Source organism: Apodemus sylvaticus, chromosome 13 (genome assembly GCF_947179515.1).
Source record: "Apodemus sylvaticus chromosome 13, mApoSyl1.1, whole genome shotgun sequence".
In the NCBI taxonomy this organism is placed as follows: Eukaryota; Metazoa; Chordata; class Mammalia; order Rodentia; family Muridae; genus Apodemus; species Apodemus sylvaticus.
Window position 1 is genome coordinate 5,001,457 of NC_067484.1, and position 144,179 is coordinate 5,145,635.

The 144,179-nt window shown below is 37.9% G+C and overlaps 2 protein-coding genes and 1 non-coding gene across 4 annotated transcripts; all 3 read right to left on the reverse strand.

Moving 5' to 3' along the window:
- Nucleotides 1–1,828: 1,828 nt before the first annotated feature.
- LOC127663880 (zinc finger protein 431-like) lies at nt 1,829–19,888 on the reverse strand. Its single transcript, XM_052155664.1, has 4 exons — nt 19,747–19,888; nt 10,651–10,777; nt 10,398–10,458; nt 1,829–3,523 (listed from the first exon to the last, which is right to left on the reverse strand). Exons 1-4 carry the CDS (start codon nt 19,747–19,749, stop codon nt 2,095–2,097), a joined length of 1,620 nt encoding a protein of 539 aa, XP_052011624.1. The 5' UTR covers nt 19,750–19,888; the 3' UTR covers nt 1,829–2,094.
- A 36,444-nt stretch (nt 19,889–56,332) lies between these two features.
- On the reverse strand, nt 56,333–98,298 carry Tmx3 (thioredoxin related transmembrane protein 3). 2 transcript variants are annotated; one of them, XM_052155320.1, is made up of 16 exons: nt 98,060–98,298; nt 96,975–97,029; nt 94,208–94,247; nt 91,035–91,158; nt 89,501–89,546; nt 86,788–86,868; nt 84,226–84,325; nt 83,539–83,616; nt 75,112–75,178; nt 69,939–70,037; nt 68,314–68,371; nt 68,091–68,144; nt 66,939–66,995; nt 64,196–64,325; nt 62,332–62,400; nt 56,333–56,469 (listed from the first exon to the last, which is right to left on the reverse strand). In XM_052155320.1, the coding sequence occupies exons 1-16, from the start codon at nt 98,112–98,114 to the stop codon at nt 56,419–56,421; spliced, it is 1,164 nt and encodes a 387-aa protein (XP_052011280.1). In that variant the 5' UTR covers nt 98,115–98,298; the 3' UTR covers nt 56,333–56,418. The 2 variants fall into 2 exon arrangements, with proteins under 2 accessions (XP_052011280.1, XP_052011278.1); XM_052155318.1 differs by lacking the exon at nt 56,333–56,469 and adding an exon at nt 58,720–60,946 and having other exon boundaries at nt 98,060–98,297.
- A 6,329-nt stretch (nt 98,299–104,627) lies between these two features.
- On the reverse strand, nt 104,628–104,759 carry LOC127664253 (small nucleolar RNA SNORA17). Its single transcript, XR_007973118.1, has one exon. It is a non-coding gene; the product is annotated as a small nucleolar RNA SNORA17 (small nucleolar RNA).
- Nucleotides 104,760–144,179: the final 39,420 nt, after the last annotated feature.

Here is a 144,179-nt window from a genome sequence, read left to right on the forward strand (position 1 = left end):
ATTCATCCTATGTTATTGATTTATGCATTGGGCAAATTAATTAACTTCAAATTGTCTCTGTGCTAATAACCAGAACAATATTTCTTTTAGAGTTCACATTTACTGTTAGTTTTAACACATTAGTAGGCAACAGTGTGTTGTTTATAGGTAAACAAGAATGTTTTGCACAATAGATAACATGTTATAAATGTAATAAGGAAGTTCTTATTCTTATGTGATTTTCTTTATTCTGCAACACTTTATGTCATTAATCTATTGTATTTTCACAAGCATTTCTCAGAGAAAACTGTACAATGTATTATAACTAGAACAAAAAATGTTTTAACATAGACACTAAACAAAACACACAATGTGAATGCATGCATGTTTCTCTCTGTGCTAATACCAGAAGAGTGTTTCTTTCAGACTGCACATATACTGTTAGTTTAAAAACATTAAGCATTAAAAGTATATTGTTTAGAGAAAAACAAGAACATTTTACACAATAGATGTCATGTTCTAAATGTGATTAGGAAGTTCTTATTCATAAGTGTTTTTCTATAATCCGCAACACTGTAATTCATTATTATGTTGTATTTTTGCATGCACTTTTCAGTAAACACTGTATAATGCATTATAGCTGGAAGAAAAGTGCTCTAACACAGATGCTACACAAAACACACTACAATGTGAATGCATGCTTGTTCCTTTCCATGCTAATATCTAGAAGAGTATTTCTTTTAATCTTCAAATGTACTGTGAGCATAAACATATTAGGCAGTAAAAGGTACATTTTTTAGAAAACAAGAATGTTTCTCACAAAAGGCATCATGTTCAAAACACATTAAGTAACTTAATATTTGTAACTGACTTACTTTAGGACAGGACTCTGAATAACATTCATTTCATGTATATTCCTCATGAATTTTATAAAACAGTGTGCAATGTGTTATAGCTGAAAGAAAAGAACTTCAACAAATTACCTAACCCTAACCCCCTAACTATAACCCCCAACCCTAATCACAACCCTAACCCCTTAACCTAAACCTCCAACTCTAAATGCCTAACTCTAACCCCCTAACCTTAAACACCTAACCCTAAACCTGAACCCTAACCCAACCCTAACCCTAATGTTAACCCTAACCCTATCCTAACTCCCTTAACTCTAACCCTACCCTAGCCTCCCCCCAACCCTAACCCTTACTGTGACCCTAATTGTAACCCCTCTCAACCCTATCGCTTTTTTCCCCATAACCCTAACCCTCCCTAACCCTCTAATCTTAACATCCCTAACGTTAATACCCCTAAACCTAACCTAACCTTACCCCCCCAAAGCTAAATCCTAATTTTAACCCTCCTAAACCCTAACCTCTATTCCCTTAATCCCCCAGCCCTAACCTTCTAACTCAAAACCATACCCCTAAGTCCCAATCCTAACTCCCTAATCTTTAATCCCCAACATTTAACCCTAACACCTAACATTTTAATTCAAACAGCTTGATTACAATAACTCTTGGTATTTACTTTGACCAGGTATTTGAATTGTTATGGATCTATGCAGATTTTAAAACAGACTTTATCACACTGAGCATTAAGGCTTTTCTCCAGTATGTGTTATTTTCTACATTCAGTGACAACTGTGAAGGGCAAAGGCTGTACATTGCTTCTATTCACAGAATTTCAGTGAGTGGAAGTGTGAATACTTCTGTTTTAAGAACTATAGAAATGTGCAAAGGCTTCACCATATTCAACACATTCATAGGATTTCTCTCCACTGTGATATCTTTTATGCCTTTTGATCTTAATCTGGGTTTTATTGCTGTGAAAAAGATACCATGACCAAGACAACTCTTACAAAGGACTACATTTATTTAGGAGTCCTGTACAGATTCAGAGGTTCAGTCTATTATGAAGGTGGAAAGAATAGCAGTATCCAAGCAGACATGGTGCTAGAGGAGATGAGAGTTCTACATCTTGATCAGAAGGTGGCCAGAAGATTCTTCTGCCATGGGTGGAACTTAAGCATAGGATCTCAAAGCCCACTGCCATAGTAACACACTTCCTCAAAGAAGGCCACTCCTCCAAATAGTGCCACTTGCCATGGGCCAAGCATAATCAAACCACCACACCTTTGAAGATCACTGTGACCTGTAAAGGCTCTATAACATTAGTTACATTCATAATATGTATTCTTTTATGTCTTTGGAGATGACTATGTCGTGAATAGGCTTTATCACATACATTACATTTGTAGGGTTTCTCTCCAGTATGAATTATTTCATGACTTTTAAGTTGGCCACGAGAGGCAAAGGATTTACAACATTGCTTACATTCATAAAGTTTCACTCCAGTATGTGCTGCTGTATGTATTTGGAGACTAGTGTTGCACACAAAGGCTTTACCACATTCATTACATTTGTAAGGTTTCTCTCCAGTATGAATTTTTTCATGTCTTTTAAGAACATTCTGACCTGCAAAGGCTTTACCACATTGATTGCATTCATAGGGTTTCTCTCCAGTATGTGTTCTTTTATGTACTTGTAGATAACCAGGATATGCAAAAGCTTTACCACACTGATTACATCCATAAGGTTTGTCCCCAGTATGTTTTCTTTTATGTACTTGGAGATAACTATGAGATGAAAAGGCTTTACCACATTGATTACATTCATAGAGTTTCTCTCCAGTATGTATTCTTTTATGTACTTGGAGATAACGATGAGCTGCAAAGGTTTTACCACACTGATTACATTCATAGGGTCTCTCTCCAGTATGTGTTCTTTTATGTATCTGAAGATGATCATAATATACAAAAGCTTTACCACACTGATTACATTCATGAGGTTTCTCTCCAGTATGTGTTCTTTTATGTACTTGGAGATAACGATGAGATGCAAAGGCTTTACCACACAAATTACATTTGTAAGCTTTCTCTCCAGTATGCGTTGTTTCATGTCTTTGAAGATGACCATAATATACAAAGGCTTTATCACATTGATTACATTTATAGGATTTCTTTCCAGTATGTGTACTTTTATGTATTTGGAGATTACAATGTTGTGAATAAGCTTTATCACATTGATTGCATTTGTAGGGCTTCTCTCCAGTATGTATTATTTTATGCACTCGAAGATTACAATGATGTGCAAAGGCTTTACCACATTGATTACATTTGTAAGGTTTCTCTCCAGTATGAATCCTTTCATGATTCTGAAGTTCAGAATGGTATGCAAAGGCTTTACCACATTGCTTACATTCATAATGTTTCTCTCCAGTGTGTGTTCTTTTATGTCTTTGGAGATGATTATGCTGTGAATAAGCTTTATCACATTGATTGCACTTGTAGGGTTTCTCTTTAGCATGTGTTTTTTTATGTATTTGGAGAATACTGTGATATGTAAAGGCTTCATCATATTGAATACCTTCATAGAGTTTCTCTCCAGTATGAAGTCTTTCATTCCTTTGAGGATAACTGTGACATGCAAATGCTTTAGCATACTGAGTGTATTCAGAGGGTTTATCTCCAGTATGACTTCTTTCATGCCTGCAAAGATAATTGGCATATGTGAAATAGGAATCACATCTTAAGGTTTTATCACTTTGCTTGCATTCATGGATTCCCCTACATTATGGGTTGTTGTGCATTTTTGGGGATACCTGTAATGTTAAGAGTGTTATTACATGGCTCACATTTGTAGCATCTGTTTTCACATATTTGAAGAAAAATGGAAGAGCTCAGAGCTTTACCTCACTGAGTACATTCACAAACTTTCTTATATTGTGAAATATACTACATTTGCATACTATATTGGCAAAGTGTACCAGGACAAACAGAAAAGAATTTCCACATTTCTAGTACTCAGGGATTTTCTACAGTGTGAGTTTATGGGTATATTCCCAATAAAATTGGAAAACAAATTAATTATAAACTTGTATCACACTGAGAAAGCCTACTCAAATGGGGACTACTACATATATTTTAATTGTACTGGGAAAGAGAGAGAGGTACATAGATTCTTTAAATATCCCTATGTTCACATGGCTTGTAGCCATTGTGATATATGATACATCTTTTAAAAGAAGAATGACAAATGAAAGAGTTCCACATTGCATTCACACAGTTTGACTTTTTGTTCATCATAGACATGTGGTATAGGACTTAAGGTTTCTCCCCAACAAAACTCTTGATTCTTATAAACTGCCCCTCTAACTTAAACTTAGCAATGTTACTATAAGAGTAATCATCTTTAGTATATAATATTTGATTCTTAGAAACATATACTTATCATCTATTATATATCTGTCTGTCTAGCTGTTGAAATATGTGAGTGGTATAAAACTAAATATAGATTGTCAGTTCTACAGAGTAACTGAAATGTGGCTATGATTCGAATAGTAATATCTGTTAAGGATTGTTTTCATAGAGGAATGCCTTGCAAACACAAATCAGACACCTAACATTGAGGTACATGGATTTGTGAGAATTTAATAATACACTTAAAAAAGTGTTTTTTTACACTGTTGCTTTTCTTTAAAACTTCCAGGACATGTTAACATTTCTTCAGAGGCATCTTCATACTCACTTGCACATGAAAATTACCTTCCAGAGAGGGACATCGCCAGTTCCTGTGCCCACTACCACTGGCCACCTCTAGCCAGCCATCTGCATGCGGTGGAGTTGCAGCGCTTTTTACCACACTTAAGCCCCATTAGACCTCTGCCTCCTGCAAGCCAGTTACAAGGGGTACACCACTATCTTGGCTCCCAGAATCCAGAGAGATCTGACAGCGTCAGGTACACAGACATGGTGTGTGGCTAAAAAAGCTTGGGTCTAAGTCTGTCAGGCTTTTGCCTGAACCCAAGCACTGGGCAGCTCGGTTTGCCATCTGTGTGCCAACCTGGCCAGGGGGTCCATTGCCCTGCAGACTGCCCAGCACTTGCAGGGGTGCGCCTTGCCATCTTGGCTATCTGACAGAGCCAACTAGCAGACATAGCCCAAAGCTAACATCGCTGATGCCTAAGCCTGTCAGGCTTTTACCTGGATCCAGGGCCTGGGAAGCTTGGCGGGCCATTTGTGCACCAAACCGGTTGGGGGATCTTTTGCCCTGCACAGGGATCAGTACTTGGAAAAGATCCCCGGAGCATCTGCCATGATCAGTCCCTGAAGGAGCAGACAGGCAGCACCAGGTTCACAGAGACAACTTGGGGCAGGACACACCAGGGCTCCAAAGGCACCCAAGAGGAAGGCAGCACATCACCAATCTGTGCCAGGGGTAACTCAGTCATCCAGAGGTGCTGAAATAGCATTACAGGCTCACAGGAGATTCAAACACTAGCCAGTGACAACAGGACCAACTAACACCAGAGATAACAAGATGGCAAAAGGCAAATGTAGAAACGTTGCTAACAGAAATCTAGGCAATATGGCAGCGTCTGAACCCAATTCTCCAACAACAGCAAGTCCTAGATACCCCAACACACCAGAAAAACAAGATTTGGATTTGAAATGACTGGTCATGATGCTGCTAGAGGAACACAAAAGGACATAAATAAATCTCTTAAAGAAATACAGGGGAACATGAATAAGTTAGAAACCCTTACAATAGAAACACAAAAATCACTTAATGGAATTCAGGAAAATATGGGTCAACAGATGGAAGCCAATAAGTTGGAAACGCAAACACCCCTTAAAGAAATGAAGGAGTCAACACACAGAAGTCATGACAGAGGAAACACAAAAATCGCTTAAAGAATTACAGGAAAACACAAAAAAACAAGTGAAGGATCTGAGCAAAACAATCCTGGATCAGAAAACAGAGGGAGAAACAACTAAGAAATCAAAAAGGGATACAACTTTGAAGATAGAAAACCTTTGGAAGAAATCAGAGGCCATAGAAGAAAATATCAATAACAGAATACAAGAGATAGAAGAAAGAATCTCAGATGCCAAAGATACCATAGAAACCATTGACTCAACAGTCAAATAAAATGCAAAATGCAAAAAGCTTGTAACCCAAAACATCCAGGAAATCCAGGACACAATGAGAAGACCAAACCTAAGGATTATAGGCATAGATGAGAGTGAAGATTTACAACTGAAAGGTCCTGCAAATATCTTCAACAAAATTATGGAAGAAAACTTCCCTAACCTAAAGAGAGACATGCCCATGAATATACAAGAATCCTACAGAACTCCAAACAGACTGGATCAGAGCAGAAATACCTCCTGTCACATAATAATCAAAACCCTAAATATACTAAACAAAGAAAGAATATTAAAGGCAGTAAGAGAAAAAAGCCAAGTAACATATAAAGGAAGAACTATCAGAATTTCACCAGATTTCTCACCAGACACCATGAAAGCTAGAAGATCCTGGGCAGATCTCATGCAGACTCTAAGAGAACATAAATGCCAGCCAAGACATACTCAGCAAAACACTCAGTCACCATAGATGGAGAAACCAAGATATTCCATAACAAAACCAAATTTATACAATATCTTTCCACAAACCCAGCCCTACAAAGAATAATATGGGGAAACACCAATACAAGGAGGGAAACTACAACCTGGAAAAAGCAAGATAGTAACCTTCTTTCATCAAACCCAAAAGAAGATAACAACTCAAATATAAAAATAACATCAAAAATGACAGGAAGTAATAATCACTATCCTTTAATATCTCTTATCATCAATGGACTCAATTCCCCAAAAGACATAGACTAACAGACTGGATAAGAAAACAGGACCCTACATTTTGCTGTATACAGGAAACACCTCAGCGCCAAAGACAAACACTACCTTAGTGTAAAAGGCTGGAAGACAATTTTACAAGCAACTGGTCTCAGGAAACGAGCCAGAGTAGCCATTCTATTATCAGACAAAATTGCCTTTCAATCTAAACTAATCAAAAGAGACATGGAAGGACACTTTTTGGTGGTCAAAGGAAAAATCCACCAAGAAGAACTCTAAATTTTGAACATCTATGCTGCAAATTCAAGGGCACCCTCATTCGTAAAAGAAACTTTACTAAAGTTCAAAGCACACATTGCACCTAACACAATAATTGTGTGTGACTTCAACACTCCACTCTCCTCAATGGACCAATCAAAAAAACAGAAACTAAACAGGGACACAGTGAAACTAATTGAAGCTTTGGACCAATTGGATTTAACAGATATATATAGAACATTTCATCCTAAAGCAAAAGAATATACCTTTTTCTCAGTACCTCATGGTACCTTCTCCAAAATCAATCATATAATTGGCCACAAGACAGACCTCAACAAATATAAGAAGATCAAACTATTCCCATGCCTCCTATCAGATCACTATGGAGTAAGAATGGTCTTCAATAGTAACAAAAACAACAGAAAGCCCACATACACATGGATGCTGAACAATACTCAATGATACCTGGGCCAAAAAAGAAATAAAGAAATCAAAGACTTTTTAGAATTTAACAAAAATGAAGTCACAACATACCCAAATCTATGGGACACAATGAAAGCAGTGCTAAGAGAAAAACTCACAGCTCTGAGTGCCTCCAAAAAGAAACGGGAGAGACCATACACTAGCAGCTTAATGGCACACCTGAAAGCTCTGGAACAGAAAGAAGCTAATTCACCCAGGAGGAGTAGAAGACAGGAAATGATCAATCTCAGGGCTGAAATCAACCAAGTAGAAACAAAGAGAACCATACAAAGAATCAACAAAACCAGGAGCTGGTTCTTTGAGAAAATCAACAAGAAAGATTAACCCTTAGCCAGACTAAGCAAAGGCCACAGAGACAGTATCCAAATTAACATAATTAGAAATGAAGGGATTATAACAACAGAAACTGAGAAAATTCAAAAAGTCATCAGATCCTACTACAAACTGGATCTGATGATTTTTTGATCAATACAACTGGGGAATCTGGAGGAAATGGACAATTTCCTAGACAGATACCAAATACCAAAATTAAATCAGGATCAAATAGATCATCTAAACAATTCCATAACCCCTAAAGAAATAGAAGGGGGTCATAGAAAGTCTTCCAACCAAAAATAGCACAGGATCAGATGATTTCAGTGCAGAATTCTATCAAACCTTCAAGGAAGACCTAATACCAATACTCTTCAAATTATTCCACAAAATAGGAAAAAAAAAAAAAGCAACACTACCCAATTCCTTCTATGAAGCCACAATTACGGTAATACAAAAACCACAGGTATTCAAGGCCCACACCTAAACACAGTAAAAGCAATATACAGCAAACAGGTAGCCAACATCAAACTAAATGGAGAGAAACTTGAAGAAATCCCACTAAAATCAGGGACTAGACAAGGCTGCCCTCTCTCTCCATATCTTTTCAATATTGTACTTGAGGTACTACCTAGAGCAATTAGAAAACATAAGGAGGTCAAAGGGATACAAATTGGAAAGGAAGAAGTCAAACTATTACTATTTGCAGATGATATGATAGTATACTTAAGTGACCCCAAAAACTCCACCAGAGAACTCCTACAGCTGATAAACAAGTTCAGCAAAGTGGCTGGTTATAAAATCAACTCAAGCAAATCAGTTGCCTTCCTATACTCAAAGGATAAGCAGGTGGAGAAAGAAATTAGGGAAATGACATCATTCACAACAGTCAGAAAGAATACAAAGTATCTTGGTGTGACTCTGACCAAACAAATGAGAGATATATATGACAACAACTTCAAGTTTCTGAAGAAGAAAATGGAAGAAGACCTCAGAAAATGGAAAAATCTTTCATGCTGGTTGATTGGCAGGATTAATATAGTTAAAATGGCCATATTGCCAAAAGCAATATTCAGAGTTAATTCAATACCCATTAAAATCCCAACTCAGTTCTTCATAGAGTTAGAAAGAGCAATTCTCAAATTCATCTGGAATAACAAAAAACCCAAAATAGCTAAAACTATTCTCAACAGTAAAAGAACTTCTGGGGGAATCAGTATCCCAGACCTCAAGCAATACTACAGAACAATAGTGTTACAAACTACATGGTATTGGTACAGTGACAGGCAGGTGGATCAATGGAATAGGATTGAAGATCCAGAAATGAACCCACACACCTATGGCCACTTGATCCTTGACAAAGGAACTGAAAACATCCAGTGGAAAAATGATAGCCTTTTCAACAAATGGTGCTGGTTCAATTGGAGGTCAGCATGCAGAAGAATGCAAATTGATCCATCCTTATCTCCTTGTACTAAGCTCAACTCCAAGGGGATCAAGGACCTACAAGTAAAGCCAGACACACTGAAACTAATAGAAAAGAAACTGGGGAAGACCCTTGAGGACATTGGTACAGGGGGAAAGTTCCTGAACAGAACACTAATAGCTTATGCTCTAAGATCAAGAATTGACAAATGGGACCTCATAAAATTACCAAGTTTCTGTAAGGCAAAGGACACCATTAATAGGACAAATAGGCAACCAACAAATTGGGAAAAGATCTTCACCAACCCTACATCTGACAGAGGGCTAATATCCAATATATACAAAAAAATCAAGAAGTTAGACCACAGAAAACCAAATAACCCTATTAAAAACTGGGCTACAGAGCTAAACAAAGAATTTTCAACTGAAGAACTTCAGATGGCTGAGAAGCATCTTAAAAAATGTTCAACATCATTAGTCATTAGGGAAATGCAAATTAAAAGAACCCTGACATTCCACCTCCCAGCAGTCAGAATGGCTAAGATTAAAGGTGAGGATGTAAAGAAAGAGGAACACTCCTCCACTGTTGGTGGGGCTGTAAGCTGGTACAACCACTCTGGAAATCAGTCTGGCGGTTCCTCAGAAAACTGGACATTTCTTTTCTGGAGAACCCTGCTATCCCACTCCTGGGCATATACCCAGAGGATTCCCCAGCATGTAATAAGGATACATGCTCCACTATGTTCATAGCAGCCCTATTTATAATAGCCAGAAGCTGAAAAGAACCCAGATGTCCCTCAATGGAGGAATGGATACAAAAAAATGTGGTATATATATACACACACAATAGAGTACAATTCAGCCATTAGAAACAATGAATTCATGAAATTCTTCAAATTCATGGAGCTGGAGAATATCATACTAAGTGAGGTAACCCAGTCTCAAAAGATCAATCATGGTATGCACTTACTGATAAGCGGATATTAGCCTAGAAACTTGGAATACCCAAGACATAATCCACATATCAAATGATGTCCAAAAAGAATGGAGGAGTGGCCCCTGATTCTGGAAAGGCTCAGTGCAGCAGAGTAGGACAATACCAGAACAGGGAAGTGGGAAGGGGTGGATGGGGGAACAGGGAGAGGGAAGAGGGCTTATGGGACTTTCGGGAATTGGGGAGCCAGGAGAGGGGAAATCATTTGAAATGTAAATTAAAAAAAATATATCGAATAAAAAAAGAGAAAATTACCTTCCATGTCTTCTAGAACTTTTACAATGTTCTTGAATATTATGGCATTCCCACTTGTAGCCTAAAAAAATAATACCAGAAAATATATGATATATTATTGGAAATTAGGCAAAATTTAGATTACTATCTTTAGTGAACCTAATTTATTCATCTCATTCTTCCTCATTCTCAATTAAACTTACAGAAAAGCATCAGAAACCAAGAAACAGTTGTTTGCTTATTTTAAAAAGTGAAAGAAAATTCACTATCTTACCTATAGCAGTGAGGTTCTTGTAGGTCTCCAGCATCACATCTTTGTAGAGATTCTTCTGTGAAGGATTCAGCAAATCCCATTCTTCTCGAGTCAAGTTCACATGCACATCATCATAGGTCACTGCATCCTAAAATATCCCATACATGTGTACAACAAAAACCATAATCCTAACATCACTATAAATATATGCTTTATGTATAATATATTTCTATGATTCTGGTGCTTCTCCCACTTATATTTTGACCCAGAAGTTCTGATGTAATTACCAAGTCATCTTAGAAGGAAACTGAATAATAAAGTTCACTTCTGTCAATTCTTTGCTCTTTGTACAAGATATAGCCTTGCAAGAGAAATGCTAATTGAGAGAGAGAGAGAGGAGCAAACACTACTAAGCACACATCAGAGAAATTATATGAACAATTACTAATTACAAAAAATGATGGGCAAGCTGGGTATACTGGTTCATGCCTTTAATCCCAGCATTCAGGAGGTAGAGGCAGAGTTGGCTGCCAGCCTGGTCTATCAAGGACAGCCAGAGGTTTATGTTAAGACCCTCTCTCCCCTGTAAAAATCAAATAAGAAAGACAGAAAGAACTCAGAGGTTTTTAATTAAGTTCCTACAAAGAATTAAACATCTACTCCAGTTCTGTATTCACCTTCTAGAATCCCAAAGTGCCCCAGTTTCAACTGTAACAGTAACAAGATCTTACTAAAATGGGATGCATCTTTCAATAGTTACAAATGGACAGATGAAAATATTAGCAATGTAAATTTTGAATCTAACTAGGACATAAGAGATGGCTCAATAGTGAAGAGCTCTTGCTTGTCTTGCAAATAATTGGGCTCATTTGCCAATTGCTTCACAACTATTCATTTCTGCAAGATCAGGAATTCTGAAGACATCTTCTGATTACTATGGGTATCAGGCATAAATGATGTACATATTCATGCACACAGGTAAAATACTCATATTCATTCAAAAAAATCAAAACAAACAAAACAGGAAGAAAGAATGTTATGCACCTGCAATTCAGTGACTCAGAAAGCTCACAGTATTAATATCATGAATACATGTCATTCTAAGAAATAAAATATTCTCTTGAATTTCAAAATTCACAATGTGGATGAAGATAAACACAACAGCGTATGCTTAACATGTATCAAAAACTGCATTCCAAGCCCATAAGCCAATAATATATATATATATATATATATATATATATATATATATATATATATATATATATATAGCCAGGCATGTCATATTTAATTCTAGCACTCTGGAGCCAGAGTCAGGTGGACCATTAATGAAGCCACATGTACCACACATCTACTTTCAGGATGGCCAGTGCCATACAGAGAAACTTTGTCTTCATAAAGAAAAAAAATGGAAAACAAAAACAGCAAAATTAAAAATATAAAAACAGTAGGCCTGCAAAATATCTTAGCACTGAATAACAATTGCTTCAACTGCATCTTATGTGAGCTAGGGATAGAGTCTATAATGGTGAAGGCAAGACAACATAAGAAAGAAGCTGACTAATCAAGTCCAACGACAACACAGTAGGGCACACACACACACACACACACACACACATACATACAAGAAACAGGTTGAGTCTATAGACACTCAAATCTCATCCCCAATAAGGAATCTAGAAAAGTTCCTCCTATAAAAGCTTCTACTGAGAGGACTGAGTTGGTGAGAGTCAGGCTGACTCTATGACAGGCTGCAAACTAGCCATTTGAGAGACAAGGCCTAAGTTTCTGTTTCCTAGAGCGAAAAAGCCCAAAACAAGTCAATTGGAGGAAAACCACCCTGCACAGATAGCCAATCAGGAGCTGCACCTACCACCAAGCCTGAGCCAAGACTGAGCCAAAAATAGTTAATCAGCATTGGTTTTAGAAAGTCCCTCAAAATCCCCAGAACCTTGACCAATCCCAAAGACATCCAAAACCCTGGAAATTGGGCCAACCAAACAGGACAAAGCTCACCTACTCCTCCCTGGAATTCCATTAACTGACTTTAAATTGAGCTTGCAAAGCTCACATTTGCCTTTGCAAACTATATGAGTCTGGGAGCTCTTTCTTCAGTGATTCTTGGACTCTAACATTATAAGCTCCCCCAATGAAAGCCTTAAAGGAGAGATAAGTGTTCAAAGGCATTACTGTATCTGGGGGCTTTTTGACTTAGTCAACAAATTTCTTCACCTGGTGCTGGGATTGTTCACTCTGATGGCCAGCTGTGCTCTCTGTCTACGATGGCTATTCGGATCTTAGAGCAAACATTTTGAGTGATCTTAGCTCAATAAGATTTGTCACACATAAGCAGCACTTTCAGCTCCTTGACATTGTAGACCAGAAACTTGTGTAAGTCGCTCGGCAGCATGTGCTTGCTGCTCCCATAACCAATGTTGGTCATAAGGACCTGCCCCTTGAATCTTCTTCACACCACTGTCAATATTTCTGTGGTGGCTCAAACCTTTAATCCCAGCACTCGTGGGCAGAGGCATGCATATTTCTGAGTTGGAGGCCAGCCTGGTCTACGGAGTGAGTTCCAGGACAGCGAGGGCTACACAGAGAAAGCCTGTCTTGAAATACTTCTGAGTTCCTATCAGTTTTGCTTAATTTTGACATATCGATCTGACTAGTGCCTGATGAACTTCTTGGTCCTCTTTTTAATGATCTTGTACTTCACCTGAGGGTGAAGGGCAGCTATGATGCTGCAAAACAGATGGCAGGCACCTCAGAGGTAGCGCCAAGGTATAAGAGGCCAGAACCTTCTCTTTAGTGGTGATAAATAATCTCTTTAAAAATTCATGCTTCTCATCTTAAAAAATGCTCCACTTCATTAGTCATTAGGGAAATGCAAATCAAAACAACCCTAAGATTTCATCTTACACCAGTCAGAATGGCTAAGATTAAAAATTCAGGAGACAGCAGGTGTTGGAGAGGGTGCGGAGAAAGAGGAACACTCCTCCACTGCTGGTGGGGTTGCAAATTGGTACAACCACTCTGGAAAGCAGTCTGGCGGTTCCTCCGAAAACTGGGCACCTCACTTCCAGAAGATCCTGCTATACCACTCCTGGGCATATACCCAGAGGATTCCCCACCATGTAATAAGGATACATGCTCTACTATGTTCATAGCAGCCCTATTTATAATTGCCAGATGCTGGAAAGAACCCAGGTATCCCTCAACAGAAGAGTGGATACAAAAAATGTGGTATATCTACACAATGGAGTACTATTCAGCCATTAGAAACAATGAATTCATGAAATTCTTAGGCAAATGGATGGAGCTAGAGAACATCATACTAAGTGAGGTAACCCAGACTCAAAAGGTGAATCATGGTATGCACTCACTAATAAGTGGTTATTAACCTAGAAAACTGGAATACCCAAAACATAATCCACACATCAAATGAGATACAAGAAGAAAGCAGGAGTGGTCCCTGGTTCTGGAAAGCCTCAGTGAAACAGTATTTGGCAAAACCAGAACGGGGAACTGGGAAGGGGTGGGAGGGAGGACAGGGGAAGAGAAGGGGGCTTACGGGACTTTCGGGGAGTGGGGGGGGCTAGAAAAGGGGAAATCATTTGAAATGTAAATAAATTATATCAAATAAAAAAAAAAAAAGAAAAAAAAATTCATGCTTCTCCACAGTTACTCTGCATATTCTCTCTAGGATATGGACTGGTTTCTGTCTAATTAGGAACTTGTCACAATTTCCTTTCATAGAGGACTTCATAAGAGATTTTCTTTTTCTTCTATCATATTTTAAAATTCCAAATAGATAAAAACTGTTTGAGTACATATTACTTTTAGCTTCAGAAGATATCATGTATATTTAAGAGACATTTAAATATTATAAATTACTTTGATAACTTAAAAAGAAAATTCATGCTTCTGTTTCAGCATTTGACAGCCATGTGAAACTTCCCCGTGCTATTTTTCTCTACAAGCCACAGACTTTGCATTTATTTCTGCCCCACTAATTGCTTTTCTTCCACTGTCGTCTTGAATGAGTTACTAGCAATAATTATCTAACAGATTTAATATTCTATCTAGGAATACAGCCAATTATTTTTCATTCTGCCTTATGCAATTTCTCAGGGCATGAGCAGAATAAGAAACATGTTGGGTGAAAATAGACAAATGGCCTCTGGCTAAATCTTTTATGGAGTCTATTTTCCACTGAAATCCTATGAGTTCTGACTGCATTACTCACAATGCTCCAATCTTCCAGGTACTAGAAGAACAGCTGATTAAGCTCTGAGTACCGCTTTCTGTGCTGTTTACTATCTCAAGTCCGGATATTTCTCACATTCCTCCAAAGGAGAACATTTCCAGGTTCTGTTCAGTAACAACATCACTTTTTGCAGTTTTTGTTTGCTTGGTTTTTGGTTTTTTTTTTTTTTTTTTTTTTCTTGGTTTCATTTTTTTGTTGCTGTTCTAACTTGCTATTCTGCTGGTGTGATTGAATTCTCTAACCAAAGGCATCTCAGCTAATGTATAGGTTCACTTGTTTAGTCCTGTCAGATCACAATCCACAATCTTGGATTTGGGAGCTTAGGCTAGAAACTCAAGCTTCAACAAAATAAGACAAAACCCATAGACAAACATTGTTCCCTAGCTTGGCCCTCTTGATTGGTCACTGTATCATATTCTGCCAGCTTTCTTTTCCAGCCCAGGCACAGTTGCTTAAGGATACTGCCACCCTCAGTGGAAGAGCCTTCCCACATCAATCATTACTGAACACTATCTCTCACTAACACAGCATCCACCCATTTTGATGAGGGCATGCCCTCAAGTGAGGCTTCCTCAGATGACTGTAGGCTATAAAATGTTCACAACTGAAGCTAATTAGGACTCAGAGACAATAACATACATATAATAACATTAAGTAGCAAGAACCCAAAAATTGATGAGTGCAACAACTGGAAAACAGAGTTGCCAAGAAATGAGGAGATCCCTTAAGATCAAGAAGATGAAACTAAAACTGTTTCACAAACTATCTTAAACTCAAGAAACTCATTAACATAGCAAATTTTCAGAAGACAAAAATAGGTTGAGGCCTATCATGTTCCAGAGAAACAATATAGATTATAATGAATCAAATCACACAACATAGATGGCACCACAAATAAAAGGAGAAAAGCAGACAGATGTATAAGTCTGTAAACATTAACTACAAGACTATAATAAAAAAAAAATCAAAGAAATTGCAGGCCAACACTCATTCTATGCACTTTGTTTCTCCTCTTTGTCAGTAATAGAAACTAGATTAAAAGTAGCAAAAACCCAGTCATTTGGACAAAGAGGCAGCCTAAAGAATGGGAAATGATTTCTTTTTTACCAAATCTACATCTTATAGAGGCCTAATATACAAAATATATAAAGACCTCCAGAAACTAGACTTTCCAAAGCAAAAAAATTCAATCAAAAATGGGGTATAGATCTAAACAAAGAATTCTCAACAGAGGAATCTCAAAAAGCTGAGAAATACTTAAAAAAAATCATCACCATCTTAGCCATCATGGAAATGCAAATCAAAACTACTTTGATTGTTTGTTTGTTTGTTTTTTCAAGACAGGGTTTCTCTGTGTAGCCTGGCTGTCCTGGAACTCACTCTGTAGACCAGGCCGGCCTCAAACTCAGAGATCTGCCTGCCTTTGCCTCCCAAGTGCTGGGATTACAGGCATGTGCCACCGATGCCCGGCCTCAAAACTACTTTGAGAATCTATCTTGGATATGTCCGAATGGCTAAGATCAATAACACAAGTGAAAGCTCATGCTGGCAAGAATGTGGAGAAAAGGGGAACAACCACAACCATCCACTGTTTGTGGGTACATACTAATACTGTCATCATGGAAATTAGTATTTCCTCAGAATCATGGTTCCTCAGAACACTGAGAATTCATCTACCTCAAAACTGAACTATACTGCTCTTGGGCCAAAAGGTACTCCATTTTACCACAAGGATATTTGCTCAACTATGTTCATAGTGTATTTATTGATACTATTCAGAAACTGGAAACAACCTAGAGATACCTAACTGAAGAATGGGTATATAAAACAAACAAACAAAAAAAAAGTGGTATATTTACACAATGGAGTATCTATCACTCAGCTCTTTTAAAAAATGACATCATGAATTTTCAGGCAAGAGAATGCAACTAAAAAATAAAAATTAAAAAAAAATCACCCTAATTGAGGTAATCCATACACAGAATGACAGATATAGTATGTATTCACTTATAAGTGGATATCACCTATTAGGTAAATAATAATCAAGCTGTACTCCACAAACTCAGAGAGGCTAGGTAAAAAAGAGGCTTATAGAGGAGAAGCATGGATCTCCCTTAAGGGAGAAATAGAATAGTTTCTGTGAGTAGACTGGGATTTGATGGGGAAAGGAGTGGGAGGGATCAATTGGGAGGGAATAGGGAGAAAGTACAGTTCAGGGAGAGAAAGACAAACACACAGACAGCCAGAGACAGAGAGAAGTCTGCCTCCCAGGAAGAGTCTAGGTGGGTCAGGGTCTGTTGGCAGATTTCCCAGACTGCTGAGGCATGGAACAATAAGAGGAGGTACATCTGAGGCTCAAGGCAAGGGGCTAAAAGTTCTATCGACCTTGGTGGAAGGACCAGGAAGGTGCCTCCGGATAAGAACAGATTTCAGGAAATTGTTTCTGTTAGCTTGTGGCTTTGCTTCCCATGGTACTATGAGGTATAAAAAGGCTATGAAAATTAACTCGAAGCAGCTGGTTGTTGCTGGCTGCTGCTGGTTGCTGTTGCTGCAGTATTAACCAGCAATCCTCCTAAATCTAACTCTTGACTTTGCATTTTCTTTCTGTCTTTCCTATCTTTAATCCTTGCTCCTACCTCAGAGACTGTTCAATACATGCCAGCAGGTCCAGTACAAGGAACAAAATTAGATTCAAGGATCTTTCTCCTTTTAGGTTCAGGCTCCCAGATTCTTTTGAACAATTTAAATATGGACTAGAGACTGCAAGTCTAGCCACTGAGACAGATGGGAAATTTACACAGTAAAGATATTCCCAAGATTTTTTCTTAAGTATACCAGTGCTCCAAAACAGCAGGTTGGTGACAGTGTCCTAAGTGGAAGGTCCCAGATAATGAAAAACACAGGAAAAGGAGAAGGTAAAAAGTATAAAAGATGGGGTGAGAAGGTCTTGCACAAGCTGTGTCTTATGCTAAGTATGTTTCTTAAGAATACCATCTTGTATACTACTTACATGAGGGAAATGGAAGGAAATGGAAGACTTCTATGAAGGCAGCAGAAACATGAGGAAACTATGAAGATAGTAGACACATCATATAATGGGGCACACTAGGGAAGAGTCTAATCAAATAGTGCTACATAAGGCAAATTTGGTGTATCTCAAAAGCATTACTCACCAAACTTAAAGTGGCCTTGGGACTGATAACCACAGTCCCACAGGTGGAAACTCGTGTTCTCAGAATAGGAAGCAACTCCTCCCAAAAGCCCTGGCCCCAGGCCATTACCAGCTGTTCCACGCATATTCCAGGTTTTAGAGAAGGAATTCTGTTTTATTTCTATACCTGAGGGCCTTAGGGAAAGCTCCCAGGGCCTAGGCCCAGTTACTGGCTCTGTAAGCATGTTCCTGGGTTTGTAGTAGAATCAACTTATGCTTTTCCTGACTAGCTTACAAATAAATGAGACTGAGACTATGGTTATTTTAGTCTTCGCCAATTACTGGGGAGTAACCCATAATCTGCTTTTCTAATCTAACCTCCCCAGTGATGAGCTGCAAAAACACTTGCCAAGTGCTCAGGGCACCTCTGCACTTGTGGTGCTTTGTCCTCTCTCCTCATGGCCTCCCTTATTCTTGCTCTCCACCCAATCAGGTAACTCAAAACCCACCTTCTTCTAATCTCTCCAGTAACTGGCTATAGCCAGTTTTATTTAACCAATACATTTAAATTAAGAACAAGATTTGTACAACAAAAGTTTGTAATGGCAAGAATTCACTTATGGGTTTAGACCGTCCGGTACAAAATTTAGCTTTGCAATACATAGCAACAGACCAAACCTCAACAGGGGTGCAGAAGGAACTATGTCACTCTATATATGTGGAGACCTCCAGAAAAGCCTTGCTTGTTCAGGCCAGCACTAAACACAACAGTGTTTTCTGTTTTGTTTTTTTCCTTTTCAAATGATTGTCACCACTTTTCAACTTGCCCATGTGGCAGAACTATGCTTTTCTCAAGAAGAAAACTGAACTTTTATGGCACACAGACCATAATGTTGATTGTGATCCTGTAATACCCTACCTAGCAGCTTGTTAGAGGCCTGCTCTTTAATATGGGGATGTGCCTAGCGGCTGGTTGTAAATCAGGGTTGTTTCCTTTGTTATGGTTTGGAGCCATATTTCTGGACATTCCTTGTGAACAAATATATCCACCATTCTAATCTCTAACAGACCTGGTTAAGCATTCTATTTGTCTGTGGGGCGTTTTACAGGCAGTCCTCCTTCAGCTAAATTATACTAAGTGTGACTCTCCTAACCATTAGTAAATTCTTTATATCATCAAGTCTACTCTTTTACATCATAACTTGATATTAAGTTGCTACCTAACACATTTAAAGACTTTTATAACTTTCATAACACAAAATTAACTGGAAATGGATTGTACACCCTAACATTAAGTGCTAAAAACGTGTAGAAACTAGGACTCTCCGAGTTTGGCATTATGCCAAGGATGTTTCTATACACAAGCCATTCTTCCAAGTGCTCTGCTTAGATACAGCCCTCACAGTGAAGTTATTCAGAGGCTACCGCTGGGGCCAGCGAGTGGCTAGGATCTCACGGGACCTCACAGGTGGCTGCTGGTTCCCTCTCAGCCCGAGAAAAGACCCACCACACTAGCTCCCGCTGTTCAGCCCCCTGCTCCTCGCTTACACGATCCGGAAGTTATTTAGAGGCTACCTCTGGGTCCAGAGAGTGGCTAGAACAAGGGACCTCTGAGGTGACCGCATCTGGCCGCCGGTTCCCACCCAGCCCCAGGAAGCTTGCTCCTCCCCATTGTCCGCATAGACCCTGTACTCACCATATCACAACTTCGGAGCTTGCCTGAGTGCGCTTCACAGTATCAGCAGCAGGTCAGCGAACACATCACACAGGACCATTCAAGCCTGCTCAGCTACTAAGCAGAACCTGCAGCAAGGGACCCGGAAGAAACCGCCTCTTCTTCTGACTGGCAGGTTCTCCTGAAGGCTCTGATTGGCCAGTGAGTCTTGAGTGACAAGAGCACCTACCTTAAGGTTAGAGTGTCCTGAAATGACACTTTGTAAAGGTTCTCAGCCCAGACTTCCAGTCCAGGGCCAGTCGTTTTTCCAGATCCACGGGGATTTGCAGCAGCACTTGTGCTTGTTCTCTAATAGCCTACCCATCTGTCTCCCCACCCAGCCCAAGGGAGGACCCACCACTCCAGCTAGGACAGCTCAGCCGCCACCTGGTCCTCCTCCCCTCAGTGGGTAGTGGCCCTGTGCTCACTAGGTCCTGACCTCAGCCTGAGCTCTCACAACACCCAGTAGGCTCTTTCCTTTCTTCCTCCTGCAATTAGGGTAGATAGCTTGCATAACTCAACTTGCAGTTCAGTTATCAATCTGTCCCACAAATGGAAGAGTGCCCAGGACATTAACAATTAAAGAGAGATTTTCAGAAACAAAATTTTTGTTTTGTGGCTGTTGGGATTCAGACCTGGGACAAGCAGCTGAAGTGGACATTGAGCACACCAAAGCTGGCTGGACCTCCAAGTTCTCCCAGCACTCCTCAGTCCCCACATGTACTCTGCCTTGTACCCTGAACTTTCTAGACTAGGAGCTGGGCTTTCCCTCCCCCAGAAGCGCTTCCTGTAAAATCCAGACATTGTGTGCTCTTTGTTTCCCCGTCTCTGTGTCTTTCTCCCTCTCTCCTCCCTCCCTCTCCATCCCCCTCCATGTTCCCTGTCCCTCCCTTCATTTTTCTCTCCCTGCATGCTTTGCTTGCTCTTTTCTCTCCCCCCCCCCCGCCCCGCCCCCATTCTCTCCCCCCCCCTCCCCATAGCAACTTCTCTGACTTCCTTGGGACTAGTGAACCCTCTGGTTTCTAGGGATCAGTGAACCCACTAGAGAGCTGCTCCCAATAAACTGGCAAATACTTTAATTTGGCTTGGATTGAGTCCTTCATGCTGGGTTTGGGTAAACTGCAGGGAGTTTTCACTGGTAGGTATGAGAACCTTGGGAAAAAAAACAGGAAACAGATGACAACCCCTGTGGAGCACTATTGTTAACCAGCATAGCTTCCTCAGTGGGAAGGTAAACACACATTCTCACACAGAGCTATATTAGTAAAGGTTCTCTAGCTGAACTGACCTGACAGAATGTGGCTCTATTAGAATATTTCGCTGGCTGTGATTCAACTAGTCCAAAAATGGCTAGCTAATAGTGGTTCGGTCCATATTGTATGTCCAGCTGGTCTTCAGTATATACCAGAATTCTGAAGTAGTTTCTAATGCCAATAAAAAAAGGAACTTGCTAGCCAGTGGTAAGGCAAGCAGAAAACAAGAGTTACCATTTTCAATGTTTATATATATATATATATATATATATATATATATATATATATATATATATATATATATATCTCCTACTATGTGACCTAAATCTTATCACCTCAAAAGAGCCAGGTTAAAGAAGGGTTTTTCTATTTCAAAAGCTGTAATTATGAAAAAAATTTCCACAGTACACAACTCTTGGGATTTTAGATAATTTCAGATATAGTCAAGAATAGCCATCACAAAAGCCAAGACAAAAGAGGTGTGATTTTTTTTCCTGTGGCAGGCAAGGAAAGCATGGGAGTCCTTTCCATAGCAATAATTTTCTTCGACAAAGGAAGCATTTAGATTTTACTTATGGAACCTGGATAACATATAGGTTTGTCTATTCCTAAGCATGCTAAGTTAAATTCTGAACATGGTCACATTGTCAAGGCAGAGATATGTAAGGACATTCTTAATTCAAAGTCAACAGAAACATATGTAAATCATAAAAATGATAGACAGAAATGTCTCTGGAATGTTCACCTTATACTGCAAGATCTTAGCTGAAAGTCAAGTAAGTATGTTCAAAGATATGAATAAAACTTGCTGAGTCCATTCTGTTGGTTGTGTGTATATGACTGATCACATTGCACTGAATAGCCAAATAGGAACATCATCTTTGCCTGAGGCTAATTGTCCCACTTACAGGAGAGTTCCACTCTTTAATGAGCAAGAAAATGTTAAGAGTACAAAGGTCTTTGAATCCACAGATCACTAGGAAATCCATGGATGCTAAACAAACAGGGTCTTCTTCTCAATGAAAGAGATAAAATACCTGCATTCTATCCAAAAGCCTCAGAATGAATTTTGTTAATGACCATGTGATTTCTACTATCTGTGAGACAGATCTCACCTACCTTCTGAAATAGAGGCAGATGTAACTTAAATTCCCCTGAATGATTATCCCAGACTCTTGCTTCCCTAGACTGTTAGTCATCATTTGTGGAGATGTCCCATGCACTTTATGGCGAGCTAACCTCTATGCTATTCATCAGAGATCACATTAAATTCTAGGTCTTTCAGCTATAGAACCCAACCTCATAGTCACATGTACTTTGTAAAAGAGTTTCTATGTAGTTACTTATTAAGATTTATTATGTACCTGGACTGAACTGATGGGACTGATTGTTACCTGGAAATCTTTTCCAAAAAAGTACTGTGTTTTAAATATGTTGGCAATAAACTGCTTAGTATTAAGGCCCCCCAGTCTCATCCCTCAAGTCAATCTATACAGGGCTTTCATACTTATATTTTAGTTTGGTTTGCTTCCCTGTCCCTGCAGGGATCCCCTCAGCACAAGTCTGACCCCCAAGTGACCTAGAATGTCATGGACAGGAAACATTATCAGGAAAAGAAAATTTAGAAATGGAAAATATCTCAGAAGCTAAGAACACTGAATTTTTTTCCAGAGATCCCGGGTTTCATTCTCAGCACATAAGGCAGCTCACTACTATCTGCAACTCAAGTTCCAGGGGTTCTTACATCATATTCTGGTCTCCCTGGCCAACAGGCATGGTGTACAAAAACACACATACAGGCAAAACATTCATAAACATAAAAGAATAACTAAAATTCTTGTGTGAGGGGTGTGTGTGTGTGTTTGTGTGTTTGAGAGAGAGAGAGAGAGAGAGAGAGAGAGAGAGAGAGAGAGAGAGAGATTGAGAACTTGCACTATAAAATGTATTGTTCAAGCAAGGGATAGTAATGTATTTCTTCAATCCCAACACTTAGAACACAGAGGCAGGAAGATCGCCAAGTTTGAAGATAGTCTGTGCTATATAGTCAACACAAGCATACACACACACACACACACACACACACTGGAAAATAGAAACAAACCTAAATGACATAGATAGAAAGAAACACTGGAGAACTGGAACAATACAATACCTCTTAAGAGATCAGAGTTTGCCACCAGTGTCCATACAATCATTTTCAAAAATAAATATTGACAAGCATGGTAGCACATGCTATTAATCCTAGCAGTTTGGATCATATCTGTGAGTTTGTCACACTGGTTTACATGGTCACTTCCCACAGCATAACCCATTTCAAATAGACCTAAAAATTGGAAGAAGAAAATATAAAGGTGAATCAGCTCTGATTAAAAGCAGGGAAGCCTATAGACTGAACCACCAACCAAAGAGCAAGCATGGGCTGGACCTAGGTCCCCAGACTATATGTAGTATATATATATAGGAGCCCTTAACAACTGGAGCAGGAGCTGCTCCTGAATCTGTTGCCTGCCTGCCTATAGATCCCATTTCCCTAACTGGGCTATCTTGTCTTGTCTCAGTGGGAGAGGATGTTCCTAGTCCTGCAGATACTTGAAGTGTGAGGGGTAGGAGAGTAATAGGGGGTATTGATGGGATGATACCCAGAGGGGGGTTTTGGTTCTCAAAGGAGAAGGGAGGAATGGGGGAGGATCTTCATGAGGGGGTACTGGGAGGAGAAAGCAGGCTGATATTGGGATATAAAGTGAATAAATAAATTAAAAAATAAAATAAAAGCAGGAGAGCCTTTTTATATTCAAGTTTGAAGATGAGGTACATAGCAAATGATTTAAAAAGTAGATTTTTTTTTTTTACAGGTAGTAATTTAGTTAACTACCAGCCAGTTCTCAGAACATACTATGAACAAGGGAAACAATTTACTATTTGTCCATCTTAAGATTATAGAGGAAGAACAAGTCAAAGTGACAATCTGACCTATAACTTTGGACATGATTAGAGAAAACACAATAGAGAACAATATAGAAATTAATTAAATTTAATAACAGGTTTAATTAGGAGAAGGAAGGAAAAATGGAGTCAACTTGCCCTTAACAAATATATTTCTGTTTTGTTTCTTTGTTTGAGACAGGGTCTCATTTAAATCCCAAGCTGACCTTGATCCACTTAGAACACTGTAATTTATAATATGCATTGAATGTGGAATAAATAACAGTGTTTATTTAATCCTGTGCATTTGGACCATCATTCCTACCATGACATTCTTCTATGCTATAGAAGAGGGATCTGAGAATTTATTTCATATTGGTTTGGTTAGAAGTAAAGAAAAATGTTCTCAAAAGGGTTGCTTCTTCACGGAATCTTGGGATCACTTCTAGCCTCAAAGTTAGGGGACTGATGTTAGTTGCTCTAGAGCTAAAGTTAGAAAAAATTTCCTCCATGGATTCTGCAGTTAGAAGGGGAGATTTTCTGTATTCTGATCTTCAACAGAACACATTTATAGTTATCCTTCTATTGCTGTCATAAAATACACCATCACCCAGACAAATTATAATTTAAAGCATCAAATTAAGCTTATAGTTCCAAAGGGTAAGAGTCAATGATGGCTATGTAAACACATGGCAGCAGGAAGAACTTAGAGCTCACATTTGAACCTCAGATAAGGGAAAGCAAACACATTGGGCATGGTCAGAAGCTTTTAAAGCCTCAAAGTACACCCATTTGACACACTTCTTTCAAAATGACCATGTGTGTGCTCCTTCCCAAACTGCTCTACCAATTGAAAAATAAGTATTCAAGCACATGACTCTATGGGAGCCATCCTCATTTAACCACCATATCCTTCTCTACTTCTTAATGAAAAATACTTTTTATCCTATGACACTCATCCATAGCCTTAAATGAGACTCTTATGTTTTCAGCATACAATGCCACAGAAAAAAAACAATTCTATTCCACAAAGACTCAGAGCATTGCAAAGAATGGATAGACCAAGGCGAGACCTAAACCAAGCAGGGAAAGCATCAATTCTTGTAGATCTTTTTTCAGCTACTTGAGGTCATAATGAAATTGCCAGGAATCCAAAAGAATTAGGTATGACTACTCTTCAAGCTTTATCAGCTGTGGCTCACATAGGTTCTTTTAGGTTAACCTCACTAACTGCCTGCATCCTTCCTCAGAGCTGGTCCTAGAATCCCATGTCTCTTGTATATGGTATTCTATTTTATTTTGTTGAAAATGAGTTGGTAGGGCTAAAGATCATTCAGTTAAGGGCTGTGTTAGAACTTGTTTCATTCCTAACACTTACACAACAGCTCATAACAGTCTGTAACTATAGTTCCATAGAAACCACATATCTAAATAGTTGGGTATAAGCTGGTACCTGGCATTGACTTAGGTGATTACATAAATGTTATAAAAATGAACTTCTGTCCTGCAAGGGAACATAAGAAAGTAGTTTGAGTTGCTATTCTCTAACAGTAACTGATAACATATGAAGTAAGGATTAATAAGTATAATCTAGCTGATAGGTCCAGGGAAATACTCGTTATGGTAGGAAATATTTGGGAATATTGTTGGGAATCTAGCTTGATAATTAGCCTGATGTCAGGAATCAGAGATCAAATAGAAACATATGACATATTTTAAACCTTGAGTACTTGACAATAATCTATTCCTCAAAGGAGGCTCCAATTCCTAAAGGTCGCACAACTGCATAACTGCATTGCCAGTTTGGGATCCAGTGTTCAAAGACACGAACTTGGGAGGATACTTCATTTAAACCATAAAAATTAATTCTGTAGCCAAATATCAATGACCATGACCTGTAAAACAGATTAGATTAGTACAAAGTTCTTTTTCTTGTATAGTAATGGTATTTCAAGTGTTTTTTTTTTAACCTACAATAAAAGAACAAAAAAAAGTTGTGAATAAAAGCATTTAAAATATATAAGTGGAAGCATGACATAAGCATGTAATATCAAAGTGGAAAAATTCCTTTTATAGACTTCAGATTGAATTTCTTCAAAATGTTAGTCAACCAATGGGTGAACACTAAAGTAGATCAGAAATGGTAACTATGAGCCTCCTACAGGTTATATAGACCTCAGGAGCAGATAACTTACAAATTCACCATGAAGTTTAATGTTTCCTTTTTTGGGGCGTGCTTTGTCATCACAGATATGCAAATGAAAACCACTAAGAAATTTTATCTTACACATATCAGAATGGCTAAAGTCAATAGCATAAGTAACAGTTCATACTGGCAAAGATGTGGAAAAAGGGGAACACTTCTCCATTGCTGACAAACTAATACAGCCACAATGTAAATCAATAGTGTGATACCTCAAAAAAACACAAAAAGCTTAGTCTATCTCAAGACCTAGCTATACTACTCTTGGGCATATACTCAAAGGATATTCCATTATACCACAAGGACATTTGCTCAGTTATGCTCACAGTAACTTTATTCATTATAGTCAGAAACTGTAAACAACCTAGATATCCATTAATAGAAGAATGGATAAAGAAAATATCATAAATTTACACAATAGAGTATTACTCGGCTGTTAAAGAAAATGGTATTATGAAATTTACAGAAACATAGATGCAGCTGTGAAGAATCACCCTAAGTGAGGTAACAAAGACCCCAAAACACAAATATGGTATGTATTCACTTTTAAATGGATATTAGTTATTAGGTCAATGATAATCAAGCTACAATCCACAGACCCAGAAAGAATAGGTAAAGAGGAGGACTATGAATCTCCATGGAAAGGGGAAGTAGAATAGATTGAGTAGAGTGGGGCCAAGAGTGGGAGACATCAGCTGGGAAGGACTAGAGTGGGAGGCATCAGCTAGAAAAATAGAGAGAGTGCAGTGTAGAGAGAAATAGCTAGTATTAAGGGGCTTTGGGGAAATAGTGTAGAAATCTAGTGCACTGGTAACTTCCTTGTGTCTATGAAGATTGGCTTAGTGTTGATTGTATTTTGATGTCAATTTTGCTTCCCTAAGAGGGGCTATCTCATCCAAGGAGTGAATCATGTACTCAGGTAACTTTATGTGTACCTTCTCTCCATTTTAACTTGTAAAATAAAGGCTAGAGCCAGTGATTGGGCAGTGGAAAGGAAGGTGGAGGTGAAAAGATTAGAGAGAGAGGAAGAGAGAGGAGGGGATCCGAGGAGGGGAAGGGGAGAGGAAGACAAAAGAAGAGGAGGTGGAAGAAAATTGGAGCAGAAACATATGGCCTAAAGAAATCATAGCTTGCAAATGACTTCATAGATGGGGAATAGAGTAGTGTAGTGGTAGATCTGCTCAATCTTGGAGTACAGCTTGTATTTATATTAATTGAGTTGTGTTTTCCTTGTATGAGCTTATTTGGATTGGAAATATACAGCAACAAATTGGCACCCAACATATCGATTACAACTCAACTAACCTGAGATAAAAGTTCACTGCCCCTTAGTGAGAACTTCTAGTAATAGTAAATACAGAGTCTGAACTGGCCATCCTTTATAGCCAGGCAGGGCTTCAGTGGTAGGACTGTCTTACAGTCAGTTAAGGTTTGGGCAGAGGAGATTCCATGGAGATCCCTAAACAATCCAGGCTGATGCTAGGACTGAAAGTTGCTCTATGTAAACTGATAGCCTGGCAGCATTGTTGAGGATAACTTCCACATAACTTAGTCAATGTAGAGAGGTAAAGCATGTGTATAGTTGGAGACTTCACTACTATGTTCTAGTCTCTTTGTGGTAAGATGATACTCTATAGTCTACAGAAAGAAACCTGAACATCAACCCAACTAAAAATTCTTCACCTAAAATCTGTTCTGCCTGCAAGATATGCAGGGGCATGGTGCCACCAAACTTTTTCGAGTGGTAAACTAATATTTGGTTTGACTTGAAGCCCACACCATGAGAGAGAACCCATGCTTTACACTACTTGGATGACTAGAAAACTCAGAGTCTTAAATGATAAGCATAAGGAGAACATGGGTCTGTATCAGGTTCTCTGCTGACATAGCATGGCTGTGTTAGGATGTTATTTTTGTGGGATTTTTAACAGTGGGGGCAGATGTAGCTCTGACTCTCTCACTTGCTTTTGAGAGTCTTCTTTTCCTCCTATTGAATTGCTTTGTCCAGACTCAATATGAGGACTATTGCCTTGAATTTTTGTATCTTGTTTTGAGTCTTTTTTGGCACTTCTCTCTTGGAGGTCTGCTCTTTTCTAGAGAGGAAGGGGAGTGGATCTGTAGAAGAGAGAAAGTAGGCAAGACTTAGGAAGAGAGGAGGGAGGGGAAACACTTGACAAAATATATTATATGAGGGAAAAATCTAGTCCAATTAAAAAAATTAATTCAATTTTTCTTAAATGAAAATGAAAAGAAAAAATAATAAACAAAGAGAAGTGAGATAATGAAGACAGGAAAAGCATGATTTTGACAGATACAGTTCTGGTTCTGTGTATGTAGAAGGTGAGCATCACACAGGAGTTTATGATGAGCTCATTCTTGACCCTATATTGATCTGTGAAATCAGAAGTTTTGCTCTCAGCAATGTGAAATATGTGTAATGCATTAAACAAACCCTGGTCATTTTCTTATGTTAGTTTTCACTAGTTTGGATTGTGAAATAACAGAGCTTCCTGCTCATTTAATTCCAAAAGAGTATTCTTGCTTCTCTTTAAGAAAGAAGCAACTAATGTTTAAATAAATATTCAAATAGCAGAAATACATACATAATGTTAAATATTATATTAGCAATATATATAAAATATAAGTATTTATATATTAATATATACAAACTGACACATGGAAATATTAAATGTTTAAACACATTCTCCAATGGAAAGATAAAAATGTCACCATCTAAGGTGGATTATTTGATCAGAAGAAAACAAAGAAATGGGTCATTTGTCTAATACTATTACATTTTTGTCAAACTATAAATTATTGTCATTGTTTAAAATCAAAGAAAACAAGTCTGTCTGTTTCTTTCTTTCTTTTCTTTTATTTCTTTTCTTTTCTTTTCTTTTCTTTTATTTTATTTTATTTTATTTTATTTTATTTTATTTTATTTTATTTTATTTTTTGGTTTTTCGAGACAGGGTTTCTCTGCATAGCCCTGGCTGCCCTGGAACTCACTCTGTAGACGAGGTTGGCCTGGAACTCAGAAATCTGACTGCCTCTGCCTCCCAAGTGCTGGGATTAAAGGCATGCACCACCACTGCCTGGCCTGTTTCTTAACTATCATTTTTGACTTTTGTAAGGGTCCATGATTCACTGACGAATGACACTCCAGATGCAAATAGTATGTAAAAGTAAAGAGTGTTTTATTCTGCAGATGTCCAGCATGCTGGGTATCCATTACCAAGATAGACCCCAGAGTGAGCTAGCAGGCCAAATTTAAAACACATTGGGCTTTCTGCCATGTAGATTATGGCACAAGATGTGGAAGTTGCCCTATCTACCAACCCAACACCATGTACACCCAGAAAAACTATGCATCTCAGAAATTCCTTTGTACCCTGAAATTTAACTGCCCTGAATCATGCCATGTGACTAGTGGTAGTAGAAAGGTAAAAAGATTGTGATCAAGTATTGCTGAAGGATGAACCTACCACTTCTTTCTACCCACTTTCAAAACTATTTATAAAATTTATCACACAAACCTAAATGTAGAATGCAAACTTGAAGTTTTCTAGAAAACCAGACATTTAGTTTTCCAGTCTGACTTCCTCTTACAAACCAAAAGCAGTACCTATGTGTGAACACTGGATAGTGATATTATAAGCTTTCCATCTCCAGGGCTAAAGAGTCCATACCCCCACCCCATCATGGAATTCACACTCAGGGAGAGTAAGAGACAAAGGGCCTCTACCCAGGTCACCACATGAACCAACAGAACAACAGTGTCCTCCCTAGGCCATCTTGATCCAAGAAGATGAGACTCTCATAGCTAAACAGACCTGCTCCTCCTGGTTTGGGGACATTCTCCCCCATAGCCATCATAGCATGCCTTGTGGTCTCCCTCAAAGCTCCCTACAACTGCAACAGAGGTGAATCCTGGAAAGAACTTGCAAGCTACTACCTACCCACTGCTCTTGTCTGCTAGGCCTGCCCAGAGTCCCTTATTAGGTTAGACATCTCAGCTGGACCTCAGGACAGTAGTAACTCCTTTACTGGGGGAATCAGAGATCAAATGACTCAAACAGCTGAGGCCCTCCCAGTTCTGCCCTTTTACCCTAGGGACAAACAGAACCCTAGTCTGGAAAATTTGTATTTTAGTACAATTTTCCATTCTTCCAGAGCACTTCCTGTTACTCCTCCAAGGTCTTTTGTGTATACATTCCATTACAGAATCAATATCTAGCACAGCCATCTCTAGCTGGGAAATCCTGTAGCCAAAACTTCAGTCAAATCAAATAGTAACAACAATCAAAGCAAAAAGTGGCAATGAGGGGTTGGGGATTTAGCTCAGCAGGAGAATGCTTGCCTAGCAAGAGCAAGGCCCTGGGTGTGGTCCTCAGCTCTGAAAAATAAAAAGAAAAAAAGTGGCTATGAATTTAAAAGCAAGAAGTGGTCAGTGGAAAGTGAGTGAAAAATAGAATTGAAAAGGAAAGGACATGGCTACTCCTAGGTATGGTGGAGTAAAATGTTTATTATAGATAAAAGGAGAGAATATCCAGGGACAGGGACATCTGGGAAAGTACAGATTGGGCATGATCCTGAACCATGTAAGGAGAGAAGAGAGAGAGAGCGAGACCAAGCGGCTAGGAGGGTAAATGATTGATGAAAAGATCAGGTAACCAAAAATGGTTGGATTACATAAGGAAGAGTATCTGGGAGAAGGACAGCCCAAGCCCTGGACTAGTGGGTAGGGTATGCCAGGCATACCCTGTAACAGGTAGAGACTGAGGAATTCTGGGGAAACCTGACAGCCATCTCTGCTTTGATTTGATAAATAGGCACCTCAGCTATTTGTCCCAGGGTTTGAGAGTTAGCATTAGAGGAAAATGAGAAGGTCAAAATTATTAAATTATAATCTCAAAACTATTTTTAAAAGTCAAAACAGGCTTATTGTCCAGTATTCTTCAGGAACTAGACATTTATATTATATTACACCAAGAATTATTCATATCCTTCTCTCAGACAGGAAAAATAAAATTCCTCTTATGTTTATACACACCAGTTTGTCCAGATCTTCTATGTTGGGTGAACTAGTATAACTACAGAAATTTGGTTTCTAGAAATAAGTTAAGTTCCTTATCCAGATTCTTGATTACCCTGGCCTATGAAACCCCCACTAAAAGTTTGGACTTTTAGTGATTATCTAAAATTGATTATCTAAAATTGATTATCAAACTACTTACTTTTAATGACAACTACTGTCAATGTGGGAAAGCTCTCACCTTCCTTACTCTAAGATCCTTACTGTGCTGTGACTACACCAGCTTCAAAGTTGGTCAGTGAATTCAATTCTTACACAAGTCCCTCTTTATTTCTAATTCCCCACCACTCCTGCAAATGTCAGGGAGGTAGGAGGGCACTCATTCACTGGCCTCTCTTCCTTTGCACTGACCAATCAGGGTCCAGCCTGAACTTATTGTAGGACTGTCTTCCAGGCACTAGGCAGTAGGGGCAGGAGTTTAAAGCAAGTTTTAACTACACAGCATGAGGAAAGGCTGAGCTACAGGAGTTGTTGCTCTAAACAGAAACAAACATGGAAACACTTGAGAAAAAGGACTGAAATTCTTAATGATGACCCAAATCCCTCCTGAAAAGAGCTGGTCTCCCAGGAGTGCTGTCACCCCTAAGTTCACAGGTGAGACCACAACTTTTGCCCAACAATTGGCCAAAGAGGAACCCATCATGAGTGCACGGGGCAGAGGAACTACAGAGCAGTGGAGAACAGAATACAGATGCATCCATGAGCTAACCCTGTGACACAGCTCTCCACACCCAAATCCTTCCTGGAGAGAGCTATTTTCCCAGGAGTACTGACACACCTAAGATCAGAGGTTCACAGGCTCACAGGAGGAAGAAACTACAGAGAGAGCAAGGCCAACTAACAGAGATAATCAGCTGGTAAAGGGCAAGGGCAAGAATATAAGCAACAGAAACTGAGGCTACTTGTCAACACCAGAAGACAGTTCTCCACCACAGAGAGCCCTAATTACCCCAACACACCAGAAAAGCAAGACTCTGACTTAAAATCACATCTCATGATAATTATAGAAGACTTTAAGAAGGACATAAATAACCCCCTTAAAGAAATACAAGAGAACACAGGTAAACAGCTAGAAGCCCTTAAAGAACAAACACTAAAATCCCTTAAATATTTCAGGAAAACACAACCAAACAGGTGAAGGAACTGAACAAAACCATCCAGGATCTAAAAATGGAAATAGAAACAATAACAAAATCACAAAGTGAGATAACCCTGGAGATAGAAAACCTAGGAAAGAGATCAGGAGTCATAGATGTAAGCATCACCAACAGAGTACAACAGATGGAAGAGAGAATCTCAGGTGCAGAAGATACCATAGAAAACATTGACACAACAGTCAAAGAAAATACAAAATGCAAAAAACTCCTAATCCCAAACCATCCAGGATGAAATGAGGAGACCAATCCTAAGAATAATAGGTATAGAAGAGAGCAAAGATTCCCAAATTAAAGGGTCAGTAAATATCTTCAACAAAATTATAGAAGAAAACATCCCTAACCTAAAGGAAGAGATGCACATAAACATACAAGAAGCCTACAGAACTCCAAATAGATTGGACTAGAAAAGAAATCCCCTCCACCCCATTACATAATAGTCAAAACACCAAATGCACAAAACAAAGAAAGAATATTAAAAGCAGTAAGAAAAATAAGTCAAGTAACATATAAAGGCAGACCTGTCAGAATTGTACCAAACATCTCATCAGAGACTATGCAAGCTAGAAGATCCTAAGAAGATCTCATATAGACCCTAAGAAAACACAAATACCAGCCCAGACTACTATATCCAACAAAACTCTCAATTACCATAGATGGAGAAACTAAGATATTCCATAACAAAACTAAATTTACCCAATATCTTTCCATAAATCCAGTCCTACAGGGGATAATAGATAGAAAACACCAACACAAGGAGAGAAACTACACCCTAGAAGAAAGCAAGAATTTTCTTTCAACAAACCCAAAAGAAGAGAGCCACACAAACATAAAAATAACATCAAAAATAGCAGGAAGCAACAGTCACTTGTCCTTAATATCTCTTAAGGTCAATGAATTCAATTCCCCCCAAAAAAGACATGGGCTCAGTGGAAAGTTCCTGAACAGAACACCAATGGCTAATGCTCTAAGATCAAGAATGGAAAATTGCAAAACTTCTGTAAGGTAAAAGACATTGTCACTAGAACAAAATGGCAACAACAGACTGGGAAAAGATATTTACCAATCCAACATCTGATAGAGGGCTAATATCCAATATATACAAAGAATTCAAGAAATTAGAATCAAGAGAACCAAATACCTTATTTTAAAAATGGGGACTAGAGCTAAACAGAGAATTCTCAACTGAGGAAATTCAAAGGGCTGAGAACATCTAAAGAAATCTTCAACATTCTTAGTTATCAGGGAAATGCAAATCAAAACAACCCTGAGTTTCCACCTCACCAGTAAAAATGCCTAAGATCAAAAACTTAGGTGATAGCAGATGCTGGCAAGGATGTGGAGAAAGAGGAATGTTCCTCCATTGGTGGTGGGATTTCAGCGTGTTGGTTCCTCAGAAAATTGGACATAGTACTACCTGAGGACCCAGCTAAACCACTCCTGGGCATAGACCCAGAAGATGCTCCAATATGTTCATAGAAGCTTTATTTATAATAGCCAGAAGCTGGAAAGAACCCAGATATCCTTCAACAGATGAAAGGATACAGAAAATGTGGTAGATTTACACAATGGACTACTTCTACTCAGCTATTAAAACAATGACTTCATGAAATTTACAGACATATTAATGGAAATTTGTCTTGAAAAATATCATCCTTAGTGAGGTAACCCAGTTACAAAAGAGCAAACATGGTATGTACTAACTAAGTGGATATTAGCCCAAAAGTTTGGAATACTCAAGATTCAATTTACAGACGATATGAAGCCTAAGAAGAAAGAAGGTCAAAATATGGATGCTTCAGTGCTTTTTAGAAGGGTAAACAAAATACCCACAGGAGGAAATATGGAGACAGATGGTGGACCAGAGACTGAAGGTAAGGCCATCCAGAGACTGTCCTACCTGGGAATCCATCCCATAAACAGCCACCAAAACCGGAGGTTATTATGGATACATGGAAGTGCTTGCTGATGAAAGCCTGACATGGCTGTCTCCTGAGAGGCTCTGCCAGAGCCTGATAAATACAGAGGCAGAAGCTCAAAGCCAACCAATGGACTGAGCTTGGGTTCCCTGATGGAGGAGTTGGAGAAATGCCTGAAGGAACTTAGGGAGTTTGCAGCCCCACGGAGGGAGCAACATTGTCAACAGGCCAAACTCCTTGGAGCTCCCGGGGATTGAACCAACCAAAGAATACACATGGAATGAACAATGGCACTGGCCATATATATCTTAGTAGATGGCCTTGTTGGACATCAGTAGGAATAGAGGGCCTTGGGCCTGAGGGTGTTTGATGTCCCAGTGTAGGAGAATGCCAGTGCAGGAGGACAGGAGTGTGTAGGTGGGTGGGTGGAGGAGCACCCTCATAGAGGCAGAGGGAAGGGGGAGGGGATAGGGAGTTTCCAAAGGGGAGACCTGGAAAAGGGAAAACATTTGAAATGTAAATAAAAAGAAATCCAATCAAAAAATAAAATTTAACATTTATCAAAAGACACTCTTAAAATCAATATACACCTCATGAGTAGACAAAAAGAAAGAAAGAAAGAAATGCTCAACATCCTTAGTCATCAGGGAAATGCAAATCAAAACAACCCTGAGATCCCACCTCATATCAGTCAGAATGGCTAAAATCAAAAACTCAGGTAACAGCAGATGTTGTTGGTGGGATTGCAAACTGGAAATCTGATGGTTCCTCAGAAAAATGGACATAATACTACCTGAGGACCCAGCTATACCCCTCCTAGGCATATACCCAAAAGATGCTCTAACATAAAACAAGAACACATGTTCTACTGTATTCATAACAGCCTTATTTATAATAGCCAGAAGCTGGAAAGAACCCAGATGTCCTTCAACAGAGGGATAGATACAGAAATTGTGGTAATTTACACAATGGAGTACTACTCAGCTATTAAAAACAATGATTTTCATGAAATTCTTAGGCAAAGGGATGGAACTAGAAAAATATCATCTTGAATGAGGTAACCCAGTCACAAAAGAACACACATGGTATGCACTCACTGATAAGTAGATATTAGCCCAAGAGCTCAAGATACAATTTATATATCATATGAAGCTTAAGACGTGTGGGTACTTCAGTGCTTCTTAGAATGGGGAACACACTCATTTAAGCAGGGGGAGAGGGGAGTGTGATGGGGGTTTCCAGAGGGGAAACTGGGAAAGGGAATAGCATTTGAAATGTAAATAAATAAAATACCCAATTAAAAAGTAAATTAAAAAAATAAAGAAATTCTTAATGAGGAAACATTGAAGAATAGAAACAAAAGATTAGTGATGCATAAAAAGAATGAAATTTAAAAAGTAATACCAAAAATTGATTTCTTAGGAAAATATAATTGAAAAGACATATAATTGGTCCCAGACCATTACTAGCTCTCCTAAGCATATTCCTGGCTTTAAAGAAGGAGCTCTATTTCATTCTTAATACACTGATGAATTAGGGAAAACTCCCAAGAACATTCCTGGGTTTCCTTCTCCATAAATAAGGTGCACCAATGAAAGACTTGCTTGATCCAGCCAGTACTCAACACAACAGTGTTTTTCCTTTTCAAATGTTTGTCAGCTGGCATAGTCTTACCCATGTGGCTATGCTTTTCTCAAGAAGAAAACTGGAACTTACTCTTGGTTGTAACCCTGAAATGTCACTTTGAAAAGCTTGTTAGAGGCATGCTCTTTGACATGAGGATGGGCCTAATGGTTGAATGTAAATCAGAGTTGTCTCCTTTGTTATGGTTTAAAGCCATATTTCTTGATAATCCTCATGAATAAGCATGTGTATCCTAGAATGCTAATCTCTAACAGGCCTGGTTATTGTACTATTTATTTGTGGGGTGTTTTAGGGGCAGTCCTCCCTCATCTAAATTATGCTTGGTATGACTTTCTATATTCTAAGCATTGGTAGATCCTTTAGTCATTAATTCTACTCTTCTACATCACAGCTCAATATTGGATTGCTAACCAATACATGAGATACCTTTTACAACTTCCACAAAATTAACTCTAAATGGATCTTATACCTAAATATTAAATGCTAAGGGCAGAATTTATAGAAGACACTAGAGAAACTGGGGCTCTACAAGTTTGGCATACTGCCAATGGTGTTTCTCACATAAGTTCCTGTTCTAAATACATTGCATAGACTCAGCCCCCACAGTGAAGTTATTCAGAGGCCACTGCTGGGTCCAGTGACTAGGACCTCTAGGGACCTCACAGGTTGACATGGCAGCAGCTTACCACCCATCCCCAAGAAAGACCCACTCCTAAACCAACTCCTACTGCTCCTCCTCATTTTGGGCAGTGACCCTATACTCACCATGTCACAATTTCAGAGCCTCCTTGTGCTTGCCTCACAGCAACCACCAGCTTGGCTCAGACCATAACACAGTGAACCATTTAAGCCTGTTCAGCTATAGGGAAGGTGCTGCATGTCCTCTGAATGAACCCTTCTAGTCTTCTCACTGGCAGGTCCACCTGGAAGCTCTGATTGGCCAATGAGTCTTGTAGGGTTAGAGTGTGCTAAAGGATCCCAGCATATTAATTTCCAGCCCAGGTTTCCAATACAGGGCCAGACCTTTTTCAGATCTGCAGTGGTTTGCATTCTAGTAGCACTTGTGCCTGTCCTCCAATAGCTTACCTATCTACCTGTTTTTCTACCCACCCTCAGGGAAAGCATACTACTTCAGCCCCCAATGCTCAGATGCCTGCTCCTCCCCTTTGTGGGAAGTGACCCTGCGCTTCCAGGTAGCTACTTAGGAGCTTGAGTCATCTTCCCCTATATCACTCAGGAGACATTTCCCCTTCTTTCTCCTGCAATCAAGGTGGATAGTTTGCATAACCCATTACTCAACTTCCAGTAGTATTATCAATCTGTCCCACAAGTGTAAGGCTGACCAGAATATTATCAATTAAAGAAAGATTTTAAGAAACAAGGTTTTTGTATTGAAGCAAAACTGAAGCTACTTCTCATGATTGGTGAGCCATTGGTGTTCAGCTCAGTTCTAGGCCATTACCCACTTTCTCTTCTATTAGATTTAGTGTATTCACGTTTTATGTTGAAGTCTTTGATCCTCTTGGAATTGAGTTTTGTGCAGGGTAATAAGTATGAATCTATTTTTATTCTTCTATATGCAGGCATCCAGTTAGATCAGCATTTGTTGAAGGTATTTTCTTTTTTTTTCACTGTATGGTTTTGGCTTCTTTGTAAAATATAATGTGTCATAGGTATGTAGATTCATTTCAGGGTCTTCGGTTTGATTCCATTGATCAACCTATCTGTTTCTATACCAATACCACGCGGTTTTTATTAATATTGCTCTGTAATACAGCTTGAGATCAGGGATGATGATGAAGGTCCAAGTTTCACCTTTCAGTAGTATTATCAATCTGTCCCACAAGTGTAAGGCTGAGCAGAATATTAACAATTAAAGAAAGATTTTAAGAAACAAGGTTTTTGTGTTGTAAGATTACAAACTGCATTTTGCTCTCAGATTTCATTTTATGATTAACTTGCCCTCAGAACAAACTCAGCTACAAGAAAAACTGCAACTTGTTTCAAGAACCATATCACTGTGTAAATAATCACAATTCCCCTGGGCAAATAGCCAGTATACTCCTAGCAACAATCAATCAGTTCTTAGGGGGAAAGTCCCTTTATGTCTTAAAGTAGATTGAATTAGGTAGCAACCATTGTTCATACCAAGCTGTAAATATTACTAGCTAATAGAAATGGGCCAAGCAAATGTCACTCAATCATATAACTCCATGTTGTAACCATAATAAATAGGTAAGGCTTGCATCAGCTCAGTACCATCCTCTCTTTCTACTGTGCTGGAGAGGTTGGAGGGTCTGAGCTCCAGTTTAAATAAAGATTCTTTGTTTGTGCATATGAATTGGACTACTGGTGTTCTCAGGTGGTCTGTGGGGATCTTGTCATCTGGAAATAACAGGTGATACTTTCAAAAGTTCTTTTATTGTACAGGACTATTTTAGCTTTACTCGGTTTATCATTTTTCCATATGAGGTTGAGAATTGCTCTTTCAAGATCTGTAAAGAATTGTGCCACAAATTGTGTTGCAATTTTGATGAGAATTTCACTGAATCTGTAGATTGCTTTTGATAAGGTGGCTATTTTAACTGTGTTAATGCTACTGATCTATGAGCTGGGGAGATTTTTCTGTCTTCTAATATCTTCTTCAATTTCTCTCTTCAAAAACTTGAAGTTCTTGTCATACATGTCTTACTTGCTTGGTTAGAGTTGCACCAGGTATTTTATATTGTTTTTCGCTATTGTGAAGGGTGTTGTTTCCCTGCTTTCTTTCTCAATCTGTTTATCATTTGCATAAAGGAGGACAACTGGTTTTTTGGGTGTTAATTTTGTGTCTAGCCACTTTCCTGAAGGTATTTGTTTATCAGATAGGAGTTTTCTAGTAGTATTCTCTTGATTTCTTTTAGTCATCTTATCGCTCTGGCTAGCACTTCAAGTACTATATTAAAGTGATACTGGGAGAGTAGACAGGCTTTTCTTACCAATTTTAATGGGATTGTTTTGTGTTTCTCTCCATTTATTTTGATGTTGGCTTGCTGTATATTGTTTTTGTTTTGCTTAGATGTGTGTCTTGTATCCCTGATATGTCCAAGACTTTTAACATGAAAGGCTGTTGGATTTTGTCAAAAGCTTTTTAAGAATCTAATGAGATAATCATGTGGGGGTTTTTCAGTTTGTTAATATGGATTATGTTGATGTATTTTCACATATTGTACCACTTTTGCATCCCTAGGATGAAGCCTACTTAATCATAATGGATGATGTTTCTGATGTGTTCTTGGATTTGGTTTGTAAAAATTTTATTGCGTATTTTTCCATCAATACTCATAAGGGAAATTGGTCTGAGATTCTATTTCCTTTGGTGGGGGGGTTATAGGACAGCTTAGTTTGTTGACCTGATCTTGATTTAACTTTGGTAAGCAGAATCTATCAAGAAAATTGTCCATTTTATTTAGATTTTTCAATTTTGTGGAGTACAGGCAACTTTTTTTTTTTGTCTTTTTTTTTTTATTTGATATAATTTATTTACATTTCAAATGATTTCCCCTTTTCTAGCCCCCCCCCACTCCCCGAAAGTCCCGTAAGCCCCCTTCTCTTCCCCTGTCCTCCCTCCCACCCCTTCCCAGTTCCCCGTTCTGGTTTTGCCAAATACTGTTTCACTGAGTCTTTCCAGAACCAGGGACCACTCCTGCTTTCTTCTTGTATCTCATTTGATGTGTGGATTATGTTTTGGGTATTCCAGTTTTCTAGGTTAATAACCACTTATTAGTGAGTGCATACCATGATTCACCTTTTGAGCCTGGGTTACCTCACTTAGTATGATGTTCTCTAGCTCCATCCATTTGCCTAAGAATTTCATGAATTCATTGTTTCTAATGGCTGAATAGTACTCCATTGTGTAGATATACCACATTTTTTGTATCCACTCTTCTGTTGAGGGATACCTGGGTTCTTTCCAGCATCTGGCAATTATAAATAGGGCTGCTATGAACATAGTAGAGCATGTATCCTTATTACATGGTGGGGAATCCTCTGGGTATATGCCCAGGAGTGGTATAGCAGGATCTTCTGGAAGTGAGGTGCCCAGTTTTCGGAGGAACCGCCAGACTGCTTTCCAGAGTGGTTGTACCAATTTGCAGCCCCACCAGCAGTGGAGGAGTGTTCCTCTTTCTCCGCACCCTCTCCAACACCTGCTGTCTCCTGAATTTTTAATCTTAGCCATTCTGACTGGTGTAAGATGAAATCTTAGGGTTGTTTTGATTTGCATTTCCCTAATGACTAATGAAGTGGAGCATTTTTTAAGATGCTTCTCCGCCATCCGAAGTTCTTCAGGTGAGAATTCTTTGTTTAACTCTGTACCCCATTTTTTAATAGGGTTGTTCGGTTTTCTGGAGTCTAACTTCTTGAGTTCTTTATATATATTGGATATTAGCCCTCTATCTGATGTAGGATTGGTGAAGATCTTTTCCCAATTTGTTGGTTGCCGATCTGTCCTCTTGATGGTGTCCTTTGCCTTACAGAAACTCTGTAACCTTATGAGGTCCCATTTGTCAATTCTTGCTCTTAGAGCATACGCTATTGGTGTTCTGTTCAGAAACTTTCTCCCTGTACCGATGTCCTCAAGGGTCTTCCCCAGTTTCTTTTCTATTAGCTTCAGAGTGTCTGGCTTTATGTGGAGGTCCTTGATCCATTTGGATTTGAGCTTAGTACAAGGAGACAAGGATGGATCAATTCGCATTCTTCTGCATGCTGACCTCCAGTTGAACCAGCACCATTTGTTGAAAAGGCTATCTTTTTTCCATTGGATGTTTTCAGCCTCTTTGTCGAGGATCAAGTGGCCATAGGTGTGTGGGTTCATTTCTGGATCTTCAATCCTGTTCCATTGATCCTCCTGTACAGGCAACTTTTGAAGTTAGACCTAATGATAATTTTGATTTCCTCAGTGTCTGTTGTTATGTCCCACCTTTTATTTTTGGTTTTCTTAATTTGGATATTGTCTGCCTTTTCATCAGTTTGGCAAAGTGTTTGTCTATCTTGTTGATTTTCTCAAAGAACCAGCTTTGGTGTCATTGATTCTTCATATTTGTTTTTTGGTTTTAACTTATTGATTCCAGCCCTGAGTTTGATTATTTCCTGCCATATACTCCTCTCGGGCATGTTTTTTTCTTTTTGTTCTAGAGACTTCAGGTATGCTGAAGTTGCTAGTATGGGATTTCTCCAGTTTCTTTATGAAGTTGCTTAATGTTGTGAATTTTCCTCTTAGCACTGCTTTCCTTGTGTCCCATAAGTTTGGGTATGTTGTGCCTTCATTTTCATTTAATTTTAACAAGTATTTAATTTCTTTATTTATCTCTTCTTTGACACTGTGGTCATTGAGTAGAGAGTTCTTCACTTTCCATACGTTAATACACTTTCTTTCGTTTCTGTTGCTACTGAAGTCCAACTTTAATCAATGGTGTTGGAGAAAATGCAAAGGGTTACTTCAATCTTCTTGTTTTTGATGAAGCTTGCTTTGTGATCAATTATATGGTCTGAGGTATTTTCTTTTTTTAAAATTAGGTATATTCTTTATTTACATTTCAAATGTTATCCCTTTTCCTGGTTTTCCCCTCCCCTGAAAATCCTGTAAGTCATATCCTCTTCCCCAATCAACCCACCTCCACTTCCCTGACCTGGTATTCCTCTACACTATGGTATCAAGTCTTTCCAGGACCAAGGGCCTCTCTGCCATTTGGTGCCCAACACGATCATCCTCTGCTGCTGATGTGTCTGGTGCCCTGGGTAACTCCAAGTGTACTCTCTGAGATATTTTCCATGCCAGGTTTTCTATTCCTGATGCTTCCTATTCATGGCAATCTATGCCACTTCAGGGGAGTGTCAGACTTATGTTGAGACCATCCTTGTAGGTGTCAAAGCAAGAAACAAACTACACTAAGAGACAATAATGAAAATCCTGTGGAGAGTGACTTCATCAATCTGGGTCAGACTTGGAAGAATCTACTAATAGGCAGCTCATTGATAGCATATTTAAAACACAGCACAATTTGGGAAAAGATTTCCAGGCAATAATCAGTCCAATCAATCTAGTTGCAGGTGTACAATAAAGGTTAAGGTGAGACAATATAGAAACTCTTATATAAAGTACATGTGACAATGAGGGGAGACAAACAGCAGTCAAAGCTAGTTAAAAATGAAAATGAACTTTTTCTAGTGCTGTATGGAAGCAGCTGTGACCTTCTTCTGAGCCAATCTGCTTAGAAGCTATTGAGGTTAGAACAGCTCAGCAAAGCTGTTCCTCTAAGAAAAGTGTTCACAGTATGGATAGTTGACTTTTCTTTGGTGTTTTCCGAATTTGTCCTTTGTATATGTGTGAATTGTGTCATTGATACATCTATCTGTTAACTCATACATCGTACTTGACAGGTAGCATTTACTCCTGAGCAATCTACTTTCACAGTATTGTTTATGTGTTTTTCAGCTAAGACCTGTGGTATAAGGTGAAGATTCCAGAGACATTTCTGTCCATCATTTATATAATTTACATATGATTCTGTTGATTTTGAGTTAATATTATCTCTACTTTGATGTTGTGACCATGTTCCGGGCAGAATTTAACTCAGCATGCTTAATAGGCAAACCTGTAGGTGAACATGTACAGACTCCCTCAGTAAAATCACAGTGCTTCCTTTATTGAAGTAGAGCTTTGGAAATGACTCCCATGCTCTCCTTACCTGACACAGGAGGTCGAAAATCATTCTCAGTTCTTCTGTCATGGCTGATGCAATCGATATTATTGGAAGTCAAACTGACTACATGTGGAATTAACTAGAACTGAAGGACTTTGGGTACTGTGCAGGATTTTTCTTAATTATACCTTTTAATATGGGAAAGTCCTCCTTTAATCTGGATCATCTGAGGTGATAAGATCCACCTTTAACCTAGGGCACAGCTTCTGGTGGCAGCCTACATATATAAAGGACATCAAAGACAGTAGCACTTTCTATTTGTCTGTGTGCCCTACCTCTGGCTATCAAGTTCTTTTTTTTTTTTTTTCTTTTTTATTAAACTTACATTACAGCCTACTTCGTTGGGATTCTGGTATATACTAAAGACCAACTGGGACATTAAGCCACATGGACTGAACCACTATTGGATTCTTCAATTTTCCATTGGTAGACAGCCATTATTAGGCTCATTGGACCGACCACAAACTGTCAGCCATTCTAATAAATCCACTTTTGACATACACAGAGAGATTCATTCTCTCCATTCTGTTCATCTTGAGTACCTTCACTGCTTTTTTTTTTCTCACCTTCCCATCAAAGAAGATGTGCCAACTAAGTTAGTGCTTCATAGTATTTGTCACTTGTTTCCTGCTTCTCTCCTAGGCTTGTCTCATACCCACCAGGTGAGAAGTAGCTGCAGTTTGCCTGAACCTAAAGCCACAAAAACAAAACTCCTGTTTCCAAAAATCTCCCTTTAATTGATAATATTATGGGCACCTTACTACTTGTGGGACAGACTAATAACTCCACTACAAGTTGAGTAATGGGCTATGAAAGCCAACTACTTTGGTTCCAGGAGGAAGAAAGGGAAGTGCCTAATAAGTGTTGTGAGGTGATCTTGGGCAATCTCTGAAGTCAGGACCCACCACCCATAAAGGGGAAGAGAAGGCAGCTGAGCAGAGGGAGCTGGATTGATGCGTCCTCCTGGGCTGAGTGGGAAGATAAATGGGTAGACTATTGAAGGCCAGGCACAAGTGCTACTGAAATTTCTGCAGTTCTGGAAAAGGTCTGGCTCTGGACTGGAAGCCTAGGCTGAGAACCTCTACACTGTTTTTCTTCTGCACACACTTACCACAAGGGAGGAGCTAATGTCACTTAAGACTCACTGGCCAATTAGAGAGTTGAGACAGACCTGCCAGTCAAAAGAGGTGCCATGTTCTTCCTGGTGCCATGAAGTGGATTCATTCCTGGGCAGACTTGAATGGTTCTGTGCATTGTGCGGTTAGCCATGCTGTTGAGTACTGTGATGCAAGCTCAGACAAGCTCCAAACTTGTGACATGGTGAGCGCAGGGGGCTGAGTAGAGGAAGCTGATGTGGGTTTTTCCCTGGGGCTGGGTGGTAACTGGTGGTCAGATGCCTTGTGCAGTTCCTTATGGTCCTAGCCACTTGCTGGACCCAGTGGAAGCCACTGAATAATTTGGATTATTTGAGGTGATAATCATCTGTGCAGAACATTTGGAAGAATGGCTTGTTTATAGAAACATCTTGGCATAAAGCCAAGCTTGGAGAGCCATAGTTTCTACAAGTTCTGTTTTTAGCACTTAACATTACAATTCAATTCCAGTAAATCTTGTAGAAGTTATAAAAAGTACAATCCAATTCCAGTAAATCTTGTAGAAGTTATAAAAGTTTTCAAATGTGTTGAGTAGTAACCCAGTATCAAAAAGGGATGTCAAAAAGTAGAAATGATGATATAAAGGATTTATAATGGTTAGGATATAGTACAGTGAATCACACTAAGTATAATTTAGCTGAAGGATGAATGCCTATAAAACACCCCACAGACAAATAGAATGATAACCAGGCCTATCTTAGTCAGGGTTTCTATTCCTGCACAAACATCATGACCAAGAAACACGTTGGGGAGGAAAGGGTTTATTGAGCTTACACTTCCACGTTGCAGTTCATCACTAAAGGAAGTCAGGACTGGAACTCAAGCAGTCAGGAAGCAGGAGCTGATGCAGAGGCCATGGAGGGATGTTTCTTACTGGCTTGCTTCCCCTGGCTTGCTCAGCCTGCTCTCTTATAGAATCCAAGAGCACCAGCCCAAAGGTGGAACCACCCACAAGCGGCCCTTACTACTTGATCACTAATTGAGAAAATGCCCCACAGCTGGATCTCATGGAGGCACTTCCCCAACTGAAGCTCCTTTCTCTGTGATAACTCCAGCCTGTGTCAAGTTGACACACAAAACTAGCCAGTACAAGGCCTGTTAAAGATTAGAATGTTAGGATATGCTTGTTCACAAGGAATGTCCAGAAATGTGGTTCTAAACCATAATAAAGGAAACAACCCAGATTTACAACCAGCCGCTAGGCACATCCCCATATTAAAGAGCAGGCCTCTAACAAGCTGCTAGGTAGGGTATTACAGGATCACAATCAACATTATGGTCTGTGTGCCATAAAAGTTCAGTTTTCTTCTTAAAAAAGCATAGTTCTGCCACATGGGCAAGTTGACAACTGGTGACAACCATTTGAAAACAAAACAAAACAAAACAAAACAAAACAAAACAGATAACACTGTTGCATTGAGTGCTGGCCTGAACAAGCAAGGCTTTCCTGGAGGTCCCCACATATAGAGAGTGACATAGTTCCTTCTACAACTCTGTTGAGGTTTGGTCTGTTGCTATGTATTGCAAAGTTAAATTTTAGACCTGCGCTACATCTGGCACAGAGTGGGCCTTCCTTCTTTATACTCTCTAGCAAACTGACAGGAGCAGGGCATTCAGTAAGAATCACCACCCACCCCTAGACACCTGGAGCTGCTCTGCTCTGGGACTCACTACCCAGCAAGCTCCAGATCACCACTCCCCTTCTGCCCTTTCTACCCCTCCCTCTTCCCCCATCACTTCCCCTTTCCATCAGATGTGGTAGACCTGTGCCACATCTGGCACAGAGAGGGCCCTACTTCCTGATACTCTCTAGAGAACTGACAGATTCAGGGCATTTGAGAACTGGCAGCAGCAGTTCATTTGAGAACTGGCAGCAGCAGAGCATTAAAACAAGCAGAAGTGGGGCATCTGAGAACCAGCATTAACCGGACATTCGGGAACCATTAGCAGCAGATCATTTGAGAACTAGCAGTCTGCAGGGCATTCGACTCTTGCCAAGTCTGCCAGAGGGGAGACCCTATCACCTGATACTTCCTGGAGAAGCAGCTGTTTACAGGGCATTGAAGAGAAAGAGAATTCCAGGAGTAGAGAAACACAGGCCTGCAGGACAGAGAAGATAGAGACAGCAAGACCAGCTAACCCCAGAGATAACAAAATGGCCAAAGACAAATGCACGATCATTATCAACAGAAACCAAGGCAACACGGGACCATCAGAACCCAGTTCTCCCACAACAGCAAATCCTGCATACTCCATCACATCAGAAAAGCAAGAACTAGTTTTAAAATCACACCTCATATTGCTTATGGAGGACATCAAGAAGGACATAACTCCCTTAAAGAAATAGAGGAGAACATGGGTCAACAGGGAGAAGCACAAAAATCCCTTAAAGAACTACAAGAGAATATGGATCAAAACATAGAATATGGATCATAACTCCCTTAAAGAAATAGAGGAGAACATGGGTCAACAGGGAGAAGCACAAAAATCCCTTAAAGAACTACAAGAGAATATGGATCAAAACATAGAAGCCCTTAAAGAGGCAATACAAAAATCCCACAGGAAATTATGGGAGAACATGGGTCAACATGCAGAAGCCCTTAAAGAGGAATCACAAAAATCCCTAAAAGAAACACAGGAGAACATGGGTAAACAGGTAGAAGAACTTAAAGAGGAAACACAAAAATTCCTTAAAGAATTTCAGGAAAAAACAAATAAAAAGTGGAGGAACTGAACAAAACTATCCAGGATCTAAAACTGGAAGTAGAATCGATAAAGAAATTGCATCTCTGAAGATAGAAAACCTTGGAAAGAATTCAGGAGTCATAGATGCAAGCATACACAACAGAATACAAGTGATAGAAGAAAGAATCTCAGATGCTGAAGATAACATAGCTAACATTGAGTCAACAGTCAAAGAAAATGCAAAATGCAAAAGCTTGTAACCCAGGAAATCCAGGACACAATGAGAAGACCAAACCTAAGGATTATAAGTATAGAAGAAAGCGAAGATTTACATCTTAAAGGCCTAGTAAATATCTTCAACAAAATTATAGAAGAAAACTTCCGAAACCTAAAGAAAAAGATGGCCATGAACATAACAAGAAGCCCATAGAACTCCAAATAGATTGGACCAGAGCAGAAATTCCTCCTGTCACATAATAATCAAAACACCAAATGCACTAAACAAAGGAAGAACATTAAAAGCAGTGAGAGAAAAAGACCAAGTAACATATAAAGGCAGACCTATCAGAATTACAACAGGCTTCCCACCAGAGACTATGAAAACAAGAAGAGCCTGGGCAGATGTCACAGACCCTAAGAGAACATAAATATTAGCCCAGACTACTATACCCAGCAAAACTTTCAATTACTGTAGGCGGAGAAACCAAGGCATTCCATGACAAAAGCAAATTTACACAGTATGTTTCCACAAATCCAGGTCTGCAAAGGATAATGGGTAGAAAATATCAACACAAGGCAGCAAACCACACAGTAGAAAAATCAATAAGGTCATCTTTCAACAAACCCAACAGAAGATAGCTACACAAACAGAATTTCGCCTTTAACTAAGAAGATAACAGTAAGCAACACTCACTTAAATCTTTAATATCTCTTAATATCAATGGTCTCAATTCCCCTATAAAAAGACAGACTAACAAACTGGATACTTAAACAAGACCCAATGTTTTGCTGCATATAAGAAACCCACCTCAGTGACAAAGTCAGTCACTATTTAAGAGTCAAAGGTTGGAAAACAATTTTCCAAGAAAACAGTCTCAAGAAATAAGCAGGAGTGGCCATTCTTATATCAGATAAAATGACTTTCAACCAAAAGTTGTCAAAAAATATAAGAAGGGACACTTCATACTGGCTAAAGGATAAGACTACCAAGATGAACTCTCAATTCTGAACATCTATGCTCTGAATTCAAGGGTACCCACATTCATAAAAGAATCTTTACTAAAGCTCAAAGCACACATTCCACCCCATGCTATACTAGTGGGAGACTTCAATACCCTACTTTCAAAAATGGACAAATCATGGAATCAGAAACTAAACAGAGATTCAGTGAAATTAACTGAAGTTATGGACCAAATGGATCTACCAGATATTTATACAACATTCCACCCTAAAGCAAAAGAATATACCTTCTTCTCAGCACCTCATGGTACCTTCTCCAAAACTGACCATATAATTGGTCATAAAATGGGCCTCAACAGATACAGAAATACTGAAATTATTCCCTGTATCTTATCAAATCACCATGGCCTAAGGCTGGTCTTAAGCTCAAAAGCAATGGAAAACACACATACAAATGAACTTTGAACAAGGCTCTTCTCAATGATAGCTTGGTCAAGGAAGAAACAAAGAAATTAAAGACTTTAGAATTTACTGAAAATGTAGGCTCCCCACCACAATCTTACCTCCCGGTCAGACGGGACAAGCAACTCCAGGTACTGTGATATCCCGAGTTCAAGATACCTGGGGACTTAAACTGCCAGGCTGCTCCCTGCATACAGGACCAGGGCATATCCCACCATCTTCACTCCCTGACAGAGCAGATGGGTAGCACCAGGTTAACAGAGACAACACGAGTATAAAGTTGCTTGGGGCAGGAAACACCAAGGCTCCAATGGCACCCAAGAGGAGGGCAGCACATCAATAATCTGTGCCAGGGGAAACCCAGTCATCCAGTGGTGCGGAAATAGCCTTATGGGCTCGTAGGAGGTTCAAACACCAGCCAGTGACAACAGGACCAACTAATGCCAGAGATAACAAGATGACAAAAGGCAAAGGTAGGAACATTACTAACAGAAATCAAGGCAATATGGTAGCATCTGAACCCAATTCTACAAAAACAGCAAGTCCTGGATACCCCAACAAACCAGAAAAACACGATTTGGATTTAAAATCAATGGTCATAATGCTGTTAGAGGAACACAAGAAGGACATAAATACGTCTCTTAAAGAAATACAGGAGAAAATGCATCAAAAGTTAAAAGCAATTAGAAAAGAAACACAAAAGTCATTTAAAGAAATTCAGGAATATATGGGTCAAAAGATAGAAACCAATAAGGAGGAAATGCAAAAATCACTTAAAGAAATACAGGAGAACTTGGGTCAAGGGGCAGAAATCATGAAAGAGGAAACACAAAAATCTCTTAAAAAATTATATGAAAACACAAACAAGGAAGTGAAGGAACTGAGCAAAACCATGCAGGATCTAAAAACAGAAGTAGAAACAACTAAGAAATTACAAAGGGAAAAAACTTTGGAGATAGAAAACCTTGGGAAGAAATCAGGGGCCATAGATGTAAATATCAACAACAGAATACAAGAGAGAGAAGAAAGAATCTCAGATGCCAAAGATAACATAGAAACCATGGACTCAACAGTCAAAGAAAATGGAAAATGCAAAAATCTTGTAACCCAAAATGTCCAGGAAATCCAGGACACAATAAGAAGACAAAACCCAAGATATAGATGAGAGTGAAGATTTACAACTGAAAGGGCCAGCAAATATCTTCGATAAAATTATGGAAGAAAACTTCCCTAACCTAAAGAGAGAGATGCCCATGAATATACAAGAAGTCTACAGAACTCCAAACAGACTGGACCAGAACAGAAATACCTCCCATCACATAATAATCAAAACGCCAAATATGCTAAACAAAGAAAGAATATTAAAGGCAGTAAGAGAAAAAGGCCAAGTAATATATAAAGGAAGCCCTATCAGAATCACACCAGACTTCTCACCAGAGACTATGAAAGCTACAAGATCCTGGGCAGATCTCAAGGTGACTCTTAAGAGAACACAAATGCCAGCCAAAACTACTATTCCCAGCAAAACTCTCAATTACCATAGACGGAGAAACCAAGATATTCCACGACAAAACCAAATTTTTCCACAAACACAGCCCTACAGAGAATAACAGGGGGAAAACACCAATACAAGGAGGAAAACTTCACCGTGGAAAAAGCAAATATAACCTTCTTTCATCAAACCCAAAAGAAGATAACCAATCAAATATGAAAAATAACATCAAAAATGACAGGAAGTAATAATCACTATTCCTTAATATCTCTTAACATCAATGGACTCAATTCCCCAGTAAAAATACACACACTGGATTCGTAAACAGGACCTTACATTTTGTTGCATACAGGAAACACACCTCAGTGTCAAAGACAAGCACTACCTTAGAGTAAAAGGTTGGAAGACATTTTTACAAGTAAATGGTCTCAGGAAACAAGCCTGAGTAGCCACTCTAATATCAGATAAAATTGAGTTTCAACCCAAAGTCATCAAAAGAGACACCGAGAGACACTTCTTGCTGGTCAAAGGAAAAATACACCAAGAAGAATTTTCAATCCTGAACATCTATGCTCCATATGCAAGTGCACCCTCATTCATAAAAGAAACTTTACTAAAGCTCAAAGCACACACTGCACCTAACACAATAATTGTGGGTGACTTCAACACTGCACTTTCCTCAATGGACTGATCAGGAAAACAGAAATTAAACAGGGACACAGTGAAACTAATTGAAGCTTTGGACCAATTAGATTTAACAGATATATAGCGAACATTTCATCCTAAAGCAAAAGAATATACCTTTTTATCAGCACCTCATGGTACCTTCTCCAGAATCTATCATATAATTGGTCACAAGACAGACCTCAACAAATATAAGAAGATCGAACTAATCCTTTGCCTATCAGATCACTATGGAGTAAAAGTGGTCTTCAATAGCAACAAAAGCAATAGAAAGCCCACATACACACGGAAACTGAACAATACTCAATGATACCTTGGTCAAGGAAGAAAGAAAGAAAGAAATCAAAGACTTTTTAGAATTTAATGAAAATGAAGACACAACATACCCAAAACTATGGGACACAATGAAAGCAGTGCTAAGAGGAAAACTCATAGCCCTGAGTGCCTCCAAAAAGAAAATGGAGACAGCATACACTAGAAGCTTAATGGCACACCTGAAAGCCCTGGAACAAAAAGAGGCTAATTCACCCAGAAGAGAAGAAGACAGGAAATCATCAAACTCAGGGCTGAAACCAATCAAGTAGAAACAAACAGAACCATACAAAGAATCAACAAAACCAGGAGCTGGTTCTTTGAGAAAATCAACAAGATAGATAAACCCTTTGCCAGACTGACCAAAGGGCACAGAGACAGTATACAGATTAACATATTTAGAAAGGAAAAGGGAGATATAACAACAGAAACTGAGGAAATTCAAAAAATCATCAAATCCTACTATAAAAGCCTATACTCAACATGACTGGAGAATCTGGAGGAAATGGACTGTTTCCTAGACAGATACTGAACACGAAAATTAAATCAGGATCAAATAGATCATCTAAACAGTCCCATAACCCCAAAAGAAATAAAAGGGGTCACACAAATTCTTCCAACCAAAAAAATCAAGGGACCAGATGGCTTCAGTGCAGAATTCTATCAGACCTTCAAAGAAGACCTAAAACCAATACTGTTCAAACTATTCCACAAAATAGAAACAGAAGGAACACTACCCAACTCCTTCTACAAAGCCACAATTACACTGATACCAAAACCACACAAAGATCAAACAAAGAAAGAGAACTTCAGCCCAATTTCCCTTATGAATATCGATGCAAAAATACTAAATAAAATTCTTGCCAACCGAATACAAGACACATCAAAACAATCATCCACCATGATCAAGTAGGCTTCACCACAGGGATGCAGGGATTGCTCAATATAAGGAAATTAATGCAATCCACTACATAAACAAACTCAAAGAAAAAAACCACATGATCATTTCATTAGATCCTGAAAAAGCATTTGACAAAATTCAGCCTCCTTTCATGCTAAAAGTCTTGGAAAGAACAGGAATTCAAGGCCCATACCTAAACATAGTTAAAGCAATATACAGCAAACAGGTAGCCAACTTCAAACTAAATGGAGAGAAATTTGAAGCAATCCCACTAAAATCAGGGACTAAACAATGCTGCCCTCTCTTTCCATATCTTTTCAATATAGTACTTGAAGTTCTAGCTAGAGCAATTAGACAACATAAGGAGGTCAAAGGGATACAAATTGGAAAGGACCAAGTCAAATTATCACTATTTGCAGATGATATGATAGTACACTTAAGTGACCCAAAAAACTCCACCAGAGAACTCCTACAGCTGATAAACAACTTCAGCAAAGTGGCTTGTTATAAAATCAATTCAAGCAAATCAGTAGCCTTTCTATACTCAAAGGATAAGCAGACTGAGAAAGAAATTAGGGAAATGACACCCTTCACAATAGCCATAAACAATATAAAGTGTCTTGGTGTGACTCTATCCCAACAAATAAAAGATCTGCATGAGAAGAACGTCAGGTCTCTGAAGAAGGAAATGGAAGACCTCAGAAAATGGAAAAATCTTCCATGCTCGTGGATTGGCAGGATTAATACAGTTAAAATGGCCATCTTGCCAAAGGCAATCTACAGATTCAAAGCAATCCCAACTCAGTTCTTCATAGAGTTGGAAAAAGCAATTCTCAAATTCATCTGGAATAACAAAAAACCCAGGATAGCTAAAACTATTCTCAACAGTAAAAGAACTTCTGGGGGAATCAGTATCCCAGACCTCAAGCAATACTACAGAGCAATAGTATTAAAAACTGCATGGTATTGGCACAGTGACAGGCAAGTGGACCAATGGAATAGGAATTGAAGACCCAGAAATGAACCCACACAGCTATGGTCACTTGATCTTCGACAAAGGAGCGGAAAACATCCAGTGAAAAAAAGAAAGCCTTTTCAACAAATGGTGCTGGTTCAATTAGAGGTCAGCATGCAGAAGAATGTGAATTGATCCATCCTTATCTCCTTGTACTAAGCTCAACTCCAAGTAGATCAAGGACCTCCACATAAAACCAGACACACTGAAACTATTAGAAAAGAAACTGGGGAAAACTCTTGAGGAAAAGGGCACAGGGGAAAAGTTCCTGAACAGAACACCTATAGCTTATGCTCTAAGATCAAGAATTGACAAATGAGACCTCATAAAATTACAAATTTTCGGTAAGGCATAGGACAAAACGACAACCAACAAATTGGGAAAAGATCTTCACCAACCTTACATCAGATAGAGGGCTAATATCCAATAAATACAAAGAAATCAAGAAGTTAGACCCCAAGGCAGCAAATAACCCTATTAAAAATGGGGTACAGATCTAAACAAAGAATTTTCACCTGAAGAAATTCGGATGGCCGAGAAGCACCTTAAGAAATGCTCAACATCATTAGTCATTAGGGAAATGGAAATCAAAACAACCCTGAGATTTCACCTCACACCAGTCAAAATGGCTAAGGTTAAAAACTCAGCAGACAGCAGGTGTTGGCGAGGATGTGAAGAAAGAGAACACTCCTCCATTGCAGGTGGGATTGCAAGATGGTACAACCACTTTGGAAATCAGTCTGGCTATTCCTCAGAAAACTGGATATGACAATTCCAGGGGACCCTGCTATAGCTCTCCTGGGCATATACCCAGGGGATTCCCAGGCATGCAATAAGGACACATGCTCCACTGTGTTCATAGCAGCCTTATTTATAATGGTCCAGAAGCTGGAAAGAGCCCAGATGTCCCTCAATTGAGGAATGGATACAGAAAATGTGGTATATTTACACAATGGCATACTACTCAGCCATTCAAAACAATGAATTTATGAAAATTTTAGGCAAATGGTTGGAACTGGAAAATGTCATCGTGAGGAAACCCAATCACAAAAGAATACACATGGAATGCAATTACTGATAAGTGGATATTAATTAGCCCAGGAGCTCTGACTACCCAAGACACAATTAGCATATCAAATGACTCCCATGAACAAGTAAGGAGAGGGCCCTGATCCTGGTAAGGCTTGATCCAGTATTGTAGGGGAGTATCAGGACAGAGATAAAGGAGGGAGGTGATTAGAGAATGGGTGGAGAGAAGAGTGCTTAAGGGACATATGGGGAGGGAGGAACTGAGAAAGGAGAAAGCATTTGGAATGTAAACAAAGAATTTAGAAGAAAAAAGTAATAATTCTGAAAACATCTTTGCTGTGCAAATGTCTATATGGCTAGACTTACAGTCTCTAGTTCATATTTAAATTGTTCACAACCTGGACCTGAACCTAAAAGTCTTAAGGGTGACAGCATAGGTAGAATGTAGTATCTATTCTCAGCTGGCTCTTCTTTGTTAGACAGAGCTGAATGAATACTTTCATTAAAGAGATTTCTCTTAATTAATCTTTTAATTGTATGGTAGTGATTTCTCACTGGGAAGGCACATTAATTTTAGGATAGTTGTATCTTCTGCCTTTTAGAAAAATCTTTCTGAGTTAAGCTTTGTTTACTTGGGTCACCTTGATCCCAGTCTGCTGCTCCCAGGGCCTTGCTTTCCTCCAGATTAAACTTCCAAAATTCTTTAAAGGGCTGTACTAAAACAGAGTTCTAAAATTCCCCATTTGAGTCATGTAGTGAGCTGTCCATTGTGTAACAGAAAAAAGACTTCCATGTGGAGCCTGTTTCTGCCTTCAGACCAGAACAGGAGGAACAGTTTACTGGGTACACTGCAGAGTAAAACAGGGAAGACAATAGTTAGATCACAGACTAAAGTTTAAGGCTTCAGGGGTCACTATTTTAAGGACCTGGTTCAGGCAAGTGATTTTATAATTTGCCAGCATGTATTAATCCATACATTTGAATGAAAAGACTAGGTTGGTATGTGTACAATTTGAGGTTAGCCTGAGCCAGTAAATATTGAATTTCCAATTAAGGGACTGTCCCATGTGCAATCCTCTCTGGTACAGTTAGGTCAGGTAGGAAACTTGAGACTCAGGCTACTGGCTGCAGCTGTGTGTCAAGTTACAGATTTCAGCAGCTAACCTTGCATTTAGGAGTGAGGCCTTACCTCTACCAGGGAATGGCTTGCCTTTATTCAAATTCAGTATGCCTATGTGCTTTTCAATTTATTTATCTTTTTAAAAGTTAATTGTATTACTTTTTAAAATTCATTTTCTTTATGTATCACTTCTCTAATCTGTTTGTACTCTTCAATGTTCCCCAGTAATTAAGAATTCCATTCCTTTTTTTTTCAAGCATATTTGTTTCTATTCAGAGCAGCATTTTCTGTAGTCTTCCCTCATGTTGTGTAGTTAAAACTTCCTTTGTACACCTAATCCTGCCTCTGCTACACTGTGCCTGGAAGACACTCCTGCAAATCCTTTGAGGCTGAGCTCTGACTCGTCAGTCCTCCAATCTCCCTGGTCTGTTGGGTTTAAGGACCTGTGTAAGAACTGAATTCTCTGACCAACTTTGAAGGAAGTATAGTCACAGCACAGAAATAGATAGGGAGGAAGCCTTCCTGCCTTGACAGTAGTCAGCATTAACTATGAGAAGTCACGTAACCATTTGTAGATCATCAGTAAAAGTCCAAAGTGGCCATTTGGGGGCGGGGTTCACAGACTAGGGCAATCAAGAATCTGATTGAGGAATGGAACTTACTAGAAACAAAATTTTCGTAGTTATACTAGTTCTACCAACACAGAAATCTAGACAAACTGGTATGGCTATGTTTAACAGAAATGTATGTATCCTGTCTGAAAATGTACAACCTGGAAGAAAGGTGTAATTCTTGGTGTGCTTTAATATGTATGTCTAATCCCTGAAAAATATTGGACTGTTATAAAGCCTGTTTCAACTTTTTAAAATAATTTTTGAGATTATAATTAGATAATTTCAACCTTCTCATTCTTCCCTATTGTTAAGTCTCAAATCCTGGGACAAATGGCTGAGGTGCCTGTTTAACAAATCAAAGCAGACCTAGCTTTCAGGTTTTCCTAGAATTCCTCACAGTCCCTATCTGCTAGAGTATTGCTAGCAAATCCTGTCCTCTAGCCCAGGGGTTGAGCTGCCTTTCTCCCATCTGCCCTATGTAATAACAACCATTTTGGTTACCTGATCTTTTTCATCTAACATTTACTCTCTTGGCCTGTTGGTGTGGCTCTCCCCCTTCTCCCCCCCGCCCCCACCTTCTCCTTACATGGCTCAGGGTTGTGTCCACTATGGACTCTCACATATGTCCTCTCATTCAGTTATAGAATGTGCATGTTTGGAATTGCTCCTGGATATTCTGGAACTATATATGCTCCCAATGCTCTGAAAAATGGTGAGATGTCTCCACCCTCCACATACTTACTTTTGACATTAGTTCCCAGTTCAATTTAAATGACCTATTTCCTTCCACTTGGAGCAAACTATTTTTCTTCTATTCCACAAAGACAAGAAAGTATCACGTCAGCAAGTTTTCTTCTAAAGCAATTCAAATATCATGTTATATACACACAGCAAATGTCTGCACTTCAGTTTGGAAATCTGTTCTCAACCCACTTTCCCAGCTTACCTGTCCAAAGTATTCTCCCAGACAGAAGAGAACAAGACTATCTTAGGGTTATCATTACTTTAATGAAACAATACAGCCACGTCAACTTTTAAAAAAGAAAGCATTCAATCAGGGGTTTGCTTACAGCTTCAGGAGATATCCTCATTGAGGAGCACGGTGGCAGGCAGGCAGGTATAGTGCTAGAGAAGAATTTGAGAGCAACATTCTGATCCACAACATTTGAAACCTCAGACCCTACCCCCAGTGATATATCTGCATCTAACTGCCTAAATCACATACAATTTTAAATATATTAATCAATATCTGGTTAGTTACACGTTGTGTGTGATCATTTTCATTTAAAAGCATGAAGGCCAGAGAATTTTTGTACTTAATTTTAATATTAAAATATGTCCTGTCACTATATAAAATGCTAGAATTCAAAAATTTCACAAAACTTAAACATATCAGGACTTCACATGACAATGGATTGCTCCCTTCTCCCTGAGGTCAACGATAGAATTCTAAATAAAGTGAGAAGTCAGTTAAGTTTAAACAGTAAATGTCAGTTAGCTGTGGGTGTGTGCCAGTCATGAATTCATTTACCCTTCATATCTAGAGACAGGTGGTATTACCCTCAAACTACAGGTAATTCAGAAGTGGGCTCTTCAGTTAGCTGGTTTTTCTAACTTCACAAGGGTGGAGCAAGAACATGAACCATGAAGTGAGACCAGAGTCTCATATAGATGGTACTCCACCCATTCACCCAACACAGGGCACCTGTCTCACACATAGCTGAGCAGTTTGTTTCTGCTCATAACCTGCAAATCAAGTGTAAGTTCATATTTTGGGCTCACTTGTTATTCTTGTTCCCATCATCTCATGAAAACACACCTCTTAGATATAAGAAATTTAAAAATTAACACTTGTGTAAAACATGTTTTCATAATGTATACGCTTTAATGTTAAAATAATTAAAAATCAAATGTAAACAGTGCCTTCCACCCCCACCCAACTGCTTTAAATTCCCTGCTCATTAATAAAGAAAGTGAGAGGTCAGAAGATTATGGTGTCCAGGATCATAATTTATTAATACAAAACTCAAATCTACCACACTTTAAATTTTGTAGAAAGGTTGAGGTGTCCTTTTAAAAATAATATTTAAAAAACATACGAGGTTTTATAAAATTAAGACTAGACCAAATAATGTTGGGGTTTTGGGTAGCCTAATAAGAAATTAGGCTACAATTCACTTCCAAGCCTGCTTAAAATCTAAAATTGTGTTTCTGTAATTATAAATGAACTATGTACTGTGTGGAATATTAGTTGTAGTTTCTGATTTAGAGATTAATCATGTGGCAAACCTCTGAAAAGCACATATTAAAGGGAGCAATTATGCAATGATATTTTTAATTATTTTAGAAAAACAAAGGTTTCCAATTGGTGTCATAAGGCAGAGTGTTACAATTAAATGAGTTAGTAGTCATAAAGACTTTCAAAAACCTTCATAGCTTAGCCCAAATTAGAACATTTATTATTATTATTATTATTATTATTATTATTATTATTATTATTATCAGGACTTAGACACATTCAAAAAATATATTTGTAAAAATAAAATTGCAAATTCAGTCCTGTTATTTAAGTCTTAATATCTCACACTTTTTTTAAACAATTTTTACATAAAAATAGCTGAGCAATTTTTTCCCCTCTGTTATGTCATCATGAAACATTGAAAAAAAATGTATATATTTTTTTCCCCAAGAAAGGGTTTGTCTGTAGCCCTGGCTGACCTCGAACCTGCAGAGATCTGCCTGCCTCTGTGTCCCCAGTGCTGGAAATTATTCTTTTCTTAAAATTTAGAGCTACCTACCAAGTCAAAACATTAGAATCATCATGGGCAATACAAATGAGGAAACAAACCACATATGTGATTGCGTCAGCTCTTCAAGAGACCTTTCCATAACCTTTACTCATTTGGCATCTTTTACATTATTTCAAAAACAGGTTTCAGATGTCCTTTGCGTGAAAACCTCTAGATCTATTAAATGTCAAAAAGTTTCAAACAAAAGAAACTACAAAAATATTGCTAAAACAACACAGAGATTTCAGGACAGGGGAGCTGAGAATGTTGGGCTAGGCATGCACCTTCTTTGAAATACTCTTAAATGTTGTTTGAGCACCAATGAGCTATGGTTTTGAATGTCAGAAATCAGAACTTAAACATAGAATCCCAATTTCCTAAAAGGATTCTACTGTTGGTATCTAACCAAAGGAATTAGAGGATCAATCTTTTCCTAGATTATGAATAGAGCTGCCTTGATTCTAAAGTATGTTCTCCTGATAAGCAAACAGTACTCTGATAACACATTGAAAAGCATGAGTGAACAATTTTTTTTTATGTGAGCAATCTGGCAATGCAAATAAAAATATCCTCAAGAAGAAACATGTAAAAATTAAAAGTTTAATACAAAAAGAAATAAAACTATTTACTTACAAACCACTTACATGTATTTTTCCTAATGCACATTTTAAAAGTACAAATAGAATATGAGGATCAATATAAAGTTGTTTCACAACAGAGAACCAAAGCACTCATTCAAAAAGAAAACTATTGCAGAATACAGTGAATTACCTCTGTGCATATGTTTATTAATGCAAAGCTGTGCTTTACTCTTTTTTTTTTCCTTACTGAGAACTTATTTACAAGGAATGATTGACAAGACAAAATACATTTAACATTTGATAGTGATAAACAATAAAATGTAATAGTGGTACTTCCTATTTCTTCATGTCTCTCTCTTTACCACATTGTCATTAATGAGGCATCCATACGGACTTCAGGTCTTTTCTCCTGCAATAAGGCTTGACTATTGGAACCACTACTATGAACCTTCCCAAAGAATCTATCGAGTTTATTCTACAGAGAACTTTGTTACAGGAACTTTTAACAGTGCTTATCTCCAGAATATCTGATAATATTCTTTTATTTTCTGAACATTCCCCATGACTACATACTTACAACATTATCAATAAAGTTAAGGACCGGTGATTAAATATTAAAAATGGTTCCTTTTAAATATGAAAAGTGCACTTGGACATAGACTATGATCAGCACTTCTCTTGCTCTACAGATATACATGTTTTAATTCATTAATATGATGCAATATTGATTAGTATTGTAGCAGAAACCAGAAGCTCTCTTGGCAGCCAAAGTGGAAGCCTCAGGGTTAAACCATGTTTGTAAATGCTCAGCGGATCCTTTCAACAAACTGTAAAATACTTGAAGAACAGTACCTAAACATTACCTAATAAAAATTCTGATATTAGCTAAAATGAAGGCATCAAAATTAATAAACTGATCTGTAGTAAACATTATCACAAAATACTCACTCTTAGACATGACTGTATTCTGATGAAAGATGAGAGGTTGTGACTGTCATTGAGGCAAAGCTGAATCTAGAGAAGGGAACTAGGACCTCTCCCTTTGTTCTGAATTTAATATGTTGCTTATATTGCCTCCCATAATAGAGGTGTGAGAGTAAATTTTAAATTATTAGTTTATATATCATAAAACATGATTTCTTACTTCTGAAAACATTCATTATTAATAGAAATATTAGAAGTAATGTCAAGCTATAAAATAAAAACAAAACAAAATACTAGGAGGCTTTGGCTAAAAATCAAGATATACTAAGAGGGCCACTCCTTCCTTCAGTGGTGGACAGTGCACTCTACTAAACAGCACAGGAAAAGGCTAAATCCACCACTCATTGCATACTGTGGTTATTTTAAAAGATCAATTACAAGATTCTTCCCCCACTTCATGGGACCATATGCCATTTTCATAATATACAACAGAGTATAAGTAAAAAAGTAACATTTCTCCCTTAAAAACAACTAGTAAAAGAAAATCACTATGCTATATAAAACCACTAGATTTAAACTCAGAACCTTAAATTTCATACACAGAAAAAGTTACCAGTTCCTCTTAAAATGTCTAAATTTTAAAGATTTTTTTTATATAAATTTTATCCAAAATATAGGAGAATTGATATAGAAGGTGAAAGTACTATTTCGCTTTGCAAAAATCACATCTTCCACATTAATGGTCAATTTAGTATTTTACCCGAACTTCTTAACTCTGTCATAGAACATGCACACAGAGAAGTGTGTACATAATGGGTATCTGTAAAGTAACTGAAAAAATGATCTGGCTTTGTTTTGGACAAACTGTTCATCACTTTGTTCCAAACATCATCTTACTTATGGAAGAATTATTTTAATTCATGCGGTTGTTATTAGCAAAATACAAAGAATATGTTCTCTTCTGTAAATAGATAATGATTAAACCTCTAAAGTCAATAAATACTCTTTAATAACTTGAAATTCTATCAAATATTTTTCATCTGTGAAGTCTCAATCTTTCTTCTTTCCTAATACGTCTTTGGGCTCTTGCACAGTAGGCACTAGAGACCCATCACTGCTGGACCCTTGCTCTTTGCTCTCTTCTATCTGTTCCTGGTGTTCCATTTCACTTTTGGACACTTCATATCGTTCTTCTATATAGCCTCCATCTGTGTCAGCTGTATAGATTCCATAGCACATGATACTGATGACACCCAGTGGCAGCCCAAAAAGAAAGCAGCCCATAAGTGGAGAGCTCTTGAAGATAGACTGTGGACAGAGAAACAGTTGCACTTGAATGGAATTCTAACATAAAACACATGATGTAAATTTAAGGCCACAACAGATTTCCATCACTGCTATTGAACTCAGTTTCAATGAATTAATGTCAATACCTGAGCAATTCCTACCACATTAAAGACCAAATAAAAACTCTATACTCATACACGCACATGTGAGTGTACATGTGTGCAGAACTGGTGATGGGCAATAGGAAAATTAACCAAAAAGTCTAAGTACCTAATAAGGTCCCTTCTTTTTTCAAATTACCCATAAATACCTCTTAGATAATAATTACTGTTAGTATGTTGAACTCTAGGAAATTGCTCGTGGGTTCTTTCCATTATACATGTTCTTATGTTTTTTTTAAAGCTTCTATTGTGTGTGTGTGTGTGTGTGTAGGTGTAGCATGTGTGTAGGTGTAGGTGTAGGTGTCTGGAGGCCAGAGGTATCAGATCTCCTGCAGGTGGAGTTATGCTGGAAAATGAACTTGGGTTCATTTCCTGTCAAAAGGTACCAGCTCTTAACGGAGCCATTTATTTATAGCCCTATACACATTCTTTTCACATGACATGAGACATGTTGCTGGTGGTCAAGCCACACTAACTTACTAATTCATTTTATGTTATGTGCTATTTCCTCAGTTCTCAGATAAATAATTTTACTGAATGAGTTTTACCATAAAATGTATTGGGTCTATTACTCTGGAAGAATCCAGAGAACAAAAAAGACAATTTTGAATTGATTCACGGAATAAGAGGTAAGAAGCGGAGCAAGATAGTTTGTGACAACTAGCCCTAACCCTAAAAAGCTTCAACAATATTTAAAAGCCAGTAAGGAAAGTACTCAGATGGATGGGATCTTCCGATGTGTATCACAGGAAAAAGGAAAGAAAGTGCTCAGAACTGATGGCTATTGTGACACTGTGTAGTGGTATGAAGAACATACTGAAGACTGTTGAGAGGAAGTATGGGCTTGGGTGAAAATGAGGGCAGCTGGTGGACAAAATACCAAGTGGCTAATCCATTTGTGTGGAAACAGGAAAACAAATGTGGCTGATCAACAGAAGGATGCTATGTATGGATTTATTCAGGTACTCAAACTTACTTATCAATAAAGAAGGCTAGCTACATTTTCATGATGGCCTTGGCCTCAACAAATGAAAAGCAGCATGGAGCAGCTAGCAAGGCAGCTGGGATTAACAAATGAATGAAGGCACTATTAGAGAATTACAGACACATTTTAATTCTACAATTTAAGCCAGCCATTTTAAGAAATAAAGTACAAAAGAAAGAGGGCAAATGCAAAGAGAGAGCAGACTGAAAACCCCAATTTTTTCAGCTATTGAAGATACTAAATTAACCGTCAGAACTTACCACAATTGTAGATTTGGCATCAAATACTATTCTTTTCAATCTCTGAAAAATACTATCACCTCCTTGGGCCTTCAATTTAATAAGAATAAAATATGTTATGCACATATTAGTAGTTCATTTTTATGTTAAATAATCATGTAACTGGAAGTAAAAATTGACTTATAAAAATTACATGCGTAATCCCAAAATTCATGCTAAATATTTACACCCTCTTTTGTCTTATATTCCTATCTTATAACGTTAACATATTCTAAAGAAATCATTCTGCTTTTACTCATCATCTTTGTGGCTTGTTGAAACTGGCCCACCCTCCCTAGGCTTGGGCAACCTTTGAGTTTCTCTGGGTTGCTTTGCCACATCTAAGCAGAAACTTTCCTACTACTTAGGAACATCCTCATGCAGTCAGCTCACCAGGGAGTGCTGAGAAGCAGAGAAAAGTTCCAGGCGATATCATCTAGCTATCTCAGAAGTCTGCCCCATTCTTTGAATTGCTAAACTATAGGACTAATGAAATCACTATTATAAAAGTCCGATCAAGTTTACTAAATCACAAACAAATGAGCTCTCTTACCACAACTGAATTACTTTCAATCATAACACCATTTCTACACAATACCATATTGCTACTTACTATGTAACTAAGGGAGTTTCCCAAATTTACTGACTTTAAACCATGATAGATATGTAATGTCGGCTTTGCAGTTTATATAAAACTTAAAACAAAAATGTAAGAAAACAGTAATTAAATTATCACTGAAACAATAAAGATCCTTCTGGATTTTTTTTCACTTAAGATGTGTACTGATCACATCTGAGCAGGTTTTTATGAGTGTTACTATGAATTGTAGCTAGTTTGAAAAATACTATTTATAATTGCCAGATGCTGGAAAGAACCCAGGTATCCCTCAACAGAAGAGTGGATGCAAAAAATGTGGTATATATACACAATGGAGTACTATTCAGCTATTAGAAACAATGAATTCATGAAATTCTTAAGCAAATGGATGTAGCTAGAGAACATCATACTAAGCGAGGTAACCCAGACTCAAAAGGTGAATCATGGTATGCACTCACTAATAAGTGGATATTAACCTAGAAAACTGGAATACCCAAAACATAATCCACACATCAAATGAGGTACAAGAAGAAAGGAGGAGTGGCCCCTTGTTCTGGAAAGACTCAGTGAAGCAGTATTCGGCAAAACCAGAACGGGGAAGTGGGAAGGGGTGGGTGTGAGGACAGGGGGAGAGAAGGGGGCTTATGGGACTTTCGGGGAGTGGGGAGCTAGAAAAGGGGAAATCATTTGAAATGTAAATAAAAAATATATTGAATAAAAAAAAGAAAAATACTACAATAAGAAAATTAAAATCATATAGCCTTTATGACAATTCTTTCACATGATTATTTTTACAACTCTGCTGGACCTCTGATTCTCAATACATTTCTTGATAGTTGAAAATCTGTGACTGTTCACAGCTTTTATTAGATAATAGAAATAATTTCTGGGAACTTATATCAGTTGTCCTTAATTCAACTGACCCAAAAGGGTATTTAGTTCCAGGTAAATTCTCTAAAATCTATTATCCCAAATCCCAAATCTCTTAATATCTCTAGTCCAACACTAGAGGATAAGAATAATTTTCTTATTACTGTGATAAGCAAAGGTGTCTCAAATGACACTTTGACGGACATTTGCACCGGTAAGCTTCTGCCACACGAGAACTTTCTAATAGGCTAATTGAGACAAGAGAAAGCAGTGGGCTGAAGCAACGAATACCTTTTGTTTTCAGGATCAAAGGTAAAGAACTGCTAGTTTCTCTGCCTCCTCCCCTTTATCCTTCTGAAATGGATCTGAATTACTTACTGGTACTGTACCATCCAAAATGCTGTTAATAAACTGGACCATGTCACTGGCATCCTTAATATGTCTATCTAGCAAAAAGTACTGTTGGTTTGAAGTATTCAGTACAACTATTGTTGGGACTGTCAATTCACTAGGAAAAAAAAAAGAAAGAAAGAAAGAAAAACTCTTATTAAGCATAGCAATAAGAAATACTTACTGCTCATTTATATCTTAGAAGCTGTAGTTAGAGAAGAGATTTTTAATATCTTTACCACTGTAGTCTCCAGGAACTTTTAAAAGTTTGCATAAAATTTATCATTAATCAAGATTGTATGAAAATAATCTAAAAATCAACAGTGCGTAACAGTGGTTAAATAGAAGAATAAAATTCATGCTATGCAAAGTATAAATTTCTGAATAGTAATATATGGAATACTAATAACATTTAACCCTACCTTGGATGCTACTCAGAAACCTAGATAGGCAAGAACATAGTCTCTAGACCCATACTGTTTGAATTTGACACTTTCTCTTAATATTGCAAGATGTTAGTCCAGAAATTGAGCCTCTTACATGTATTTTTTCTTATAAAATATGGAAACCAATAATTCCTAACTTGCTACACAGCTGCATGAGAGAATTCAAGCTAAACATTTCAGAATGATAACTTTTATATTTTGAGTAAACATATACATGTTAAATACACACTAATGAGTTCTCTAGTCTACTGTCACTCTACCCAACGACAGGATACATATTTTTTAAATATATTTAAACATTCATCAAAGAGGATCATATCCTAGCACAGAAAGCCCTATTGTTATAACCTGAAAATGAAGTGGCCTGGACAGGCTCATGTGTGGAAGGCTTGGTCCCCAGCTGGTCATACTATCTTTGTAAGCAGGGAGTCTTAAATCGTTAAGCCTAGCTAGATGTGACTGGCAACAAACACTTGATGGTTTATCTTGCTTCCTTTCCTTTTCCTCTACTTTTACTTCTTAGTCACCTAAGGTGAGGAGTATCAGCCACATATTCCACCTGCCATGATACTCTACCTCATTTAAACTGAAACCAATGGAACCCACCAACATTGTCTGAGACCTATAAACTGGAGCCAAGATAAAATTTACCTACTTTAAAATGTTTCCCTCAGGTATTTGTCAGAGACAAAAGAAATAAAATAAAACAAACAAACAAAAAACCCAAAACCTTATCATACCATTCAAACCTAATTTAAGCTGATTATGATCTTGTGACTATAATTTGAGCTCAGATCTTCTACTATTTCACAATGATTAAAGTATGTATTAAATTTTTACTGTTAGATACTCTCACCTCAGATTAAGTTAGTTATTGAAACAAATCTGCTGTGTAATGTTGCAAAACATTTTTAAAAATAAATCTACTTACTGCAGAAAATTTAAAAAATGGTCTTATCAAAGTTCCTATCATATATACTGCATAGACTTTATTTCTATTAAAAGGCTATCCTTTTTATAAGATTTACAGAATATTTTTTCTCTTAGGTTTATACAAGATCAACCTTACAACTTCTATAAACAATAAATGGGCAATAAGAAATATATGAGTGTTTTTACTTTTTTTGGCACTAAAACTTTATTGTGATTTGGGGAACAATTGGAAGGGGGATAGAAATGGAAAAAATAAAAAAGATAGAGAATGGGGAGATGTGCAGCAAAAAGTTGACTTCTGCACATAGTATAGCTGTTCTAAGTATGAACTCATAGTTATGTACACAAGTTCTGCATGAGACTTAGTCTGTCAGCATTGTACCATGCATGGGGTGGGGTTGAGGGGAGGCTATAAAGTAGCCTATACCTTCCTGTGTGATTACTGGCAGTTAATAGCTGCTGGGTCAGGAGGCTATCATTTTCTTAAGTGATGTTACAAATGCTCCAGGCAATAACCTACAATGCACTCATACAAATAGCTCAAATTAAATTAAATTGGGTCAGACATATTGGGCAGAAATGTTTCAGAAATGTTGAACATTTCTGAATGGGAGAAAATTGGAGGGAATGGAGGTAAAAATAACTAAAATTTATTCTATACTTGTATCAATCTATCAATGAATTTTTAAAATTGAAAATATTAGTGTCAATTACTTCAAGTATCAATAATTACATGTGGAAGTCAGCCAACCCTCAGGAATTGGGTCTCAATATAGGAATTAAACTCAAGTTGTCGGGCCTCTGAACAAGTGCCTATATAGTGAACAACCTTAACAGCCCATAATTATCTATTAAAATTATTAAAGTTTGCATTATAAAACTACAAATATTACATATTGTAGAATGATTTGAGAACACTAAGTTATAATTCTGAAGTGGGAAATTATCTTCTATATTAAAGAATGAAATTAAATCTCTGCGCCTACAGAGATGGCTCAGCAGTTAAGAGAACTGGCTACTCTTCTAGATGTCCTGAGTTCAATTCTAAGCAACCACATGGATCTATAAAGTGACCTGATACCCTCTCCTGGTAAGCAGGTAAATATGCACATATACAAAATAATTAAATCTAAACAAAATCTTAGAAAAAGAAGAAAATTATATCTCAATGAATTCAAAATTCAGTTTTTATAAAATAAAATAAGACATTTAATACGAGAATGTCAGCACCAGAAAATGACCAGTAGTTTTGTTGTTTTGTTTTTACAGCTAATTAAGTTATTTCCTATCTCTCAAAATTAGAGATATCAAAGTTGAAAAACTGCTATCAAAACCATCAACACTCTACTTACTCCATCAGCAAAGTGTTTATATAGTCGTTTCCATCCATGTGGCCAAACTGAAAATCTCTTTGAAACACAGCAACAACAAAGAGAAAGAAGGGAAAGAGCAGAATAATTAGATTAAAAAAAAAGGGGGACACAACAAACCAGAAATTGGTAAACATATAATAATGAACACGGAAATATCTATGATATTTAATAAGACTATGTTCTATTGATAAGGAAGTACAAGAGCAGCAACCACAATCTGGGCATTTCACCTCACTGTATACATGTTAAAAAGGCAGAGAAATGTGCTACAAGTAAAATACTAGGAAAGCTGATTTACTGTGAAATAGGACAACTTAAAAAAGGTCAGATACCATGTACCAGTAGAACTGCACAATGAGCTTTTTGGTAGATTGGAATATGAAGAAAATAATGAATCCTACAAGTTTCTAGTGCTGTTTTTGATAACAGCAACAAACCCAAACATTTGAAATACAGCAAAAATTCTTATTCCTAAGTAAATTTTCCATTTCATTAATTTTTTCGAAATTTTGTTATAGTCATCTACCTGTTCATTTAAATTATTTCCAATTTACAAATTTATGTCCATATCTTCCTACCATAAAACATATGTCAAACACTCTCAGGAAGCAATAATGGGCTGAATATAAATGCAGCTACTCTAACGTGAAAGATGCATGGATCCTCATGCTGATGGGAAGATCCAGGTCAATCAATTCTTGAGTCACCTTTCAAAGCATGAGATATGGACTCTTATATGAAAGCCTAGGGCCAAATGTGCTTGAAATTTCCACGGTTTGGAACATTTTCACATAAACGATTAGCTCCCTAGGGCAGGAACCAAAGTGTTAATTACAGAATTCACGTTTTCCCCCGTATATACTTTATACACATATCCTGAAGGAAATTTTACACAATTCTTTAAAAATGAATTTGTGTCCTGACTACTATCATGGGAAGGCAGGTGTGGAATTTTCTATTTAGTGCCATGTAGTCCATGCATTTAGACCTTAGAGCATCTCAGATGTCAGACTTAAACTTTAAAGATTATGGATGCTCGACTTACATCTTTTGATTTACTGCACTGTAATGCCAAATTAAACAAAGACAACCTCTCAAACAAAGACAGCTTTTCAGAACACATGCACATACCTATGGAAGTGGTCTCTGAAATCTCTAGCAACTTCCTGAATAATTGACTTTAATCTATGGAAGAACAAATATATAAATATTTCAGCTCTTCAATTAAAAAGTTTAATTACAACATTTGTTGTCTTATCTAAGTACTACAGATAAAAAAAGATACTCTAAGGAGATTATAAAAATCTGATCTGGATGACATTTGAAGCTTAAGTCCATTGCAAAGCAACCATACCTGGTATGCTCAAGTGATGTATTTTTCTCATCAATAACTGCAATGGCCACAAGCTTTCCTAAAATTAAGAATAATATCTTTCATTTTCTTGAATTGAATATGACATAACTCATATTATACTTGTAAAATATTACTTCTGTAAATGTGAAGTATCATAATATGTTTCTAAACATTAACTGCAATCATCATTTATATGTTATACAAAATTAACCCAACATCTTATGGTACAATGCTTGCAGCCTGGACCAGTAAATTAGTTAACTGCAAATGATAAATTTCTTCTACCTCTAGTAGGTAAATAATAATACATTTTCTGTAATTTCTCTATTAAAATGTATGTAATCCATAGACTGACACAGTATTTGTTGAAAGGTACACCATAAAGAAGATGTTGATTTTAAAAAGTTTACTAAAAATTGTTGTTGCTAAAAACACCCCCCCCCCAAAAAAAAACCAACAATAACAACAACAAAACCAATAGTTTATAACACTAAAATGATTTTTTTTGTGTGGCAATTTTCTGTTACAATTTCACCAGTAATGGCATATAGAATAAAATTGAGTACTATTCCTGTAGTATTAGTAAGACAGTAATTCATATGCCTATTGATGATGTTCAGGAGGGTAGAATAATGTAATAACAGAACAGTGGTATTCTGGTGGTATTGATGTGGGTAGAAGATGTTATGTTCTCAGCACTGTTCCAAGCCCTGGGAGAACAAAGGTGAGAAACAACTGTGTAACTGAACTTCAGGAATCTCCCGTTTATCTTAGGAAATCACGTTCTTTAGATCTATGGAGATAGTTAAGTGAATTTATATACGTAAACACACTAAAGTATTATTTCACTTAGGGCAGGAATACAAATGTAGGCCTAACTTAAAAAAATGAGTGTCACTGTACATTATTTTGATACTTTTCCTAATCTTAGTCTGCATAATACATCTCTAATACAACTATATGATCTCAACTTACTGTTAGTTTTCGTTGAAAACATCAGTCCATAAAGATTATTTTTTGAAATATTTCATGTACTAGTCAGTGCTTAATTTTTCTTGCTTTTATTTAGTTTTTAAACTGCATTTCTATTTCATGACCATGAAACCCTGAGAGGAGACACATAGTCTAAGTTTATATAATACATTCCTAAGATGCTTCTTATAACTTAAAGTTTGTATGCGTTGGTAACTTTTATACTTCTATTTATTTTTTTGCTTTGTCAATTTCTACCATATGACCTTAAGCAATGAACAATATAACTGTACTCACTCACAAGTAACAGTAGACCTTTAAAGACGATGAGAAGGCTTCACTCTAACTAGTACCTTCATGATTTTTGTTTTTCCCTCATTCCCTGTCTTCCTCATCACCATCAGTTGTTAGTAAGCCTTCTCTTTCACTACACTGACCATCATATCAGAGTACATATCCATGGTAGTATAAGCCTCAATTCTTCGAAAGCAGAACTAGCAAACATAAGTCTACTTTAATTAGGAAATTAAAAGAACCAGTAAATACATATTCAATTAAAATTACTGGCCTTAAAAGAACCAGTAAATACATATTCAATTAAAGAAAAATTCTGTAATGAAACAGGAATGGAGGAATGGCCATCTGCTTGTTACCTGTGTCTCCAAGTTCATACAAAAGAAAACCATCCATAGTAAGGTAGTTCTGAAACCTCTCTCTGCTGATCCATGAGGACAGATCGCCATCTTCATACTCTTGAAACAAAGCGAAAGAAATACAGCAGAGTACAAGATAGTTACAATGTCTCAATCTAGCAAACTGAATAAAGTATTTAACACAATGTTATAATTATAAAACCTTAAGCTGGTGCTTATGTAGTTTATTCTACTCAATTAGATGTAAAAAAGGATTGATGAACAAAGCAATTATTTATTATAGCATCACTAAAATTACCAAAGAACAATTAAAATAAATTAAAATGCCCAAGTCAAAACAGTATGTTTTGCAACATATTAAGAAAGTCCAGTTTTAAGTTTAAAAAGAAATTACAATACATAGTTATTATAGACTGAATATTCATTTGAAAAACAAAATAAAAAAGATAGTGACAAAATGATCAAATGAAAACATATATTCCTAAATGACAGCCTAGTGAAGGTGTTACCTGGTTCTTATCATTGTGGGTAATTTGTATTGTAATTTCTTTGCTCCTGTTTATTAGATTTTTATCTTATTTACAATTCTTTCTCATATCTACGACTTAAACATAAAACACAGGACATTAGCTTATTACTTCCTTTTCTAGGCAGACAGGAAATATTACATCCTGATTAAAAATATAGTTGTGAAATACTTCTGGAAACAGGGCAATGGCACGAAGAAACCATTAAAAGTAGAGGTCTTTAATCGCCTGTAGGGTACTCACGAACTGAAGGGTGTGATTTTCCTTTCCTGTCACTTACATTGCTACATAAACTATCTTAATCAATCATATCTATAAAATAAATGCCAAATTGAAGTAATTTATAAAGTTGGATTTAGAAATTGGAAAACTGAACCTAAAAATTCAAGTTGATTACTAGGCTAGAATATTCATTCCATGGTAATGGTAATTTTCCTAAGGACTGTACAATGTGATAAATTAAAAACTCTTCAGGTGAGAATTCTTTGTTTAACTCTGTACCCCATTTTTTAATAGGGTTGTTCGGTTTTCTGGAGTCTAACTTCTTGAGTTCTTTATATATATTGGATATTAGCCCTCTATCTGATGTAGGATTGGTGAAGATCTTTTCCCAATTTGTTGGTTGCCGATCTGTCCTCTTGATGGTGTCCTTTGCCTTACAGAAACTCTGTAACCTTATGAGGTCCCATTTGTCAATTCTTGCTCTTAGAGCATACGCTATTGGTGTTCTGTTCAGAAACTTTCTCCCTGTACCGATGTCCTCAAGGGTCTTCCCCAGTTTCTTTTCTATTAGCTTCAGAGTGTCTGGCTTTATGTGGAGGTCCTTGATCCATTTGGATTTGAGCTTAGTACAAGGAGACAAGGATGGATCAATTCGCATTCTTCTGCATGCTGACCTCCAGTTGAACCAGCACCATTTGTTGAAAAGGCTATCTTTTTTCCATTGGATGTTTTCAGCCTCTTTGTCGAGGATCAAGTGGCCATAGGTGTGTGGGTTCATTTCTGGATCTTCAATCCTGTTCCATTGATCCTCCTGCCTGTCACTGTACCAATACCATGCAGTTTTTAACACTATTGCTCTGTAGTATTGCTTGAGGTCAGGGATACTGATTCCCCCAGATTTTCTTTTGTTGCTGAGAATAGTTTTAACTATCCTGGGTTTTTTGTTGTTCCAGATGAATTTGATAATTGCTCTTTCTAACTCTGTGAAGAATTGAGTTGGGATTTTGATGGGTATTGCATTGAATCTGTATAGTGCTTTAGGCAAAATGGCCATTTTAACTATATTGATTCTACCGATCCATGAGCATGGGAGGTTTTCCCATTTTTTGAGGTCTTCTTCCATTTCCTTCTTCAGAGTCTTGAAGTTCTTGCCATACAGATCTTTTGCATGTTTGGTAAGAGTCACCCCAAGATACTTTATACTGTTTGTGGCTATTGTGAAGGGGGTCACCTGAAGAACTTCGGATGGCGGAGAAGCATCTTAAAAAATGCTCCACTTCATTAGTCATTAGGGAAATGCAAATCAAAACAACCCTAAGATTTCATCTTACACCAGTCAGAATGGCTAAGATTAAAAATTCAGGAGACAGCAGGTGTTGGAGAGGGTGCGGAGAAAGAGGAACACTCCTCCACTGCTGGTGGGGTTGCAAATTGGTACAACCACTCTGGAAAGCAGTCTGGCGGTTCCTCCGAAAACTGGGCACCTCACTTCCAGAAGATCCTGCTATACCACTCCTGGGCATATACCCAGAGGATTCCCCACCATGTAATAAGGATACATGCTCTACTATGTTCATAGCAGCCCTATTTATAATTGCCAGATGCTGGAAAGAACCCAGGTATCCCTCAACAGAAGAGTGGATACAAAAAATGTGGTATATCTACACAATGGAGTACTATTCAGCCATTAGAAACAATGAATTCATGAAATTCTTAGGCAAATGGATGGAGCTAGAGAACATCATACTAAGTGAGGTAACCCAGACTCAAAAGGTGAATCATGGTATGCACTCACTAATAAGTGGTTATTAACCTAGAAAACTGGAATACCCAAAACATAATCCACACATCAAATGAGATACAAGAAGAAAGCAGGAGTGGTCCCGGGTTCTGGAAAGACTCAGTGAAACAGTATTTGGCAAAACCAGAACGGGGAACTGGGAAGGGGTGGGAGGGAGGACAGGGGAAGAGAAGGGGGCTTACGGGACTTTCGGGGAGTGGGGGGGGGGCTAGAAAAGGGGAAATCATTTGAAATGTAAATAAATTATATCAAATAAAAAAAAAAAAGTTATCTTCTAATGTGACACTGATTGAAATGACATCTTTCTTTTATTCCTAAATTTGTAATTTATCTCAGCACTGTGCTTCTTCCCTTTCTCTTTCTTTTCTTTGTTTAAGTGTTCACAGTGTATTTCTTTTTTTAAGATGTATTTATTTATTATATGTAAATACACTGTAGCTAGACTGCCCTACCTGGGGATTCATCCCATAAACAGTCTCCAAACCCAGACTACTATGGATGACAAGGAGTGTATACCAAAAGGAGCATGCCATGGTTGTCACCAGAGGGGCCCTGACAGAGCCTTACAAATATAGAGGCAGATGCTAGCAGCCAACCATTGGTCTGGGCGTGGGGTCCCCAATAGAGGAGCTGGAGAGTGGTCCAGAGGAGTTGAAGGGGTTTACAACCCCATTGGAAGAGCAACGTTGTTGACCACCCAGACGCCCAAGGACTCCCAGGGACTAAACCATCAACCAAGGAGTCCAGCCAAAAATGTGGCAGAGGAATGCCTTATTGGGCATCAGTGGGAGGAGTGGTCCTTGGCCAGGTAAAGGCTCAATAGATGCCCCCAACAAAGGGAAATCGAGGGGGTGGGAGTGGGTCGGGTGAAGGGCATATACATAAAGGCAGGGAGTGGGAGGAGGGTTTGGGGGTCTTTTGGGGGGGGGAATCTGGAAAGGTTTTACCATTGGAAATGTAAATGAAGATAATATTCAATAAATAAAATTTTAAAAAAAGAAAAAAAAAAAAAAAAGAAAAAAAAAAAAAAAAAAAACTCTTCAAAAAACTATCCCTGTGGTACTATCCAAATGTTTCCAGATTCATAAATAACTAGTAGCAGAATAAACATCTGAGGTATTATGAGATCTATTGTTCACCTGAAGGCTTCAGGCAGGGTCAAAATTGGCAACAAATCTGGGCATATACAATACCCTCAGGAACTGCACCTACTACTTCTCTCTCAAACATAAATGACATCTGAAGTGGAAAGTAAGGTGAAAGGAGAGGGACTTTCTTTAGGCAGGTACAGAGAATATATATATAAATCTAGACAAGCATGACTAGTTATGTTTTATTTATTTTTTAATTTTCAAAAAAGAATCAAAGGTAACTGTAGCTCTCTAAGTTACCAACCTCTTAGCAGAACTAGAATAAGAGATTTAATGGCTGAATCTAGATACTGCTAGATCTTAACTTGGTTTAAGAAAACACTTTAAAAATACTAAAAGAGTTTCAATGGTCAAGTATACAATGAGCACTTCTGCTAGCAGTTCCATAATCAAAAAAAAGGTAAATAAAGACATATATGGGTTCTTTTCTTTCTATTTTTATATGCACAAGTTCCTCTTATGTTCATTTCACTAACTATCCCCTGAATGAATGAACCTATGAACAGATTTGCTGTTCATAGATCTCCTTATTTAATGTTCTAGTGATGTACGACATTTATCTGCCATACTATCCACTGCATGAATCATTTAAAGGATAAAAATAATATAATATTAAGTAGGTATTGTATTTTACCAAGTAATAGGATACACCCAATGTGTAGTAATATATAGCATGCAGTAATGACAATTATATATCAAGAACTTAAAGTTAGTTCGATTAAACACAATAAAAAATAGAAAATGCTTAGTTTTCTCAACTCAGTTATCAAAATAACATGTTCAATGACTAAAATAATGAAAATACTTTTTTTGCTTCAGTGGTCCAATAACCAAGAAGGTTAAAAATATAACCCACATTTTAAAAAAAAGATTCAGGAAACACTGACAATTAGGACAAAATGCCATTAGGCTTGCTTTGAAATGCTTCATAAGAGAAACAATAAAACAGAATCAACTGCAGTAAGGTCCTCTTAACTATTTATTTTACTGTGAGTACTAGGGTTTTACTATGCCATTCTTTTTATGACTTATGAAAGATAGCAAAATAAAATTTAAATAAAATGAAATATTCATTTCTAGGAAATGTTTTCTGACAGAGGGGGAGAAATACCTAAACAGGGCATAAAGGTTTCATTCTGCTGAGGATGTTTTATTTTATCTATGTATGATGAAAGTTAGCTAGCTATCCTTCTAAAATTAAGTCTGAACATTTTAATGCACAGAAATAGAATACAGCTTATTTCTTAAGGTGGCAAATAATTTCACACACACACACACACACACACATGCACACAAAATCATTGTTAGCAACTAAGAATGAAAGTTTACTGATTAGAAAACTACTGAAGGGTTAAAAGATCACTCTACCATATGTGACACTGGTAGCACTTACAAAATCTTTTATAAATGCCTCCTTATAACAATGTTTTAATTATCAAAGGCTTTATATGAGTTAAAGCTTTGTAACTTACCATCATAAACAAAATAAGTATCATCTTTGAAAACAAGCACAGCGGGCATCTCTTTCAGTGTCACGTACTGCAGAAGAATATTAGACATTTAACTTTTAACACTAGCAGTTCAATTAGTAACCACAATTTCAAAAGCATTGAAAGAAACTAGAAAAAAAAGCCATACACACAAAAACTAAAGATTAAAAAGAGTATATATTAAGTTCAGCCAAATTTTATATCTGAATGTTTTCAGATACTTCCCTGGAAATATCATGCTTGATATAAGAAAAACGAAGAACTACTTTTAGGAGTTCTTCATTTTAGGAACAGCATTCTGAGTAGGAAAAGATAAAGTTGAATCTGGAGCACAGAACAGCAGGACCTAAGCCCACCTAAGGATGTCATGCCCCACCATTCACCAGCTATGTGATATTCAGTCACTTCATCTAGGGTCAATTGCATCATCCTAGAAACATAAAGCCTATGACAGCATCTATCTCACAGGATAATTATGAATGACATTAGGTAACAAGTACTCTACAAACTATTTTTTAAAACACAATTGTCATTCATAAGATATCACCTAAAAGAACCTCCTTCTATTTTGTATTTCAAAAGGGTAAAATTATGACAATCATTAGACAAATAATTTGGATAGACAATTACCTATGAGTACATGAAACATGAAAATAACAGTAAATAAAGGAATTCAGGTACATCTTACCATAGAGGCAATATGATAAATGACCTTATAATGACACATTATTACTAAAATTACATGTTATTAAAAAAACTACTTCAGGTAGTGAAAAAGCTCTCAACTATGACTAGATTCACCCTTTCTTAGACACTCACCCACTAAAATGATATGATGTTTCTATTTTCAGTTTGAGGCTTTGATCCCCTTCAAATGAATGAAGTGGTCATTCCTGGAAGGGCTTAAAGCAGATAATCTAGTCCCATCTCTCTTTTACTCCTCTATTCCTTGATGATTATTATCACACCGATGTGAGTGCTGGGTCTGGTCTTAAAGTTTTCAGTTTTTTCTTTTTAAAAATAAAGTGTCGATCTTCACTCCTGCGACTGAGCGGGCCTTTACAGCCAGGAACGCAGGGAGCACTCAAGTGTCTGATCAGTTGGGACTCAGTCTCCCAGGGTTCTACCTGTACTCAGGAATTGGGCAACACTATAGCCATCTATGCACCTATCCTGCCAGGGGACATCTCTGCAAGGAGTCCAACATTTAGAGGTGAGGCTGCCCTCTGCTCCTGTGACTCAGCAAGAAGGTACAGCCAGGAACACAGGGAACACCCGAGTGTCAGACCAGCTGGGGCAGGGTCTACCAGGACCTACCTGCCCCAGAACCTGGGCAGTGCCACAGCACTCTGTGCCAGGGGAAAGCCAGTCACCCAGGGGTGCTGAGACAGGCTTACAGGCACACAGGAGGGACAAGCACCAGCTGGAGACAGCAGGCCCAACTAACACCAGAGATAACCAGATGGCAAAAGGCAAATGTAGGAATGTTACACACAGAAATCAGGTCAACGTGGTACCATCTAAACCCAATTCTCCCACAACAGCAAGTCCTAGATACCCCAACACACCAGAAAAGCAAGATTTGGATTTCAAATCACAGCTCATGATACTGATAGAGGGCTTAAGAAGGGCATAAATAACTCCCTTAAAAATACAGAAGAACACAGGTAACAGGTAGAGGTCCTTAAAGAATTACAGGAAAGCACAAAAACAGGTGAAGGAATTGAACAAAACCATACAGAATCTAAAAATATAGGTAGAAACAAAGAAATTACAAAGGGAAACAACTCTGGACATAGAAGTCAGGAGTCATGGATCCAAGCATCAACAACAGAATACAAGAGATAGAAGAGAGAATCTCAGATGCAGAAGATTCCATAGAAAGCATTGACAAGACAAAAACTACAAAATGCAAAAAGCTCCTGACCCAAAACATCCAGGAAATCAAGGACAAAATGAGAAGGCCAAATCTAAGGATTATAGGTATAGAAGACAGTGAAGATTAAAGGGCCAGTAAATGTCTTCAACAAAATTATAGAAGAAAATTTCCCTAAGCTAAAGAAAGAGATGCCTATGAACATACAAGAAGCCTACAGAACTCTAAATAGATTTGACTAGAAAAGAAATTCCTCAAAACGCCAAATACATTAAACAAAGAAAGAATATTAATAGCAGTAAGGGAAAAAGGTCAAGTAACATATAAAGGTAGACCTATTAGAATTACACCTGACTTCTCACCAGAGACTATGAAGGCCAGAAGATCCTGGGCAGATGTCATACAGACCCTAAGGGAACACAAATGCCAACTCAAGCTGCTATACCCAGTAAATCTCTCAATTACCAAAGATAGAAAAACCAAGGTATTTCATGACAAAAACAAATTTACACAATATCTTTCCACAAATGCAGCCCTTCAAAAGATAATGAATGAAGAACACCAACAAAAGCAGGGAAACTAAACACTAGAAAAAGCAAGAAATTAATCTTCTTTCAACAAACCCAAAAGAAGATAGCCACACAAACATAAAAATCACATCAAAAATAGCAGGAAGCTACAATCACTATTCCTTAATATCTCTTAACATCAATGGACTCAATTCCCCAATAAAAAGACATAGACTAACAGACTGGATACTTAAACAGGACCAAGTGTCAAAGACAAACACTACCTCAGAATAAAAGGCTGGAAAACATTTGTTCCAAGCAAAGGGTTCCAGAAAACAACCCGGAGTAGTTATTCTAATATTGGATGAAGTTGACTTTCAACCAAAAGTCATCAAAAAAGACACAGAAGGACACTTCATACTCATCAAAGGAAAAATCTACCAAGAACTCACAATTCTGAACTTCTATGCTCCAAATGCCAGGGCACCCTCATTTGTAAAAGAAACTTTACTCAAGCTTAAAGCACATATTGTACCTCACAGAATAATTGGGGGTGACTTCAACACCCCACTTTCCTCAATGAACAGATCAGGAAAACACAAACTAAACAGAGACACAGTGAAACTAACAAAAGTTTTGGAACAAATGGATTTAACATATATCTAAAAGAACATCTCATCCTAAATCAAAATAATAGACCTTCTTCTCAGCACCTCATGGTACCTTCTCCAAAACTGACCATATAATTGGACACAAAACAGACCTCAACAGATATAAGATCGAACTAATCCCATGCCTCCTATCAGATCACTATGGAGTAAGGGTGATCTTCAATAGGAACAAAAAACAACAGAAAGCCCACATACACATGGGAGCTGAACAATGCTCTTCTCAATGATACCTTGGTCAAGGAAGAAATAAGGAAAGAAATCAAAGACTTTTTAGAATTTAATGAAAATAAGGGTACAACATATCTAAATTTATGGGACACAATGAAAGCAGTGGTAAGAAGAAAACTCATATATCTGAGTGGCTCCAAAAAGAAGCTGGAGAGAGCATACACTAGCAGCTGAACAGCATGCCTGAAAGCTCTAGAACAGAAAGAAGTTAATACACTCAAGAGGAGAAGGCAGGAATTCATCAAATTCAGGGCTGAAATCAACCAAGTAGAAAAAAAAGAACTATACAAAAGAATCAACAAAACTAGAAGCTGGTTCTTTGAGAAAATCAATAAGATAAATAATTCCTTACCCAGACTAACCAGAGGGCACAGAGACAGCATCCAAATTAAAAAAATCAGAAATGAAAAGGGAGATATAACAACAGAAACCAAGGAAATTCAAAAAAATCATCAGATCCTACTACAAAAGCCTATACTCAATGCAACTGGAAAATCTGGATAAAATGGACAATTTCCTAGACAGATACCAAATACCAAAATGCAATCAGAATCAGATAGACCATCTAAACAGTTCCATAACCCCTAAAGAAACAGAAGCGGTCATTGAAAGTCTCCCAACCAAAAAAAAAGCACAGGACTAGATGGTTTTAGTACAAAATTCTATCAGACCTTCAAAGAAGACCTAACACCAATACTCTTTACTCCACAAAATAGAAACAAAAAGAATACTATTCAACTCATTCTATGAAGCCACAATTACGCTGATACCAAAGCCATACAATGATACAAAAATGATAGAGAACTTCAGACAAATTTCCCTTATGAGTTTTGATGCAAAAATACTCAATAAAAATCTTACCAACCAAATCCAAGAACATATCAAAACGATCATTCACCATGATCAAGTAGGCTTCATCCCAGGGATAGAGGGATGGTTCAATATAAGGAAATCCATCAATGTAATCTACTACATAAACAAACTCAAAGAATAAACCACATTGTCCTTTCAGTAGATGTTGAAAAAGCATTTGACAAATTTCAGCATCCTTTCATGTTAAACATCTTGGAAAGAACAGGAGTTCCGGGCCTATAACTAAACATAGTAAAAGCAATATACAGCAAACCAGTAGCCAACATCAAACTAAATGGTGAGAAACTTGAAGCAATCCCACTAAAATCAGGAACTAGAGAAAGCTGCCCTCTCTATATATATTTATTCAATATAGTACTTGAAGTTCTAGCTAGAGCAATTAAACAACAAAAGGAGGTCAAAGGGATACAAATTGGAAAGGAAGAAGTTAAATTATCACTATTTGCAGATGATACTTAAGTAACCTAAAAGACTCCAGAGAACTCCTACAGCTGATAAAAAAAACTTCAGCAAAGTAGCCAGATATAAAATTAACTAAGTAGCCTTATTCTACTCAAAGGATAAACAGGCTGAGAAAGAAATTAGGGAATCAACACCCTTCACAATAGCCACAAACAGTGCAAAGTATCTTGGGGTGATTCTAACCAAACAAGTGAAGGACCTGTATGACAAGAACTTCAGGTCTCTTAAGAAATCCAAGAAGACCTCAGAAAATGAAAAAATCTCCCATGCTCATGGATTGACAGGACTAATATAGTAAAAATGGCCACATTCCTAAAAACAATCTACAGATTCAAGGAAATCCCCATCAAAATCCCAACTCAGTTCTTCATAGAGGTAGAAAGAACAAATCTATAATTCATCTGGAATAACAAAAAACCCAGGGTAGCTAAAACTTTTCTCAACAGTAAAAGAACTTCTGGTGGAATCAGTATCCCAAACCTCAAGCAGTACTACAGAGCAATAGTATTTAAAACTGCATGGTATTGGTACAGTGCCAGGCAGATAGATCAATGGAATAGGATTGAAACCCAGAAATGAACCCACACACCTATGGTTACTTGATCTTTGACAAAGGAGCTAAAACCATCCAATGGAAAAAAGATAGTCTTTTCAATAAATGGTGCTGGTTCAACTGGTGGCTAGCATGCAAAAGAATGCAAATCAATCATTCTTATCTCCTTGTACAAAGCTCAAGTCCAAGTGGATCAAGGATCTCCACATAAATATCCCAGACACACTGAAACTAACAGAAAAGAAACTGGGGAAGAAGAGCCTTGAGTACAAGGGAACAGGGAAAAACTTCCTGAACAGAACACTAATAGCTTATGCTCTAATGGATAGAGAGAAGAGGACTTATGGAACATATGGGGGTGGGGGGGACTGGGAAAGGGGAAGGCTTCTAGAATGTAAACAAAGAATATAGAAAATAAATTAAAAAAAAATTTAAAGTTTCTGTAAGGCAAAGGATACTGTCAATAGGACAAAATGGCAACCAACAAATTGGGAAAAGATCTTTACCAACCCTACATTCGCAAAGGGATAATTTCCAATATATACAAAGAACTCAAGAAGTTAGACTCCAGAGAGCCAAATAACCCTATTAAAAATGGGGTACAGAGATAAACAAAGAATTTTCACCTGAGGAATATCAAATGGCAAAGAAGCACCTAAAGAAATGTTCAACATCCTTAGTCATCAGGAAAATGCAAATCAAAATAACCCTGAGATTTCACCTCATACCAGTCAGAATGGCTCAGATCAAAACTCAGGAGACAGCTGGTACTGGCAAGGATGTGGAGAAAGAGGAACACTCCTCCACTGCTGGTGGGATTTCAAGCTTGTACAACCAATCTGGAAATCAGTCTAGCGGCTCCTCAGAAAACTGGGCATAATACTACTGGAGGACCCTATTATACCACTCCAGGGCATAAACCCAGAGGATTCTCCAGCATGTAATAAGGACACATGCTCCACTATGTTCACAGCTGCCTTATTTATAATAGCCAGAAGGTGGAAAGAACCCAGATGCCTCTCAACAGAAGAATGGATACAGAAAATGTGGTATATTTATACTATTGATTACTACTCTGCTATAAAAAACAATGAATTCATCAAATTTTTAGGCAAATGGGTGGAACTGGAAAATATCATCCTAAGTGAGGTAACCTAATTACAAAAGAACACACATGGTATGCACCCACTGATAAATAGATATTAGGCCAGAAGCTTGGAATACCCAAGACACAATTCACATATCAAATGATGCCCAAGAAGAAGGAAGAACATAGTATGGATACTCTGGTCGTTCTTAGAAGGGGAACATAACATCCACAGAAGGAGATACGGAGACAAAGTGCAGAGAAGAGTCTGAGGGAAAGACCATCCAGAGACTGCCCCACCTAGTGATCCATCCCATATACAGTTAACAAAACCCAGACACTATTTTCGATGACCACAAGTGCTTGCTGACTGGAGCTGAATATAGCTGTCACCTCGAGGCTCTGCTAGTGCATGAAAAAGACAGAGGGGGACACTTTCAGCCAGCCACTGAATGGAGCACAGGGTCCCCAACAGGGTAGCTAGAGAAAAGACCCAAGGAACTGAAGGGGTTTGCAGTGCCATAGGAGGAGCAATGACACGAGCCACCCAGTACTCCCAGAGCTCCTAGGAAATAAACTGTCAACCAGATAGTACACATGGTGTTACCTATGACTCCAGACGCATAGGCAGCAGAGGATGGCCTTGTTGGATATCAAAGGGAGGAGAAGCCCCTTGGTCCTGGAAAGGCTTGATAGAGCAGTGTAGGGGAATACCAGGACAGGGAAGCAGGAGAGGCATGATTGGGGAACAGCAGGAAGGGAGATGGCTTATGAGATTTCCGGGGGTGGTAGAGCCAGGAAAGGGGAAATCATTTGAAATGTAAATAAAGAATATATCTAATAAAAAAAATAGTGTCATGTAGCATAGGCTCATTTTCAGCTGCTGTCTCTATCTCCTGTTGATTTAATTCTACAGTTTCAAGAGGTAGTGGTTACACAACTATTTTCATTTGCCAAAAATCACACAACGGTGTGCTAAATATGGAACTGACTGTAAATATAAAAATTGTTATATCTAAAAAAGGAGACATGACATATTAAGGGTATAAACATGATCTGCTCTAAAGTATAATATCTTATGCCAAACTGGGAAAACTGGAGTGGATTTAGATTGACAAAAATAGACGTTCTTCAACAAGCTGAAATCATTTCAGAATTCCATTTATAATATAAAAACCTAGTTATGTAAGAAAGCAGTGGTTCTCAAGCATTTCACACAGGTTGTATGTCAGATAACCTTCCTATCAGATATTTATATTTTATGATTCGTTCCAGTACCAAAATTACAGCTGTCAAGTAGCAATGAAAATTTATGGTTGGGGGTCATTACAACATGAGGAACTATATTACAGCATTGCATCATAAAGAAGGTTGAGAACCACTGTCCTAATCATATTCTCTTCGTTATAGACGATTAAGTTCTTACTTAATTCAGACTTGAATTCATTATCAATTTCAACTTTGTTATGCACGCTATGAAATACACAACAGAATGGGTCTTCTGCTTGCTTCTACCCCCTTCCATAGTATAGGAACACTGGCTATTGTGTTGACTCTCAAATATGTAAGGTATCCTCTTGCCTTGTGCATGTACTTGCACCATCTTGTACTTGTCCTGTACTCTCTCTTCCTTGTCTCTGATACATTCTATCCATAGACCTGCATGAAGCAGGTTTTAGTTCAAATATTTTCTATTTAGACATATCTCCCTTTATTTTTGGATCAAAAAAATGTACAACAGTTGTCCACCCCTACATATCCCAATTCTCACACTGTCCATTTACTTTTTGGTGGCATCTCCGGAATCTTGTTTTTGTAATATTTATTTGCTGTTGGTGTGAGGAACCAGGAAAAAACTGAATTTGCAGCATACACATAACTAACTACTTAAAAGCTTTTTTTTGGGGGGGGGGTTGATATATATCACTGCTTACTAGTATTATTTCACAGAGAAAAAAAAAAGTCCCTAATGTAACCGAAATCTCTAAGTGCCATGAGTGTGGAAGTATTGGCTCATGAATTGTAAACAATAGGACATTAATAGCAAAAAAAATTTCTTTACATATAAACGTTATGAATAAATCTGACATGTAAAATCAAATCATGATTTTTAAGAATAAATTATTATTAAATCAAATATTAAATATTACCTCAGGAACCACATCTTCTGAGGCAGAAAAGAAGTAGGTATATACAATTAACTCTGAAGCAGCATCTATGTATTTCTCCTATGATAACATAAAGAGAAAAAGGATATCTTAAATATAAAAGTCACAATTTACTTCCCATTTAATAATTAAAGGTATATAGATACCTTGAAGAATTTCCTACCATGTCAACTTTCAGTGAAAGAAGAAACTGTAACCAGACCAAATACACTGTTGTCAAGGCAAACAATCATTGCAACTAAGTGCTTCTCTCTCCTTCAAAGAGAGTTGATGAATTATAATACAAAGTTGATTCTAGTTTATTAACAGAGATTAGCAATGATGAATAATGATACTAATGGCAGTAAGTAGAAACAGTGCTTTGCTTTAAAAAGGTAATATTTGCACTGCACTTTTCAGTCTTTCACTTGAAGTATTAAAAAGTAATGCAAATTTAAATAATCTGGTCAGTAACATAAGAAATACTAAGGCAGGCAATATTTACCCACATTTTACTTACGTCACTTTCATAATTGCAAATTTAGTACGAGATTAAAGAAAGTGTTTTCATTGTGAAAAATACTTAGATAAACTAAAATATTTTGTTTTAAAGTTTTGGTAAAATCGCGGCTTCACAGCAAAAAAATTACAACATGTCTGTTTATGTGGAAGAAAAAGATACTTTCATACTTTCAAGGGTGATTCTCCACCAATATAAACAAAAAATACACGGTGCCTCTTCCGTACATGGTCGAACATTTGTTGACTTGGAAGAGGCCGAATTAAAGCCCTGTGTGAAAACAAAACAAATGGGTATGAGCTAAAGATAGTGCACAATTCATTCCATTTATGTGACAGTGGCTTATTTAATGTTTTAGCAATGTTTATCTGCATTTAAGTATAGCACCAAACCTACCCAAGTAAAACTTCCGTCTGTGGTGTTTGTGTACTATATAGTAACACTTTATGTAATACCCAAAATTAAATTTGCCAGTTCCAAATACATCTTTTTAACACATCATCAATATTAGTTTTTGATTACTGAGAAACAGAATGATCATCTGCTTACAGTCCTTGGCTAAAAGCAAGACAATTCACCTGAAAATTCTTTCAGTTTCAAAAGCATATTTAAAGAAACAGATCATGAAATAGTATCTCAGGAGTCAACAAAAGTTAATTTTTATATAATATGTGTCAATTTAAATATATTACACTTCTTAAATATCCTACAGAAGTCAAAGCCCTAAGCTTCCAATTTATATTATTATTTTCAGAAAAATAAAGTGGTAACAATAGTTACACTATCACAAAAAGAAAACTATGCTATAAAATTTATTATTGCTATTTTAAAAAGCAAGTGGATAAATTACACTAAAACTTATAAAATAGTTAAGAAATGAATACTTTCTTTTTCAAAATTTAGTATAGATTATCATACTTTCAGTCCACAAAACAAAGTTCAAAACACACAGTTCTTAAGGTCATTGCATCATTTTCCCTAGCCTCTGCTTCAATCCTTCGTAATTAACCAGAAAGTGATGCAACTCTGGAACTGAGTCATGAAATCACCTCTACTCTAAAGGTACTTTCACATCAGGAGAATCTCTTCCTAGGGTTAAGGAAAAAGGTTCTCAATAACTGCCAAATATAAAGTTATCTGAAGTCATGAGGGTCAAGTGCATACCACTGACCTCACTTCAAATAAACTTATTTCAAAATTTACCTATTCACAGAGAAGATGAAAAGACACACAGAATCACAATGAAAAAATACAAGTGAAATTATATGTATAAGCATCACAAACTCTAATAAAGATCATTCCTAATTCTATGCATTTACACATATATTTTGAGGCATCATTTTACACAATAAACCTATCCCATTTTAACCTCAAGCTATTTATTTACCAATATATTTTGTCAAGCTATTAAAGTGCCTAAAACTTCAAACCCAATATAAATTAACTGATCTTGACAAGTATTTTTCAAAAAGATATGGACATATAATAAATATAACTATAAACTCTGATATTCTCTGTATCTGAGCAAGACATAGACATTTCGTATAAAAACTAACATTCAAATCATCAGGAATTGCTGGTGGAAAAAATCTGCTTTCTGATCAGCAATAAGTCAAAGATCTATAGTTCAATGAAGATGGCTCACTGAGTTTTTAGCTATGTCACTTGCTAAACAAATACTGCTAGAATATATTGCAGGTAGCATTAAAAACATGTGATAGTAGGGAAAATTAATTTAGATGCATTAAAATAAATATTTTTAGCACCACAAACTAGGGATGAAATCCCAAGTCTATAAGAACAATAATATTCTGGGCTTTTCTTAAAACTCTGAAATTAGAGAACAAGAAATATAAATTGACATATGGCATCCCAACATAAAAAAAATTCTAAAAATTAAGATTCATGAAGTTAAAAAAAAAAGATTCATGAAGTTGGTAACTGTTTTTTCCTAATTTCATTTTCCATGTTTCTAATTACATATAACAACTATGGTCAATAATACTAAGTAGAAACTTCCACAGGAAACAGCTCATAAGTAAAACTATGCACTGTTCTGAATAATGGGAAACCCTATTGTATAATGGTTTCCCTCAGAGAGGACACAGAAAGCCAGTGAATCATCTCTTTGTTCATTATATGTATGTTGTATATGCAACCTGCACATCTGCAATTCTATAGCCCTTTGAGTTGCCAGACTGATTTATGAAGGAATTGCAGGGTTTGTATGAAAGTAATCCTTACTTTGTCAATGGACCCAAAGTGCAGAAGTTAGTAACACTGGAAATCTAGATACTAAAGAAAGGAAATAAAGTGCCTCCTTTAAGTACAAGGTATTTTGAGAGAAAGAAAGAGTGCATTCATATGATCTGGTACTAGTTAGTTTCAAGCATCCCTGAGAGGAGGGTGAGGTAGGAGCTGAGGATATCCTTTGTAAATAGGACATATATTTATAAATAAATTTATTTACATAATATAAACGTACATATCTAAATTGTATATGTAATAAAAACTCGAAAATTTATTACAATTCATTAGAGAAAAAATTCTAAACAAAATGGTGTTAAACACAAAATTAACATATACTACAAATTATGAAACATCATTATAGAATTTTACTGCATATGCTATATTAACTGTAAATTTTTTGTAATTGCATTTTATATCTAAAATATGTATACCCAATGTGGTCTACTAAATACATTTTCTTTCAAATATTAAAATCTACTTACCCAGACACTCTGTGAGCAAATTCAATTATATCATCTTTAGTCCGCGGTCCTCTGTAGTTATATGCCAAGTCTCCCTTTAATCTTAAAAATTAAAGGTAAGAATTTGAAATTAACTGTCTTCATATTTAGTCTCAATCCCCCTCTCTTAAAATATAAATTTAAAATGTATAAAACACTAAATAAGAGGAAGCTTTAAGAACAGCACACTTGTGTAAAACAAAGTATGCAATTGTCTTTTGAGGAACAGCAACTTAAAATACATATGTAATGGTGTAATTATATTATAATCTAATAAAAATAAAGTTTAGGGGCTGGAGAGATGGCTCTGCGGTTAAGAGTACTGTAACTGTTCTTCCAGAGGATCCTGGTTCAATTCCCAGCACCCACATGGCAGCTCACAACTGTCTGTAACTCCAAGATCTGACAGCTTCACACAGACATACATGCAGTCAAAAATATGCATAAGATAATAATAAATATATATAAAAAATAAAGTTTAAGTTTGTAAAAAAAAAACCAAACAGATGCATATGAAAAGGCTATACTGCATACAACAGGAATACATTTTACTTTGTAGTATAAAGTTACAGTATACATCTTCTGAAAAATGAGTAATTTGCACATGGTGGTGCACGCTTTTAATCCCAGCACTTGGGAGGCAGAGGCAAGCGGTTTTCTAAGTTCGAGGCCAGCCTGGTCTACAAAGTGAGTTCCAGGACAGCCAGGACTACACAGAGAAACCCTGTCTCGAAAAACCAAACACCCAAGAGCTTATATCAGAGTAACTTTAATTATTCTCCAGCCAGTGGAAAACAAAAGGACTAGGAACTAGAGTATTTTAGTGGTGATAAAGCCTCTAATATGCATCATGAATGAGGCATAAAAATAGTTTTCCTAAAACAGATTATATTCCACAAAAGCTGTTAAAGAATAAATTTATATCTAGCCAATTGTACTGATGAAAAGATCTTCACCAATCCTACATCAGATAGAGGGCTAATATCCAATATATATAAAGAACTCAAGAAGTTAGACTCCAGAAAACCAAACAACCCTATTAAAAAATGGGGTATAGAGTTAAACAAAGAATTCTCACCTGAAGAACTTCGGATGGCGGAGAAGCATCTTAAAAAATGCTCAACTTCATTAGACATTAGGGAAATGCAAATCAAAACAACCCTGAGATTTCACCTTACACCAGTCAGAATGGCTGGGATTAAAAATTCAGTAGACAGCAGGTGTTGGCGAGGATGTGGAGAAAGAGGAACACTCCTCCACTGCTGGTGGGGTTGCAAATTGGTACAACCACTCTGGAAATCAGTCTGGCGGTTCCTCTGAAAACTGGGCACCTCATTTCCAGAAGATCCTGCTATACCACTCCTGGGCATATACCCAGAGGATTCCCCAGCATGTAATAAGGATACATGTTCCACTATGTTCATAGCAGCCCTATTTATAATTGCCAGAAGTTGGAAAGAACCCAGGTATCCCTCAACAGAAGAGTGGATGCAAAAAATGTGGTATATATACACAATGGAGTACTATTCAGCCATTAGAAACAATGAATTCATGAAATTCTTAGGCAAATGGATGGAGCTAGAGAACATCATACTAAGTGAGGTAACCCAGACTCAAACGATGAATCATGGTATGCACTCACTAATAAGTGGATATTAGCCTAGAAAACTGGAATACCCAAAACATAATCCACACATCAAATGAGGTACAAGAAGAACGGAGGAGTGGCCCCTTGTTCTGAAAAAACTCAGTGAAGCAGTATGGAGCAAAATCAGAACAGGGAAGTGGGAAGGGTTGGGTGGGAAAACAGGGGGAGGGAAGGGGACTGATGGGACTTTCGGGGAGTGGGGGTCCAGAAAAGGGGAAATCATTTGAAATGCAAATAAATATATCAATAAATTAAAAAAAAAGAGCAATATGGAAAACCAGAACTCCTAATAACAAAGAGAAAGCACCATTAATAACACTGTAATAGAAGAATGACATTTAAAAAAAAAAAAAACCCACAAAGGAAAAATGTCAACAACCACCCCTCCAGAATAATTTATTTACTCAAAATTATAAAATTTGGGGTTTTAAAATATCAGGGAAACGTCAGTTTACTTAAAAAAAAAAACCAAAAGAAAACAAAACACTTTGAAAACAACTGCTTAGCTCCTCACAGTGACAAAATATGGTTAAGGAAATTAAAAAAAAAAAATGCAGCAAAATCATTATAAAACAATTCTCTTTAGAATCACCACACCATTTTTTTCAACCTAATTTCTCTAGTAGACTTGATCAATACCCACAGATTATAATGATCAGCTATCAATTTTCTTCTCTTGATTTTTTTTTAACCAAGCTAGTCTCTTTCTACAAGCATGAAATCTGTTCAGTGTGATTTGCAGTTGCAAAGCAAGCACATACTGGAGTTCCTCAAGAGACCTTTGATAATTAATGAATGTATACCGTATCCTATAAGTGTATGCTACACAGAAAACTCTCAGAATACAATTACTGAATTAGCTGGGTATGACATACTTAAATATGAAGGTGTATAGAGGTGTAGTCTCTCACCTTTGATCATGCACTTGGCTTAAAAACAATGGCTGAACTCAAACCTTCACCCTCCAAAGAAAGTACTAAAATAAATAAAATGTAAGCAGTGTGGACTATTAACAATATAGATCTAAACATGTAACACTTGACTTACAGCTTAATTGTTGGATAACCTCGAACTCCAAACTCTGAAGCAATGCCTTGATAAGAAAAAGAATAAATATTTCTAAGTTCTTTTTAAATTGAGAAAGCTAGGTAACATGAGACTTTTACTTAGAAAAAAAAGTATATTTATATAAACCTGAGTGACTATTTTTTAAAATTAAATAATTAATTTATTATGAGTACACTGTAGCTGCTGTTTTCAGACATACCACAAAAGGGCATCAGAATCCATTACAGTTAGTTGTGAGCCACCATGAGGCTGCTGGGAACTGAACTCAGGACCTCTGGAAGAGCACTCAGTGCTCTTAACTGCTAAGCCATCTCTTCAGACCCAAGTGAATATTTTCAAGTATTTAAATCTCACAAAGTATGACATTTTCTTATAATTACTTAGTAATCTAACATGAATTTTTAGAAAATTTTTTTTGAAATTCAACAAAATTCAGAGTACTTTGTTCACATCATGGTACACATGCTAATTATACTGAGGTAGAATAGTAATAACTGGGTTTAATAATAATTTGATGGTTTAATAATAATAATATTAAGTGCACGAAAACAGCTGGGTGTGTTGGTTCATTCTTGCAACCTAGTACTTGGGACACTGAGGAAGAGAACTGGCATGAATCCTAGAGTGTCACAGAATGTTCCAGGCCAGTCTGAACTACAGAGAAAGAGCCAGTCCCATTTTTGTTTTGTTTCAAAATTTTACTTTTATAAGTAAAAGACAAGGAAACCAATCTTATTGAATACAAAGGAGTTTAGATGTGTCACATCATTCAATCTTCAAAATAGCTAGTAAAAGAAATATCACAAATGTTTACCAATAAAGACAAAGCTTAGGGTCTTTAAAAGTTTTCCCAGTGTCACACACAAAAGCCATTGGCAGTGCCAATCCTGCTTTCTCTGAAGCCATGCTCTTCAAATTGCTATGATACCCCAAATTTCTCTAAGCTTAATTTTTTCTTATTCATTTCCCTTAAGACCACCTAGTAAACATTTAGTTATGGGGACACATAGTTTCTGTCACAACTCAGTTTTGACAACAGAACATGAAAATAGTCTACATAACAGTATATAAAACAGAGAGAAGGGCAGATTTGTCTTATGTGGTACCATGTACCAGTGTCAGATTCATTCAGTTTCTGTGCCCATTCATTAATCACTCATTTTCAACTTTCAATATCTTCTTAATCTTTATATTTTTCTCAATTCATTTTTTAAATGCCTACTTATTGTTGTACCTTTTTCCCTCAGCTTACACTTACAAATTCAACTTTTTTGTAGTTGAATTATCATCAGTCTGGACTCAACTAGGAAAACAATGGCCTGTATGTCTATGTTATGATTAAAATTAAGTTCATGCACTATATTAAAATTTTAATTGCTAATTCATTTAACTCAAAGTATTAAATTATTAAGATAATTTTACATGACAAAACATCTCTTCTACTAACCCTGAAATTGTTATAATTAGAATATCTCCATTATTAGAACAATAAAATCATTAACTATACTCTTACTAGAATACGAAGTAGCATCCATCTTTCCAACTTTAACTGGAGAACCAATACTTTTCATTTCAAGCCCAACTTCATTCCAAATTGGTTCCAGTTTTTTACAATGGCCACACCAGGGTGCATAGAACTACATAAAAAGAAAGAAAACACACTAAAAAGCTGTATCACTGTGAAGAGCGACCAAATATTAATCTGTTTCAGACAAGACAGTTTTAAGAGGCAATATAACAAACTAAAACACATGAATCTAAATAAATACCTCAGAACTAATATTTTAACTTCATTTTAATTGACTATTGATACCTATTTAGAATATAAATATAGTGGGAAATAATTATAATATTATAAAATAGTATCACCCCACCAGGCCTCTATACCAACTCCCAGTGGGTCCCACTCTAGGCAACTCTCACTGTTGCTGCTGAGCAAATCTCTTTCAGTGAGCTCTCACAGCATCCCAGCTGTGTTTCCTCTCCACCATAGACTCTTTAAGCAGAGGGAATCCTGCAACTCCCGCCCTACACGCAAATACCCATTAAAGCATGACTCTTAAATAGTTAACCAAATATATTTATGTATATAAACTCCCAATTACATAATGCTAAATTACAATGATAAAGGTCTTATCCCTATTTTCTAACCTCTCCAAAACATCAGAAATACATCTGAAGCCACCTGTATATCTGCATCTCCCTCTCTGCTCCACTCATGTGGACTTCCTTCCCCCCATCCCCCGTGAACCCCGACTTCCCTGAGCTCCCCCTCCTCTCTCTCTCCTCCAATTACTGGCCTCTCACTGCCTCAAGATGAATGGATAGAAAATATCTTGTGATTGGGTTACCTCACTTGTTTTTAATTGCTGAAATTCTTAGGCAAATGGTTGGAACTGGAAAATATCATCCTAAGTGAGGTAACCCAATCACAAAAGAACACACATGGACTGCAGTCACTGATAAATGGATATTAGCCCAGAAGCTCTAAATACCCAAGACACAATTAACATATCAAATGATTCCCAAGAAGAAGAAAGGAGAGGGCCCTGGTCCTGGAAAGGCTTGATGTAGCAATGTAGGGGAGTACCAGGACAGAGAAGTGGGAGGGGGATGATTGGGGAATGGGCTGAAGGAAGTCCCCTTATGGGACTTAAGGAGGGGGGGAAACCGGGAAAGGTAAAATCATTTGGAATGCAAACAAAGAATGTAGAAAATAAAAAAAAAGAAGAAAAAAGAAAATATCTTGCAACATAGGAACATTGATTCAAAGTCTTTACTTCTGTGCAAATGTGTCCATATTTATATAAGACCACTAAATAAACATGCATGCACTATACCATATGCAACCTTGTTCATGTGTTCTTAGTACAAAAAATTGACAGAGGTAGGTGTGTTGACTGAATTCTACTGTTTTCACTGGCAGGATGTGGGTGATCATTGAGAGATTTGGCACAGGAACAACTCAGATTGATTACAACCATAGCCCTTCACATTTCAGAATCATCAGAGGTTAATTAGGTTCTTGAGTTATATGATAACATAATATTCATGAATTTTCATGAAATGAGGCTTATTTTTAAACTCAGTATTATAGAAATGTTCAAACATAAATACAAAGAAAAAAGTAAGCAGTAGATTCTAAAGCTCTGTCTTCTACTCTTAACAGTCGTTAACTCTGCCATCTTGTTCCATTTTGTGGGTTATACTGTTTTTTTTTTTTTTCTGATACATGTTAAATCAAACCCCCAAATTTAATCTGGCTTAGTATTGGGATGAAAGTGTTTGGTATTACTGTTATATTAATATAATTCAACCTCTTAAAAGAATAAAGAAATGAGTTAAGTTGATACTAAAATCAATATAATCCACTACTTTATTATAAGAAATGGTCTTGGGGGATTTGGCCAGCAACCAACCAATGCAGATGTGGATGCTTGGGGCCAACCACCAGACTGAGCTCAGGGACCCTGGTGGGAAAGCTGATGAAAGGACTGGAGGAGCGGAGGGGAATTGCAACCCCACAGGAAGAACAGTATCAGCTGGCCCGACCACAGTGCTCCCAGGGACTATCCATTAGCCAAGGAATGTACAGGGAGGGTTCCATAGCTTCAGACACATATGTAGCAGAGGATGGCCTTGTCTGACATCAATGGGAGGGGAGGCCCTTGGTCCTGTAGAGGTTTGATACCCCAGCGCTGGGGGATGCTGGAGGAGTGGGGTGGGAGAGGGTAGATGAAGGATCACCCTCACAGAGGCAAAGGGGAGGGAGGAGAGGGCCAATGTGAGATGGGAGGGGGTTGTGGAGGGCTAACAGAGAAGTGGGATATCATCTGAGATGTAAATGAATGGAATTATCAATTTAAAAAAGAAAGAAATGGTCTGAAGAAAGAAGAAAGAAATGATCTGAGCTTCTCACAGAATGACCTTACTTTTAGCATTTCATTAAAAAATAAATTTCAAGCCAGGTGGTGGTGGCACACACCTTTAATCCCAGCACTCTGGGAGGCAGAGGCAGGTGGATTTTTGAGTTCCAGGCCAGCCTGGTCTACAGAGTGAGTTCGAGGACAGCCAGGGCTATACAGAGAAACCCTATCTCGAAAAAACATAAATAAATAGATAGATAGATAGATAGATAGATAGATAGATAGATAAATAAATAAATAAATTTCTTTGTCAAAAACTTGAAAGATCTCTGGGTCATTTAAATATAAAAATCTAAATAGGGGTAGGAAGATGGCTGGTAAAGAGCTTGCCATACTCCTGTAAGGGCTAGAATTTGAATTGCTAAAATACAAGTACCACTCAGTTGGGTCCATGCTACTTAGAGTATATATCTTAGTCCACAGGAGAAGGAGAAAGGGAATTCCCAGGGCACGACATCTAACTGAAGTAGAGAAAGTCTTGATATCCGTCAGTGAAAGAGCCTGTCTCATTTCACACAGGTGGTGAGCAACTGCAGATGATACAATGTCAACCACTGGTCTTCACAGGCACAGATACACACTATGTACACTCACACACACACACACACACGTGAATACACACTTGCAAATGTGAATGCATACATCTACACACTCCACACCCATATACATATAGGAGGAAATACAAGTAGCAATATCTGAGAAAACAGACTGTACTCTCTGCATAAGAGACCAAGCATGATATTTAAATTTACATACTCACATCAACAAGCCAAATGTCATCTTTTCGATTATCTTTAAATCTAAAAAGAAAAAAATCTGACTTTATATTTATGTTCACAAACAATATCCTTGCCAATAGTACATATTATTGCAATTAGTATAATTTACAAACGTACAACTTATCAACACAGAACAAATCTCTAAATAAAAGTTTTATATATAATGTTTACTCAGTGACTGCTAACTCTTATCCTGTCCAGTAAATATTTTAAGAATTAAAATTGAAAAATGACTAAAGAATTGAAAAAGCCCCAACAAAAGAAAGGAGAATTTTGGGGGAAAACCACAAATGTAGTCTGCTTTCTTTATCTGGTACTCCACTCTGAACAAAAGGCTCCTCTATACTGAACAAATACTAGTTTTCACGTCTTGTCATTATTCCAGTAACAATACAGCAAAACTATTTATACTATAGTTTGTTAGGTGTTGCATGAACTCTAGGGATGAGTTAAAATACAAAGGAAGATGTATACACATGCAAATAAGTACTTGAGCATCCAGACTTTGTTATCTATAGAAAATCCTAGAACTAATCTTGAGGGATGATAGTGTATGTGTCAGCTCTTTACTCCTCTATTCAATTTTAAACCTGAACAGGAAATTTAATGTAGAAGGGCTAGGTGAAGCTCAGAAAAGACTGCTTACAAGATTGGCCTTCTTTATATTAAGAACTTGAATTTTAGGAGTCCCATCATTTCCTGGTAAAGAATGCAGTTCTCATAAAATATTTGTTGTGAAAACCAACAAATCCAGAATTGTGGCACTGGGATCACATGTCTGAGAGTCATTCCAGGCTATAATGAACTCGTAAAATGCTTTCAGCTAGTTCTTTCAAAACTCCAGGGCCTCCAACAGATGCAATGTTCTTAGAAAACCTGAACCGGAAGCAAATCTGCCAATCAAGCCCCAGAAAGAGTAGGAGTAAGTCAGCACAAAGCATGGGGTGACAAAGCACACTTAAGAGACTGGGATTCAGGTCTAGATAAATATTACAGATGACACAAAGGATCCAACGTTTCATCTAGTGAGAGTGTCTTGACTTTGGGCTTCAGAAATCTCCCTATACAGTGTATTTAGCCTCCAGAGGGATACAACAAATGGGACATATTTTTTTCCTATTGTTTCGGTGCCTTTTCACAATGGAATTCCCTTTTCATGGGGCATTGTCTTCTACATCTGAGTGGTAACATCCACTGGCACTATCACAAGATGTATTTCAGCTTTTACATTCTGCCAACAAGCCAGATACTCTATTAATAGTTCCCAATGGAACAGTCTTTCTGGTGAGCATCATGTAGTGAGCAAAATGATTACCAAAAGTAAACTTCCCTCTCCTCAGTCAGCGTTACCACTATAAGAACAGTATGAAAAGATGGCTGATAGTGACAAAACCAATCATTGAGTTAAATAAAGCTGCTCTCGTTATCAAAGAGTTTTCCTCAAATACATACTTTCTATAAACAATCTTCAAATACAACCTCAATGCCCATCACTGACTAGAGCCCATAGGATGTTCATATTTCTTGGTAATCCATAAGAGTTGCTGTACTGAACGGATGATGCTTTAATGACAGCAATTCTACCACCCAGTTGGGTGCCAGGGTGATTGATGGGTACAAGGAGCAAGCTGAAATTATTTGCAGAAATTGTTCAGTGAGTAGGATAGCTTGTTGTGTAAGCAGGGTCAGGATTTAAATTCTAGCACCCTCAATAAAAAAGCTAACATTATACCTGCAATCTCAGTGTTACAAGAATAGAACCAGAAAGAGTGCTGGAGTTTGCTAAATGGTGACAAGCCCCAGGTTAAGTGAAAGATCCTGTCTTAAAGATATAACAAAGAAGGTCAGGACTACCAGAGTAACCGTCTGTCCACTGCACAAGCACGCAAAGATTGTGCTCACACACATGCACACATAACAAACAACAACACACACACAAGGAAAACTACAAGTAACAAGTCCTAATTCATCTACTGTTAACAATGAAAGATATGAGATAAAAGGGATGGAAGCTCCTTGGTATTTTTTGTTTCCATCATGAAATAGTACCATACAAGCATCAAGCAGATGCAGCCGACAGGGAAACCCATCTTACTGATGAAGGACACAAAAGAAAAGACTTCTGCCTCTCTGCCTAAGTGGGAAATTGACTAAGTTAAAGACCCCAACAAAAACATTTTAATAGCAAAGTACATGAGAAAGGTGAAGCCTCCAACAGAGATACTAACAAGTATGCTAGAAGTGCTGGTACACATGAGCTTGGTTGGCATGGGAGGCCTGAGTCCTTGAGAACACGTTCCTCTAGAGACTGGCTGTATACCAAATCTGGTGTAGGAAAGGAACCCATGTGGCCTACCAGGGAAGAGATTGCTATCAGTTGTAGTCAAGACAAAAAGATTGACCTTGAGTTTTGCAAAGAAGTTTGACTTCCCACCTATTGTACGCAAGGTCTTGTGAATAAACCTTCTATACTACAGATTAAACACTGAATTACAGCATTAACTCTGTATTATTAAACCAAAAGAAAGAAACAATATGGAAATATTTGCTGGTTTTTAATCTTAGAAATATTAGCAAAACTCTCTGGGGCACTCCTCCATTTAGCCTGTAAAAGGAGGCACATTAAACAACTCCTGAAACAAAATTGGCACTAACTGTCACCACTGCGTCTATTATTAAAAGATTAGATTCGTGTGTGGATATTTAGATGGCATCTGAGTTAGATTTTACACATATATGTATACTCACGATTCATTTAGGTCTTCTACAAATCCTTTACAGACAGCCAGATCAAATAAGATAACTGGAAAGCACAAAATGTAGAAAATAAATCATTTATTATTTTGATTTTTGCCTTAAGTCTAAATTGCCTATACAATGTTTGAACTTTATTATCTACCAAAAAAAAATTCACCAATGATCCATTATAAGGTTTAAGTGACACAAAAGCAAAAGTAGTTCATCCACTCAGTAATAATTTACTCTGCATGCAATCATGTTGCATAAGACAAGCACTGTGTAGGTGAACACACATAATACATATTTCTCCAAAATTCTACATGTTTCCACTTGTTTTAATTTTTCCTTTTCACTAATTTGCTGGCCTAGAGATAAAAATAACTTTCTTTTTCTCTAGTGGCATTTATCCCCTCGATACAAAGTCTAAATGCAAGTCCCCAAAATAGGCAGAAAAAGAAAACACTGGAGTCCAGTTTTAACAATTATTCCAGGGCAGTGTCTGGCTCACTGAGGGTTCTAAATTGGTGGCTGAGTCAGAGGTGAACCACAGAGAACCCAAATACTCCTTAATGAAAGTAAATGGGACAAAAGGGGAGGAAGTAACTAGGAAAGGGGAAATCATTTGGAATGTAAACAAAGAATATATAAAATAAAAATATATAATAAAAAATCTTCATAATTAAAAAAAAAAAAGAAAGAAAGTAAATGGATAAGGGCTTTAAAGATGCTTGGTCTCTTCAAACCAGTCTTGGACATTTTACCAGGTTCTACCCTTGGGCATCATCCCTCTCTTAGGTTGGTCAAGAAAAGCCTTTCACTGTAACAAGACTCAGAACCTATGCCAAGTTGGAGCTCAAGAATCCCTGTCCTACCATTAATGGAGTCAAGGAACCTTCTTGATCGCAGAGAAGGTAGCAGTGCCCTCTCCGCACTGGGTGGCGAATCACGGCTCACGCGGAGTCCCGCTGAAGAAGCCTGACCACCCAGGAGGCAGAATAGAAATCCTAAGTACCCCGTGGCGCGGCCCCCACCCGGCCCGGCTTCATTTCGGGCCAACTTCCCCCCGGTTTCCCACCGCCCCGCGTGCTCCTCACCAGCAGCGCAGAGCCGGAGGGCCGTCCAGCTCCTCCGCCCGGCTGCGTTCGCCATGGAGCGCGGCGTGGATCCCGCGACGAGCGCGCGCAGAGACACAGAATCGCCAGGCGCCCGCTTCCCTGAAAAGGAAAGCGAGGAAGACCTGGGGTGCAGAACGGCTCCCACCAGGAACGGGGCGGGGTAGGCCGGCCTCCTTCACGAACCCGGTAGCCCAGCGGGGGGTAGCCTGTGAGCATGCGCAGGAAGCGACGCAAGCGTTTGAGCAGTGAGCATGCGCATTCGAGTTCTCACGGAGTTTTTCCGCTAAGAGCTCTAAAGAGCGTGGGAATTCATGAAGGGGTCTTCCTGTGATGGCGGCAGTGCTACGGGACTCGTCCCGGAATTCACGTAAGGCCTTGTCTGGCTTGTTTACTGCTGGAGATGAGGTAGTCCGACGTGCACTGCAAGCCTGAGTTTTGTCACTTGTTAAGATTGCTAAATCCAGTGAACCCACTTGTACACCGGGATGTTGCACTAATAGATGGGAAATCGTGCTTTAAAATAAAGCACTGGATTTCTGAGCTTTGACACCCTCTGCGTAAAAACCTATTTGGAATCATATAAATTGGTCCATTACTATGATGGATGAGAGAACTAGGGACAGTTAACAGTTACTTTGGTGGTGTATGTGACATTTTCTTAAGTGATAGGTTGCCACGCTAATGCAAGCAACAGAAATGAAACTGCATCACACACACCTGCCCCCAGCACGAAAGTATACACAGGTCTTCAAGAATAGTTTCAGTATGATAAGGGGGATGAAGGTGTCTGTGTGTATATAAGTTCATCATAAACACTTTTAAAAATGTGAAAGAATAAAAAGAATTGCTTTTTAAGTTTTAAGAAACTTAAAGGGAAAGTTAATTGTAACATCTTGGTTATGTTTTTTACTGTTTCCTGATTGTGGACTGAAATCCTTAGTATAAAATTTTTATATTGCAGCCTCCATTTTCTTTCTTACATTGTGATTTATAAAAGACTACACTTTTTATAAGTAGGTCCTGGTGACAGTCACTGACTTAGATGAGATTTTTTTTTTTAAATAAAATGAGGCGCCAGGAGACTTGGATTACATTATATTTTAGGATTTATGTCATGAAAACAGAGCATGCAAAGGCAAAGGAGTTAAAGGAGAAGGGAGGCAGGGACAAAGCGGTGTTTGCGAAGTGTTCCTCACAGGCTCATGTATTCCAGCAGCTATTCCTTAGCTGGTAGTGTTCTTTAGGGAAGTTTGCCTAGCTGGCTGAAACAGAGCCTTAAGATGAGGACTTCCAGATTTTACTGTCCTGGGCTCTCTGTTCCCTCACTGCCAATGAAAAGTCACCAATTGCCCTATACCTGCCTCTGCCTCTCCCTCAGCACCTTCCCCAGTCATGTTGTACTATAGCCTCTCAAACTATTTTTAAAAAAAAGCAATGGCTTCTTTCGAGTATTTCATCACAGCTACAAGAAAAATAACCAATACAAGTATATATGCAGCAGCAGTTAATAGGATGAACAACTTTGTAAATAGGTATGTAAAAGTTTAAAGCTCAAACCTTAAAAATAGGGGGCATATATTCAAGAATAAAATTGATTTTAAAATTAGCCTACATATACATTAATTCATATTTGAAATAATTTAATAAAGAAAGCAGTAGGCTCAGTAATTAAAATGTGCTGATCTATGATCTACTTTTATTTTTTTAAAAATCCGTTATTACTGATAATTCCCCAGCAAAATTAAAAGAGTAGGAAAAGTTTTATTGAAGGTGATTCACAAGATAAATAAGACTCATGATCTGAAGGTGTAAACCAATGGTATAATTCTGAGGCCAAAGAACTCAGGACAGGCAGTAGCAACACATGAATGTCCCAACATAATGTGACTCCCCGGCACTGCATCCACTTTTCTGTTCTATCTAAGATGAATGTGCATGATACACATCCACACTGAAGAAGACTGCCTACTTTGCTAAGTTTCTTATTCAGTCATTAAACATTTCCAGAAACGTTTTCACAGAATACACTCAGAATATCATTTTAACATCTATCTGAAAAATCCTTTATTGCAGTAATTTGGCACATAAAAGTAGCTATCAGATTGTTTTTTTCAACCTTTCCACAATAGAAGCAATAGAGAATATTCACTGGTTTATCTAACAAGTAGTAGTAGAAAATCAATATAAAACCCAGAAGAGGCAAATGTGAGAAAGAAAATCATACAGATAATTCACTTTAGAGAAGAATGGAAATGATATTCTTGAGGAAAGACCAGAGGCTCATGCTTCTGAATGTTTGATTCCTCAGTTAGTAGAATTTTTGGAGAAGGATTAGTAGGTATGCAGGTTGTAGGAGGTGTGTCACTAGGGGTAGGCTTTGAGGTTTCAAAAGCCAACACCTGTCAGGAGCCATAATGGGATAACCTAAATACTTATTATATAATCTGTGACAGGTGAGCCTTATTAAGCAAAGCTGTAAGGGACTCATTTTAGGAAAGATTCCTGCTATTAATATGCCTTTCCTGTTATTATTAAATGTAATACGTAATAGCACACCCCTTTGGAGCAGATATCTGCAGATTCACGAAGATATACTGTCTTATAGTGATGCTATGTAGATGACTTAAGTTTTAATGATGGTCCTATAAGAATTCTTAAAATTATATCTGTGACTATTAAGCTCTTTTATAGTGGTACTGCTATTAGGTCCTTTTCTGATAGTCAAAACTGCAATAAGAACTCTGCCAGTCTTTCAAGTGTCACCAGTTAATTGCTCTTACATGGCAACCAGACTTTCTCCTACTCAGAGCACATTCCAAGAGGTTGTAAAACAATTAATCAAAGATCATAAAAAGGGAACTAATGATATATTATAGGTGCTAGGGCAGAAGATAAAATATTGAATGGGTTTATCTATTCAAAACTTCATTTATAACTTAGTTATGGTTTTAAACCTTTGGTGAGCCTGTTGAGTTGAGACAGATGATGGATGTTTAGCTAGATAATTACTCCTAATGGATATGCATATAAACATTCTCTGTTGTAAATTTCTAATTCAATTTATGATTTGATTTTCTGTGTGAACTTGTGATGAACTTTGTAACATGTGATCATGTATTCTGAAAGATGTTTAAGGGCTAAGGACAAAGAGAAGAGTCAGAACTGAGGAACTGAGGAGAGAGGAACTGAGATGAAAAGAACTGAGCTGAGACAGGAACTGAACTGAGGAGAAGTTTTTAGTCAGAACACCTTTTAGACAGAACTGAACTCAAGAAGGACTTAGAAGTATAGGCAGAACTTTCAGAGAAAAGACATTGAGAATAAGAGGATTGTTGTGACTTCAGAGCAGGAGAAAAGAACAAAATTAGAAGGAGAATGCAGAGTGGAATAGCAGAAACTATAAGAAACATGAAAAAACTAAGAGAGCAATGTGCAGAAGCAGAGGGAAAGAGGAAAAAAGATGACACTGCAGAGAGCAGAGGAGCAGGCAGACTTCTTACCATGGGACAGAACAGGTCCCATGGTAAGGACGAAGCAGGCTTAGTCTGATTAAAAATCTGATTGAAAAAAAAAACCAAAGTTTGTTTTTTCTTACAAACATGGGTTTAATTCCTTTAGCATTAAAACGGTGGAAGCCTTTTCTTTCCCTATGCAATAAAGGTTGGAGCTCATTTTTCATCCAGAATGAGTGAGTTATTCCTGCACCTGTGCTTGGTCTTTTGCTCCATTAGCATATGTAAGTATGGATGCGTGAGTAAGTATGTAGTTGTGAGAATGTATGCATGTGTGTGTTTAAGTATGTAATTGTAAGAATGCATGCAAGCTGGGCCCAGCTGAATTTGTATGGAAATGCATAAATGAGAACTCTGCATACAGAAAGCTGTATATGAACTTATGTGAGATTATGCATATTCACTTATGTAAAAGTTTATTCCTTTCTCCTGGTTCAATAGAAGTTTATTGCTCCAAATGTCCCCCTAGTCTGACAAACAAGAGGCATCTGGACAATAGGGAAAGGGCTCCAGCAAATAATCCTTTACTTAATCTCCTTCTGTTTTAAAATGAGGTGCTAAGTACCTGAGACTGCAGTCTCAGAGGAACACAAAAGGCAGGTCAACCACAGTATCATAGTAATTTAGACTTCGATAAGTAAAGTTTTTATTGTATGGTAACTCTAAATATCTTGTTTTTTTATTTTTTTAATTTATTTTCTATATCCTTTGTTTACATTCTAAAAGCCTTCCCCTTTCCCAGTTCCACCCCCCCATATGTTCCATAAGTCCTTTTCTCTCCATCCATTCTCGTGTCTTTCCCCCTGCCTTTTCTCTGTCCTGGTGCTCCCCTACAATGCTGGATCAAGCCTGAAAAACAAAGTCTTACCCCAGAATTTAGTAAGACCTAGTCTTACCACCCACCTCCCATGGATGCTCTTCCCCTTTGGCTGCCTCAAGAAGAACCAACAAGAAAGAAGAACCACCTGCTCCTCCTCCTGGCAAACACCATTCCCAGTTAGCTTTCCTCCGGGTTTCTGCCTATGGTTCAGATATAAACTCTCAGCATGCCTGCTTACTGTCATGTTCCCAACCATTATGGTCATGGATGCACCCTCTGAAATTATAAGTCCTCATTAGAAATTTTATTTTATACATTACCTTGTACGGGCTGGAGAGATGGCTCAGCGGTTAAGAACACTGACTGATCTTTTGAAGGTCCAGAGTTCAAATCCCAGCAACCACATGGTGGCTTATAACCATCCATAATGAATTCTGGTGCCCTCTTCTGATGTGTCTGAAAACAGGTGCAGTGTACTTACATATAATAAATAAATAAATATTTTTAAAAATTAAAAAAATAAATTACCTCAGTCATTGTGTCTCTTCATAGTGCTATAAAAGTGACTAAGGCATACAGAGACCTACAACTGATCAGGGTACAGAGAATGAAAGTGCAGACTATGAAATCCTCATCCATTAATATCCTACCTCTTTTTCCAGTCTTTGGGGATCATTATAGAAGTGAAGGAGGAAAGACTGTAAGAGCCAAAGGTGGTGGATAACTATAAGGAAACAGTATTTTCCAAACAGGACAGGACAGTATAAATGTAACTTTTATTCATCAAATGCAGTTGTTATCTCAGAGGCCTACTGCTGAAGAAGCTCACCCTTTTTAGTTTTTTCTGAACTCTGGGTGGTTGGTTCAACTAAAGTGTTCTGGCTCAAAGCTTCTCTCTAAGCTGACTGGCTCAACAGGCTTCCTTCAGCTTTTCACTGAATTGCTTTGTTTGGAAAAACTACCTCTGGACTCCATATACTGAACGGTCCTGACTGCATGAGCTGCACAAACTCAACTGAACTCAATTGAATTATACTACATTGCCTGAACTCAACTGACCTCAACTCACGGAATTGCCCACCTTCTTCCTGCACTGCTCTTAAGTAGCTTTTCTTCTCTGTCTGTTCTCATTAGAGTTGGGCATATACTATTTCTGAATCATTCTGTCAATTTTTTCTCTGATTGATCATTTTTCTGCCCCTCATTTAGACATCATTGTTTGGCATTAAAGGTGTGTACTAAGGGTGTGTCTGTATTCCAGACACAGGAAGAATTAATTCTTAAATTAAGAAGGGTATTTGTTTTCTGTTGGTGAAATTTAAACAGCACCACTTTGTGATTTACAGGTTCTACAGGTAAGAAAGTCAAAGAAATAAGCTAGATCAGTGAGACTGAGGAGCATCATTGGGTAGCCAGATCCAAGATTTGCTCTTTATCACTGGGCTCCATGGGGATCTCTTCAATGGGCTGTCTGTTACAGACTTGGGAGACCCTAAAAACTGGAAGCTCACTGAATGAAGAAGGCCTAGCTTTTTTTTTTTTTTTTTTTTTTTTTTTTTTTTTTTTTTTTTTGGAAGACTCAGTCTAGAGAAGGCCCTGACATCAGAATGTGTGTCAGATCTCCTCTGAGAGAAACTCTAAATCTTATTCTTTACATAAAGCCATCTTGAAAAGAAAATGTTCACATGGATGGGGGAAGATTGAGGAAAATAAGGTCTGCTACTCTTGTTCATGCACACATCCTTCTCCCTCTCTTTTCCATTTCTCTACCATTTACTTGCTCCTCTTAATAGGGCCTGGGATCTCTGAGTGTTTGGGGTCATCTCAGGAGTGATCTTATGCCCACTCATTCATTAAGACAATAGGTAGGGACCATTTGGGGTAAGATCTGCCCCCTCAATTCCTGTGCAACACCTAACTGGTGGTCATCTCAGGTTAACTCCCTGTCTAGGCCCCATGAAACTGGTCTGGTGGTCATCTCAGGCTCAGTCCTCTCCTACTTGAGTGGCCCCATGTGAGGGTTCTTGATCTTGGGGTCACTCTTCCTCAGTGTCCTCAGTCCCATGCAGGGTTCTTTATTCTCTGGCTTGCTCCCAGTCTTGGGAACTGCTGGGGCCTGCATAGTGACAGACTTAGGATAGTTCTCAGACTAGCTCCCTGTCTGAGCTCCCTGATGCCAGAATGGTCATTGTTTTAGGCTTACTTTTATTGGGGGAATGTTAGGGTACTAATCATTCAGATGTTCATAGGTCAGAACACTAAGTGTAAATATAGCCTCTCTCCTCTCTGCCACCCTCTGATGCAAATGTGACACAGCAGCCACAGCCGCAACACTTATAGGGACAAGTCGTTTGAGTAATTTGGTTATTTTTAGGTCATTCCGGACTTGTAGGTGCTAATAAAAATTTGAGAGGGAGCAAATAGCAAAGATTCTTATTCATAATCATGCAGAAACACTTTAAGTCTTATTTCTTAAATTTTTTTCATAATTTCTACAGTGGACTGTCCCATTCATGTCTCCTTTTTCTCTACACATAGAGGATTATGCAGTGTATGCAAATTAAGTTGCACATTACTGACCAACACTGCTAAAATCTATGATCTTTTCTTCTGAATGTTAGAGATTTATAAATATTGATATTTCTGAAAGTTTACATTCATACTGATTTCAAGACGATTGCTGGTTGTAACTATTATTCACTTCATCTTGATGTATGTCACAGTAATGAAGTTATTCTATTGAGTCATGTGATGTCTTCTAAGTGATACATATAATGCTGAGTGACACTGTTCTTTATCAGTGGAATAAATGTAAGGATGTAGCACAGGATTGAGTAATAAAATGTATCTCAGAAAATTTTTTGATCTTCTTAGTTTCCTTGATATGTGTTTATGAATATAGTATATATGTTTATGTATATTTGTATGTTTTTATACACACACACACACACACACACACACACATATATATAACTTTTTTCACATCATGAGCTCAGAAACATAGTAAAGTCAATATATTTGTGTTATTCACAAACATTGCATGTGTGATTCTCATTGCACTGGTTGGCTGTGGGTGTCAACTTGACACAAGTTAAAGTCCACAGAGAGAAAGGAGTCTCAGATGAGAAAATGCCTCTATGAGATCAGATGCAGCTGTAAGGCATTTTCTTAATTAATGGGTGATCCATGGTGGAGGACCCATTCCAATGTGGCATCCCTGGGCAATATAAATCCTAACTAAGACACCCATTTTATTACAGTCAAAGCCTTATAATTTGTTTGCCATATTCTCTTAACCTAAATCCATTAACCCTTTAAAGAAATCCTTGTCTTCTTGTATAAGAACCAATACATTTTCTTAGAGTATTTCTTCACTGATCTGGACTCACTCATCTTTCCAAAAATCTCAAACTCATTTTCTTGAAAAACTAATTTTAGGACCTATATATGTGAGTTCCTTTTGCAAATTAAGTTGGGACATTTAAAATATCATTGCTTTTCGTTATTGTAATGAACATAGGGGTAAATAATTATATTATTTACATTAGTAACCATGAATTCCTGTATTGATTATATGCTACATAGTCAGTATATAGTCTGCTACAGAATCCTGCTAATTCAGATATGTGACAATTGTTAAATGAATTTGGAGGGATGCTTTTCAAATGCTCTTCAAGTTTTTAAATGTTAGTACACTCAATAAAAGCACAGACTTTATGAAAATCAGTACATCTCAAATCCTTTATAAGAAATTTGATTATAAAACTGTGATTATATCTAATATTAAAGAAAAATAAACATTTCAAATACTTTAGACTCAACTAAGTACTTCTTTAAAACATTTACGTAACATACAGTTTCTTAATCATTTGTTTTTACTATTCTAAGATAATTCTGAGAAACTTTTTTATTTACATATCATCAAATTTTTCTACTTTGATTTTCCTAGGCACAATGAAATATTTAATTTGTCCTTATTCACCTAAAGATGTATGGATCTTTGTGATGGACTTCTTGTCAACAATTGTATACAAGACACAGCTATCAGTTTTAGGGTGAAATAATCAATAATCAATGTGTGTCCCCATAAATCCTCCTCCTTTTTCAAAGAGAAATTTGGAGGTCAAATTCCAAATGGTAAAGATGTAAGAAGGAGCTTCCCTCTGTATACTTTCTTTACTGACTTGGGGAACAGTGCACAGGAAAAAAAACCTTACCTGAGTAATTTGTTATTTATTCCTTTACACTTTGGCATTGCTGAGTATCACCATTAGCCTTTATTTCCATGGATAAAAAATAACTTTTGAATTGCTGACTTTTCCCAAAATTAAAAAAAGAATTTTTACATGAATATTTACATCATAAGTGTACAATAAATAAATGTGGGTGGGAACACAACAGATTGCTGCTTCTGTGAGTACATGATGGTGCATTTGAAAACTTTGGATCTCCCAGTCAACAGGGGAGCCTTCAGTAAGATGGACTAGAGTGCTTTGATTCACTAAAAGTGGTTTTCCTTGCTGTGTAGGGATGGTACTGGAGAAAGGAGATCCACGGGAAGAGGAAAAAGGAAGGAAAGCTGGATCACATTATTAGGCTCTCCAATATGCAAACTCAAGCTTATACTCTACAAAGGATAGTTGGCTTATATATAGTACTAGTAGCACAAGAAATTTGTCAGTAAGCATGGGCAGTCCCAGCAGCAACGACTCCTCCAGTAACTGAAGTGGCTACGAAGTCTTCCACAGAAGAGCATGGCCCCCTGAAGCTGGCTGTTCCAAGCCAAGGCTCTGGATTGTCTGTACCCCATGAACAACCACTCAAAGGAGCTCCTTTGGGTGAGCCCAAAGCACCAAGGGACAGGCAGGATTATAGCCCCAGTGAAAGCCTAGAAATCACTGTTCATGGGAATTCTCTCTGTCACTCTCCAGTCTGACTTCTCTAGAGAAAAGTTCTGTTTCTGTATGCATTCCTTCTCCAGACTCTATTTTCCTCAATCTTCCCCCATCCATGTGAACAAAAATGTTCACTTTTCAAAATAACTTTATGTAAAGAATGAGATTCAGAGGCGATCTGACACACATTCAGATGCCAGGGCCTTTGCTAGACTGGTTCTTCCAAAAGAGCTAGGCCTTCTTCATTCAGTGAGCAGATAGCTTCCAGTTTTTAGGACCTCCCAAGTCTGCAACAAACAGCCCATTGAAGAGGTTCCCATGGAGCCCAATGATAAACAAAGAGCAAGCCTTGAATTTGTAGAGTCTACCCAAGGATGTCCCTTCATCTCAGGCCATGCTCTATCCTGGGCTATACTTCAGACAATGTTGCAGATGGTCACCAAGGCCCAGGCCTGGCCTCTTTGCTAGTAATTATGGACAACAGGGGTTTAGCTGTGCTAAGTCCACAGTCTAAGGCCTCAACATCCCTCAATTTCTCCTCCCAGATTCAGGAGGGCTACAAACAGCCACAGAAGGGGGTATTAAACTGAGTTTTAGCTGAATTTTCCTCTTCCTCACTGGAATATATTGCCCTGTCACTTCCAAGGAGGACATATGAAGATGTAAAATTAAATAAACTTGGCCATTTATAATCCTGAGGAGGTTAAGAAGACGACACAATTAAGGTTACTAAACAAATGTTTGTTGAATCCTGTCTCAAACAGAGCTATGTTCACCCTGCTTTCTTAGTCAATCAGAGAAACCTAGAAACTAGATGCAGCCAGCTTGGATGCTGCAGTTTATATAAGATAGGTTATATAAGCCCTAAGTCTAAGACATGAGACCTGGGAAACTTTTTCTCTTCAATATCATCTTAGTTATTCAAATGTGAACATTTATAAAATGAGAAAACTAATTTTGATATAATATACTGCATACTAGAAGATATCTTGATCTCTATATGTGTGCTAACACCACAAACAGGATGTTGTGAATATACTGCATGTTTGTCAGATTTCTAGTAATAGTACCTATATCTTAAAAGCTTCTCCTGACAGAGTGGCATTTCTCAAGAATTACCAAGTGACACTCATATTAATTCTCATTGACCACAGATAATATGGCATAATCTCCATTCTCAAATTTTCTCTTAAGTTTCAGGATATCACATAAATATTAGTCTAGGGCCTCAACTATCCCTTATCCTGCAATTTTATTTGTAGAAGTTTGAAAATGCTTAAAAAAACCCTTTTAAAAGAGGCATGGAAATGTGATTTTGATGGAATATAGTGTAAGAGTGGTTTTCTAGTAAAACATTGAGGATGATTTGTGGTGGAATTTATCCTACTTAAATTATTAACCACGACCAAATTTAAGGACCGTGTTCTTAGTAGTTTGCATTAACCAAAATCCTTATGTTGTAGAAACAAAACACATTTGAATAATACACATGGCATAGTTTACAAAAAACAAAACAACAAAAAATTCTATAACCTCAATTGCATTGAACTGGTAGCCCTTCTTCATAGATGAGTGAAGTGAAATTTTGGAAATTAAAAACCACCAAAAATGGTCTCAAATGAGTATTTATCGCTCTTGTAAGGCATTGTATAATTGATCATTGAAACTAGACCAAGTGGCTATATTGCGTTTACATTTTTGTGATGATTTATTGCTAGAAGCTTTCTGTAAAACTAAGTTTGAAGTCTAGAATTACCTATTTTTTTGTTCGTGACAAAAATGAGGTGTTTGGATTAGGTGTTAGAATTGGATGCTTGAGATTCAAAGGTCCTATCTTTTATGCCTGCATCTTTTAGGAATGGTTACAGACACACAAGCAAAAGAGAAATGGCAGAATGTATTCTTTATTTAGAATTAAAGTTGAGTTTGAACAAAGTCAACCTCATTCAAAGCAAGAGTTTTGCAAAGAAAATCACACTAAGTTTAAAAAGTCAGAGAAAACAGTTAGCTGTGGTTACTATGGTAGCCTATGTAAACCTGTCCTCTGAGAAGAACAGAAGAGAATAGAATAGTCACCTGCCTCAAGAGATGCTATTTGTAGGGCTCATTAAGAGACAGATGTGACAGGAGAGAACTACCTTTGAAGAGCCAATTGGTCTATCTGTAAGTAAGCATGCACTTTATTATCTTTGCAGCATAGAGATTAGTCCAAATGGCAGGATACATGTCTGTCTGTCTGTCTGTATCTAATCTAAACTGTATTTTTTAGTCAGCATTATACAGAATGTTTTGAATGCCACAGTAAGATAATACCAAGGGAATAATGCTGTCATCGCTTTGCCTAGGAAGACATTTTATGTGCCATATATATTTAAACCACAAATAGAAATCAAAAATGTCACAGGGTTGAGTCTATTTCATATTTAAAGAAGTGCTTTCCAAGTCAACCTTTAGAAAAGTGAGTATCTTATTCATCTCTCTCATAGTTTGATAAATATCAAGCTGTTCAGAATATTATCAGACTAAAGGTTACATCCATTTAGCTACAATTTTTGAAGGAACACTTGATAATTTCAGCCATCATTTGCCAAACATTTTTCATTGTATTTTTGGCAATTTAGTAGAAATAGAGGCAATATGTATGTATGGTATGAATACATCTTTCATCTTTTTCTTCAGCCTACTGATAGTCTCTAAAATTTCAGAGTTGAGTTTTCATAGTCTTTTTAATTTCTCCAAAATTTGGATTTTAGAAAACAAATACTTATGATGTTATTTGGTTGACTACTTCTTGTATGTCTTGGAATAAGCAACTTTTATTTATTTCATGAGTGTTTAGAAAATATTTATTTACAAGCATTTCTGATATATTGTTAGATTATAGAGACGTTGATATATAGATAGCTATGGGAGAGATTAGCAACGTATATTATATGCCATTTTAAAAGGACATTTCTGACTAGATTCAATTTTATGTATAACACTCTTTTCTAAAAAAATCAAAACCTTCTTTTTTTACATCCATATCACTGTTAGTTTTGATGTCCTTTTAATATTTGTTTCTTTGCACATGAACTGACTTACTAACAGCTTTATAATGTCTGGGTCTTTAATGTATTTAAATTTCACCCTAGTATTTCCAGGCATGGAGTTTTCTTTGTACATCTTGTTTGATAGAAAGGGAACTTTGGCAAGGAAAACCAAGTTCATATCCACTGTGATAGTCCTGAGTTATTCATAGGCCTTACCAAGTACTCTCACATAATTCCTAAGTAGTGATTCATTTTTATGTGATCTCTTAGGATTCTTAGAAAATTATTTACCAAAAAATATAGTGAGTAGATTCAAACGGCTGCCTTAGGACACAGGCTAAACAAAAATACAAAATTGTTTAGTGTGTGACATTTTATAGAATGCCTTTAATGTAACATCATTCAATATTTAAATCACAATAACATCTGCACTGAGCAATCTTTTAGAAAATACACACATTTTTGTTTATTTCTCAAAAGGAGTGATGATATTCTTATATACTGAGCTCCTAAAAAAGTCTCTAACTGGACAGAGCTTTAATGATAACTGAGCTAATGTAAGACTACTATGTACTTTTGCTTTACTTTTTAGAATAAGGTATTATGTAGTTCAGGTTGGCCTTGAATTTGCTTTGTAGACACAGATGATTTTGGCAACCAATTCCCCTACCTCCACCTCTTGATAATACCATCATGCTTGATATTATATGGTGCTATAGATCAAACCCAAAGCTTTGTTCAAGGTAGGTGTGATTATTTATGTATGTTCTGCCTAGGGAGTGGCAATTTTAGAAGGTGTAGCCCTGTTGGAGTAGGTGAATCACTGTGGGTGGGTGTGGGCTTTAATACCCTCTTGTTAGTTGCCTGGAAGCTAGTATTCTGCTGATATAGAACTTTCAGCTCTTCCTGCTCCAGTTTTTATTTTGCTTGTTTGTTAGTTTGGTTTTTGGTTGTTTTTTGGGGGGGAACTTCACTCTCATTCCTCCCCTGTAGACAATATTCTATAGGTCAGGTACTACTGGCAAGCTAGTCATGCCTGCCTGGATGCTGCCATGTTGCCACCTTGAGGATAATGGACAGAATCTCTGAAACTATAAGCCAGCTCCAATTAAATGTTATTCATTAGACGTAGACTAACTGACTGGATACGTAAACAGGACCCTACATTTTGCTGCTTACAGGAAACACACCTAAGGGTCAAAGACAAACACTACCTTAGAGTAAAAGGCTGGAAGACAATTTTACAAGCAAATGGTCTCAGGAAACAAGCTGGAGTAGCCATTTTAATATCAGATAAAATTGACTTTCAACCCAAAGTCATCAAAAGAGACTCTGAGGGACACTTCTTGCTGGTCAAAGGAAAAATACAACAAGAAGAACTCAAAATCCTGAATATCTATGCTCCAAATGCAAGGGCACCCTCTTTCGTAAAAGAAACTTTATTAAAGCTCAAAGCACACATTGCACCTAACACAATAATTGTGGGTGACTTCAACACTGCACTTTCCCCAATGGACCGATCAGGAAAACAGAAACTAAACAGGGACGCGAAACTAATTGAAGATTTGGACCAATTAGATTTAACAGCTATATATAGAACATTCTATCCTAAAGCAAAAGAATATACCTTTTTCTCAGCACCTCATGGTACCTTCTCCAAAATCAACCATATAATTGGTCACAAGACAGACCTCAACAAATATAAGAAGATCGAACTAATCCCATGCTTCCTATCAGATCACTATGGAGTAAAAGTGGTCTTCAATAGCAACACAAACAAGAGAAAACCCACATACACGTGGAAACTGAACAATATTCTACTCAATGATACCTTGGTCAAGGAAGAAATAAAGAAATAAATTAAAGACTTTTTAGAACACAATGAAAATGAAGACACAACGTACCCAAATCTATGGGACACAATGAAAGCAGTGCTAAGAGGAAAACTCATAGCCCTGTGTGCCTCTAAAAAGAAAATGGAGAGAGCATACATTACCAGCTTAATGACACACCTGAAAGCCCTGGAACAAAAAGAAGCTATTTAACCCAGGAGGAGTAGAAGGCAGGAAATCATCAAACTCAGGGCTGAAATCAATCAAGTAGAAACAAAGAGAACCATACAAAGAATCAACAAAACCAGGAGCTGGTTCTTTGAGAAAATCAACAAGATAGATAAACCCTTAGCCAGACTGACCAAAGGGCACAGAGAAAGTATCCAAATTAACAAACTTAGAAATGAAAAGGGAGATATAACAACGGAAAATGAGGAAATCCAAAAAATCATCAGATCCTACTACAAGAGCCTGTACTCAACACAACTGGAGAATCTGGAGGAAATGGACAATTTCCTTGACAGATACCAAATACCAAAATTAAATCAGGACCAAATAGATCATCTAAACAGTCCCACAATGCCTAAATAAATAGAAGGAGTCATAGAAAGTCTTCCAACCAAAAAAAGCACAGGAACAGATGGTTTGAGTTCAGAATTCTATCAGACCTTCAAAGAAGAGTTAACACCAATACTCTTCAAATTATTCTACAAAATAGAAACAGAAGGAACACTACCCAATTCCTTCTATGAAGCCACAATTATGTTGATACCGAAACCACACAAAGATCCAACAAAGAAAGAGAACTTCAGACCAATTTCCCTTATGAACATCGATGCAAAAATACTCAATAAAATTCTTGCCAACCGAATCCAAGAACACATCAAAACGATCATCCACCATGATCAAGTAGGCTTTATCCCGGGAATGCAGGGTTGGTTCAATATACAGAAATCCATCAATGCAATCCACTGCATAAACAAACTCAAAGAAAAAAAACACATGGTCATTTCATTGGATGCTGAAAAAACATTTGACAAAATTCAGCATCCTTTCATGCTTAAAGTCTTGGAAAGAACAGGAATTCAAGGCCCATACCTAAACATAGTAAAAACAATATACAGCAAACCGGTAGCCAGCATCAAACTAAATGGAGAGAAACTTGAAGCAATCCCACTAAAATCAGGGACTAGACAGGGCTGCCCCCTTTCTCCTTATCTTTTCAAAATTGTACTTGAGGTACTAGCTCGGGCAACTTGACAACATAAGGAGGTCAAATGCATACAAATTGGAAAGGAAGAAGTCAAACTATCATTATTTCCAGATGACATGATAGTCTACCTAAATGACCCAAAAAACTCTACTAGAGAACTCCTACAGCTGATAAACAACTTCAGCAAAGTGGCAGGTTATAAAATCAACTCAAGCAAATCAGTGGCCTTCCTATACTCAAAGGATAAGCAGGCTGAGAAAGAAATTAGGGAAATGACCCCCTTCACAATAGCCACAAACAGTATAAAGTATCTTGGGGTGACTCTTACCAAACATGTGAAAGATCTGTATGACAAGAACTTCAAGACTCTGAAGAAGGAAATGGAAGAAGACCTCAAAAAATGGGAAAAACTCCCATGCTCATGGATCAGTAGAATCAATATAGTTAAAATGGCCATTTTGCCTAAAGCACTATACAGATTCAATGCAATACCCATCAAAATCCCAACTCAATTCTTCAGAGTTAGAAAGAGTAATTATCAAATTCATCTGGAATAACAAAAAACCCAGGATAGCTAAAACTATTCTCAGCAACAAAAGAAAGTCTGGGGGAATCAGTATCCCCGACCTCAAGCAATACTACAGAGCAATAGTGTTAAAAACTGCATGGTATTGGTACAGTGACAGGCAGGAGGATCAATGGAACAGGATTGAAGATCCAGAAATGAACCCACACACCTATGGCCACTTGATCCTCGACAAAGAGGCTGAAAACATCCAATGGAAAAAAGATAGCCTTTTCAACAAATGGTGCTGGTTCAACTGGAGGTCAGCATGCAGAAGAATGCGAATTGATCCATCCTTGTCTCCTTGTACTAAGCTCAAATCCAAATGGATCAAGGACCTCCACATAAAGCCAGACACTCTGAAGCTAATAGAAAAGAAACTGGGGAAGAGCCTTGAGGACATCGGTACAGGGAGAAAGTTTCTGAACAGAACACCAATAGCATATGCTCTAAGAGCAAGAATTGACAAATGGGACCTCATAAAATTACAAAGTTTCTGTAAGGCAAAGGGCACCATCAGAGGACAAACCGGCAACCAACAAATTGGGAAAAGATCTTCACCAATCCTACATCAGATAGAGGGCTAATATCCAATATATATAAAGAACTCAAGAAGTTAGACTCCAGAAAACCAAACAACCCTATTAAAAAATGGGGTACAGATTTAAACAAAGAATTCTCACCTGAAGAACTTCAGATGGTGGAGAAGCATCTTAAAAAATGCTCAACTTCATTAGTCATTAGGGAAATGCAAATCAAAACAACCCTGAGATTTCACCTTACACCAGTCAGAATGGCTAAGATTACAAATTCAGGAGACAGCAGGTGTTGGAGAGGGTGTGGAGAAAGAGGAACACTCCTCCACTGCTGGTGGGGTTGCAAATTGGTACAACCACTCTGGAAATCAGTCTGGCGGTTCCTCCGAAAACTGGGCACCTCACTTCCAGAAGATCCTGCTATACCACTCCTGGACATATACCCAGAGGATTCCCCACCATGTAATAAGGATACATGCTCTACTATGTTCATAGCAGCCCTATTTATAATTGCCAGATGCTGGAAAGAACCCAGGTATCCCTCAACAGAAGAGTGGATGCAAAAAATGTGGTATATCTACACAATGGAGTACTATTCAGCCATTAGAAACAATGAATTCATGAAATTCTTAGGCAAATGGATGGAGCTGGAGAACATCATACTAAGTGAGGTAACCCAGACTCAAAAGGTGAATCATGGTATGCACTCACTAATAAGTGGATATTAACCTAGAAAACTGGAATACCCAAAACATAATCTTCACATCAAATGAGGTACAAGAAGAAAGGAAGACTGGCCCCTTGTTCTGGAAAGACTCAGTGAAGCAGTATTCTGCAAAACCAGAACGGCGAAGTGGGAAGGGGTGGGTGGGAGGACAGGGGGAAAGAAGGGGGCTTATGGGACTTTCGGGGAGTGGCAGGCTAGAAAAGGGGAACTCATTTGAAATGTAAATAAAAAATTTATCGAATAAAAAAAATCATTAAAAAAAAAGAGTTGCTTTGAGCTGGGCGGTGGTGGCGCACGCCTTTAATCCCAGCACTTGGGAGGCAGAGGCAGGTGGATTTCTGAGTTCAAGGCCAGCCTGGTCTACAGAGTGAGTTCCAGGACAGCCAGGGCTATACAGCTGTCTCGAAAAAACAAAACAAAAAAAAACCAAACAAACAAAAAAACAAAACAAAACAAAACAAAATAAAAAAAAGACCATAAAAAAAAAAGAGTTGCTTTGGTTATGGTGTCTGTTCACAGCACTACAACCCTAAGAGAGTAGGCAAGTACTGAACCCATGAAGCTTTATCCTTTACCAAAGATTGAAATGTTGCACTTTTCTACCTTCATGGTCAAACTCATTATTGTCTCGGTGATGCGTGCATCCCTCTATCACTGAGTCCCAATTCAGTGAGTTAGACATGTTTTTTTGTTAGACTCTTTTAATTATGCAACAATGTAGACCATTGTGTTATGTTCATGATATATTTTTCTTTTCATGATTTATATTCTGTCCATTAACTGTAGAACCCTGAAATCCTCATTTAGAAAATGTAAAATATCTTAGTTCTTGTGAAAATGGTTTAGTGAGTGAGAGACTCTTCTCAGGAGAAAAGCAATGAGGAATGAGGACAAGGCAAGGAAACTTACCCTAAAAAGGATGTGCATTGTGGCATGGGTTGGTGGTAGTGGTAGTGCTGCTGTTAAGCTTCAAACCTGGGATCCCTAACCCTAACCCTCTTAATATACAGGCAATTCCACTGGTCTACTCTCAGGGACCTAGCAACTGCTTATATCGTCTCTGGGTGCTGGCAAGTGTGTCATGTGTGTGCTTTGGATAAAGTGATTAATCCTTTCCCAGCAGCCGGAGAAGTACTGACTACTTCATTCAAGTTCAGTGGCCATTGATTTCCCTGCAAAGTTGGGGCTTGCCTAGGGCAAGTTTTCCTCAGAACAAAGACATTGTTCTGGGGAGCTTTTGCATTCAGAGACATCTGGTCCCCAACCCTGACTACTTGACCCCAGGCTATCAGGTGAGATGCTGCTCCATATTCTTTGGTGTCCAGTATAGGCTGGAAAAATGGGCAGCACTGTGTTTAAACCAGATTCTCTGATGCCCCTGGCTGTCTCCTGAAAAAGTTATCCAAATTGTGACTTTTCTGTACCTTGTGCCCCACTGTCTTAGTCAGGGTTTCTATTCCTGCACAAACATCATGACGAAGAAGCAAGTTGGGGAGGAAAGGGTTTATTAGGCTTACACTTCCACATTGCAGTTCATCACTAAAGGAAGCCAGGACTGGAACTCAAGCAGGTCAAGAAGCAGGAGCTGATGCAGAGGCCATGAAGGGATGTTTCTTACTGGCTTGCTTTCCCTGGCTTGCTCAGTCTGCTCTCTTATAGAACCCAAGAGCACCACCCCAAAGGTAGAACCACCCACCAGGGGCCCTCCCCACTTGATCACTAATTGAGAAAATGCCCCACAGCTGAATCTCATGGAGGCACTTCCCCAAATGAAGCTCCTTTCTCTGTGATAACTCCAGCCTGTGTCAAGTTGACACACACAACTAGCCAGTACAATTGACCCCTTGTCAACTTGACACACAAACACATCACTATTATGCCTCAACCCTTACTTTCTTATTTATCCCCAAGATCTAAATTACTTTAAAAGTCCTACAGTCTTTACATATTAAAAGTTCAATCACTTTAAAATGTCCAATATCTTTAAAATTCAAAGTCTTTTAAAAGTTCAAAGTCTTTTAACTGTGGGCTCCACTAAAATATTTTCTTCCTTCAAGAGGGAAACATATCAGGGCACAGTCACAACCAAATGCAAAACTCAAACTCCAATGGCTCAATGTCTGGGATCCAACTCACAATCTTCCGGGCTCCTCCAAGGGCTTGGGTCACTTCTTCAGCTCTGCCCTTTGTAGCACACAGCTTGTTTTCTAGACTCCAGCTGACTGTACTCCACTGCTGCTGATGTTCTTGGTGGTCATCACATGGTACTGGCATCTCCAAAAACGTTGCTATCTTCCACTGTAATTAGGCTTCACCAATAGCCTCTCATAGACTCTCTTCAGGGTGACAAGCCTCTGCTCCTATGCATGACCTCTTCAAGTCCTGGGCCATCAATTGCAACTGAGGCTGCACCTTCACCAGTGGTCTTCTGTAGCCTCTCACTGTGCCAAGAGCCTCAGCTGCTCTTCATGACCCCTTCATGCCTTCAAAACCAGTATTATCTGGGTGACTCTTACACAGTACCAAGTCCAGCCACAGCACAAAATACAACTGTGGCTATCTCTGGAACACACTCTCTGTGCTCTCAGAAAACACTTTCCAGAAGATTTCACCTCAGTGATGCTGGTTTCTTCTTAATCACTGCTAATTTCTTAGCTCCAGCTAACCAGCATCAATGGTCCCAGTAACACAAAGGTTTGCTTTAGTGGTTCTTGTATTTTGTTACTCACAGCTGATTCTTCAGCCCCAGCTAACCAAAACCACAGAATCTTCACAATCAAAACATGGCCACTGATTCTAGCTTCCCTCTTGCATCTTTCTTGCCCTCTTGGGTCCTCCCCCCGCCCCTGTCATGGCCGGCCTCTACTTCTCTACTCTCTCTTTCTCTCTGCCCTTCTCTGCCTCTGTTTCTCTCTTAACTTCCCTCCCCAGGTCCTGAATAAATTCTATTCTATGCTTAAAAAAAAAGAAAAAACATGGCCACTGTAAGAGTCTTTAATCTTCCCTCTGAAATTTCACAAGCCAAGCCTCCATCTTCTGTACTGTTCTCAACATTATCTTCCAAGCTCCTACAAAACATTCCACAGAGCTCTTAACACTGAATGGATCATCTAGCGCAAAGTTCCAAAGTCCTTCCACAGTCCTCCCCAAAACATGGTCAGGTTGTCACAGGAATACCCCACTCCTGGTACCAATTTGTCTTAGTCAGAGTTTCTATTCCTGCACAAACATCATGACCAAGAAGCAAGTTGGGGAGGATAGGTTTATTGAGCTTACACTTCCACGTTGCAGTTCATCACTAAAGGAACCCAGGACTGGAACTCAAGCAGGTCAGGAAGCAGGAGCTGATGCAGAGGCCATGGAGGGATGTCTCTTACTGGCTTGCTTTCCCTGGCTTGCTCAGCCTGCTCTCTTATAGAACCCAAGAGCACCAGCCCAAAGGTGGAACGACCCACAAGGGGCCCTCACCATTTGATCACTAATTGAGAAAATGCCCCACAGCTGGATCTCATGGAGACACTTCCCCAACTGAAGCTCCTTTCTCTGTGACAACTCCAGCCTTTGTCAAGTTGACACACACAACTAGCCAGTACACCCACATACCTGATTTTCTTTTGTTCTGTAGCCTAGCCTTACAGAACAGTAACTAGTCTAAATGGCTACCAGAAGGCCATTTAGTGTCGTATGTGATCCTGAAAATTCCTGCAGTGCAGAAGAGAAGAGAAGAGGAAAGAAAAGAAAAAAAGAGAAAAGAAAAAAAGAGAAAAGAAAAGAAAAGAAAAGAAAAGAAAAAAAAAGAAAAGAAAGGGACTCAGGTTTGTTGTCTGAGTCCTTGGTGGGAAGTGTCTGCCTGTCAGGAACCATTTTGCATGCTTCTGTGAAAGTCATTTCTTTTCAATACAGGCAATTGTTCTGAATTCCCTTATGTCTAGTTTTTTTTGGGGAACTTTACTCTCATTCCTTCCCCGCAGCCAATATTCTACAGCTCTGGTCCTACTAGCAAGATAGTCATGCCTGCAGATGCACAGAGCCTGCTGGTACAACAGTCCTCTGAGGAGGTGGGGGTAAGGATGACTATAGGAAAGACAGAAAGAAGACTCAGAGAACAAAGTTAGAATTGGGAGGACTGCAGGCCAATACCATGCCAGCCTCCAGTTTGTTTCTCTTAGCCTTTTTATACTTTACAGTGCTGTGAGAAACAAAGTCCCAAGTTAGCAGAGACAATGGCTGACATATACACAGAATATCTGTTTCCATCTGGAGGCCTCCACATTCCTTCCACCAAGATTAATAGAATATTCAGTCCATCTCCTTGAGTCTTAAGTATATCTCCTCTTATTGTTCCATTCATCAGCAAGCCAGGAAACCTGCCAGCAGACTCTGACCTGCCTTGACCCTGCCTGCTAGGCAGACTTTCACAGAAGCAGGCAAAATGGTTCCTGACAGGCAGACACTTCCCTCCAAGGACTCAAACAACAAACTTGAGTCCCCCTTTCTTTTCTCTTCTTTTATTTTCTTTTCTCTTCTCTTCTCCTCTCCTCTCTTCTCTTCTTTTCTCTTCTCTTCTCTTCTCTTCTCTTCTCTTCTCTCTTCTCTTCTTTTGTAAAAAATATTTATTTATTTTATGTATATGAGTACACTGTAGCTGTCTTCACCTGCAACTTGCTTTAAATGTGGCAAATCTGGATACTACACTATAAACTTGCCTTTAGCTTGACTGTTGGCAGCATGCTTTCAAAATTGTGGACAGACAGGACCCTGGGAAATTGATTGTCCCACTTTGCCTAGGCAAAGCTAAGACAATCCTGACAAAATTCCTACTTCAAAGGAAAGTCTGTCAAATCTTCTGGGCCTGGCAGCTGAAGATGCACCAGAAGAGGGCATCCCATTACAGATGGTTGTGGGCTACCATGTGCTTGCTGGGAATTGAACTCTGGACCTCTGAAAGAGCAGTCAGTGCTCTTAACCTCTGAGCCATAACTCTAGTTCAAGTTCCCTTTCGTGACTGAGCCCTGTCTTACCCTCTTCCTTCTTCACTGCAACACACTCACCTGTTCCCACTGCAATGGGTACTTGATCCAAGCAGCTAATCTAACCATTCCTGAGATGTATATGGATCAGTTGTCTGTGAATTTGATTCCAAATTCTAGAGTCTGAATTTTTAGCCTGCTGTGTCCTTTACATGATGCGGCTTTTGCAGCCTGTATGGTGGACCATGCCATTGGCTTTCTGCAGCTAGCTCACACTAAGAGAGGCTATGTGCGCCCTCTCTCTTCCGTCACAAACTCAAACTTTATTACAATTTGACCTCATTCAATGGCCAGAATTAGGCAAATCCGATTTCCAGGCATACTGTATTTGATGATAAAAAAAGGTTATAAAGTGAGAGAGCCCTGACTTGGAACTTCCCACCGGGCCTTAAGAGACCCCCTCCATTCTCAGCCAATTAATGTAAAAGTCACCAGGACCACCAGTCATTAGGTGTCTGTTGCTATTCCTATAATCCACCTTTAAAAATTGTATAAAAAGCTTATGAAAGAAAAAGAATGGGTCGCCTCTCCTCTGAGTGCAGGATGCCCCCAGCCCGCTGGAACAATTAACCTCTTTCATTTGCATAGAACTCCATTCTCAACTCTCATTTGGGGTTCTCCTGGTAGCTAAGGCTCACTTTGATTCTTACAAAAGGCCTATTAAATTAACAAGAGCTAATTTAAGATGTATGCCTATTTATATCCTTGCTAATTGCTTAATACAAAGCTGCTAGAAAATAAGTAGCAACATAAGGTTGACGAATAAGGTATATTTAATAATCAAGATCTATAAACTCCTAATGTCTAACGAGGGTCACAGTAATGTTTAACTTGCTTCGTCTTTTAAGCCTTAGCTATTTGGATAATCTAAATGTACAAAAAATTGTAATGTTCTATAATGGTGTGTGTGGTTCCCCAAGAAAGTCTTTTTCCCAAGATCAGACATTTAGACAAACATTCCATTCCCCCAGGAACATAAAGAAAGTTCCTGCTTGCTAAAATGGGAGTCATTTTCCTTCTCTAGCAATAGAAACTGTGGCTATTTCATTAACATATGAATGTGGTGCCTAGTAACCTGTCAGGGTTAGTACTGGCCACTAGGATCTTTCAGTCCCTCTTCAAGGGCCCAACTCCAGATCATAAGCCCCCTTTCTCCCAGACAACCTTGATAATTTGGAATGAATTTTTCCCATGGAATGGCTGTTTTGGATTCTTTATTGTGCCCATTTTCACGATCAGTAAATTTGCCTGCCTCCCCAGTGGACCTTAATCTATGATTAAAAGTGTTAATTTGATATGAAAAGTGCTTCAATTAAAAAAAGTATTTATCCAGATAAACAGGGATAAAGCTACAGAGTATTAATCTTATATAAGCTACTGTTAAGAGATGCAAGTTAATAGTCACTTTATAAGTGATCAAATTCTTTATTGTGTACAGAACTATATTAGTAGTCATGCTAAATAGCAATGTAATTAATTATAGGAATGAGTCTTATTTAGCCTCCTGTGTGCATTTTTAAGGTTACGCTGAGGACAGAAACAAGCAAAGTTTGCCTGTATAGATATATCTTAGAGAGATAGGTAGTTGTAGTTCATAAATACTTCAGAGATATGAAGAATATGACATTTAAAATGTTTAATATAATAAGGGGTATTTTTTTTTTGCTTTTTTTTTTTTTTGTGATAGACTATCCAGCTCCTGAAAGCACTCCTAATCTCCTCCAAAGAAGATGGGTGCAGAAGAAACTCCACCTGCAACTTGCTTTAAATGTGGCAAATCTGGATACTAGGCTATAAACTTGCCTTTAGCTTGACTGTTGGCAGCATGCTTTCAAAATTGTGGACAGTCAGGACCCTGGGAAATTGATTGTCCCACTTTGCCTAGGCAAAGCTAAGACAATCCTGACAAAATTCCTACTTCAAAGGAAAGTCTGTCAAATCTTCTGGGCCTGGCAGCTGAAGATAGGTGCCCCACTGACCACAGAGGAACCTTGGGTGACAGTCCAGGTAGCCAGTAAATCTCTGTCATTTTTAACAGATTTCAAAACTGCTTGGTCTTCACTTTCTGCTTACTAGGATGAAATTTATCCTTCTCAGGTCTCTGATGTGCTTGAAGACTAGAGTTGCAAAAGATTCAGCTTAACAGCAGAAACCAAGGTTTCAGCAGCTTTTCCAGTCCTCTTTATGTGTAAAGATCATCCATAGGCCTCACTTTCCTAGAGCTGACCGACTAAGTCTAGACACAGTCTGCCTTGTTACCAGACTCAGGAAACAGGTTTCAGAGAAACTTTTTATTATTCCTTTATCTAAAAAAAAAAAAAAAAAAACTCGCTTTACAATGATTGATGCCAAATAATCACCTGTGTCTCAAGGTGAATAACTGGATAGGAAAAAAATATAAAGTTTATGTAAGATCTGAGGATACAAAACTTACATTGTGGGAATCTAAAAAAGTGTTTTAGGGTCTTATAAGGTATTTTAAGGTTGATAAATGCAAGTTATGAAGGTTGGAGGACGTAAAAGCTTAAATAGAAAATAAAATGATTTAAGGTATATAAAAGAAATGAAAAAATGCTTCAGATTTCTTCCCCTCAGTATGCTACTATTGTATTAAGATTTTGAAGTTCAGAGTTGTTATATTAATCAATGGAGTTCTAATAAATTATTAGTCTAACTTAGGTAAAGTTCTCTACTTTATAATCCACTATTACCATAACCATAAGCTAAAGATCTTAAATCTCCTTTGGTGGTCTTCTAAGTATAGATTTAAAAGTGCTTCTCATTGTGCTAAATTTTTATATATACAGTTTTCTGGATAGAGAAAAGGCCCTCTTTCATGGTTTATAGTCATGCTGAAAATCAAGATCAAGTGAGCTTTTGCCCCTTCTGCTCTGCTAAAGTCTTTTGTCTTCCCTGAGCTTGCCTGAAAGAGTGTTCATGCTTTTCACCCAAAACTGTTTCCCAAGCTTCTACTATGAAACAAAGATGTGTGTTTCAGTACAGATTACAAACAGTGGTAATACTAATATTTCTAAAGCATATCTCTTTTTGTAAACTTGAAAAAAAATTTTGTAAGCTTCAGGGAAGTGACTTGAATTCATCTCTCATGGGTCAAATGGACTCCAGATAAGTATCCCTGTCAACCAGAAGCCTAAAGTTCCCCATCTATTGCCTACTCCAGAGGTTGGTATCCCTTTCGCTCTCCCTGGTTTTGGAATTTCCCTTCCTAAATACAAAGACCATGGCCACAAAAGTTTTCAAATTCACATCTAAGGGGAAAAATTCTTTTCTAAACTCCTTGATTTTATCTTCTTTATATATTCTGTTCCAGCATCCTGCCAATTCCAGGTATTTCCTCAAATTCTACATCCAGGTCAGCTTCAAAGTAACTAGAGACTGTTTTTTTTTTTCTTGATATATTTTTTATTTACATTTCAAATGATTTCCCCTTTTCTGTGTCCCCACTCCTCACAAGCCCCATAAGCCCTCTTCCTTCCCCCTGTTCCTCCATCTACCACTTCCCACTTCCCTGTTTTGGAATTCCCCTATACTCTTCAACTGAGTCTTTCCAGAGCCAGGGGCCACTCCTCCATTCTTTTTGGACATCATTTAATTTGTGGATTATGTCTTTGGTATTAAAAGTTTCTAGGCTAATATCCACTTATCAGTGAGTGCATACCATGACTGATCTTTTGAGATTGGGTTACTTCACTTAGTATGATGTTCTCCAGCTCCATCCATTTGTTTAAGAATTTCATGAATTCATTGTTTCTAATGGCTGAATAGTACTCCATTGTGTAAATATACCACATTTGTTGTATCCATTCCTCCGTTGAAGGACACCTAGGTTCTTTCCAGCTTCTGGCTACTACAAATAGGGCTGCTATGAACATAGTGGAGCATGTGCCCTTATTGCATGCTGAAGAATCCTCTGGATATATGCCCAGGAGTGGTATAACAGGGTCCTCAGGAAGTGTCATTCCCAGTTTTCTGAGGAACCGCCAGACTGATTTCCACAGTGGTTGCACCATCTTGCAATCCCACCAGCATTGGAGGAGTGTTCCTCTTTCTCCACATCCTTGCCAACACCTGCTGTCTCCTGAGTTTTTGACCTTAGCCATTCTGACTGGTGTGAGGTGAAATCTCAGGGTTGTTTTGATTTGCATTTCCCTAATGATTAATGATGTTGAACATTTCTTAAGGTGTTTCTCAGCTCTCCGAAGTTCTTCATGTAAAAATTCTTTGTTTAGCTCCATACCCCACTTTTTAATGGGGTTATTTGGTTCTCTGGGTTCTCCTTTCTTGAGTTCTTTGTATATATTAGATATTAGCCCTCTGTCAGATTTAGGGTTGGTGAAGATCCTTTCCCAATCTGTTGGTTGACATTTGTCCTTTTGACAGTGTCCTTTGCCTTACAGAAACTTTGTAGTTTTATGAGGTCCCATTTGTCAATTCTTGATCTTAGAGTGTAAGCTATTGGTGTTCTATTCAGGAACTTTTCCCCTGTGCCGATGTTCTCAAGGGTCTTCCCCAGTTTCTTTTCGATTAGTTTCAGTGTGTCAGGTTTTATGTGGAGATCCTTGATCCATTTGGAGTTGAGCTTAGTACAAGGAGATAAGAATGGATCGATTTGAATTCTTCTGCTTGCTGACCTCCAATTGAACCAGCACCATTTGTTGAAAAGACTATCTTTTTTCCACTGGAAGCTTTCAGCTCCTTTGTCGAACATCAAGTGACCATAGGTGTGTGGGTTCATTTCTGGGTTTTCAATCCTATTCCATTGATCTGCTTGCCAGATATTGTACCAATACCATGCAGTTTTTTTTATCACTATTGCTCTGTAGTAAAGTTTAAAGTCTGGGATACTGAATCCCCCTGAAGTTATTTTACTGTTGAGAATAGTTTTAGCTATCCTGGGTTTTTTGTTATTCCAGATGAATTTGAGAATTGCTCTTTCTAGCTCTATGAAGAACTGGATTCGGATTTTTATGGGGGTAGCATTGAATCTGTAGATTGCCTTTGGCAAGATGGCCATTTTAACTATATTAATCCTGCCAATCCACGAGCATGGAAGATTTTTCCATTTTCTGAGATCTTCTTTGATTTCATTCTTCAGAGATCTGAAGTTCTTGTCATATAGGTCTTTCACTTGTTTGGTTGGAGTCACCCCAAGATACTTTATGCTGTTTGTAGCTATTGGGAAGGGAGTCATTTCCCTAATTTCTTTCTCAGTCTGCTTATCCTTTGAATATATAAAGGCTACTCATTTGCTTGTGTTGATTTTGTAGCCAGTCACTTTGCTGAAGTTGTTTATCAGCTGTAGGAGTTCTCTAGTAGAGTTTTTAGAGTCACTTAAGTATACAATCATATCATCTGCAAATAGTGATAGTTTGATTTCTTCCTTTTTAATTTGTATCCCTTTGACTTCCTTATGTTGTCTAATTGCTCTAGCTAGGACTTCAAGAACTATATTGAAAAGATATGGAGAGAGGGGGCAGCCTTGTCTAGTCCCTGATTTTAGTGGGATTGCTTCAGGTTTCTCTCCATTTAGTTTGATGTTGGCTACCGGTTTGCTGTATATTGCTTTTACTATGTTTAGATATGGGCCTTGAATTCCTGTACTTTCCAAGACTTTTAGCATGAAAGGAGGCTGAATTTTGTCAAATGCTTTTTCAGCATCTAATGAAATGATCATGTGGTTTTTTACTTTGAGTTTGTTTATGTAGTGGATAGCATCTATGGATTTCCGTATATTGAACCATCCCTGCATCCCTGGGATGAAGCCTACTTGATCATGGTGGATGATTGTTTTTTATGTGTTCTTGGATTCAGTGGGCAAGAATTTTATTTAGTATTTTTGCATTGATATTCATAAGGGAAACTGGCCTGAAATTCTCTTTCTTAGTTGGATCTTTGTGTGGTTTTGGTATCAGCGTAATAGTGGCTTCGAAGAAGGAGTTTGATAGTGTTCCTTCTTTTTCTATTTGGTGGAAAAGTTTGAAGAGTATTGGTGTTAAGTCTTCCTTGAAGGTCTGATAGAATTCTGCACTGAAACCATCTGGTTCTGTGCTTTTTTTGGTCAGAAGCCTATCTATGACCCCTTCTATTTCTTTAGGGGTTATGGGTCTGTTTAGATGGTCTATTTGATCCTGGTTTAATTTTGGTAATTGGTATCTGTCTAAGAAAATGTCCATTTCCCCCAGATTCTCCAGTTGTATTGAGTACAGGTTTTTGTAGTAGGATCTGATGATTTTTTGAATTTCCTCGGTTTCTGTTGTAATATCTCCATTTTCATTTCTAATTTTGTTAATTTGGATACTTTCTCTGTGCCCTTTGGTTAGTCTGGCTAAGGGTTTATCTATCTTGTTGATTTTTTCAAAGAACCAGCTTTTCGTTTTGTTGATTCTTTGTATGGTTCTCTTGGTTTCTACTTGATTGATTTCAGCCCTGAGTTTGATGATTTCCTGTCTTCTTCTCCTCCTGGGTGAATTAGCTTCTTCTTGTTCCAGGGCTTTCAGTTGTTTCGTTAATTTTCTAGTGTATGCTCTCTTGAATTTCCTTTTGGAGGCACTCAAAGCTTTGAGTTTTCCTCTTAGCACCGCTTTCATTGTGTCCCATAGATTTGTGTATGTTGTGCCTTCATTTTCATTAAATTCTAAGAAATCTTTGATTTCTTTCTTTATTTCTTCCTTGACCAAGGTATCAGAGAGTATTGTTCAGTTTCCATGTGTATGTGGGCTTTCTGTTGTTTTTACTGTTATAAAAGACCACCTTTACTCCATAGTGATCTGATAGGAGGCATGGGATTATTTCAATCTTCTTATATTTGTTGAGGTCTGTCTTGTGACCAACTATATGATCTATTTTGGAGAAGGTACCATGAGGTGTGAGAAAAAGGTATATTCTTTTGCTTTGGGATAAAAAGTTCTATATATATCTGTTAACTCCAATTGGTTCAAAGCTTCAATTAGTTTCACTGTCTCTCTGTTTAGTTTCTGTTTTCCTGATCGGTTCATTGGTGAGAGTGGAGTGTTGAAGTCACCCACAATTATTGTGTTAGGTGCAATGTGTACTTTGAGCTTTAGTAAAGTTTCTTTTATGAATGAGGGTGCCCTTGTATTTGGGGCATAGATGTTCAGGATTGAGAGTTCTTCTTGTTGAATTTTTCCTTTGACCAGCAAGTAGTGACCTTCCATGTCTCTTTTGATGACATTATGTTGAAAGTCAATTTTATCTGAAATTAGAATGGCAACTCTGGCTTGTTTCCTGGGACCATTTGCTTGTAGAATTGTCTTCCAGCCTTTTACTCTAAGGTAGTTTTTGTCTTTGACACTGAGGTGTGTTTCCTGTATGCAGCAAAATGTAGTGTCCTGTTTACGTAACCAGTCTGTTAGTCTATGTCTTTTTATTGGGGAATTGAGTCCATTGATTTTAAGAGATATCAAGGAGTAGTGGTTATTGCTTCCTATCATTTTTTATTTTAATTTTATACTTGTGTGGTTATCTTTTTTGGGTTTGATGAAAGAAGCTTAATATCCTGCCTTTTCCAGGGTATAGTGTCCCTCCTTGTAATGGTGTTTTCCCCCTATTATTCTTTGTAGGGCTGGGTTTGTAGAAAGATATTGTGTAAATTTGCTTTTGTCATGGAATATCTTGGTTTCTCCATCTATAGTAATTAAGAGTTTCGCTGGGTATAGTAGTCTCCAGCTGACATTTGTGTTCTCTTAGAGTCTGCATGAGCTCCGCCCAGGATCTTCTAGCTTTCATGGTCTCTGGTGAGAAATCTGGTGTAGTTCTGATAGGTCTTCCTTTATGTTACTTGCCCTTTTTCTCTTACTGCCCTAAGTATTCTTTCTTTGTTTAGTATATTTGGGGTTTTTATTATTATGTGATGGGAGGTATTTCTATTCTGTTCCAGTCTGTTTGGAGTTCTGTAGGCTTCTTGTATATTCATAGGCATCTCTCTCTTAGGTTAGGGAAGTTTTTTCCCATAATTTTGTTGAAGATATTTGCTGGCCCGTTAAGTTGTAAATCTTCACTCTCATCAATGCCTATAATCCTTAGAATTGGCTTTCTCATTGTGTCCTGGATTTCTTGGATTACACTTGGATTTCTTGGGTTACAAGTTTTTTGCATTTTGCATTTTCGTTAACTGTTGAGTCCATGGTTTCTATGGTATCTTCGGCATCTGAGATTCTTTCTTCTATCTCTTGTATTCTGTTGTTGATATTTGCATTTATGGTCCCTGATTTCTTCCCAAGGTTTTCTATCTCCAAAGTTGTCTCCCTTTGGGATTTCTTAGTTGTTTCTACTGCTGTTTTTAGATCCTGGAAGTTTTGGCTCAGTTCTGTTATTTGCTTGTTTGTGTTTTTCTCTAATTCTTTAAGAGATTTTTGTGTTTCCTCTTTCATGACTTCTGCCTGTTGATCAAAGTTCTCCTGTATTTCTTCAAGTGATTTTTGCGTTTCCTCCTTATTGGCTTTTGTATTCTCCTAAATTTCTTTCAATGATTTTTGTGTTTCCCTTGTAAGGGCTTCTAATTTTTGTTCTATTTTCTCCAGAATTTCTTTAATTATGTCCTTCATGTGTTCCTGTACCAGCATCATGACCAGTGATTTTAAATCCAAATCTTGTTTTTCTGGTGTGTTGGGGTATCCAGGACTTGCTAATGTTGGAGAATTGGGTTCAGATGCTGCCATAATGCTTTGGTTTCTGTTAGTAACGTTCCTATGTTTGCCTTTAGCCATCTAGTTCTCCCAGGTGTTAGATGGTCTTATTTTCACTGGCTGGTGCTTCAACCTACTGTGGATCTTTAAGGTTATCTCTGCAACACTAGATGACTGGGTTTCCTCTGGCACAGATTACTGATATGCTGCCTTCCTCTTTTGAGCCTTTGGAGCCCTTCTCAGTCTTGCCTTAAGCAATGTTATACTTAGGTTGTCAAGGTCAACCAGGTGTTCTCTGTTTGCTCTATTATGGAGCAAAGAAGTTGTGGTGGGGGTCACTCCCTTTGTTGATTTTCACATAGGACACAGGTCCTGCGATAGACTGGCTTGCAGATGAACCTATGTGCTCAGTTCCTGAATGCAGGCAGACCCCTGGTGGTTTGCACCACCAGAGATCTAAAGCTCAGGATGATACAGTACCTAGTGACCCTTTTCTGTCCTGGCAGGCAGCAAGTATGGCCGTGGGGCTTCACTCCTTCCTCAGCTCTCTGGGCAGGACACAGGCCCTGCGCCCGGTGGGCTGGCAGACAAACCCGCTTACATGCTCAGTTCCTCAGTGCAGGCAGACCCCTGGCGGTTTGCACCACCAGAGACCTAAAGCTCAGGATGATACAGTACCTAGTGATCCTTTTCTGTCCCGGCAGGCAGCAAATATGGCCGCGGGCTACAGACTGTTTCAACTGAAACTAATTTTCTTGGCTCAAATGGTCCATAGAGCCTGGGAAGCAGGTGAAACAGCCTGTTCTTCCTGGACAGCATTCCAGCTTTTTGAACACCTAGTAATGATGTCCCAATGTCAGCAGGAAGTAGTCTTAGATGACTGCTTGCCATCATCCCTTATTCATTTATTATCAACAAAATACTGGGGTGTTAGGTTTCAAACTCAGGACCTGTAATTCTAACCCTGCTATATAAGAAATTATACTGGACATTTCTCAGGGACCTAGCAACCTAAGTCATCATCTGCCATCACCAGGTGTACCAGGTGTATGATGCTAATAAAAGAACTCACAGGCTATCTCAGATTGTTCTCTCTGCATTACTTCTCTCTTCTGTTTTCTCTCTCTGTGTTCTCTCTGTTCTCCCTTTCTTTCTGTGTTCTTTCCCTCTCTCTTTATCTTATTGTCTCCCTGTCTCCCTGTCTGAATGGCAACTTCTTCTTCAGTCTTGTCCCCTGAGTCTAGTGAAATAGACAAAAAGCTGCTACCAAATAAACCTGCTTTTACACTTTTAATTCAGTGTGAATTGGTTGATTTAATTTGTGGAGAAAACTTATTAGGTTGTAATTTCAGGTTGATCTCACCAGCAGAGCTCTGGGGCAATACTGTAGGTATATATTGAATACAACACAGCAGAACAGTGCTATTTTTGATCTACAGTCAGAAATTTCCATGAACACCAGATGGAGCAAATACATATATTTATCAGCATTTCCAGATGCTGAGCAGAAGGGAAATATGGGAGAAGTTAAAAACCTACCAGTTGTTCAAACATCAAAAAAAAAAAAAAAAAAAAAAAAAGTAAAAACAAGAGTCAGTGTTTGGTTCTGTCTTAGGTATCTAGGATATCCAATACATAGTTTCTGGTCCTCTATGCAGTGCCAAGGGTAGGCTCACTCTTGTGGCATGGGTCTCATGCATGGATCTCATTGGTTAGCTACTTCCACAATTTCTCTGCCACCCTTACCCTAACACATCATGCTGGCAGGACAAATTGTAAGTTGAAGGTTTTGCAACTAGGCTGGTGTCCCAAACACTCCACTGGAAGTCCTATCTGGTTATAGAAGATGGCTGGTTCATGCTCTGTATCCCCTATTAGTAGGAGTCTTATCTAGGGTCACCCTCAAAGATACCTGGAAGTTTCCAAAGCACTAGGTTTCTGCTTTGCCCCCAATTGTCCTATCCTGTTGGAGGATGTTTTTGTGCACTGTGTATTCAGATGCCAATTTCTATGTCCCAGACATTTGGTTACAGTCTGGACAATGGCATAGTCAAGCATCTCAGGACTTAATGAGAGGTTAAAAATTGTTTATCATCATTTCTGATTGGTTAATAAAAGTACCTTAAATGGCTGCTACACAATGTGAGATGCTTCTTCATGTTCCAAACTAGATTCACAAAGGAACAGAAAGTTCTACCATGATAGAATTACAGATGAACAATTACATATTGCATTAGAATGAGGAATAACATATCTTCTTTGATCATTAAAAAGATGTAATCATTACTTTCATATGCAAATATCCTACTTCACTTTTTCCTTTTAATTTTCCACTTTTATAGTCCAATGCTACAAATTTTTCCTTGTAAATTATCTAATATTTGTCTTCATTTTCACCAATTATATATCATTATTAGATTGTAACATTTTGAAAAACTAACATATATAATTGAATAAATTATATATACACAAATACCTGTGAAGCCTTCATCTTGTATTTATCAGTTTATGCCCACTTCCTTTTTAGAGCATGAACATTTAAGACTTTCAGAGATGCTACTTTAAGTTCATTACTCATCCTCAGTAACTGTAGGCTCTATGTCTTTAAATAGAGAGTCCTAAATGTCTGACTGCATTTTCACTTCCTCTCTCCATCAAGACCATCGCAACTTCTGTTTTATTATTCATTTTTATGAGTTTTACTATTTTTACTTATTGTAAATAATTGGAATTGATACAGCATTTGGAATTCTGTAATTGACTTGTTTTGCCAGTGTTCTTTGTATATATGCCAGTCATATATATCAGAGTTTCTTTTTTATTTTTTGGTGTGTAAGAGAGAGAAGAGAAAGGAGAAAGGAAAAGAGAAGAGAAGAGAGAGGGAAAGAGAGAGATTGATTCATAATAATGGAATTGAATCAATCACTTCCTATGTAATGATGAATGACACTGAACTTCTTCTACCTCCTGCCTCTACCTTCCAAGTGCTGGGATTACAGACATACATTGCTATGTCAGTTTTATGCAGTACTAGGGATTGAAACAGGGCCCCATGTATGGATATGTAAGCACCTTACCAACTAAATAACATCCCCAGGCCCAAGATTCCATATCTTTATAGAGACTGGAAATATACTAGTTAATTATACTCTATTTTATTTTCAAGAGACTGTAGCTTGCCTGTCCTGTAACTCCCTCTATAGACCAGGCTGGCCTGGAACTCAGAGATCTGCATGCTTCTGCCTCCCAAGTACTGGGATTACACGCGTGTGCCACCAACGCCCCGCATGGAAATATACTAGTTATGTACTGTCTACTTTCTGTTACTGTGACAGCCAGTGTGAGATACAGAGGAAAATGTTTTTTTGCTCAATTATTCATGATGATTTCCTGCCTTTTACTCCTCCTGGGTGAATTAGCTTCTTTTTGCTCCAGGGCTTTCAGGTGTGTCATTAAGTTGCTAGTTTATGCTCTCTCCATTTTCTTTTTGGAGGCACTCAGGGCTATAAGTTTTCCTCTTAGCACTGCTTTCATTGTGTCCCATAGATTTGGGTATGCTGTGTCTTCATTTTCATTAAATTCTAAAAAATCTTTGATTTCTTTACTTCTTCCTTGATCAAAGTATAATTGAGTAGAGTATTCTTCAGTTTCCATGTGTATGTGGGCTTTCTGTTGTTTTTGTTGCTATTGAAGACCACTTTTACTCCATAGTGATCTGACAGGAGGCATGAGATTATTTTGATCTTCTTATATTTGTTGAGGTCTGTCTTGTGACCAATTATATGGTCGATTTTGGAGAAGGTACCATGCAGTGCTGATAAAAGGTATATTCTTTTGCTTTAGGGTAAAATGTTCTATATATATCTGTTAACTCTAATTAGTCCAAAGCATCAATTAGTTTCACTGTGTCCATGTTTTGTTTCTGTTTTCCTGATCGGTCCATTGAGGAAAGTGCAATGTTGAAGTCACCCACAATTATTGTGTTAGGAGCAATGTGTGCTTTGAGCTTTAGTAAAGTTTCTTTTATGAATGAGGGTGCCTTTGCATTTGGAACATAGATGTTCAGGATCAAGAGTTCTTCTTGGTGTATTTTTCCTTTGACCAGCAAGAAGTGTCCCTCAGTGTCTCTTTTGATGACTTTAGGTTGAAAGTTAATTTTATCTGATATTAGAATGGCTACTTCGGCTTGTTTCCTGAGACCATTTGCTTGTAAATTTGTCTTCCAGCCTTTTACTGTAAGGTAGTGTTTGTCTTTGACACTGAAGTGTGTTTCCTGTATGCAGCAAAATATAAGATCCTGTTTATGTATCCAGTCTGTTAGTCTGTGTATTTTTTATCGGGGAATTGAGTCCATTGATATTGAGATATTAAGGAATAGTGATTATTGCTTCCTGTCATTTTTTATGTTATCTTTTATGTTTGATTGTTTATCTTCTTTTGGGTTTGATGAAAGAAGGTTACTATCTTGCATTTTCCAGGGCAATGTTTCCCTCCATGTATTGGTGTTTTCCTCCTATTATCCTTTGTAGGGCTGGGTTTGTGGTAACTTGGATTTGTCGTGGAATATCTTGGTTTCTCCAACTATGGTGATTGAGAGTTTTGCTGGGGATAGTAGTTTTGGCTGGCATTTGTATTCTCTTAGAGTCTGCATGAGATCTGCCCAGGATCTTCTAGCTTTCATAGTCTCAGGTGAGAAGTCTGGTGTGATTCTGATAGGTCTTCCTTTATATGTTACTTAGCTTCTTTCTCTTACTGCCTTTAATATTCTTTCTTTGTTTAGCACATTTGGGGTTTTGATTATTATGTTACAGGATGTATTTCTGTTCTGGTCCAGTCTGTTTGGAGTTCTGTAAGCTTCTTGTATGTTCATGGGCATCTCTCTCTTTAGGTTAGGGAAGTTTTCTGCCATAATTTTATTTAAGATATTTGCTGGCCCTTTAAGTTGTAAATCTTTGCTCTCATCTATGCCTATAATCCTTTGGTTTGCTCTTCTCATTGTGTCCTGGATTTCCTGGATGTTTTGGGTTACAAGCTTTTTGCATTTTGCATTTTCTTTGTCCGTTGAGTCCATGGTTTCTATGGTATCTTCGTCATCTGAGATTCTTTCTTCTATCTCTTGTATTCTGTTGTTGATATTTGCATCTATGGTCCCTGATTCCTTCCCAAGGTTTTCTATCTCCAAAGTTGTCTCCCTTTGAGATTTCTTAGTTGTTTCTACTTCTGTTTTTAGATCCTGGATAGTTTTGCTCAGTTCCTTCACTTGCTTTTTTGTATTTTCCTGTAATTCTTTGGGAGATTTTTGTGTTTCCTCTTTCATGACCTCAGCCTGTTGACCAAAGTTCTCCCTCATTTTTAAAAGTGATTTTTGCATTTCCTCTTTATTGGCTACTATAGTTTGATCCATATTCTCCTGAATTTCTTTAAGTGATTTTTTGTTTTTCCCTTGTAAGGGCTTCTAGCTTTTGATCATTTTTCTCCTGAATTTCTTTAAGAGATTTATTTATGTCCTTCATGTGTTCTTGTAATAGCATTATGACCAGTGATTTTACATCCAAATCTTGCTTTTCTGGTGTGTTGGGGTATCCAGGACTTACTATTAATGGAGAATTGGGTTCAGATGCTACCATAGTGCCTTGATTTCTGTTAGTAATGTTCCTATGTTTGCCTTTTGCCATCTAGATCTCACTGGTGTTAGTTGATCTTGATGTCAATGCAGGACTCACCCGTGCAAGGTGCCTCCCTGCAGCTGGCCTCCAGATACTCCGCTGGCTCCCTGCACTGCTTGGGATGGGGCGTGTGGCCCAGGCTGCTTCCGATCCAGAGGTGGTGACTGGAAGGCTCCTGATAGAGGCTTCAGGATGGATCCTCTGCTTTGCCAGGTCAGACGGGCTCACCTGGGCAAGCTGACTCCCTGTGGCTGGTCTCCAGATGCACTGTTGGCCCTCTGCAATGCTTAGGGATATGGCGCGTGGCCCAGGCTGCTCCTGATCTAGAGGTGCCAACTGGAAGGCTCCCACCAGAGGCCTCCGGATGGATCCTCCGCTCTGCCGGTGAGGTAGAGCTTTTAAAATATGCATGATTTTTTCATGAGGTAGAGGAATTGTGATCCAGAAACATGGCTGCTCTGGCAAGGGATCACATTCAACTTACTTGGAAGGAACTTTAGTAAAACTTACTAGGTTTATGTGATCCAAATGGAATGACACACCTTTAATCCCTCTGGATGTAATACAGACACATCCTTTGTACACAGCTTTAATGTCAAATAATGAAGATAATGTTAGCTTATAGAGGGAAGAAGCCATGTTTGAAAGTGATGTTTAAATGAGGAGCAGACAAAGTGACAAATCAGAGAATGATTTGACATAATGAATCAGAATTAGGATATGGTCAACTCTCATGAGAGCAGAAAGGAAAGAGAGGACTTAAGAGAACAGCGAACACACACACACACACATTGGGGGTGTGTGGAGAGAGAGAGTGAGAGAGAGAGGAAGGGAGGGAAGAAGGGAGAGGCAGAGAGGGAGAGGGAGAAATGGACAGGGAGAGGGGGAGGGGGAAGTGGATGGGGAGGGAGGGAGGGAGGGAGGGAGAGAGAGAGAGAGAGAGAGAGAGAGAGAGAGAGAGAGAGAGAGAGAGAGAGAGAGAAGAGAGAGAGAGAGAGAGGTTTTACCAGGACAGTTTTACAGAGACAGGTTGCAGGTAAAGACAGAATGAGTCAAAGACTGAGGAGCCAGAAGACTAGAGCAGATTGCCAAAATTACTTTGAGGCCAAGCAGAAAAGCTGAGAGAAACCAGTTTGAATCAGTCAGTTTAGAGAGGAGATTTAGCCAAAACAGCTGAGTTGAAACAGCCAGCCAGAGTTCAGAAAGAACTAGAAAGGGTGAGATTACTCAGTAGTAAGCTTCCAAGACTATGGGTAAAAGCTACATTTACATCTGGTGAGTTACTTTTATAGTGGTAAGAATCTTTTTTTTTTTTTAACAGTACAATTCTCTTTTTATTTTTTTATTTATTTTTTATTTTTTAATATTTTTATTTTCTATATTCTTTGTTTACATTCCAAATGATTTCCCCTTTCCCGGATCCCCCCTCCCCATATGTTCCATAAACCTTCTTCTCTCCATCCCTTCTCCAATCACCTCCCTCCTTTTTCTCTGTCCTTATATTCCCTTCCAATGCTAGATCAATCCTTTCCAGGATCAGGACCCTCTCCATACTTCTTCATGGGAGTCATTTGTTATGCAATTTGTGCCTTGGGTATTCAGGGCTTCTGGGCTAATTAATATCCATTTATCAGAGATTGCATTCCATGTGTATTCTTTTGTGATTGGGTTACCTCACTTAGGATGATATTTTCCAGATCAAACCATTTGCCTAAAAATTTTGTGAATTCATTGTTTCTAATTGCTGAGTAGTATTCCATTGTGTAAATATACCACATTTTCTGTATCCATTCCTCCTTTGAGGGGCATCTGAGTTCTTTCCAGATTCTGGCTATTAAAAATAAGGCTGCTATGAACATAATGGAGCATGTGTCTTTATAGCATGCCGGGGAATCCTTTGGGTATATGCCCAGGGGAGGTATAGTAGGGTCCTCTGGAAGTCTCATGTCCAGCTTTCTGAGGAACCTCCAGACTGATTTCCACAGTGGTTGTACCATCTTACAGCCCCACCAGCAGTGGAGGAGTGTTCCTCTTTCCCCTATAGTGTTAAGAATCTTATGAATGAGATTAGTGTCTTCCTTAGGAAACCCAAATGAGCTCTCCAACCTCTTCACTGAGTGAAGATTCAGGGAGAAGCAAGAAATCTGTAATATATGCGGGATTCCCAAGAGCTTCTAAATGTTTGGATGTCTTAGTCTTGAAATTCTAAGCACCAAAGCTAACTTCGAACCTGCTTCTATTCAAAGTTACTACCAGCAGAAAAATAGGCGTAAGAGATATAAGCCACTGTTCAAGTTCTTGTTGCAACATTATTTCAGCCTTTTGGGAATCTTGACATGGACATAGACACATCCTTCTATGGCTTATATGAACATGGCTTCATGGCAAACTGACAGAAGTAGTTCAGACTCCACACAGATGAACTCACATCTCCCCACAGATGAAAAGTTTGAAACTTCAAAAATTTTCTATTCCTAATTCTGAAGGAGACTTGCTTCTGCTACATATGTTATATGACACAAAACATGTAAAGTAAGAAATACTACAAATTTGTCAGCAATTTACTGGAATGGAACATAACATGACTGTTATTTTTTATGATAAATTCAACAAAAGCAAACACTAATGCTAAAAATAATTTAATGTATACAAATTAAAATTTAAATTAATGTATGTCAATTAAATATTTAATTAATTAAGTTACTAAAAGCAATAGATTCTTTGTGTAGACTGTATATTTAAATGGGTCTTGGTAATCCTACTTAGTACCCTAACTGTAGCCAGTGAGAATGAAGACAGTTTTATAAGCATTATTTTCAGGAAAGATTTGGAAACTAAATGCTCTAGTTTGCTTTCTGTTGCTGTGATAAACACCATGGCCAACAGCACCTTGCAGAAGCAAAGTATTTCCTCACAATCCATTGTAGAGGGAAGGCAGGAAGAGAATCCAAGTCAGGAACCTGGAGAAGAGACCATGGAGGAATACTACTTTCTGGTTAGTTAACCCTGACTTGCTTAGCTACATTTCTTATTTAGTCAAGGCCCACCTATCCAGGGATGGGCTCTCACATAAATTAGCAGTTAAGAAATGCCCACAGACATGCCTAAAGGCAAATTTAATTAAGACAAATCTTCAAATGAGATTTTTTTTCTTCCTAAGTATATCTATATTTGTATCAAGGTGACAAAACCATGACACTAAGTCAACACAACACTAGGGGATAAGACAGTGAGGTGTAGAATTTCATAGGCCAAGTTATATGCTTCTATGGGTCTTATTTAGCAGGGTTGTAGAACATATTTACAATTTAGAATGTGGCATGTACAATATGTGTACACGATTCTCTATATATGAATGTAACTCATGTTGAGCTTTAACAATGGACTGTCCTCCACAGGCTCCTATGCTAAATGCTTGCTATCAAAATGATGGCACTGTTTTGGGAATGGGTCAGAGGTCAGGAGGCCTGGCTTCACCTGAAACAGTAGGTCCCTGGGAGTGTGCTTTTCAAGGTTATAGCCAGGCCATGGTCCATTTTCTGCCTACTTCCTGTTTACTATGAGATGACAAGTCTCCTCCTTACCCTGTCCAGCAGCTGTGATTTGCTGCTTCATCACTGGTTTTAAATCAAGAGTGACAAAGACTATGTCTTAGTCAGGGTTTCTATTGCTGCACAAAACATCATGACCAAGAAGCAAGTTACTCAGCTTACACTTCCACATTGCTGTTCTTCACCAAAGGAAGTCAGGACTAGAACTCACACAGGGTAGAAACCTGGAGGCAGGAACTGATGCAGAAGCCATGGTGGGATCCTGCTGACTGGCTTGCTTCCCCTGGCTTGCTTAGCTTGCGTTCTTATAGAATCCAAGAATACCAGCCCAGGGATGGCACCACCGACAAAGGGCCCTCCCCCTTGATCACTAATTGAGAAAAAGCCTTATAGCTGGATCTCATGGTGGCATTTCCTCAAGGGAGGCTCCATTCTCTGTAATAATTCCAGCTTGTGTTAAGTTGGCACAAAATCAGCCAGTACAGACTATAAATTTAAAACTAAAGCCATGAGATAAAATATACCCTTTAAGTTGTGTCAGGTATTTTCTTTCAGCTATGAAAAATGTAAGGGTATGCTGAATGTTACTGACAAAAAGTTTCCACATCTCTACTTCTAGTTTACTTTTGTTTTTGAAATAAGCTTTTCAATCTAGAATTGCATCTCTCCTTGTTAAATGCCCCTAATTGTTATTGAAAGTTTGATTTTATCCCACAAATTGAGATTATTTCTAATGACAGAATACTCTGGCATGTGTTGCTTGTTTTCCCTAATATTTTAAGAATACAATTTTTGCACATATATAACAAAAGTCTTGTTTCATTGAATGAAGAAAACAGCAAGAATACCCTCAATGAAACTATTTTTCAATGAAGTCTATGATTTTATGACTGAGTGTTGAATTTATTGTCACACCTAGGACTCCCTAGGAGATCAAATGATGATTTTCTTTTAGTAAAATAAATAGAAAAATAAAATTAATATAAAATAAGTGTTGACATTGCCACAAAATAGCACTGAAGGGAAAGGAAGACTAATTCTATTCAGTAGGACTAAACATAAAGACTACACAATCATGTAGAAATTTGAATTTACTTCTAAGAAAGTTTTCATTTTTACACATGTAAATTGTTGCTTTTGAATGAAACACAAGTGAATATGAACAAACACACATTTTTAAAAATTTTTATTTACATTCCAGTCATTGCCCACCCTTGCCCACCTTGGTCCCTGCCTCATCCAATTCCTCCTCCCCCTGGCTTCCGAGAGAGAGAGAGAGAGAGAGAGAGAGAGAGAGAGAGAGAGAGAGAGCGAGAGCGAGAGAGAGAGCTTTCCCCCACCAGACCTCCCTCTTTCCTGGAGACTCAAGTCTCTCAAGGATTAAGCACATCTTCTTCCACTAAAGCCTGACCAGGTAGCCTCTGCTATATTTGTGATAGGAGCCTCAGACCACCTGTGTATGTTCCTGGTTGGTGTCTGAGGCTCTTAGAGTTCCCTGGGATCTGGGTTAGTTGAGACTAGTGGTTTTCTTATGGGGTCCTGCTCCCCTTCAGCTTCTTCATTTTTTCCCTTAATTTAATCATAGGGGTTCCCGACTTCAGTCCAATGGTTGGGTGAAAGTATCTGCTTCTGTCTCAGTCAACTGCTCATAGGGCCTCTCAGAGAACAGCATACCAGGCTCCCATCTGTAAGCACATCATAGCATCAATGATAATGTCAGGTCTTGGTTCCCTTCCCGTTCCCACGAGATAGACTCTAAGTTGGGTTGGTCATTGGACTGCCTTTCCTTCTGTGTCTTCTCCATTTTTGTCCCTGCAGTTCTTTTAGATAGAAGCAGTTCTGGGAATTTTGACTGTGGATTAGAAACCATGTCCCACCACTTGATGACCTGTCTATCTACTTGAGGTAGACTCTCGAGTTCCCTCTCTCCGATGTTTGGCAGTTTGGCTAAGGTCATTCCCATTGAGTCCTTAGAGTCTCTCACCTCTCAGGTCTCTGGTACTTTCTAGAAGGTCCCCCTCACACACCCCGTGCTGCTTATTTCCATTTATTCATTTGGCCCTCTGGGCTTCTGTCCCATCCCTTCATACCTGATCCTGTTCCTTTTTCCCCTCCTGCTCCCTTCTCCCACCCAGGTCCCTCACTCCCTCTGCCTCCCATGATTATTTTCTTCCCCCTTCTAAGCGGGATTGAAGCATCCTTACTTGGGTGTTTTTGCTTGCTATGAATCTTACTGTTTGTGGCTTGTATCCTAGGTATTCTGTGTTTTGGGTTAATATCCACTTACTGGTGAGTACATACTATGCATGTCCTTTTGGGTCTGAGTTACTTCATTCAGGGTGATATTTTCTAGTTCCACCCATTTGCCTGCAAAATTCATCATGTGCTTGTTTTTAATAGCTAAGTAGTATTTTACTGTGTAAATGAGCCACATTTTCTATATCCATTCTTTGGTTGAGGGATATTTGGGTTGTTTCCAGCTTCTGGCTATTACAAATAAGGATGCTATGAACACAGTGAAGCATGAGTCCTTGAGGTATGGTGGGGAAGCTTTTAGGTATATGACCAAAAGTGGTATATCTGGGTTTTCAGGTAAAATCATTTCCAATATTTTAAGGAGCCACCAGACTGGTTTCCAGAGTGACTGTACCAGTTTGCATTTCCACCAGCAATGGAGGACTGTTCTTTCTCCACATCCTTGCCAGCATGTACTGTCACTTGAGTTTTGGATCTTAGGGATTCTGATTGGTGTGAGGTGGAATAACAGGGTTGTATTGATTTGCATAAGGACTTTGAACATTTCTTTAAGTGCTTCTCAGCCATTCAAGATTCCTCTGCTTTGAATTCCCTGTTTAGCTCTGTACCCCATCTTTAATTGGGTTATTCAGTCAGTTTTGGAGAAGGTTCCATGAGGTCCTGAGAAGAAGGTATATTCTTTTGTCTTGGGGTGAAATGTTCTGTAGATATCTGTTAAATCCATTTAGTTCATAACTTGTTAGTTTCATTGTGTCTCTGTTTAGTTTGTTTCAACGATTTGTCTTTGGTGAGAGTGGGGTGTTGAAGTCCCCCATTATTATTCTGTGAGGTTCAAAGTGTGTTTTGAGCTTTAGCAAAGTTTCTTTTTTGAATGTGGGTGCCCTTGTATTTTGAGCACAGGTATTTAGAATTGAGACTTCCTCTTGGTGGATTTTTCTTGTCCTTCCCCATCTTGTTTCATAACTTTTTGTTGAAAGTCTATTTTATTGGATATTAAAATGGCAACTCCAGTTTGTTTCTTGGGATCATTTGCTTAGAAATCTTTTCCAGCCTTTTACTTTGAGCTAGTTTTTGTTACTGATGTGTTTTTTTTTTTTTTTTTTTTTTTTTTTTTTTTTTTTTTTTTTTTTTTTTAATGTATCCAGTCTCTCAGCCTGTGTCTTCTTATTGGGGAATTGAGTCCATTGATGTTGAGAGATAATAAAGATCTGTGATTTTTGTTGGTTCCTGTTATTGTTGTTGTTGGTGGTGTTATGTGTGTGTGATATTATTTGTTATGTTTGATCAGGCACCCTTAAGGCAAATGGTCAGCCTTAATTTGCTATGTTTCAGAGCAGTTATTGCAAGATCCAATTGGTTATATCTTTATTGTCTCAGATTTATACAATTCTAAGTTTAGTGATAAATATGAAAAAGTGAAGAGTCAAATGAAATGAAGACATAACCAAGTACTTTTGGGATTTCGGCCTAAGATTCAAGAGTTAATAAACAAATTGATTTGACCATTGAGAACAGGGCAAGTATATCAGTGGTTCTCAACCAGTGGTTATGACTCCTTTGCTAAACTCTCTCCAAAAATATGTCCACTATGATTCACAACAGTAGCAAAATTACAGTTATGAAGTAGCAACAAAAATATCTCTGAAAAGCTGGTCAGCCAAACCAGATAATTATGCCCAATCCTGCCCAGTACTGCATTATCAGACCTTGTAAAATATAAATTTACTGCAGCCGCAAAAAACTTCTGCTATCTTGGCAATGAATGCTAATTTACTTTCTGATCCAACTGTCTGTATTGACTCTATCCATGAACTCTTAGTTCCACAATGAATTGGGCTTTGTGCTTTACTACTAAGAAGCCAATTGATTTGAATTCCTAAATTTGTAACATAAATTCAAGCTATTTATCAAGTTTTTTCTTACTCACCAATGTATTTATAACTCTTCATAGATTGTTTAAGTTAACAAAATATTATATTTTGTTTATATGGAAATTATGATTTAGAAATATTTTGTCCATCCAAAGAACAGAAGGAATGATAACAGAGGAGGGTAGTCAGATATATTTATTTGTTTATTTATTTATTTATTTATTTATTATTCTAAGCAAAGTGAAGGAAAATGTTAAAGTTTTCTTTGGAAAATATAGCTGGTAATCAGTCACAGAAATTTCTATAGTTTAACAGAAAAAAATGAGAAAGAAGAATAACAAAGAATTTTTTAAAAAGATTTATTTATTTCATTTATATGAGTAAGCTATCTTCAGACAAATCAGAAGAGGACATTGGACCCCATTACCGATGGTTGTGAGCTACCATGTGGTTGCTGGGAATTGAATTTAGGACCTCTGGAAGAGCAAGCAGACAGTGCTCTTAACGCTGAACCATCTCTTCACACCCCCCCCCCCAAAGAATTTTTTTTGAAAGAGACAGACAGGTTGACCAATGGAAAAGAATTGAAGACCCAGAAATAAATCTATTTCCTTTTTTTTTATTCGATATAATTTATTTACATTTCAAATGATTTCCCTTTTCTAGCCCCCCCCTCCCCGAAAGTCCCATAAGCCCCCTTCTCTTCCCCTGTCCTCCCACCCACCCCTTCCCACTTCCCCGTTCTGGTTTTGCCGAATACTGTTTCACTGAGTCTTTCCAGAACCAGGGGCCACTCCTCCTTTCTTCTTGTACCTCATTTGATGTGTGGATTATGTTTTGGGTATTCCAGTTTTCTAGGTTAATATCCACTTATTAGTGAGTGCATACCATGATTCACCTTTTGAGTCTGGGTTACCTCACTTAGTATGATATTCTCTAGCTCCATTCATTTGCCTAAGAATTTCATGAATTCATTGTTTCTAATGGCTGAATAGTACTCTATTGTGTAGATATACCACATTTTTTGCATCCACTCTTCTGTTTAGGGATACCAGGGTTCTTTCCAGCATCTGGCAATTATAAATAGGACTGCTATGAACATAGTAGAACATGTATCCTTATTACATGGTGGGGAGTCTTCCGGGTATATGCCCAGGAGTGGTATAGCAGGATCTTCTGGAAGTGAGGTGCCCAGTTTTCAGAGGAACCGCCAGACTGCTTTCCAGAGTGGTTGTACCAATTTGCAACCCCACCAGCAGTGGAGGAGTGTTCCTCTTTCTCCACACCCTCTCCAACACAATCTATTTCCTTTTTAAAAGATATTTTCTCTTGATTTTTTTCTATGACTTAAATACTCAATAATAATTGTTTTATGTTTTTCTTTTCAGGAAGAGGTTATGGCTATTGATCCATCAAAAATAAACAAGAAAATAAAACCCTACTTACAGTGTGGTTTCACTCAAGAATGGTGGTTGCGTCTATGCATTCTATGCTGTGACTCCTAAGCTGAAGCAGTGAGTCTGCTTTCTGACAATGAAGTGATATTTCACCCCATAGGCACACATGGCTGGCTTTGAAAACGTCTTTAGGAATGAGATTAAGTACTACCTGTTACCTCCATAACCAAGCCTGATGCCCAACTCTCCTAAAATTATTTTCCATTATACTTTAACAATCTATTTACTTGTAGTAATTGTAAGTTTGTACATTTGTAATAAGTTTTAAGATTGAAACACAGCTTGACAGCATCCATATTTTTAAATTAAAAATGATTTGTCAGGCTTTATATCTTTTTAAATGTTTTTCTTTTCAGGCAACTGTGTTTCCATAATCTTTGGTTACAATCAGAGTTGTACTTACATTATTATTGTTTGTGGTTCAAAAATCCACTGTATTATTTGGCTATTGTAACATTACTGGACATCAC

Excerpts from the sequence above, each read along its gene's own strand:
- LOC127663880 (XM_052155664.1), bottom strand. Across the intron at positions 10,459-10,650 it reads CAAGAACCTCACTGCTATAG|GCTACAAGTGGGAATGCCAT; the intron begins GTAAGATAGTGA and ends TTATTTTTTTAG. Across the intron at positions 3,524-10,397 it reads AGTTCTAGAAGACATGGAAG|GCATGAAAGAAGTCATACTG; the intron begins GTAATTTTCTCT and ends TTATCTTTGCAG.
- Tmx3 (XM_052155318.1), bottom strand. The coding sequence starts at position 98,114 with ATGGCGAACGCAGCCGGGCGGAGGAGCTGGACGGCCCTCCGGCTCTGC. Across the intron at positions 70,038-75,111 it reads TACTTATTTTGTTTATGATG|AGTATGAAGATGGCGATCTG; the intron begins GTAAGTTACAAA and ends CTTTGTTTCAAG. Across the intron at positions 68,372-69,938 it reads GTATGAACTTGGAGACACAG|GAAAGCTTGTGGCCATTGCA; the intron begins GTAACAAGCAGA and ends TCTTAATTTTAG.